The sequence below is a fragment of the Megascapheus bottae genome, chromosome 1 (assembly GCF_031878675.1).
Source record: "Megascapheus bottae isolate mThoBot1 chromosome 1, mThoBot2.hap1, whole genome shotgun sequence".
NCBI lineage: Eukaryota > Metazoa > Chordata > Mammalia > Rodentia > Geomyidae > Megascapheus > Megascapheus bottae.
The window spans coordinates 27,515,213-27,652,243 of NC_143509.1; the positions used below are offsets into that span (position 1 = coordinate 27,515,213).

Genomic DNA, 137,031 nt, shown 5'->3' on the forward strand with positions numbered 1-137,031 from the left:
CAGAGGAGTTAACATTTCATAAGTCAGGAAATGAGTATTTTTCTTTTTTGGATAGTCTCATCCCTTCCTTCATTTTCCCCCAGTTTCCCTTTCTCATCCCTGCTCACAAGCTGCATAATTCATTTTCCATATCGTGTCCTCAGAACATCATGATTGCATTTGTTCACCCTCCTTTTCTCCCCCAACAAGCAGAATTTTTTTTATTTTTTATTGTAATTAATAGAAGGGTTACATTATATTCACCAGATAGAGGGTGCATTACTTCACAAACATTGATACCCCTTCTCATGTTTTTGACCCCATTTATCTCCCCCAGAAAAAAAAATTTAAAAGCACACACAAACAACCCTCCACCCCCCACACACAACATAAATAACCCATTTCCATGTCCCGAAATTGGTTTCGATAAATAAATAGTATTTTACATCGTCAGAGTAGTTACTCCTTTGTGTTCCTCCTCTACCGGTATCCTCCCGTGGTCTGACTGTTTATGTGTGAATACATCGAGTCCTGTATAGTTAATCGTGTCCAGTTGTGTTTTTAGATCTCGCTTCCACATATGAGAGAAGACGTGCCCCGTCTGTGTCTCTGAACTCGGCTCACCTCATTTAACAGGATGTGTTCTAGTTCCATCCACGTCCCTGCAAATGACACCGTTTTGTTCTTCCTAATGGATTAATAAAATTCCATGGTATATAGGAACCACCTTTTGTGGATCCACTCGTCTATTGTGGGGCATCTGGGCTGTTTTCATAATTTGGTTGTTGTGAATAGTGCAGCAATGAACACAGATGTGCAGACGTCTTAACAGTATACTGACCTGGGGCCAGGAGTTTGGCCTCGTGGTAGAGTGCATGAAGACCGGGGTTCCATTCCTTGGTATCATATTCATAGAAAAAGCCAGAAATGGTGTAGTGGCTCAAGTGGTAGAGCTCTCGCCTTGAGAAAGCCCAAGGACTGTGCTCAAGCCCTGAGTTCAAGCCCAGGACTGGCAAAAAAAAAAAAAAAAAAAGACAGTATATTTACCTGTACTGTTCTGAGTCAATGCCCAGGAGTGGTATGGCTGGATCTAGGGAAGTTCTATGTTAATATGTTTTTTTCCAGAATCTTCAAACTGTTCTCCAGTGCAGGTTCCTTTTTCTCCACATGCACACATGTTATTACTTGAATTCTTGATGGCTTATATGCATTCATTTTTAAATCATGTATCTCATATAGGACCAAAAACCTCATAGATTTTTATATATAAGATTGCACAGAATAAATGTTTATTTATACTTACTATAAACATGTACTTACATGTTATATTGTCCCATGTCTATATATTGTTAAATAATAAACATGTAGTATGTAGTATAATATATAGTATCATTCAAGATCTAGTGTAAGACACAACTATAATAAACATACAGAGATAAAATATGTATATGACTTTAGCCTGGTGCCTGTGGCTCATGCCTATAATCCTAGCTGTTCTAGGAGACTTAGATTTGAGGATCATGGTTCAAAACCTGCCCTGACAGGAAGGTCTGTGAGCTTTTTATCTCCAATGAACTAGCAAAAAGCCAGAAGTGGAGCTGTGGCTCAAGAGGTAGAGCACCAGCCTTAAAAAAGCTCAGGTAAAATGGAGCACTTGTGGCACTCACCTGTAATCCTAGCTACTTAGGAGGCTGAGATTTGAAGCCAGCATGGTCAGGGAAATCCTTGAGACTCAGAAAAAGCTGGAAGTGGTGCTGTGGCTCAAGTGGTAGAGCACCACTAGCCTTGAGCAAAAGAACCTCAGGGGAAGTGCGCTGGCCCTGAGTTTAAGCCCTAGTACATATATATATATATGTATATATTTAATAATATGAAATGTTTTATAAACCAACATATATTATTTACAAATAGAATAAAATTTGATTTTCTTTATTAAAATATAATAAGCTTATTTTTATAAACATTGATTTATAAACATATTACTTTGGAGGTAAGGACATATATTCTGGGGTTGAAGGGAACTCAGCAGAGCAGTTCACGCTTAGCATGCATGAGGCCTTCAGATGGATCCCCAGCATGGGAAAATATGTGTAGTATATAGTTAATATTTAAATACAGCATTACACGTATTATTCATAATATACAGAAGCTGTCCTTACATGGTTGTAAGAGCTGGGAATGAGTAGCTTGCTCCATTTAGAATGGATATTACGCATTACCCTATATAGCATGGTTTGGTTCCTGGTACTGGGCCTTGAACTCAAGGCTCAGCTGTTACTCTACCACCCGAGCCAAGCCTCAATATGGCTTTTTGGTGCTTAACTGGGGATGGAGTCACAGATCTCAGCCTCCTGATTAGCGGAGATGACAGGCGGGGACACTGCAGATGGAGGAGAAGGCACTATCCCAGCCACTTGACACACAGTTTCACTGTTCCCATTTGCAGTTGTGAAAGACTGAGGCCTGCTGGAGGTGCAGCACTCAGCCCTGGCCCCCCACCCCCCGGAGCTCCATGCAAGTGCCCCAGGATGGAGAAGACCTTGCCTGCCAGCCCTGGTACCATGGCCCCCTCTCCCGCCAGGTATGCCCTCTGCAGGGCTTGAATACCACCTAGTGGGGTGCTGCCAGCCCCGGCCTGTGGATGCCTGGGTACTGAGGGCCGAGGTCTGCTGGGACCAGTTGTACCTAGAGGACCACTGCTGAAGGTGTCAGTGGAAAGGAGATGACCTTCAAGGGGCCTCCTTGACCCTGCCTGTCCCCCCAATCCCGGGGCTCTATCTCCCCTGGTCTCTCTCAATCTAATGCCTCTTCCCTGAGTCCAGCTCAGGCACACATTCTGAGGAGACATGCTCCTAGCTCTTTTGTGCTTTATTTTTCAATTAGGGTCTTTTCCTTTTTTCTTTGGTGCTGGGCCAGTTTCACTACAAGCCTATGCCTCTTGCATATCCTGGAATACAGACCTGATCCACTATGTCTGGTTTATTTGTTGGGATAAGGGTTCCATAACTTTTTTTTTTTTTTTTTTTTTGCCCAAGACTGGCCTCACCTATGACCTTCCCAATGCACGAAACTCTCAAGTAGCTGGGACTATAGGGGGTAGCATAAACTACCCCCACTCAGCCCAGTTGAGGGCTTTTCCTTGAAGCCACATTTGCACAACAAGCCCTATGGATTACTCAAGAGTGCAATTTGCATTGGTCGGCACCAATAGCAGCTGCAATCGACAGTCCCAAGACACCGCCAGCCTATCACTTGTTCATTAATGATCCAAAGTGGTTAGAGTGGGGGGAAGCGGGGACCTCAAAGTCCCCACTTCCCCGGGTGTTGGGGGTACCTCAGTGACATAGAATGAAACCTTCCAAGATTATGCAACAAGGTTTTATAGGTCAGAGGTGGACATTTCCCGCACAACTTCTGCTTACAGTCCATTTGGCCAGATCATATCACATGATGAGACTCTATAGCACGGGATTCTGGGAAATGTAGTCCAAGTGCCTGCCCTCAAGCACAAGAGGGTGTAGTGTGGTGTGAAACTGCCCAGTCTTTGCCTCTAGGAGAAATGTTTCACTGGGGTGAGGGAGAGGTAAGTCATCACTGATCGCTTTCTTCTATTCTCAGAAGGCTGAAGCTCTTCTTCTGGAGGATGGAGATTTCCTAGTTCGAGCCTCAAGGAGCCGTGGAGGCCATCCTGTGATCTCATGCCGTTGGCAGGGCTCTGCTCTCCATTTTGAGGTGCTCCGAGTGGTTCTGCGTCCCCGGCCAGGCCGGCCCGCTGTCCTCTTCCAGCTGGAAGATGAGAGATTTCCCTGCATGTCTGCCCTGGTGCACAGCTACGTGGCCAGTGGACGTCCACTCTCCCAAGCCACGGGAGCTGTGGCCTCCAGGCCTGTGGCCCGGCTGGGCTCTCTGTGGCGCAGCTTTAGTGAGGATGCCCTGACGGACAGCCCAGCTGAGATCAAGCATCTCAGGTGTTCAGTCTCTTTACTCCTTTGATACCACCAACCCCACCAGCCCAAGTCGCTTTTGGGGTGCAATGAAACATGCTGACCTCTCCCTCTGAGACGGCAACGGGAACCCCGCCTCCTGCCTTTACCATCTGTGGTCACTAAAATCCTCTTCACATGTTGCTCAGGGTTCCCATAAGAGTCGATCCCTGGTTGGTTGGTTGGTTGGTTGGTTGGTTGGTTGGTTGGTTTGAGCCACAGGTACAGAGTGACTGGATATGGGGTTTGCCAGGCATTGTGGGAGCTGTACCAGCTCAGCCTGGGATGCCAGCACTTACTCACCTTGTTTCCCCAGGGCCAGGAAACGGAGCACCAGCCAGCCCGTGGACTTAGAGCATTCAGGACAGTCAAAAGACCCTTCAGAGGGACCAGGTGAGAGACTGCCATAGCTCTCAGATCCATTCGGTCACTCACTACCTTGGTGATCTCAGGGGTAAGGAGATTTAACCTCTTGAAGCTTCGGCTTCTTGCTCTGGAAAATACAGACAATAATGCTCTCCATGTTGTCATGGTGACACACAGGTACTTTGTAGATTGTTTAACAATGTGTGTTTCTAATGATTCCCAGAAGCCTAACAATGTTCCATTCAGGATTGGAATCTCTAACAACTCCTACTATATATGCCCTTCTTTTTCTAGTCACTTAGTCCTAGCTGTTCCTGGAATTTTCCAGGCTTGTGCCTGCCCTTAGGCCTTTGCACTTGTAATTCTTACTCTTCCTCCAACCCTAGCTCTTCAAATCAGACAGTGAGCTATGGATAAATGAGTGAATCCATTGTTCCAGGTACCAGTAGCTCACACCTGACTTCCTAGCTACTCAGGGGGCTGAGATCTGAGGATCACAATTCAAAGCCAGCATGGGCAGAAAAGTGTCAGATTCTTTTCTCAAATTAACCGCCAAAAAAGCTGGAAGCTTTTGAGCTGTGACTCAAGTGGTAGAGTGCTACTCTTGAGCAAAAAGAGTTCAGGAACAGCATCCCGGACCCTAAATTCAAGCCCCAACATCTGCACCCCCCCCAAAAAAAGAAAAGAAAAATAAAGGATATACTGTGTATTGTCAATATATTATTGGGAATACACAAAACTACAGAAGAAAGTTATTTTGAAACCACTGTTCAGTCTGTTGCAACACGTAGCTTGTTGTTGATGAAAGTGTTAAGACCAAAAGGTTTGCTAAGATTTGCCTGAGTGTGTAGTGAAAGCAAGGCATTCACAAACTCCCCTTGGGCCTCAGTTATCTTGGGGATATGCTCCCATCCCCCTCCCCCTTGCCCCTGTTTCACCCCTAGGATCCACTACAGTGCCTGGATCTGCCCTGCTCAGGGTAGGCAGTGACTCACTGTTGCTGAAGACCCCAGCTCCCCTGGGAGAAATGGCAGACATTCTCAGGGCCTCAGATGGGCAGCTTCATGCCAAAGCACCAACCAAACCCCTTCGGACACCCTCCTTGGTGCTTGGTGAGGCCTCTGGACACTCTCCAACATACTGTGAGCTGGTACCCCGAGTGCCCGGTGCCCAGGGAGTATCCCCTGGTCACAGCTGCCTCGAGCCAAAGGCCCACTGGTGGGAGGCTGAGGAGGAGGAAGAGAAAGAGGAGGACGGATGTTTTGTAAGACCACAGGCTGAGGTCTCCTTCTGCCCCCCTGACCATCCCTCCTGCCTGCTGGGCTGCCAGAATCGGCCCCTGGACCCCCAGATCCTACACAAGCTCCGTGGTTTGTTCCTGGAGCACCATCCTGGAAGCACGGCCCTGCACCTGCTGCTGGTGGACTGTCAGGTGAGCCACCTGCCAGGTTCACCCAAACCTCCAGGTCAAGGCTCTGAAACCAGGGTAAGATCCAAGCAAAGCTCCATTTACCCGATGGTCTCCGCCAGGCTGCAGGCCTCCTGGGAGTGACCAAGAAACAGCGAAGTGCCATGGGGGTGGCCTCGGGCCTGGAGCTGCTCTCACTTCCCCACGGACATCGCCTGAGGTTGGAATTGCTAGAGAGGTGAGCAGGTGTCCTGCAACGGGGAGCGGGGGGTCCCTGAATCCCCGGGGAGAAGGGGGTGGAGCATGGCCCTTCCAGTCCCCCCTCACCCTCGCATTACAAACGCCCCTACCGTCCCCAGACCCTTGCCCTCCCCTCTTCAGGCTGGAGGCGCTGGCGCTGGCTGGGGCGCTGGCGGTGCTGGGCTGCTCGGGGTCCCTGGAGGAGCGCGTGGCGGCCCTGCGGGGCCTGGTGGAGCTGGCGCTGGCGCTGCGGCCCGGTGCGACGGGGGACCTGCTGGGGCTGGCGGGGGTCATGGGCGCCCTGCTCATGCCCCAGGTGTGTGGGGAACGAGGGGGAGGAGGCAGCCGGAGTGCAGGTGCCTGGTGGAGGGGAGGAGGCAAGCGCCTGTTCCTTTACCCAGGTGTCTCGGCTGGAGCACACGTGGCGCCAGCTGCGCCGGAGCCACACCGACGCTGCTCTGGCCTTCGAGCAGGAACTGAAGCCGCTGATGCGGGCTCTGGATGAGGGTTCAGGTGAGGGACAGTCCCAGGGTTTCACATACTTTGAAGCCCCAAGCCTAGTTTTTGCCAAAATCTATCCAGATCTAGGCCCCGCCCCTATACCAAGCCCCATCCTGCCTCAAGCCAGGCCTAGACCCCAGGGCTCTGCCCAGACAAAGACCACGTCCAGATCCGAGGACTGCTCCCAAAGGCCACACCCAGACCCCAGGGCCTCCCAAAGACCACGCCCAGATCCCAGGACTCCTCCCAAAGGCCTCGCCCAGATCCCAGGGCTCCTCCCAGGCAGAGACCACGCCCAGACCCCAGGACTCCTCCCAGGCAGAGACCACGCCCAGACCCCAGGGCTCCTCCCAGGCAGAGACCACACCCAGACCCCAGGACGCCTCCCAGACAAAGGCCACGCCCAGATCCCAGGACTCCTCCCAAAGGCCTCGCCCAGATCCCAGGGCTCCTCCCAGGCAGAGACCACGCCCAGACCCCAGGACTCCTCCCAGGCAGAGACCACGCCCAGACCCCAGGGCTCCTCCCAGGCAGAGACCACACCCAGACCCCAGGACGCCTCCCAGACAAAGGCCACGCCCAGATCCCAGGGCTCCTCCCAGACAGAGATCACGCCCAGACCCCAGGAGTCCGCCCAGGCAAAGACCACGCCCAGATCCCAGGGCTCCTCCCAGACAGAGACCACACCCAGACCCCAGGGCTCCTCCCAGACAAAGACCACGCCCAGATCCCAGGGCTCCTCCCAAAGAAAGACCACGCCCAGATCCCAGGGCTCCTCCCAGACAAAGGCCACGCCCAGATCCCAGGACTCCTCCCAGACAGAGATCACGCCCAGACCCCAGGAGTCCGCCCAGGCAAAGACCACGCCCAGATCCCAGGGCTCCTCCCAGACAGAGACCACGCCCAGACCCCAGGACTTCTCCCAAAGGCCACGCCCAGACCCCAGGGCTCCTCTCAAAGGCCACGCCCAGTATCTAGTTACCCCCCTCGCTTTGGGCCCGCCCAGATTCTAGCTCCTCCCTTACCCTAAGCCTTTCGGTCCTATGCCTCTCTCCCACCCTCTCCCCTCCTCCTTCCCTCGGCCGCGCCGGTATTGTAGCGCCTTCCCTGTCATTAGACCCACCCATCCTTGGCCACTCCCTTTTTACAAGATCTGCTCCAATCCTAAGGTCTATCGGGGCCTCACCCTCACAGACCTCTTCTGCCCTGGGCCCTGCCTGAGTCTAAGTCCCCTCTCCATACTGGGGATCTTCCTCTTCCCTGGGCCCCACCCCTTACCCCGGGTCCTAACTTATTAGGCCCCGGCCTCGCACACACCCGGAAGGCTAAATTCAACCTTCATTGTCCCTTCTGCTTCTCCGGGACTCAGCGCTAACGGGCCTCGTAAAGGGGAGGAGACAGCCCCAGGCCCTCGCCGAGACCCCACGCTGAGCCGCTAGCCCCGCCCGCCGTGCCTGGCCACGCCCCTCGCGGGCCGCCCCGCCCACATCCCCTCCCCACCCCGCAGGACCCTGCGACCCGGGCGCGGTGGCGCTGCCCCACGTGGCGCCCGCGCTGCGCCTGCTGGAGGGCGAGGACCTGGCGGCGCCGCCGGCCGAGAGCTGCGGGCTGCTGCTGCGCGCGCTGCACCGGGCCCGGTTGGCGGCCCGCGACGCCTCCCAGTACCGCCGGGCCGCGGCCCAGCGCCTGCGAGGTGAGCGCCCGAGGCCGGGGCCCCGGAGGCCCCCAAGCTAGCGGAGCCACCAAGTTCCGCCCTCTACTCCAAAACCCGGGGGCCCTGTCCTGCAGAGCCCTCCCACCCGCTTCCCAGGGGACCCTGACCCCCAAATCCAGAAGTCCCTGGGCCTCCTGCCCCCCCCTCCCCGGGATCCTTCACCTGGTCCGCCCACTACCACAGGACGCCCCTCCACCCACCTCCCCAACTCTGCCCCGAGGGCGGCCCTGACCTCGAACCCCGCCTCCAGGCGCCCTCCAACCCCCACCCCATCTCCACAACGTCTGCGGATCCGTCTCGCTGTCACCCCGCCCTTGTTCTCCCCGCGCCCTCTCAGCGTCCCCAGCCATACAGAGCAGTCCCTGGGCCCAGGCTGGGGTCAAAGTCCCACAGGGAAAGGGGCAGGTGAGGGAGGGTGGGGCGCGGCCTCCGGGCCCGCCTCCAGCCCACCTGACCTGTCTCCAGGATTCCAGCCACACCCGGAGCTAAGGGAGGCCCTGACCACAGGCTTCTTGCGCCGGTTGCTCTGGGGTAGTCGAGGTGTCCAGGCACCCAGAGCCCAACGCATGGAGAAGTTCCAACGTGTTCTCAGTATCCTGTCTCAACGTCTGGAGCCCGGAGGCCCCCCTTTACCCTAGGGACACTCCCGGGACACTCTCCCCACACACAAAAAGAGGGTAAGAAATTGTCCCTTAAAATACGCAGTCGCCCTGGAGCCATCCAGGTACCTAGAACACCATCTTCTCCATGCCATACCCCTCTGCACCAACACCTGGTAAACATGAAGTCTTCAGATCTGGTACCAGAGTTCAAATGCCCTTTCTGTCTCTGAAAAGCTGTGTGGCTTCCCAGCAGATCTCTTGACTTCTCTGTGCCAGCCTTCCACCTTAAAAGTGCTTTCTAGGGATTGCGGTTGCAATGAAAGCTCCCTGCTTCTTAAAATGCATGCTGGGCATTCAGTAGGTGCTCAATAAACACAACCTGTTCTCAGCAGGCTGATTTCTTTCCTGGAGCTGACAAATCACTCCCAGAAAGGCACAAATGGGCCAAGCTCACCTCCCCTTCTTCATTTCCTCTGGCCTGGAAAAGGATTGGCTAACTGAGTCCCAGTATCTAAACATCCAAGGATAAGGCACACACTCCCAGGTATTTTATATAACCTTTTTATATAAAACAAAAAATGGCCCAGGCCAAGTGGTAGGAAGAAAGGTCTGGAAACCTAAGTATGTTACATCCAGGCTGGAAGGCACAGCAAGGCCACGGAGGGGGTGACGGGTGATCGGGGCAGGGCCAGCAGGTTACACAGGTCATAGCGGAAGCCACGAGGGGCAGAAATAAAGTGCATAGGTTCTGGGGGCCCCCCGTGGCCCAGAAGCAGCAGCCGACAGCCCCCCTTCTTCCCCAGGTCAGGCAGGGTTCAGTTGAGCGTGATTCGGAGGTAGGAGGTGGGCACATAGCCCTCTCCTCCCTCTTTCTGCCTGACCCTCGTCCAGCCATCTCCTTTATCTTCTTCCATCACCAAGAGTCCTTCACCCTCCATCATGGAGATGGTACCCTCGCTGGACCCTGTTGTGGGGTAAATTTGGGCACATTTAACCAAAGCATAGCCACACACACGTACTCACACACTACAGCAACCCAAATAAACCCCCACCCCAGGTCTGGCCAGGGTAACTGTACCCTCAAATTGGTAGATGGCCACGCACTGGCCAATGGGGGATGTAGGCTCCTCAAAATCTTCATCAAACTCTGTGTAAATAGGGGTGTCCTGGCCCTCTTCCAAGGGCGTTTCCTCGGAGCTGGTTGGGGAGAAAAAAAAGGCTTAAGAGCCAGGCACTGAGAGCGAATCCTAGCTACTCAGGAGGCTGAGATGTGAAGCCTGCCCCGGCAGGAAAGTCTGTGAGACTCTGATGAACTACTCAAAAAAAGCTGGAAGCGGTGCTGTTGTTCCAAGTGGTAGAGCGCTAGTCTTGAACGCAAAATGCTCAGGGACAGCACCCAGACCTTGAGTTCAAGCCCCAGTAAAAGAAGGGGGGTGGGGGAAGAGGAAGGAAGGAAAAGAACACAAGACAGGCCCCCTGGAGCCCTCTGGGCTCCCCATCTACCTTTCTTTGTTCTCCTGGGAACTGCTGCTGCTGCTGCTGTCTGGTGGAGCACTGGCTGGGGGGTCAGGGGCCCTGGCGTGTCTCCCCAGGCTGTCCCCACGGTTGCTTAGGACCCGGTTTTCGGCTTCTGCCAACCAAGCCTGGGATGTCAGGTGTGGGGGGTTAGCCTGCTCTGGATCCAGGGATTTCCTGAGTCTCTCCCTTGCAGGCCCAAGGCAGACAGCTGGGTCCCTCCCTCAAAGCCTCCCTGTCCCCCCATCCCGCAGTGACTCACTTGGCCAGGCCCTGAGGCCCCCGCCCCTCCCCAGGGCCTTCTGGTCTTACCTCATACTTTTGAACTTCCAACTTGAGCCTTTCAATATTATTCAGAGTTTCTGTGATTCGGGGCTCCAAGCTGGCCGGGTCCCCCATCTGGGGTGTCTTCTCATAGACATCTTTCATCTTTTTCAGCGCATCCCTAATACCAGACAGACAGACAGACAGAAGAGAAGTGCAGTGTGGGTTCACCGATGAAAAGCACATTCTTGATATGGTTATAAAGACAAATGTGGTAGTGCATGCCTGTAATCCCAGCCCTGGGGAAGAAATGACTGCAGGACCATGAAACAGAAAACGACAGCTCAGATGCGGAAGCTGTGTGCAGTAGTTCACACCGATAGTCCCAGCTACTCAGGCGGCTGAGGAGAGAGTGTTGTTGGAGCCTAGGATGTCAAGGTCAGCCCGGGGAACACAGTGAGACCCCCATCTCAGAACTAAACCAACCAACCAACGTACAAATGCAAGCACTACTACACTGCTTGGGGTTTGAGCTTTTCTCAGTGGCATGTGTTTAGGACTTGTTAAACTTCATGGGAACCGTGGCACATGTCTGTAATCTTAGCTACATAAGAAGCAGAAGTAGGAGGATCACAGTTCAAGATGTCAAAAAGTGGGGCCAGGAGGTTGGCCTAGTGGTTAAAGTGCTTGCCTAGCATGCACGAAGACCCGGGTTCGATTCCTCGGTATCACATACATAGAAAAAAGCCGGAAGTGGTGCTGAGGCTCAAGTGGTAGAGCTCTAGCCTTGAGAAAATCCAAGAACAGTGCTCAGGCCCTGAGCTCAAGCCCAGGATTGGCAAAAAAAAAAAAAAAAAAAAAAAAAAGATGTCAAAAAGTGTAAGGCCCTACCTGAGAAGTAAAAGAAAGGCTGGAGATTGGGTATGCATGGCCAAAGGGGTCAAGCATCTGCCTAAAAAGTTTCAGTACTGCCTCGAGTGAAAGTTATTGAAACTTTGCCTCTGTCTGCTTGTCTTGAAACTGGGGAAAACGTACCAGTATCTGAGACCAGAACAGTATTTGGTGCAGAGTGAGTCATAAATAGTATTCAATTTCTTTTTTTCTTTTTTCTTTTTGCAAGTCGTGGGGCTTGAACTCAGGGCCTGGGCACTGTCCTTGGACACTTATTGCTCAAGGCTAGCATTCTGCCACTTGAGCCACAGCAGCCACTTACAGCTTTTTTTCTATTTACCAAGGAATCGAACCCAGGATTTTGTGCACGTGAGTCGAGCAGTGTACCATTAGGCCCTAGTATTCAGTTTTTTTCTTCTTGTCCAGGGGTGGAACTCAGAGCCTTACACTTGCTTGGCTGGCTTGCTCAACTGGCGCTCTACCACTTAAGTCACATCTCTAGCATGGCCTTTTGCTAGTTATGAGACTGGAGTCTCACAGTCTTTTCTACCTGGTCTGGCCTAGAATTTCAATCCTAGATCTCAACCAGTATTACAGGCATGAGCCACCAGCAACCACTTTCTTTTTTTTATAAGTAGATGGAGAAACAGGAAGACACACAATAAAAGCTTCAGCAAAACCAGGTTCTGTGGCTCACGCCTAGAATCCCAATTAATCAAGAGGCTGAGACCTAAGGACCATGAGAGACAAAGTTGTGACTCTTAGACTCTAATGAGCTGGCAAAAAGCCGGAAGTGGAGATGTGGAACAAGTTAGTAGAGTGCCAGCCTTGAATGTAAAAGTGAAATGGGAGTGCAAGGACCTGAGTTCAAGTCCCAGTACCAGCACACACACACACACACACACACACACACACACACACACACACACACACACACACACACACACAGAGAAAAGGACTCAGGGTGCAGCCGTCCTGATTTCAGCTGTGAGTCCTCTATCTCTAGTACAAAATCCCAGGAACCATGAAGCATTGTACCTAGAAGAGCTATCTGTCTATGGCAACGTAAGCATTTGGCTGCCTGCTGAGGAGTGGTGGATGTCATCTCTTATGTAACCAGGCTGGGAGGAGAATTTTGTTGTTTGGAAAGAATGAGTACAGATTTTCTGCTTTTTTGGAATCTGGCACATCTTCAGTAGCTACTGTTACGGGGTTCCCCACCCCGGCCATTCATGGAGTTTGAACTCAGGGCCTGAGCACTGTCCCTGAGCTCTTTTGCTCAAGGCTCAAGGCTAGTGCTCTACCTCGAGGGCCACAGCCCCACTTCCAATTTTTGGTGGTTCCTTGAAAAGTGTCTCCTGGGCTTTCCTGTCCAGTCTGGCTTTGAACTGAGATCCTCAGATCTCAACCTCCTGAGTAGCTAGGATGACAGATGGGGTTGTAGGTTTTATACGTGCTTTGATTATTCACTGGATAAACCATCACCCATTTCTCTCCCTTGATCCAAAGAAGGCACTGACTGAGATTGACGGATTCCTTTGATATTGAACCATCTTTGCATGGCCGAGACAAAACCACACTTACATTGTTTGGGGTGAAGGGTGTCTCCCAGTGCTGGGAATTGAACTCAGAGTCTCATGCAAGCTAGGCACACAGAAGCATTCTACCACTCACCTATACCTATCAGCTGTATGTATGCATGTGTGTGTGTGTGTGTGTGTGTGTGTGTGTGTGTGTGTGTGTGTGTGCACGCCAGTCCTGGGGCTTGAACCCAGGGCCTGGGCATGGTCCCTGAGATTTTTCTGCTCAAGGCTAGCATTCTACCACTTGAGCTACAGCTCCACTTCTGGCTTCCTGGTGGTTCATTGGAGATAAGCATCTCATGGACGCTCCTGCCTCAGGCAGGCTTCAAACCACAATCCTGAGATTTCAGTCTCATGAGTAAGTTAGGGTTATAGATTACAGGTGTGAGCCACCGGCATCCAGTCCCTCAGGCATTGTTTTTTGTCTATCATGGGACTTGAACTCTGGACCTGGGCATTGTCCCTGAGCTCTTCAGCTCAAGGCTACCACCCTACCCCTGGAGCCACAGCCTCACTTCTGGTTTTCTAGTGGTTAACTGGAGACAAGAGTCTCACAGCCCTTAGTGCCCAGACTGGCTTTGAACCATGATCCTCAGATCTCAGCTGTCCGAGTAGCTAGGATTACAGGTATGAGCCTGGCTTCTTTCGGGCATTTTAAAATTCATTTTTTAACTCTTCTGTTGTTGCAGTTAAATATACATAACATAAAATTTACCATTGTGGATTTTTGTTTCTTTTCATTTCAAGGTTTAAACTCGGGGCCTCAAGTTTCTTTGGCTTGCCTGTTTAGCTGGCGCTCTATCACTTGAGCCATAGCTCCAGCCTGACTTTTTGATGGCTATTTTGAAAAGAGTCATGGACTTTTCTATCCAGGCTGCTTTGAATCTCCATTTTCTAGATCTCAGCCTCCTGAGCAGGATTGTAGATCTGAGTCACTGTTATCCAGCCTGTCCCTGCAGGGGCATTTAAGTCTGCTGTTCCTGGTTTTGAGCAGTCCTGGGGATGGGAGCCAGGACACAGCTCATGTCAGGTAAGCAGTGTCCCACAAAACCACGCCTGGAACTGAGGCACCCACCGGTGTCCTCCCGGTCCTGCTCCCCTCACCTCTGATCCACCTCCTTCTGCAGTTCTCGATTCCGTTCTTCCAACTGTTGCTGCAGCCGTTTTCTCTGCTGCTCTGGGGGTAAATGGCTAAAGTCTTCTGTCACCACCGTCTGCAAGGCAGAAAGAGCATTGAGTCTGGGGCTCGGAGGGTCAGCGTGAAGTCCCTGCCTCGCTCAGTCCTGAGATATAGCAAGTCCACAGGCCTCCCCTGGCAGGCTGGGGCGGGGGGTTGGAGGGTGGGGGCATGCACACTTGCCAAGCAGGAAAAAGGGACCCATGGTGGGCTGCAGGAAGCGACCCCCAGGGCCCCGCACCAAGCCGGCTGGAGTCACTGCCCCCTCCCCCAGGCCTCACTTACCCGCCAGCTGCCTCGCAGGCTACGGAAGGACGCTAGCCGGGGTTTGACCGACTTACTGAGCTCGCTCAGTATGGCCAAGGGGTCACGGCCGGAGCGGGGGGATGGGGGTCCATTAGGCAAAGCCGAGGTGTGGGGTCCCCCCAAGGGGGAAAGGGGTGGGGGGCGTGGCTACGGGCAGGGGCCAGGGAGTGGGGGCAGGGGGAAGAGGGCAGGCATGGCAGATGGATGGATGGACATAAGGATAGACAGACATAAAAAAAAAAGACAATAAAGATGGGAGGGGAGAAAATAGAGAAAGAAAGAGAAAAATAACGGTAAGAAAATCACAACTCAAGATTTCTAAGAGCAACATATAAAACTGGGGTGGGTATGAGACGGTGAGCCCGAGGCCAGCCCTGCTCTGCACCCCACAAGGCCTGTGACCCTTAAGTCTTAGGTCCTAGGACTAAAGAAGACCCTGGGCGAGGGCAGAGCCAGGAGGCCCCCGGGCTCAGAGTCTAAGAGTCAGAAAAAGACGCATGCAGGAAATCCAAGTATCAGACACACAGACCAAAAGTGGGGTGGGGGGAGCAGCTGACAAGTGGTAGATGGTGGGGGGACACATCAGTGGGATCACTGCCCAGAGGACAAATAAAGCTGGGGGCTGCAGGTAGAAGTCAGGGTGAGGATGGGACAAAAAAAAAAAAAAAAAAAAAAAGACCCAACGGGAAGCTGGAAAATCCAGGTTCTCAAGTGGTAGTGGTAGAATGTGTGCCTAACCAGACCCTGGGTTCAAATTCCATACCACCATCCCCTTCTTTCCCATCAAAATGACACAAATCAACCAGGAGCTCCAGCACCTGCTACGGAAACAGGAGTTGCATGGGGATACACCCCCGAACCCTAAGAATAAATGACATGTGAATCCAGGGAATGGAGAGATGCTGTCACCAGCCCTCACTCAGCCAAACCCAATCTCCTCCCCCCACCGGAAACAAAAAAAACCAACAATCTTCTCCAAGATCCCAAGCAGACAAGATGCCAAAGCCCCCCCTCCAAGAATCCCCCTCGATCTCAGGGGATTCTTGGGCCAATAAGCCTCCCGCCCGCCTTCCCTTCTCTCCAGCCCGGGCCCACGGCCAAAAGGAAAATTCCTGCTCAGGACTGGGCGTTCCGGTGGCTGGAGCTGACTGACTCCACCGGCAGTCATCGCCCCCCCCCCAACACTGCACCCCAAGAGCCCTAGCCCCCACCTTGTTCTTTTTGCCAAAGGGCCAGCGCATCGCACGGCTCCGGCAAGAGCCTCGGAGCTCAGGCCGGCCATCAGATGGGGTGCCCAGGCTGCTGTCTGAGGGGGCCCGGTTCATGGGCTGGCTGAAGTCTTCGAATTCCACATCGCCGGGGCGGGCGAAGCCGGACTTGTGCTGTTCCACCAGGACCTGAGAGTCCTGGGGAAGCAGGGGGTGAGAGGGCCGGGCTGTCAGGGGCCAGGCCCAGTGCCCGCTTGCAGGGGGATTTTCCCCCCCCACGCCCACCCCAGCCTGGGCACCTACATTCTTTGCATCCACAGCATCTGCTGCCACCTTCATGCCCTCCAGGCACTTGGCAATAATGGGGACTACCTGCAGCTCCGCCTCCGAGAGCAGCCCGTACCCCGCCCCGAGGCGGGCCGCCCTGCGCTCATCCATGTCTTGTAGTTTCTGTAGGGGATGGGGTTCAGGGTGAATCAGTGCCGATTTCTAGTCCCCCGCCTCCCCTAACTCCAAACACACACACACACACACACACACACACACACACACACACACACACACACACACAGAGTTCAGTCTTGGGGTGGGAGGGGAGAGGGACCAAGAAGAGTCTCACCAGGCCGGGAGTTTGGCCTAGTGGTAGAGTGCTTGCCTAGCATGCACGAAGACCCGAGTTCAATTCCTCAGTACCACATACATAGAAAAAAAAAAAGCTGGAAGTGGTGCTGTGGCTCAAGTGGTAGAACTCTAGCTTTGAGGGAAAACCCAAGGGCAGTGCTCAGACCCTGAGTTCAGTCACCAGGACTGATTAAAAAAAGAAAAAAAAAGAGGGAAGTATCAGAAAGGAGGTCACCTCAAAAAAAAAGAAGATGGTCAGGCACCTGTAATACTAGCTACTCAGGAGACTGAGATCTGAGGATCGGGGTTCAAAACTAGCCTGGGTAGGAGATTTTTATCTCTAATTAACCATCAAAATAAAGCTGGAAGTGAATAAATGCAGCGGTGGCACTCACTAGACACTACGCTGAAAACAAACTATACAACTCTTGAGTGGGGATGGGAGGGAAAAACCAGGAGAGAGTGAGGGAGGAAGAGGGCATTGTCCAAAGAGAAATGTACCCTTTTTTTTGGTTGTCCTTGTTTGTGTTGGTCGTGGGGCTTGAACTCAGGGCCCGAGCACTGTCCTTGAGCAGTTTTTGCTCAAGGCTCATGCTCTACCACTTGAGCCACAGCTCCACTTCTGGTTTTCTGGTGGTTAATTAGATATAAGAGGCTCAGGGACTTTTGCACCTGGGCTGGCTTTGAACCACATCCTCAGATCTCAGCCTCCTGAGTAGCTAGGATGACAGGCAAGAGCCACCAGGGCACAACCTAAGAAATGTTCTCTTTACCAGACTTATGTAACTGAAACCCCTCTATATATCACCTTCACAATAACAATAATAAGAAAAAAAATTCAATAGTTGGAAGTAGAGGTGTGGCTTAAGTGGTAGAACACCAACCTTAAGAAGAAAAAGCCAGGCAAAAACTAGAGGCCCTGTGGTAGAGCGCTAGCCTTGAGAAAGCACAAGAGCGCTGTCCTTGGGTTTTCTCAAGGCTAGAGCTCCACCACTTGAGCCATAGCACCATTTCCAGCTTTTTTCTATGTATGTGGGACCGAGGAATGGAACATGCTAGGCAAGCACTCTACCACTAGGCCAAACTCCTGGTCCGAAAACCTGTTTTGTTTTGTTTTTAAACCTGGGGCTTGGATGAATGAACAGGAGTTTGAAGAGAACAGCAGAGCCTCCTTGACAGAAAGGTAGAGGAGAAGCAGACTCTCCTGTTACTCTAGGTATCTAATTCTCTTTCAATCTAGGAATCTGGGCAGCTGGGCTTTTGACCTATGTGTAGGAGTTTAGGGCAGGGGTGGGGGAGAGGCTTGAAACACTCACGTCAAATATCTGGGGCATCTGGGAAAAGTAGAAGTGGGCCTGGTCCCGGTTGAAGCGCTGTAGCTGGGCTGCGTACTCGTTCTTGCTCTCTTCAGCCATATGGCTGCGGAGGTGAGCCTGCTGCTTGGCCTAGGAAAGAAACACCATGGTGGGTGACCACAGGTGGGTCCCATGCTACCCCTTGAAGCCCATGCCAGCCCTCACAGGACACGCACCTTTTCCACGTCCGCCTTGGTGGCGTTGATGTCCTGATCCAGCCGTTCGGCGGTCTGGGCGGCCTTCTCCGCCTCCCGGCAATCACGCTCGAATTTACGCTTACTCTGTGCAGACAGAATTCTTAAGAGCATGGAGGACTGGCTGCCCCCCATCCCCATTCCCACCCCACCCCACGCAGGGGGAGGAGGGGGCTCAGGGTGCATGCTGGGAGACCGAGGGGAAGGGAGAAGAGGAGGGGAGTCAGTGGAGCAGGAAGGGTATATGAAACTCACATTCTCCAGCTGTTTGAAGCCATTTTCCAGCTGCTGCTGGGCCCGCCGTCCTTCCTGGAAATGCTGGGAGGAAGGAAGAGAGGAGCTGATGGGGGGGTTCAGGCGGGAGTCCCAGGCTAGAGGGCTGCTGGGGGGGTGGGGAGAGGATCTCACCATCTTGCGCTCTTGCTTCATCTCCTGGGAATACTTGGCCAGCTCCAGGCACACCCGCACGGTGAGGTTCTCGGCCACCAGCTCACGCTGGCCTGCGAAGTCATTCACCTCCTGGAGAAGCTGCACGAATGATTGCTGCTGGCTGAACCTAGAGGCCCGGCAGGGAGGGGTGATCAACACCCCTCGACTGAGACCCCAGCCGGCCACCCCCAAAGCAAGCTGAAGCTCTGATTCTTCCCCACACCCCAACCTACCATGCACATGGGTTAGATTTTACATCTCCCTCACACATCACCTCAACGGGGTGACCAATATTTGGGGGGAGATAGAGGGAGGAGGCCAGGTTGGCCCGGACTAGCCTCCATGCCTCAATCCTCCCTGCCTCAGCCTCCCCAAGGCTGGGATTACAGGCAGGCACCAAGGCACCCAGCACCTATAATTGAATTTTGTATAAACATGAATGCAGTCACTCCTCAGTATCCACAGGGAATCATTCTGAGGACACCCGCTGGTACCAAAATCCAAGGATGCTGCCATCTCATATAATGGAAGCATGTGCCTGTTATTTGCATAGACCCATAGCTCATACTCTTACACACAGTCATTTCTGTGATTTACACTACTGGACAGAATGTAAACCCATGACCCAAACCTTTGCACTGCTTTGTTTATTTAAGTAATAATGACAAAGAGCAAAGATAGCTTTGATAGAGGAACTGTTATTCTTTTTCTTTTCCTTTTCTTGGTAGGGGGAAGGTACTAGGGCCTAAACAGAGTTAATGATCTCACTGGGCATTCTTGCTGGTAGTTGGTGCTCAACCACTTGAGTCATGCCTCCAGCCCTGCTTTCTTCTGGCTAACTGGAGATGGAGTCTCTCATATTTTTCTGATGGGGCAAAATTTGATCCTTCTGGATCTCGGCCTTGAGTGGCTAGAGCCCACCAGCACCTAGCTTAGATGAGATGCTTTTAATTAGGGATGTTTCAATCCTCAGAAACAAAGAGGGGAAAATGGCAGTCACAGGACATGGGCTGAAAGTGTAAGAAGTTATCCATAGACCTTCTTAAAACACCTAACGCTTTGGGGGCTTTGGGGATTCCGGAAGGAAAATGAAGGCTGAGAATAAAGCTCAGTGCTTCCACAATGGCTCTGGGCTGGGTGCTATGTAACACAACCACTCAGTACTCCTTCTGGGAAACGCTGCAGGCAACCATTGAGCCCATCTCACAGACAAGGAAAAGAAAGACTCCAAAAAAGTCCCCTGTCCCAAGCCACTGGGGTTATTTACCTGAGAAAAATTCCCTTCACCGATGAGCAAAGTAAAGAAGGCCAAAACCGCTAGTCTCGAAACCAGCGGAAGCAAGGCACCGGTGATTTGTGCCTGCAGGCTTAGCTACTTAGGAGGCTGAGGTCTGAGGATCACAGTTTGAGGCCAACCCAGGCCACAAAAAAATGCCCGTGACACTTAAAAAAAAAAAATCATTTTTTGTCAGTCACAGGACGAGAACTGGGGACCTGGGTGTTGCCCCTGGCCTCTTTTGCTCAAGGCTAGTGTTGTACCACTTGAGCTCCAGTTCTGGTTTTCTGGTGGTTCGTTGGATGTTATGAGTCTCACAAACTTGCCAGCTCAGGCTGACTTTGAACCGTGATCTTGAATAGCTAGGATGACAGGCATGAGCCACCAGAGCCCAGCTTTTAATTCTCCCTATACAAACTATACATCATAACACTGTATTGGAGGATAGGCATATAGTGTAATATATGGTAGAGCAGCTAGCCTTGAGCACATAGAGGCTCAGGGTTCAAGAGAAAGAAAGAAAGAAGGAAAGAAGGAAACAAAGAAAGAAAGAAAGAAAGAAAGAAAGAAAGAAAGAAAGAAAGAAAGAAAGAAAGAAAGAGAAGTTAGGGAGGGAGGGAGGGAGGGAGGGAGGATGGAAGGAAGGATGGGAGAGGAAGGGAGGTCAGGGACTGAAATCCCCAGCCAGGTCATCTGGGATCCTTGCCTTTGGGCTCCAGGCGGGAACTGGGGTGAGGGGGGAAGTTGGGGGGACCAAGGCGCCCCCTCCCTTCAGCCTGGCCCTCCCAACCCCCCTGCACCCTTACTTGGATTCGGGCTCGTCTTTGGCGGGTCTCTTGGGCAGATACTTTTTCACCAGGCTCCTGGGAGGAGACAGAGAGGCTGAGCCCCTGGGTGGGGGGGGGTCCCCCGCGATGCGGGTCCCGGGGCTCACCCGGGGCTCACCGCAGCTGCTTGGCGTAGGCCTGCTCCACCTCCGTGCGCTCCTTCACGAACTTCACGTAGCGGTCCAACAGGTCCAGGCCCCACTGCGTGTGGCGCTCCAGCACCTCGAACTGATCCTGCCGCGGGACGGGGCGGGGCGGGGCGGGTCAGGACCCCGGGGGCCGCGCCCCGGACCCCGAGCGCCGGCCCCGACCGGCGGGCGGAGGAGCGGCTCCCGGCGCCGCCCCGGCGCGGCGCGGGCAGGACGCTGGCGGGAGCCCCCTCCCCTTCCCGGGAAGGGCCGCGGAGCGGGGCCGGGCCTGGGCCGGGACGACGCGATCCGGGGGCTCCGGAGGGCCGCGGAGTGGGGTAAAGGCCACTCCCCATGCGCCCCCCCCATGGACTCCCCTAATCCCCCCCAGATTCCGGAAAATCCGGCCGGCCTGGCGTGAGTCAGGGCCAGAGAGGGGCAGGGTTTGCTGCAGCCTGAGGAGGGGTGGGGTGTGTGTGTGTGTGTGTGTGTGTGTGTGTGTGTGTGTGTGTGTGTAAGGGGGGACCTAAGAACAGCCAGAGGGCAGGCACAGCAGTCTCAGATGTGTGACTCAGTTTCCCTCGGACTCCACCACACCTCCAGAGTTGGAGAGAGGGTGGCGATCTAGCAGTTACTCACGCTCGCTGCACCCAAGAGTGGGGGGGGAAAAATCCTATCTCTCCAGAAAGTGGAGGGGTCAGAGGTCCAGCTAGGATCCGGGATGGGGGGGGTGTGAGGGGAGGGCCGCCTGGGGTCGGGCTCAGGGTCCGGGGGGCGCCCCTGCCCCCTCCACGGGCGTCCCGAGGTCCCCAAGTGTCCGGCCGGGGCTCGCCGGTCCCACGTGGGGCGGGCGGAGGGAGGTGGCTGGAGGGTTTCCCCCCCACTCCTTTCCCCTCTCCTCCCCTCCCGGCCGGACACGGCGGCGGGCAGGGACCCAGGGGCGTAAGATAAGTAAGCCGTCTGCCCCGCCAGGGCGCTCAAAATAGGTGACCTCGCCCGGCTGTCCGGGGCCTGGTCTTAGGACTTTTTCTTCTTTTAAATGTTTTTGTAGTCACTTTGAGTCACCTCGTGCCTCAGTTTCCCCGCTACAGCCCGTAAAGATCTACCCCGGACGCCTCGGAAAGTCCAGAAAACTCATAAGAGAAAACTCCTGAAAGAGCATGGAGGGCAGAGGGCGGGGACACAGGGGTCAGGGGAAGGAAAAGCCCCAAGGAGCCCCAGGCTAACCGTACCGCGCGGACAAAGCGGGAGGAGGGGGGAACATCTGGTTCCCCCCGCCCCCGTTCCCACTCTCAGTATCTTGAGAAGTTAAAGCCGGGCCGATCGCACTCACCCACAACTCAGTGCCCCAATCCATGCTGCTCCCGCCGCCGATCCCGCCGCCGTCGCCCCACCGCCGCCGCCGCCGCCGCCGCCGCCGCCCCGGTCCCCGCCGCCCGCCACCCTCCGCGGGGAGAACTCCGAACAGGGCGGCGCGCCCGGCCCCGCCCAGTCCACTGAAGCCACGCCCATCGCGCCCTACGACCACGCCCCTCCCGCGCTTGGCCACGCCCCCGCGCCGAGCCCCAGCTCGGTTCCCTAAGGGTGGGGCCTCGTGTGGGCGTGGTCTACCAGATGCCTCGCCCCCCTCTTAAAGGAACGTGGCCACCGCACGCCACGGGACAGAGCCCCCCCTTAAAGGACTCGTCACCCATTTGTAAAATCTCTGGGGCTCCTTCTCATCCTCCTACGCCTCAGACGTTGCTCACGTCCCTTCAACCATTCCTTAAAGAGCCAAAGAGAACTAAAACCCCAAACTCTAGAAGTCCTTCTCCACGCCCATTTGCAGGGAGAACCTGAGGTCAACTCGTCAATTGCGGGCCAACCTGGCTCCAGGCGTCTACGTTTGTCCCACTAATGGTTTGGTCTCTGCGGCCACAGGGCGGATGGGAGGACTTCGATCCTGCCCAGGACGCACCTCCGCCAAGGCCGGGTCCATTAGCGTTCGCACCGCATCCTGCCTTCCCTCCCCCTTGGCCCCAGTCCCCGCTGGGAAACTGAGGACGAGGCGTCCTTGGGGCACCAGTCCCCAAGCCTTTTGCTCGAGTTCTGTTATCGGCCCATTTTTCCGGTCTCATTCATTACGGCCCTGGGATTCCAATGTTGTTGCTGTCCTAGACTGTGGGGCCCTGGGGCTTGGAAGTCTGTCTCTCTCCCCCCCCCCACCCCTCGCCTCTTCTTCTCCTCCCCCATAAAAGTCTGTTCACACCTTGTAAATCCCCTTGAAGCTCTAGCATCAAAGGGGAGAGGCACCAGCGGCCCCCATCACGCTTTCTCCCCTGCCCTCGACACTTTCTTCATAGCCACCACAGTGAGGGACGCTCAGCAGGGGCTGCCGGAGGCCTGTGGGCCCCTGGGGAGGCATCGGTTCCCCTAGGGGCCAGAAGCCTGGGAATCTGTGCATATGATCCCTCGGCTGGGCCCTGGGCCCCACCTGCTGGAGGCTTTCTGTGTTAGAAAGGATCTTGACTGAAGTTCAGTCCAGCAAAAACCTGTGTTCTACCGTGGTTTGGAGTTTGCAATAGATTTAGGAGTTAATCTGGGTCAACACAGTTGGGATGGGGGACTCAAGATGTACTGGGGTCGTCTAGTGAAGTCAGGGACTCAGAGACAGATCCAGGCAGGAGTCCTTGCAGTCTGGCGTCAAGCTTAGGAGAAGTAAGGAGGGAGGCGTTCGAAAGTGGGGAGAGGGTCAGAGTTTCCTGCGGAATTGGGACTCAGCTATAGCAAAGCGTTAATAAACCCGAGGTCTGCAAGTGGACCTCAATTGCTTCCCTCTGGTGCAGCAGCCCCAGCCTAAGACTGGGTTCATAGGTCATTCTAGGGTCAAAATTTAACCTGGGGCTCATTATAGGCCTCTCGGTGGACCAGGAAGATTGTGAGAACAGGACAGGCCTCAACAGATGCGAGTGTTTACCAAAGGCCTGCGCTCTGGACAGGAGCCACTCTTCCCGTGGGGAGTTGAGGGGCGGGGGGGGGGGGAAGGGAGAGAAGAGGAAGTCTGTACTTCGGAACACTGGGAAATGTAGTTTACTTAGGCCTTGTTAAGCCTGTCTCCGCCCACTGAATTTTGGGTAATGTAGTCCTGAACCGTTAACAGTTGGGTGGAGAAATTCCGCTTTAAGATCCGGGTATGAGGTTCATGATAATTAGTTAGGCGGCCTGTTTATCAAAGTAGGTTTGGGACAATCTTTCTAGTGATTGGTGAAAAAATAAGGGCGGGGCTAACCCGAATCCACACTTCCATTTGAAGTCGGCGCTGTCTTTCTAGTGTCGTTTAGGGGCGGGCTTGCGAAGACTCGGCCTCTGATTGGTTGAACCGGCCCCTGACGTGCAGCGATTGGCTCATGAGTAGGCGGGCCTGCGGGCGTCAGAGGCGGTGTCAGGGGAGGCGGCTGCTCCAGAGATGGCAGTGAGCGAGAGGAGGGGGCTCGGCCGCGGGAGCCCCGCGGAGTGGGGGCAGCTGCTCCTTCTGTGGCTGCTGTCGGGCTGCTGCTCGGGGCGCATCCACCGGCTGGCGCTGACGGTGAGGTCCTCCACGCGGCGGCCTGGGGCGGGAGGGGCGTGGTCTTGCCGGGGAGCAGGCCGGGGCTTGGAGTGGTCTCGTCCGCCCACCCCCGCGCCGTACGCGGGGTGGAGCGGCCTGGGCCCCCCCTTCCCCTCGCGGGAATGATCTCGTCCCCCTCCCCCTCCCCGCTCCCGCCCCCTTCGCTGTCCTCCCGGGGGATTCTCCGGGCCCGGCGTGCTGGCTCGGTGCCGGACCCCCTCGGGAAGACCCGTCACCCTTTAAAACCCTTGCGGAGTCGCTAGGGGGCCCTTGGCACCGCTCAGAGGGGGGGGGTCTGCGAGGGTCCTCGAGCGGGGTCCTGGGGGCCCCGTTGAGGTTTCAACACCCCAGGAGCCCGGTGAGGAACCTGAAAGCTTTCCCAGAGGCGGGCCACAAATTCTAGGGGTGCCCCTCAACTCTTCGAAGTGGGGAGCCCCCACTCGACCCCAGCGTCTCTCTGGGAAAGATCCGAGGTCACCTGCCTGGGACTGATGGATGTCTCAGGCTCCTAGGAGATCTCACCCTTCCATCACTAAAGGCAACCCCGAAGCTTTGGGGGGACGGGGCAGGGGGGGAGTCTGAGCTGCCTCTGTTCCCTTTGCCTCCGGCAGGGGGAGAAGCGAGCCGACATTCAACTCAACAGCTTCGGCTTCTACACCAATGGCTCCCTGGAAGTGGAGTTGAGCCTCCTGCGACTGGGCCTCCAGGAGACAGAAAATACGTCCCCCCTGGTGAGGGGCTTGCACAGAGGTGGGGGGGGCAGGCTTCATCCCTCACCCCTAGACGTCCCCCCCTCCCAGGTCTGCATTCCCAAGCTAGCTCAGCCCTTGGACTCTCTAGAGACCCTTGGGGGTAGGTGCGGGACACTGGTCTTAAGTCCCAGTGCACAAACCAGTCCCAGATCCTGAAGCGAGGGACTCATCAGCGTGCTCTGACTGAGCTCACACCAGGTAACCAGTGTCTCTGTGAGCCTCTGCCAGGCTGCTGTGGAAATGGACAGAACCCACTTTGACGGAGGTACCCACAGGTGGAGAAAAATTACTTTCTTAAAGTCTGGAAATGGCAGACCCCCCCCCCATATCAATTCTTTCTTTTAATTTTTCTTTTTCTATTTTCTTCTTTTTTGTGTGTTTTTTTAATGTGTGTGTGTGTGTGTGTGTGTGTGTGTGTGTATGTATGTATGTATGTGCGTGCCCATTCAGGACCTGGGAACTGTCTCTGGGCTTTTTTTTTTTCTTGCCAGTCCTGGGGCTTAAACTCAGGGCCTGAGCACTGTTCTTGGGCTTTCTCAAGTCTAGAGCTCTACCACTTGAGCCACAGAATCATTTCTGGCTTTTTTCTATGTGTATGGTATTGAGGAATCAAACCTGAGTCTGTGCATGCTAGTCAAAACTCTGCCACTAGGCCAAACTCCTGACCCCGGCTTTTTTTTTTTTTTTTGATCAAGGCTGACATGCTACCACTTGAACCACAGCTCCACTTCCTACTTCTTGGAGATAGTAGTGGAAAGGTGGTGCTGGGTTGGAAAAGTTCAAAGAGAACATGAGATGTGGCTCATAGGAGCTAGTCAGTGAGTGTGAGGTTACATTTCTCTTGGTATAAGAGATTATTTGAGCCGGGCATGGTGGCTCATGCTTGTAATCCTAGCTACTCAGGAGACTGAGATCTGAGGATTTCAGTTTAAAGCTTGGCACTAAAGTCCGTGAGACTCCTATCTCTAATTAACCACTAGAAAACTGTAAGTGGCGCTGTGGCTCAAGGAGTAGCATGGTAGCCTTGAGCTGAAGAGCTCAAGGACAGCACCCAGGCCTAGAGTTCAAGCCCCATGATTGACCAAAAATTAAAAAAAAATTAAAAAAGATTATTTGTGGGGACCGGAGGGGTTTGGTTCCTACTGGAATTCCTCCTGTCCTTTTTCTTTCCACCCACCAGGTGGGGTTCAGCCTGAGTCGAGTTCAATCTGGCAGTGTCAGGTACTACCCAGTAAGTACATGGGGGCAGGAAGGAGGTAGGGAGGAGGTGGCAGCCAGTTTGGGACAAGCTGCTGTACCCAGAGGCAGGGACAGGAAGAGACCCTGGATGGATAGGGAGGGGACATGGAGGGGGCTGGGGAGAGTAACCCAGATTCTGTCTGCCCACCCCCCCAGACAAGGGATCCCCATGAATGCCCTCTGCAGAGAAACAGCAGCAACTTCCTGGTTCTGTTCCTCATTGATACCAAGGACCTGCAGTGAGTTGAACCCCTCCCCTGCCCCCGCCCCCAGACTGGCTAAAAGACCCTCTGTCTTGTTTCCCCTGGTGATGTGCTCACCTGTGCCTACACTGGTCAGGTAGAATGAGAAGCAAGCTAGAAAGAACCTTGGCATTCCTAGGGAGAAAACCACTCACTTTGTACAGTCAACCTTCTAGATTTCTGATTTGGGGGAGGAGGGAGAGAAGAGAGGATACTCAGAGAATGGAAAGACCCAGATGCTGGGAGATGTGGCAAGAACTAACAGCATTTATTCCTCATTTCCACTTGGTGATGCTGTATGACTGCTACACAGTCCTGAGACTCTGATTCCTTAAGCCATTCCTTTTTGGGGGGTTTGGAGTGTTGTTGTTGTTTCTGTTCTGGGGCTTGAACTCAGGGCCTGGGTGCTGAGACACACACACACACACACACACACACACACACACACACACACACACCACCCCAGCCCTCTTCTTTTTAGTTTATTTTTCACATAAGATCTTACAATTTTGCCCAGGGCTAACCTTGGACTAAGGCGCTTCTGTTACCACCTTCTGTGTAGCTGGGACTACAGGTATGCCCCACCCAGATCCAGCTTGTTTATTGAGATAAGAGTCTCACTAACTTTTTGCAAAGGATGGCAAAAAAATATATATACATACATATATATATATATCCTCTAACTGAATCCTTCCAATCTCTGTGTTTCTCATAGCTGGAACTTCAGGCATATACCATCACACCCAGCCCCAATTTTTTGTTTGTTTTTTAATGGAACATAAATGGAATAAGGGAGGGGCCTGGGTCATTGCAAGGTAGGTGACCATGGCTAGTTAAGGCAGCCTAGGAGTTGTTCTCTGGGTCAGCACTCAGACACTGGAGTGTGGTGATACTGGGGCGTGGTGGTCCCCAGTCCAGCCCAGTGCCCCTCCTTCCTTGGGAGGAGATGCCCAGAGCCAAGAGCCCAGGTATCCTTTCATACAGAATCACCAAGGCTCCAGATCCCTTCCTTTACTCCAGGGTCCAGGTGCGAAAATATGGGGAGCAGAAGCAGCTGTTTATCTCACCTGGGCTCCTCCCTGACGTGCCCTCCAAATCAGGCCTCCCGAAGCCAGAGCCTACAGACCCCAGCAAGGTGGACAGCGGTGAGTCAAGCTCACCCGACCCGACCCCTCCATGCATCCCTGCCCGACCCCTGATTATCCATCTCTTGAAATCACTCACCTGTCTCCCACAGGCACCTCCACAGTCAGTGAGGCCAAGACCAAGCCCACCATGCCTCAGGTTTGGGGAAACCCCCCAACATGTTCGGGGCCTCGAGTACAGGGCCAGCTCGAAAGAGCAGTCATAGAAGGTCTGTGTCCCCGCCCCCTAGGTCCCCATTGGGAAAAACAAGGAGCTGGTGTTAGGCCTCGGCCACCTCAATGACTCGTACAACTTCAGCGTGAGTGTCTGTCGTGCCGATGGCCCCATTTCCCACCACCAAGAGCCCCCCCAGACTGAACCCCATTCTTCCCTGTCCAGTTCCACATGGTGGTCGGCTCCAGGGCCGAGGAAGGACAGTATAACCTCAACTTCCACAATTGCTACAACTCCATCCCTGGCCAGGAGAGGCCCTTTGACCTCACGGTGAGTGACACCCCCCCCCCAGCCTCAGTGGGCAGGCAAGAGGGTCCCACCCGGCCTGGCCTCTCAGCAGGGAGGGGGGACATGGAAGAGTGTCAGTCCCCCAGCCTCATTTGAATGATTTCCAGGTGTGGGGATGGACCACATCTGTTCTGAATGAACGGGCTGGGCGCGGTGGCCCGAGTCTGTAATCCAAGCTACTCGGAAGGCTGAGCCCGAGGATGGCTTGAGTCCAGGAGTCTGGGCTACAGTGTGCTATGCAGATCCGGTGTCTGCACTAAGCTCCACATCAATATGGTGACCTCCCAGAAGTGGGGGTTGCCTAAGGAGGGGTGAACGGGCCCAGGTCTGCATGAATGCATACCGGTTCCTGTCCTGCCTCTTGGCATTTACAGTGGCATAGCGACTGCATCTATGGCGTTTGAAGGTGATTAAGCTCCAGCGTACTACACCTATTATCCTACCTACTCAGGAGGCTGAGATCTGAGGATCAGGGTTTGAGGCCAACATGGGCGGAACAATCCGTGAGACCCTTTATCTCCCATTAATCACCACAAAGCCAAAAATGGAGCTATGGCTCAAGTGGTAGGAGCCCCAGCCTTGATAGAAAAAGCCAAGAGAGCTGGAGACCGGGAGTTCAAGCCCTAGTACCGGTCTATAGGGAGGAGGTCTGCAGGAAGGAATTCACAGATTCTGGGCAAGGGCCCAAGGAAATCAAGGCATAGGCATGGCTGTTTGCCCATTGGAGAGATGGGGCAAACCTTGGCTCTGAGAGGGTGAGTCCTCCAGCTAGGAAGCAGGAGAGTCAGCCCTCCGAGGTTCAGAGCTGGGAGCGTGTGACATATCCCCCTCCCCAGGTGATGATCCGAGAGAAGAACCCGGAAGGCTTCCTGTCCGCAGCAGAAATCCCCCTCTTCAAGCTCTACCTCATCATGTCTGCGTGCTTCCTGGCTGCCGGCATCTTCTGGGTGTCAGTGCTCTGCAGGAACACGTAATGCCCCCAGGCCACCCTCACCCTCCTCTGTCCCTCCCAGCCTCCCACCTCCCTTGACCACCCCCTTCTGCTTCTCCGTTCGCTGCCAGGTACAACGTCTTCAAGATCCACTGGCTGATGGCCGCCCTGGCATTCACCAAGAGCATTTCCCTCCTCTTCCACAGTGTGAGCCCCTTGGGGGGGGAGGGGGAGACAGGCCACCCCCACATCTCCACAGATCTGGTCTATGCTGCTGTCATGCCATCTGTCTGCCAGTCCTTCCCAGCTCTCCCAGTCCATCCTCCAATCTGACCCACTGGTCCAGCCCGGATGCCACATCATTCTCTAACCCTTCACCCCATAAATTCCATTGTAACCGTCCACTTTCCAGGCCCCACAACCCCAGTTGTACTCAGGTCATTCTGGGTACCCCGCCCCCACCCCCCCTCCCATTCCCTCCTACTGTCTGACTGTCCATCCGTCCGTCCACCTCCAGATCAACTACTACTTCATCAACAGCCAGGGCCACCCCATCGAAGGCCTCGCTGTCATGCACTATATCACGCACCTGTGAGTGGCCCCTGCGGCCAGGGCCGGTGGCGGGGCGGTGGGCAGGGAAGGGCCGGGCCCTCCCGGTCATCGGAGCCCCCCCCCCAGGCTGAAGGGCGCGCTCCTCTTCATCACCATCGCGCTGATCGGCTCGGGCTGGGCCTTCGTCAAGTACGTGCTGTCCGACAAGGAGAAGAAGATTTTCGGGATCGTGATCCCGCTGCAGGTGCGGAGCTGGGGAGGCGGCCGAGGGAGGGACGAGCCCCGAGGGCAGGGGTCCGGGTGTGGTCGGGTGGCGTCCACCCACCCGCCAGCGCCCTGGACAGGTCCTGGCCAACGTGGCCTACATCGTCATCGAGTCCCGGGAGGAGGGCGCCAGCGACTACGGCTTCTGGAAGGAGATCCTGTTCCTGGTCGACCTCATCTGCTGCGGCGCCATCCTCTTCCCCGTCGTCTGGTGAGGACCCCGCCCTCCCCCTCCTCTGGGGGCGCTCCCCGTGGGCGGGGCTGTCAGTCACCGCGCCACGCCCTCCTCCCAGGTCCATCCGGCATTTGCAGGACGCATCCGGAACCGACGGGAAGGGTGAGCCCCCCTGGGGTCCCCGTCCCAGCCCCCCCTTCCCCGGTTCCTGGTCCCGGTCCCCCCCTTCCCCAGGTCCCTGTCCCCCACTTCGCCAGGTCCCTGTCCCCCCCTTCCCTGGGTCCTGGTCCTCCCCTTCCCCAGGTCCCTGTCCCCCCCTTCCCTGAGTCCTGGTCTCCCACTTCGCCAGGTCCCTGTTCCCCTCTTCCCTGGGTCCCGGTCCCCCCCTTCCCCGAATCCAGTCCCCTCCCTGCCGGTCTGTGTCCCTCCAGCTCCCCAGCCTCTCTGCCCGGGACACTCCCCCACTGTGTTCCTGGCATGGACCCTGGCGTTCCTCTGATCCCTTTGTCCCCCTCAGTGGCAGTGAACCTGGCCAAGCTGAAGCTGTTCCGCCACTACTATGTCATGGTAGGAGATGGAACCCCACCTCGTGGGGCCTTTCCCAGCCCTCTGCCTCCCCCTCCCCCTCCCCCCTGTGCTCCCTGCCCTCCCTTCCCACCCTGAACCCCCCCCCCCGCCCCTGCCCTCCACTCCTACCCTGAACCCCTCCTGCCCCTGCCCTCCACTCCTACCCTGAACCCCCCCTGCCCCTGCCCTCCACTCCTACCCTGAACCCCTCCTGCCCCTGCCCTCCACTCCCACCCTGAACCCCTCCTCCCCCTGCCCTCCACTCCCACCCTGAACCCCCCCTGCCCCTGCCCTCCCTTCCCACCCTGAACCCCCCCCCGCCCCTGCCCTCCACTCTTACCCTGAACCCCCCTGCCCCTGCCCTCCCTTCCCACCCTGAACCCCCCCGCCCCTGCCCTCCACTCCCACCCTGAACCCCTCCTCCCCCTGCCCTCCACTCCCACCCTGAACCCCCCCTGCCCCTGCCCTCCCTTCCCACCCTGAACCCCCCCGCCCCTGCCCTCCACTCCTACCCTGAACCCCCCTGCCCCTGCCCTCCACTCTTACCCTGAACCCCCCCTGCCCCTGCCCTCCACTCCTACCCTGAACCCCCCCTGCCCTCCCTTCCCACCCTGAACCCCCCCGCCCCTGCCCTCCACTCCCACCCTGAACCCCTCCTCCCCCTGCCCTCCACTCCCACCCTGAACCCCCCCTGCCCCTGCCCTCCACTCTTACCCTGAACCCCCCCTGCCCCTGCCCTCCACTCTTACCCTGAACCCCCCCTGCCCCTGCCCTCCCTTCCCACCCTGAACCCCCCCGCCCCTGCCCTCCACTCCTACCCTGAACCCCCCTGCCCCTGCCCTCCACTCTTACCCTGAACCCCCCCTGCCCCTGCCCTCCACTCTTACCCTGAACCCCCCCTGCCCCTGCCCTCCACTCCTACCCTGAACCCCTCCTGCCCCTGCCCTCCCTTCCCATCCTGAACCCCCCTGCCCCTGCCCTCCACTCTTACCCTGAACCCCCCCTGCCCCTGCCCTCCACTCTTACCCTGAACCCCCCCTGCCCCTGCCCTCCACTCCTACCCTGAACCCCCCCTGCCCCTGCCCTCCACTCCTACCCTGAACCCCTCCTGCCCCTGCCCTCCCTTCCCATCCTGAACCCCCCTGCCCCTGCCCTCCACTCTTACCCTGAACCCCCCCTGCCCCTGCCCTCCACTCCTACCCTGAACCCCTCCTGCCCCTGCCCTCCACTCCCACCCTGAACCCCCCCCCTGCCCCTGCCCTCCACTCTTACCCTGAACCCCCCCTGCCCCTGCCCTCCACTCCTACCCTGAACCCCTCCTGCCCCTGCCCTCCCTTCCCATCCTGAACCCCCCTGCCCCTGCCCTCCACTCTTACCCTGAACCCCCCCTGCCCCTGCCCTCCACTCCTACCCTGAACCCCCCCCTGCCCCTGCCCTCCACTCCTACCCTGAACCCCTCCTGCCCCTGCCCTCCACTCCCACCCTGAACCCCCCCCCTGCCCCTGCCCTCCACTCTTACCCTGAACCCCCCCTGCCCCTGCCCTCCACTCCTACCCTGAACCCCTCCTGCCCCTGCCCTCCCTTCCCATCGTGAACCCCCCTGCCCCTGCCCTCCACTCTTACCCTGAACCCCCCCTGCCCCTGCCCTCCACTCTTACCCTGAACCCCCCCTGCCCCTGCCCTCCACTCCTACCCTGAACCCCCCCTGCCCCTGCCCTCCACTCCTACCCTGAACCCCTCCTGCCCCTGCCCTCCCTTCCCATCCTGAACCCCCCTGCCCCTGCCCTCCACTCTTACCCTGAATCCCCCCTGCCCCTGCCCTCCACTCTTACCCTGAACCCCCCCTGCCCCTGCCCTCCACTCCTACCCTGAACCCCCCCCCTGCCCCTGCCCTCCACTCCTACCCTGAACCCCTCCTGCCCCTGCCCTCCACTCCCACCCTGAAGCCCCAGCCCCCCCATGCCCACGGCCCTCTGCCCCACGCCCACCCTTGCTCGCTCAGGTCATCTGTTACGTTTACTTCACGCGCATCATCGCCATCCTGCTGCGGGTGGCTGTCCCCTTCCAGTGGCAGTGGCTCTACCAGGTGAGCTGGCAGGCCTGGGCCTCAGGTGGGCACAGTGCCCGGAGGGCGCCTGACCGCCGCCTCCGCCCTCTGCCCGCAGCTCCTGGTGGAGGGCTCCACGCTCACCTTCTTCGTGCTCACGGGCTACAAGTTCCAGCCGGCAGGAGACAACCCCTATCTGCAGCTGCCGCAGGAGGACGAGGAGGATATGCAGATGGAGCAAGTGTGAGGCCCGGAGCCTTGGGGCCCCCAAGTCTGCCAGGGGGGTGTGGGTGGGCCCGGGGGTGGAGCTGAGCTGGAGGGGTGGAGCTGAGCCGAGGGGGTGGGGCGGAGACAGCTGTGGGAGTGGGGCTAAGCAGAATGAGGGATGGGCCTCCACTATTGTGAAGGTGAAATGGGGAGGGGTTGGCTGCCTGCCTGCAAAGTGGGCAGGAACTGAGCAGCCGGGATGGGGGTGGCCCTTCAATACCTTTGGGGGCAAGGTTGGGACAACGGAGTGGCTAGACATGGAGCAATGAGACGGGCCAGGCCGTTCCAGAGGCCAGGTGGGTGAAGACTGGGCAGCTGCGGAGTGATGGGGCCGGCTGCTCAGAGGCAGGGCTGAGGGCGATTCTGGCCAGGGCCTGTTGCCCTTAGGCCTCTGAAAGTCCTGGTGCTGTCTGTCCTCCCCAGAATGACGGACTCTGGGTTCCGGGAAGGCCTGTCCAAAGTCAACAAAACAGCCAGCGGCCGGGAGCTGCTGTGATTTTCTGGAGCAACTTGGCCATCCTCAGCCTTCCTCCATGCTTCACATGCCACATTCCTGGGGCTCCCCAAAGGCCTGGGGGGGGGGCATAGGGACAAGTCACTGGCTCCCAGGCCTGAGCAAGAAGTCCATTTCCCCGTGCTGGGCAGCTGTCCTCTCCAGCCTCTCCCACCCCCCAGCTGTACAATACGACCAGTCTTGTTCTTGTCACCCAGTATCTTTTCTTTCTGGCCTGAGGTCTGATGAGAAGTGGTCCTGATGGAGACGCAGTGGCCATGGTTTTCTGCAGTACACATTCAGCTCCCATGTGCTGGGCACTGTGCCAGCTGCCGGGGGCAGCAGTGACCAAGAGCCCTGTGGTCTCAGCCCTCCCAGGATTCCCATGCTCCCTCACTGCCTGCCCAGTCTGCGGTGAGAACCAGCTAGAGAGGTGGCAGTCCAGGGGGAGAAGAGACCTGGCGAAGAGCAGTGGCACAAAACAGGGAAGAGAGAGCCGTGAGTGGTTCCCACTGAGGAGAAGCTTCTGGCGCCACGGGCACAGAGAGGCTGAGCAATGTCCTTGGAGGCGCACAGCAAGAGACGCAGGGCCCAAGGCTCTGTGCACTTGGGAGATTGTCCCTCCACAGGGCTTCCCTTACCCATACATGCCACATTCCCTGGGACCTAACATGGCAGTGTGCCTCTGGGTAGCTGGCATAGCCGCGCTGTCTCCTGCATGTGGATTGTTCCTCCAGCATTGGACGGAGTCCTCTATGACAAAGGTGTCAAGCCCAGCACCACAGCCTCGGGCCCCCAGCATCCCCCCCGCCCCCGCCCACCCACACAGAGACTTTTTTTGTTGTTGTTAGATCATGGGGCTTGAACTCTGGGCCTGGGCGTTGTCCCTGAGCTCTTCAGCTCAAGGCTAGTGCTCTACCCTTGAGCCACAGCCCCACTACCCATATTCTAGTCATTAATTGGAAGTAAGAGTTGCAGCTTTGTAGTGCCCGAGCTGGCTTTGACCCTTGATCCTCAGATCTCAGCCTCCCCGGTAGCTAGGATTACAGGCATGAGCCACTGCGCCTGGCTCACAGACTGTTTTTAAATGCGGAGAAACACTTCTTTAAAGGGGCCACTAGGTATAGGGGAGTAGGAGGGAACTGGGCTGAGCTAAAAACTTCTAAAACAGGGGAAACAAGACCAGCTGGGGCCCAGATGAATAAATAGCCTTGCCAGACAAAGAAGGAAGTGGGGAGGCATTGCGGGCTGAGGAAGTGTTATGTAAGGTGGAAGAACCCTGGAATGGTCGCCAGCGGGCCAGCTGGAGACAGCAGAAGGAGCTGGCAGAAAGCTAGAGACAGGCAGGGGCTCCATGCTGGGGCCCCTGAGAGCCATGGATGGGTCTAGAGTGAGGGGGGTCAGGCCTCCACTCTCAGATATGCAAAATCTCCTCCCAGGGGCCCGCCTGGGGGCTGTCATGAGATCCAGTGGAAGATCTGATGACAGGGCACTTATCCAGATGGATCTGATGTCACCCTAGGAGCCCTTCGCAGTGGGAGGCGGGGAGAGCACGTCAGGGTGGGGAGACCATTCACAGAAAGAGCCACAAGCCAAGGGATGCAAGTTAGCTTCTGGAAACTGGAAACGATAATGAGCCAGGTATAGTGGCGAATACCTGTAATCCCAGCACTCTGGAGGCACAGACAAGAGGACTCGCAAGTTCAAAACCAGCCTGGGCTACACTGACTCGAAAAACTAAACAAGCCAGGTGCAGTGTCTCAGGCCTGTAATGTAATCCTAGCTACTCAGGAGGCTGAGATCTGAGAGTCAAGGTTCAAAGCCAGCCCAACCACAAAAGGACCTGAGACTCTTATCTCCAATTAACCTCTAGAAAATGGGAAGTTGGGCTTGTCTCCAGGGTAGGGCGGTAGCTTTGAGCTGAAGAGCTCAGGGACAGCGCCCAGGCTGAGTTCAAGCCCCATGACCCATACACACACACAACCACCACAAAGTAACATGGCAGCTAAGTAACATTCCCCAGTGACTCTCATAGGCAGATCAAACTCTACCACCTTTCACTTGTCAAACTTTAGAACAACCCAAGAAAAATCAGGATGGGTGGCATTGCAGATCTGCAACTAGCCACATATGTGCACGTTAAGAATCATCGCTGGCATGGATAAAGTGGATGGGACCACCAGCCATCCTTGGTGGTTGCCTAGGAGACGCAGAAGCTGCCACAGGTCATGTGGGGGGAGAGAAACCAGGGTCTTGAGTGAGAGCCTGTCACTTGAGTGCCAGCAAGGGAACTTACGAACAAAACTTGAGGGTTACTTTTCCATATTGGGGGCTTATGTTCAAGGACTCAGCACCCTTCTCTGCCACAGAGCCAGGACTCCAATCCCAGCAGCCCTAGTGGCTTCACTGTTTCAGACATTAAAACAGAACCAAGCACACTCCCGACAAGGAAGAATATATTGGCTTTTTCTCTCTGTGTTTTGGGGTTCATTTCTGGTATTTCCGTCCTCTTGTTCTTGTTTTATTTATTGTGTACTGGTCCCGGCACTTGGGACACATAGTCTTGGCACTGTCCCTGAGCTTATTTGCTCAAGGCTGGCGCTCAACCGCTGGAGCCACTTCTGCCTTTTTGGTTTTTAATTGGAGATAAGAGTCTCACATAATTTCTTGCCTCAGCTGGCTTCAAACTATGATCCTCAGGTCTCAGATTCCTGAGTAGCAGAGATTCCAGATGTGGGTCACTGGTGCCTCGCTCAGCGATGGCTTTTCTGCTCCTTCCAAGTCCTTCTGCCACTTCTACTTCCTTCCTGTCCACAATTAAGGCTCTTTTCAGGCCAGCACTGGTGGCTCACGCCTGTAATCCTAACTACTAAGGATGCTGAGATCTGAGGATTGCAGTTGGAAGCCCGCCTAGACAGGCAAGTCCAATTAATCACCAAAGAGCAGAAAAGTGGAGATGTGGCTCAAGTGATAGAGAACCAGCTTTGAAGAAAAAAGCTCAGGAACAGTTCTCAGAACCAACACACACTATAAATCACGGACATAGAAGTACCAGGTGAAAGCATAGAAACTATATAACAGAAGGAGTTCCCAGTCTTTTTTTTTTAAATTAATTAATTAATTTATTTATTTATTTTTTCCAGTCCTGGGCTTGAGCTCAGGGCCTGAGCACTGTCCTTGGACTTTCTCAAGGCTAGAGCTCTACCACTTGAGCCTCAGCACCACTTCTGCTTTTTTTTTTCTATGTATTTGGTACCAAGGAATCGAACCCGGGTCTTCGTGCATGCTAGGCAAGCACTTTAACCACTAGGCCAAACTCCCAGCCAGAGTTCCCAGTCTTAAGAGAGGAACATCCAAGTATTTAGAACACCAAATAGGCATGAGTAAAAAAGAAATAACTCTAGATTTATTAGAGTGAAAGCACACACACACACACACCAAAGGAGCACTGTCCCTGAGCTCTTTAACTCAAGGCTAGCACTCTACCACTTTGAGCCACAGCGCCATTCCAGGTTTTCTAGTGGTTCATTGGAGATAAGAGTCTCGTGGACTTCAGTGCCCGGTCTGACTTTAACCCACCGTCCTCAGTTCTCAGCCTCCTGAGTAGGTAGGATTACAAGCACGAGCCATGGGCGCTGGCTCTAGATGCTTTGGACATACCTAAATTGACCCCAAAGGATTTAAACCAGTTAAACAGTTCTGTAATGAGGCATTAAATTGAAACAAGAATAAACAGTCTTCTAACAAGGAAACCCTCCAATGTCATATGAATTCACTGCCAAATCCTTAAACCTTAAAGAAATAACATCAGTGCTTCTCCAACTATCCCATGAAATAGAAAAGGAAGGCCTACCGCCAAGCCCACCCTATGAAGACAGCATTACACTAATCCCAAACCAGACGAGGACCCAGCAAAAAACGAAATTAAATTGTGGACCAATTTCCCTGACACACCAAGATGTAAAAAATTCTTACTGGAGGGGCCAGGAGTTCAACCTAGTGGTAGAGTGCTTGCCTAGCATGCACGAAGCCCCAGGTTCAATTCCTCAGTACCACATATATAGAAAAAGCCAGAAGTGGTGCTGTGGCTCCAGTGGTAGAGCTCTAGCCTTGAGAAAGCTCAAGGACAGTGCTCAGACCCTGAGTTCAAGCCCCAGGACTGGCAAAAAAAAAAAATTCTCACTGGAAACTGGGTGCCCATGGCTCCTTTCTGTAATCCTAGCTACTCTGGAGGCTGAGAGCTGAGGATCACAATGCAAAACCAACCCTGGCAGATAGTTTGTGAGACTTTTATTTCCAATTAATTATCAAAAGCCAGAGTGGAGCTATGGCTCAAGTGGTAGAGAGCCAGAAAAAAAGAAAAGAAAAAAGCCTCGTGCCAGCACACACACACACACACACACACACACACACACACACACACACACTTCTCACTGGAATATTTGCTATCCAAATTCAACAGTACTTTAAATAGTGATGGTCTTGGTTTCATGACAGACATGCAAGGATGGTTCAAAATAGATAAATGAATAAATGTAATACATGACATAAACTTAACCCAGGACAAAATCCACACAATCCTCTTAAGATACAGAAAATGTCTTTGACAAACTATACGAATGATACAACATTCAAAGAAATGAGAAATAGAAGCAACATACCTTAACATAATGGCTACATATGACAATATCTGGCCAACATCACATTAAAAAACAATGGGAGGAGGAATTAGAAATTGAAATCACTTCCTCTAAAGTCAGGCACAAAATAGAAAGTGTTCACTCTCCATTTTTTTTTTTTTTTTTTGCCAGTTCTGGGCTTGAGCTCAGGGCCTGAGCACTGTCCTTGGGCTTTCTCAAGACTAGAGCTCTACCAGTTGAGCCACAGTACTATTTCTGGCTTTTTTCTATGTATGTGGTACCGAGGAATCGAACCCCAGTCTTCGTGCATGCTAGGCAAGCACTCAACCACTAGGCTAAACTCCCGGCCCCACTCTCTCCATTATTTTTGGGGGTGGTGGTGCTGGCTTGAACTCAGGGCCTGAGCTTTTTCTGTTAAGGCTGGTACTCTACAACTTGAGCTATGCAGCTCTACTCCCAAATCTTGGTGGTTCATTGGAGATAAGAGTCTCAGGGACTTTCCTGCTGGACTGACTTTGAAATGTGATCTTCATATATCAGCCTACTGAGTAGCTAGGATTACAGGCAAGACCCACCAATACTTGGTTATCTCCACTTTTATTCATTATGGTAACAGAATCCCAAGTTAGAGTGATTAAGATAGAAGGAAATAAAAGAGATTCAATTAGAAAATGAGGGTGGGAAATCAAATTCTCCTATTTGTAGAGGAAACCATCTTTCTCCCCCTCCCCCTCTCCCTTCTCTTCCCCCTCCCCCTCCTTTTTCCTCTTCTTTTTCCTCTTTTTCTTCCTCCCCTCCTTCTTCTTCCTCTTCCTCCTCCTCCTCTTCTTCTTCTCCTTCTCCTTCTCCTTCTCCTTCTTCTTTTGCCAGTCCTGGGACCTGAGCTCAGGGCCTGAGCACTGTCCTTGAACTTTCGCAAGGCTAGCACTCTACTACTTGAACCACAGCAGCACTTCCAGCTTTTTTTTTTTTTTAATGTTGTACTGAGGAATCAAATCCAGAGCTTTGTGCATGCTAGGCAAGCACTCTACCACTAAACTACACTCTCAGCCAGAAACAATCTTCCATAGACTTACAGATGCTGAAGATTCCATCCATGAGGCTCTTGCCTGGCAGACGCTTGGGGCCACACAGAAGGACACATAATCTACACGAAACTGATCAGTGTTTCTGAATCCCAACAATGAGCAGGCTGAGAAGGAAATGAGGGAAATGTCCCATTCACAACAGGATGCTAACTCAAATTCCTTCTCAAAACTTCTATTTATTCATTCGTTCATTTATTGCCAGTCCTGGGGCTTGAACTCAGGGCCTGAACACTGTCCTTGGAATTTCTCAAGTCTAGAACTCAAGTCTACCACTTGAGCCACTGCACCACTTCCAGCTTTTTCTATGTATGTGCTACCAAGAAATCAAACCTGGGTCTTCATGCATGCTAGGCAAGCACTCCACCACTAGGCCAAACTCCCAGCCCCATCAAATTTTCTTTAAACAAACAAAAAACAAGGGCCGGGTACCAGTGGCTCATGCCTGTGATCCTAGTCATGCAGTAAAGCTGAGATCTGGGGGGAAAAAATATCACATGGTTTGAACCCAGCTGGGGCAGGCTTCAAATTAACTACCAATTAATTACCAAAAAGCCAGAAGTAGAGTTGAAGCTCAAGTGCTAGAATACCTGTTTTGAGCAAAGAAGCTCAGAGACAGCACCTACACTCTGAGTTCAAACTCTAGGACTGGCACACACACACACACACACACACACACACACACACACACACACACACATACACACACACACACCCCACTGTGTTGTTCAGGTGAGTCTCAATTCCCAGACTCAATCAATCCGTCCTCCTGAGTCACTGGGATTACAGACGCCGGCTATCGATTTCTAGAACTTTCCACGTCAACCTTTCAGACCTGATGTGGATTGTTCTTAGTGGAAACTCTAGAAAGTGTAAGGGGAGGGGAGTGAGGAGGTGCCCTGGACAGACAGCTCTGTGGGTGTTAGCAACAATCCTTGGCTGCTGGGAGGGAGGAGGCTGGAGCCCTGGGGAGGAGGGAGGAAGAGGGGGCAGGAGGGAGAAAGGAGGACTTAGGTTTGGGAGCCTTTTGGTGGCTATAACTAAAAAAGGAGGAGGGAGGAAAAGACAATTAAAATACCAGGCCTGGTGGTACAGATCTGTGATACCAGCCCTCAGGAGGCTCGAGGCAGGAGGATCATGAGTTTGAGGCCAACCTGGGCGGCCTCAACAAAGCACAAGATCACAATAGCAACAAAATCCCTGATGCCCCCCCCCCCCAGCAATGCTGCCACCGCTCTTCTCAAGCCAGAGGCGAGGTAGATCTCCACAGCACTCAGGCGCTGGGGCCAAAAGGAAATTCCCAAATTACTGGAAAGAAAATGTCAGAAATTCCCATTCTCTGGGTGGGATTCTTGGTGTCTGCTGAGCTCTGGCAGGCAGAGGAAACAAACCAGGACCACAGGCCAAGCCTAGGGATATAGCAGCCGGGGTCAAGGTTACCAGTCTGTTAATGAGTAATTTCAGGTGGGAGAAGGGAGGCCTGGATGTGGGTCCTAGAGGGAGACTTCCAGAAAACAGTGCAGCCAGCACTTTTTTGTTTGTTTGTTTTATGGGACCTGTGGCTATGCTCAGATGTCTCTACACTTTCAAGTCCTACCTCACCCTTTGTGGTAAAAGGGTGGTGGTGGGGTACACCAAGGGGAGAAACTGAGGCCAGGCAGGTGAGAAATGGAGTGCCTGGGACTCAACTCAGAAATCATTCCTCTCATTCTCTCCCTTCACCCCAACTGGGGTTAGAGAAGGAGTTGTTACTGGACACAAAATACGCAACAAAGAAAATGGGGTCTGTGGCTGGGAGTGTGGCCTAGTGGCAGAGTGCTTGCCTAGTGTGCGCAAAGCCTTGGGTTCCATTCCTCAATATCACATACACAGAAAAAGCCAGAAGTGGTGCTGTGGCTCAAGTGGTAGAGTGTTAGCCTTGAGAAAACTCAAAGACAGTGCCCAAGCCCTGAGTTCAAGCCCAGGACTAGCAAATAAAGAAAGAAAGAAAAGAAAAGAAAATGGGGTCTGAGTATTACACAGTCATGAAGGACAAAATGTCATTTGCAGGAAGATGGATGGAACCGGAAATCATAATGTTCAGTAAAAATAAGCCAGATTCAGAAAGATAGATGCCATCAACTTTCTCCCAGGGGTGGACTCCGGTTTTCAAATATTCTAAATGACATGAGAACAGAAGGACTTTTAAGGGGAAAGCAGGAAGTGGAGTGGGTGACATGGGGGATGGGTGGGTCACTAAAATCTAAACACACAGTACACAAATATGAAAAGGCCACAGTCAAGTTCATTACTTGGTGCTAAGTTTTTTTGTTGTTTTGTTCTGTGCTGGTTCTTTGGGTTTTTTTTGTTTGTTTGTTTTGGGTTTTTTTGTTTTGGGGTTTTTTTTTTTTTTTTGCCAGTCGTGGGGCTCTTCAGCTCAAAGCTACCACCTACCCTTGAGCCTAGCCCCACTTCCCATTTTCTAGAGGTTAATTGGAGATAAGAGTCTCAGATCCTTTTGTGCCCAGGCTGGCTTTGAACCTTGATCCTCAGATCTCAGCCTTCTGAGTAGCTGGAATTACAGGCGTGAGCCAATGCGCGGCCGTTCTACCACTTTAGCCACAGCTCCACTTCAAGTTTTCTGGTGGTTCATTGGAGATAAGAGAATTTGATTTCCCACCCCCTTTTCTAATTGAATCCCTTTTATTTCCTTCTACCTTAATCATTCCAGCTAGGGTTTCTGCTATCATACTGAATAAAAACGGAGAGAACCAAGCATGGTGGACCTTGCTTGTAATCCTAGCTACTCAGTAAGCTGAGATCTGAAGATCGTGGTTCAAATTCAGTCCAGCAGGAAAGTCCCTGAGGCTCTTATCTCCAATGAGAACTCATCACTGGAACTGGCAGCAGGGTCAGCCTGGCCTTCTCCCAGCCGTGGAGCTGGAACCACGGGCTGAGTGGACCCACAGACTGGAAATCCCCCCAAACCCATAGACTTCTGGACTGGCTGTGCCAGCCACCATTCCTTCCAGATGTTCCAGACAAACAACACAGCCTCTAGGGACTAGCCATAATCAGAGGGATTCCCCTTCTCCCTCCTTCCTCCCCCCCCCCCCGTCCCCTCCCCCCTGCCAGGTTACCCAGTCCCTTCTCTCTCACTTCCTGGGCATCAGGACAGACCCTGAACTCTCCAAGTGAGGCTCTTCTGCATCTCAGTACCCAAACCCCATCTCATCCCATGGCTCCGGCCCTGGAGGCCACAAATCTTACAGCCAACACAGGCCAAAATGAAATTCCTTTTCAACATTATGCTCTAATGAAACCGGGAAGTGGGGTGCCTTGTCTGGGAGGGGGTGGGAGAAATAGAGGAAGTTGGTGGGGGTGCCCCAAAGACATCCAGTTTCAAAAGTTGGCCCCTGGTTTTAGAAATCAACGAGCTTTTTTTTTTTTTTGCATCCTCCCTTCTCCTCCCCTTCTTCTACCCCTTCTTCTTCCTCTCCCCAGGTCCTCTGCCAGAAAAAAGCTGTTATGATCTGAGCAGAGAGAAGGTGGGGGGGGGGGGGAGTGTTCCTGGGCTCCCTGGCTCAGCCAGGAAAAGGGTGTGATTTACAGGAAATCTCTTCAGAGTCCCTTTAACCCCTCTTAGGGTGTAGTGGGGGAAGGATGTTGGGAAAGAACCTGTCCAGGCATTGGCAGCCATTCCCTGCCATGCCCAGTTAACCATTGTCTTTCTGCGGTAGCTGAGGACCACAGAAATGCAAATATACATAGTGTCTAAGTCTCAGCTGTCACCTCTGAGCCTGGCAAAAACCCAAAGTCAACCAGGCCAGCATGGGTCGGCTAGCCAGGCAATCATTTCCTGCAAGGTAACCTGTGTGTTGGTCACCCGCTGGCCCAGAGGCAGGAATCTGGCACTGTCTAGTTTAGGTTGCAGCTGCCTCTCGGGTGCACCCAGGGGCCAGTCTCTTTGCTGAAATAAGAATCGATTTTGCAGGAGGAAACTGAGGCGCAGAGAGATTATCCAGGGCCTTCTCTGAAGATCTGTCTGCAGAAGAGCTAGTCCATTTTTTGCATGGAGAAACAAGCATCTCCAAGGCAGAGTGTTCATGATAAAGCAAAATACAAGTCAGGAGGAATAGACTATCTTAGTTAATGCTTGTATACTGATCTGGATGGTGAATTCCTATGCATACTTTAAAGCCCACACAAAATGCCCCCTCTTCCAAGAAGCTGTCCCTGGTTATCCAAGCAGCACAGTAATCCTGTACTGAGGAAAGTACTTCACAGGGCTAGAAATGTCTGTCTCTTCCTCCTATTCCTTCCTCAATGTGGAAGCTTCTGGAAATGACACTAACTCTCAGTATTAAGATGGACTCAAACTAGATTTATGAGCAGAGTTGAATGATCTGGAAGTACCAGTGGCCCCAAGGAACTGGCGAGACTGAGGCAGGAGCATGAAGAGTTTAAGAGTTCGAAATGAGCCTGGATAACAAGCAAGAACCTTCTTTTTATAAAATAAAAATGAAATAAATAAATAAATAAATAAATGCCACCACCCCAATTTACACGCAGGGTTTGGTTCTGCTATCTGGAGAAGGGGGAGAGCACTGGATGGCAGTGCATGCTACCACACTTGGGGAATTGTGTGCCAGCTCACCAACTGGCCTTGACTTTGACCCCCGAGAAAGAACAGCCCAGGGTCACTCACCCCCACTCACAGGTTGGCTTATGGCTTCAAAAGGTTAGGAAACTGTTGAGAAACCTCGGGCAGCCCCAAGAGGGGCAGGGCCTCCAGATGGGAGGAGGGAAGGCCGGGTGGGGGAGAGGCCCGGACCAGATAAGAGGCCAGCCTCCCCAGCCTTTCGCTCATTCCTGCCCACCCTCTCCTTCCCATCCTGACCCTCCGTCCCTGCACCGCCCCTGCACCCTGCGCCATGGGGCCGGCCTCAGGCCCCCACCTGCTGCTCTTGCTGTTAACCAGCTTCCCCCTGGCCCTGGGGGACCCCCTGTGAGTTGTCAGCCTTGGGGGGTGACACCTCAGACTTGGTCCTGGCTCATGAAGGTTGCGGGTGGGCCTCGGGACTGATTTGGGTGGTGCAGGATTTCTTCCAGGGTTTGGGGTGTCGACATTTGGGCGCTTGGGGGTCTTGCGTGGATACTTTGGGGGCGTCTATCTGAGGGTTTGGGGGCTCCGGGGATTCTGATGGGGTGGGGTGGGGTCTGGTTAGGGGGAAGGGGCGCCCGGCGGGCACTCAGGCCGGGATCGGGCATCGCGGGGGGGGGCTCCCTCCCCTCCCCGGCCGGGGTCACGGCGGGGCGGGGGGGCGCCTGGGGCTTAGGGCCGGTGCCAGCTCCGCGGCCCTCGCCCTCCGCAGGTTCTCCCTGATCTGCCCCAACATCCTGCGGCTGGAGAATGAGGAGACCATGGTGCTGGAGGCTCACGACGCGCAGGGCGACATCCCCGTCACCGTCACCGTCCACGATTTCCCCGCCAAGAAGCAAGTGCTGTCCAGTGAGAAGACCGTGCTCACGGCCGCCGCCGGACACCTGGGCACCGTCGCCGTCAAGGTGGGCGGAGCCCGGGCGGCGCTCCCCCCGCCCCGTCCCCGCCCCACCCTTCGCTCGCCCCTTCCGGGACACTGAGCCCCGCCCCCTCTAAGCCACACCCCCGCGACCTCCTCGAAGCCCCTCCCACATGCGTCTCCGCCTCTTCTGGGCCCCGCCTTTCTCTAAGCTCCTCCCCCTTTACAAGCCCCACCCACCTCCAGCTCCTCCCTTTGTGCCCTCCTGGGTTCCGCCCCCTTCGTAAGCTCCACCCACCTCGTTCTCTAAGCACCTCCCATCTATCGCCTCTCATTCTGGGCCCCGCCTTCCTCCACGCCCTGCCTCTTCTAAGCCACGCCCACCTCGTCTAAGCCCCTCCCTCTGCTCCCCTCTCTAAGCCCCGCCTCTTTTAAGCCCCTCCCCCCCAGCACCCCATTCTCCCCCTCCAAGCCCCTCCCTGGAGCGGAGCCCTCACATTCGCTGGTCCCCGGTTAGATCCCTGCCAGCAAGGAGCTCAGGAACGACAAGGGACACAAGTTCGTGACAGTGCAGGCCAACTTCGGGGCCACGCTGGTGGAGAAGGTGGTGCTGGTCAGTCTTCAGAGCGGGTACCTCTTCATCCAGACGGACAAGACCATCTACACTCCAGGATCCCCAGGTGAGGACTGCGGGTGGGGGGAGGCCGGCCCGGGGCCAGGCTGGGGCTCACCAGCCTCTTCTGTCCCCACTGCTTCCAGTCCTCTACCGCATCTTCACCGTGGACCACAAGCTGCTGCCGGTGGGCCAGACCGTCGTCATCACCATTGAGGTACCGCCAGCTGGGACCTCTAGACGGAAAAGGAGACCCCGGAAAGAGGGGCCCCAGAGGCACTCACAGAAGGAAAAGTCTGTACCCAGTAGAGCCCAGGGGCAGCTCATGCACCTCGGGATCCTGATTTTGTATATATCTCTGGACATTTCACCTCCTTGAGCCTGTTTCTTCTTCTTCTTCTTCTAGAGATAAGGATGACAGATTGAAATCTAAGTAGTGCAGCCAGAGAGCTTGTATGATCACCAGAATCCAGTCCCTCTCTCTGTCCACAGCCTTCTGTGGCTCCCTCCTTCCTCAGAGGAAGGAGCTAAGTTCTCCTCTAAAACTGCATACCCTTCCTCATCCTCTCCCCACATCTTTCCATCACTCTCCCTCCTCATTGGTCCTCCAACACACCAGACTCTCTCCTGCCCCAGGGCCTTTGCATAGGCTGTGCAACCCTTTTCCAAAATATCCACATGGCCCATCACCTCCTTCAATTCTACACACACACACACACACACACACACACACACACACACACACACACATGCAGAGAAGGAAAGGGGGAGAAGGGAGAAGAAAGGAGTGGCTTGGTCCCTGTAGAACTGTCTGATGGGTTTATCAAAGCCATTCAAAACAGGCAGGTGGCATGTCTGAAGGCCCCCTGGCCTGGGGGATCTGGAACTGGTGACATCTGGGAGGGAAAAGAGATCACAAATTAGGGCTGGGAGTTTGGTAGAGTGCCTGCCTAGCATTCACTAAGACTGGGGTTCGATTCCTCAGTACCAGATATACAGAAAAAGCCAGAAGTGGTGCTGTGGCTCAAGTGGTAGAGCTCTAGCCTTGAGAAAACCCAAGGACAGCGCTCAGGCCCTGAGTTCAAGTCCCAGAACTGGCAAAAAAAAAAAAGTCCACTGTTAGCCCGGGCAGAAAAGTCCTCATGAGACTTTGATCTCCTATAAACCACTTGAGACGCATTAGCATTAAGCACAGAGAAGCTCTGGGATGCTGTCCAGTCCCTGAGTTCAAATTCCACAACTGACAAAAAAATAAAAAAAAAGTTTGACTCTGTCAGATGCACACAGAGTGTGTATTCCCAAATTCCTTCCGAGGCTAGAGAAGCAGATTTGTAGGTGATTAAAAACGTCTCTATCTAATGAAATGTTCAACACAGACTCTAATAAATAAATGGTCGTGATGAACACAGTCCAGACAGACAGTGATACAGATGAACTTCTGCTCGTGTGCACAATCCTCCAGCCTGTGAGGCAGCGCATGATCAGCTCCTGGTTCTCCACAGACGACGGCTTGCACAAAACGAGGAAGTAACTTGCCCAAAGGTCACATAGCTTCTCAGTGGCACCACAGAGATTTGAACCCAGGAATCTGACTGACTGATCCCTGGGCCTCAGTTGCTGCCTCTGCAGACGGGGTGGAGAGAGATAGATGAGGGAGACAAGTTGAGGGGGGGCGGGCTCGAGCTTCAAAAGATCTACATGACCCCACATCTCTTCTTCCAGACTCCTGAAGGAGTTCCCATCATGAGAGACGCACGGTCTTCTCTAAACCAGCATGGCATCTTGTCCCTGTCCTGGAAAATCCCAGAGCTGGTCAAGTATGTCAGGCTCTCCCTGCAGGAGGTGGGGGGCTCTGCCCACCCCCAGGAGAGGAAGAAAGGGGTTCTTGATGCTCCAAACACTCACCCTCCTGCCTTGCCTCCCCCCTACCCCTCAGCATGGGGCAATGGCGTATCAAGGCTTACTATGAGCACACCCCACAGCAAATCTTCTCGGCCGAGTTCGAGGTGAAGGAGTATGGTGAGAGGGGGCCCCTGGTGTGGGAGCCCTTCCTTCCCACCCTGAACCCCCCCACCCCTGCCTTCCATTCCCACCCTGCTGCCATTCCTAGCCAACATGGTCCCCCCCCTCTTATACCCAGTGCTGCCCAGTTTTGAAGTCCTGGTGGAGCCTGCAGAGAAATTCTACTACATTGATGACCCGAACGGCCTGGAAGTCACCATCACAGCCAGGTCCGGGGGTGGGGGGGTTGGACCACTGGCTGGGATCAGGGACTCTGGGTTATCGGCCATGGCTGGCAGAGGATCTGAGATCTCCCTGCTTTCTAGGTTCTTATATGGAAAGAATGTGGAAGGAGCGGCCTTTGTTATCTTTGGGATCCAGGATGGAGACCAGAAGATATCCCTGGCCCACTCCCTCACTCGTGTTCAGGTACCTGCAGGGGCCCCTCACCTCCAGCTGCTCCATCAGCCCTCAGAGGCCCCAACCACTGTGCTTTTCCCTTCTAAGCCTGGCTCCCCAGATCCGTGTCCATCCACAAGCCAGCTCCCTTGAAGCCTCGCCCCCCACTGGAGCCATTGTAAGCCCCTCCCCTCATAAGTAGAGCCTTAGAGGCCACACCCACTTACAAGCACCTCCCCTTAAAAGTCCCCCCTCTCTGGAGCCACGCCTACATACAAGCCTCTCCCTTTCAGAGTCCTCCTCCTCCTCCTCCTCCTCCTCCTCCTCCTCCTCCTTCTCCTCCTCCTCCTCCTCTTCTTCCTCCTCCTCCTCCTCCTCCTCCTTCTCCTCCTCCTCCTCCTCCTCCTCCTCCTTCTTCTTCTTCCTCTCCCTCCTCCTCCTCCTCCTTCTCCTCCCCCCGCACCTGGGGCTTAAACTCAGTGCTTGGGTGCTGGCCTTTAGCTATGCTGGCACTCTGCTACTTGAGCCACCGCTCCATTTCCAGTGGTTTTGGTGATTAATTGGAGCTAGGAGTCTCACAAACTTTCCTGTCTGGGGTGACCTCAAGCTGTGCTCCTCAGAGCTCATCTTCCTGAGAAGCTAGGATGACAGGCCCAAGCCACCCGTTCCCGCCTTATTTCTTCTTCTTATCTTGAAGTAGTCACACAGAGCGGTTGTCATTCAGTGTGTCAGTTACTAAGCACCATGCACCTTGATCGATGTCACTGACCCGTCATCATTCTCCCCCTCCTCCTCCCCTCCCCTCCATTTTCCTAGACTCATAGAACATGCACTGAACAGTATGACTGCATTCTCCCTCTCCTTCCTCTACCCCCATCTCCTACCCCTCTCTTTCAACCCCCCCCCCCGAATTCTTTCTCTCTTGAGCCAAACTCCTTCTCTCCCGGTCTCCCCCAGATCGAAGATGGTGTTGGGGAGGCTATGTTGAGCCGACAGGTGCTGCTGGATGGGGTGAAACCCTCGAGCCCAGATGCCCTGGTGGGGAAGTCTCTGTATGTGTCAGTCACCGTCGTCCTGCACTCAGGTGAGGCCAGGCCCCAGGGGAGAGGCACCGCAGTGGGAGGGAGGAGGCAGGAGGCCTAACTGAGGGAGGAGGCCCTCTGAAGATGGGGGGTGGCAATCTGAGCGGAGCGAGGTGACCTGGTTCTCATGGTTTGTCCTCCTCAGGCAGCGACATGGTAGAGGCAGAGTACAAGGGAATCCCCATTGTGACCTCCCCGTACCAAATCCACTTCACCAAGACGCCTAAGTACTTCAAGCCAGCCATGCCTTTCGACCTCATGGTGAGACCTCCCCCCTAAAATGACCCCACTCCTCGAGCCCCTCCCCAGTGCTGGCCCACACCTCCAAGCCCACCTGACCGTCATCTACCTGTCCTGGTGTCCATAGGTGTTTGTGACCAACCCCGATGGCTCTCCAGCCCGCCGGGTACCTGTGGTGACCCAGGGCAATGAAGTGCAGTCCCTCACCCAAGACGACGGCGTGGCCAAGCTGAGCATCAACACACCCAACAACCGGCAGCCTCTCACCATCACGGTGAGTGCAGTCGGGGTCAGCCTGTGCAGCCCACAGCTGGGAGGCCCGACAGCACTGGCACAGAAGGAGCCATTAGCTAATTACAGTGTCGGAGAGCTAAAGTCCTAAATTCCAGGGCTGGCAACAGCTGGTCCACGGGGGCTGCAGAAAGAATCCTCTTCCTGCCATTTCCAGCTCTGGATACCCAGTATCCCTTGGCTTGTGGCCCCTTCCTTCCTCTTCAAAGCCCTCCTCCTCCTCCTCCTCCTCCTCTTCAAGATCAAGTCATCTGAGGTCCCATCTTAAGCAGGGTCATCAGCCTCTTTCTCCTCTTTCCCCACCCAGGTTCGCACAAAGAAGGAGGGGATCCCAGAGGCCCGACAGGCCTCCCTGACCATGAAGGCCCAGCCCTACAGCACTATGCACAATTCCAACAACTACTTGCACCTGTCTGTGCCCCGGACTGAGCTCAAGCCTGGTGAGACCCTCAATGTCAACTTCCACCTGCGGACAGACCCAGGCCAGGATGCCAAGATCAAATACTATACCTACGTGGTGAGTGGCCCCGCCCCTGGCCCCGCCCACCGCCTCTCTCGACCACGCCCCCTCCCCACTCACCCTCCCTGTGCCTCTCCTGATTCTCCTGTCCACCCAGATTATGAACAAAGGCAAGCTGCTGAAGGCTGGTCGTCAGGCCAGAGAAGCCGGCCAGGACCTGGTGGTGCTGCCTTTGAGTGTCACCCCAGATTTTATCCCTTCCTTCCGCCTGGTGGCCTACTACACACTGGTGGGCGCTGGTGGCCAGAGGGAGGTGGTGGCCGATTCCGTGTGGGTGGACGTCAAAGACTCGTGTGTCGGCACGGTGAGCACTTGAGCACTCCTGAGCGTGGCTGAGCGCGCTCTCTCTCCTCTCCCCCCCCCCCCCCCTCTCTCTCTCGACTTCCTTCCTCCCCAGCCTGGACATCCTGGCCTCACTCTTCCTCCCTCTCCTCCCGCAGCTGGTGGTGAAAGGTGGTGGGAAGGATGACCGACAGCCTCTACCTGGGCAACAGATGACCCTGAAGATCGAGGGCAACAAAGGGGCCCACGTGGGGCTGGTGGCCGTGGACAAGGGCGTGTTCGTGTTGAATAAGAAGAACAAACTGACCCAGAGAAAGGTGCGTGCATCCTTTACTGACTGGTGGAAGACAAGATGGCCGAGGAGAAGGCTGGGAGCCAGGGGGATTGGGATGGGGTGGGGCTCTAGGAGGGGCACTAGTGAGGTCCTGGGGTCCCCACTTAGCACCTCCAAAGAAAGCTAGATGTAAGTGTACGAGTGGAAGCCAGGCACCAGTGGCTCACACCTGTGATCCTAGTGACTCAGGAGGCTGAGATCTGAGGATCATGGTTCAAAGCCAGCCTGGGCACTACAGGCCATGAGACTCTTTATATCCAATGAACCACTAGAAAACCAGTAGTGGCTCTGTGGCACAAAGTGGTAGAGAGCTGGAGCAAAAGAGCTCAGGGACAGACAGCACTCAGGCCCTGAGTTCAAGACCCATGACTGACCAAAACCAAAAACAGTGGGGATGGGTGGACAAGGTAGATGAGGCACGCTGGCCTCGCCTCTCTCGGGCCCTGATAACCTCATCTCTGGGTGCAGATCTGGGACGTGGTGGAGAGGACAGATATTGGCTGCACTCCAGGCAGTGGGGCAGACTATGGCGGGGTCTTCAAGGATGCAGGGCTGGTGTTCAAGACCAGCCAAGGCCTGCAGACTGCTCAGAGGACAGGTGAGGAGGCCGCAGGCTGCTGCCGGGAGGTGCCTCTGTCGCAGACCCTAGGGGCACAGGTTCTGTTCAGGAGCCCTGGGTTCAAGTCCTGCCTCCACTAATATAACTAACCAAATGCGGTCAGTCACATCTGACCTCAGAGACGTGGTGAGAACTGTCCCACAGGTGTTATGTCCATTTTGTCCCCCAGAACCAGAGTGTCCCAAGCCAGTCACTCGCCGCCGGCGCTCCGTGCAGCTCACGGAGAAACGGATGGACAAAGGTGAGGACCCTTCCCCAAACCTGCCGCACCCTCCCACAGTGTAGACGTGAAGAATCCAGATGGAAGCGGGGAGGGCTGATCGGGGAAGTCCTGCCTGGAGTCTGCCCTAATGCTTTCTTGTTTGGTTGTTTTGGGGGGGAGGGGACGCCCTGGCTGAGACTCACTAAGGGTCTATACTCCACAGCGGGTCAGTACAAGAGCAAGGAACTCCGGAAATGCTGCGAGGACGGCATGCGAGACAACCCCATGCAGTTCTCGTGTCAGCACCGAGCAACCTACATCTCCCAGGGCGAGGCCTGTGTGAAGGCCTTCCTGGACTGCTGCACCTATCTTGCCCAGGTTCGAGAGCAGCACCACCGAGACAGCGAGCTGGGCCTGGCCAGGAGTAAGTCCCCCCGCTGGGACCTGGGGGGGAGGGGGCTGATGTGAGTGAGGGGGGACAAGGCTTCTACCTGGGGCTAGAGGGTACACCTGTCAACGGAAGATGAATCTTTGGGGGAGGGGGTACAGACCCTCCCCAGGGGGCACAGAAGGACTCCAATCTAGTGCTGGGATCTGGCGTGGGGTGTGTACCTGAAAAAAGGGAGGAAGGGAGGAGGGAAGAAAGGCAGGAAGAGACCACAGACAAAAGTGATTCTCAAGCCATTTTTTTTTTCCTGTCAAAGCTGGACTTAAACCTAGATCCTCTCACCCTCAATCTCCCAAGAAAGTAGATTAGATAGGCCTGAGCCCCAGGCTTGGGCCCCCCCCCTCAAGGGACAGATTTGGAAAGATGTTTTTCATAAAGAGGAAAATGAAACGAAACCTCTGATTTCTTGGGATACAGTTTGTAGCCACGTGGGTGTTTGTATTCCCCCAAAATATTGCATAACTTTCCTTAGTGTCAACGGAAGGTCAAAGAACAATTTCAGCATTACTACTCAAAGGTACTTGACAAATTTTATTCTACAAGATGAGTAGATACAGGCACCCATGGAATTCTACTTTCTTGTTATGGAGACCAGAGTCAAAATCTGGTCAGTATGCTTCAGAAGACACAGCTGGGCTGAACTTTAGTCCCTGTCACACTGTGTTTGCTGATGATCAAGCTGCTTTCTATTTTATTTTGATTGATTCCTTTGTTTTGTTTTGTTTTGAATGCTGGGGTTTGAACTCCCAGTCTCATGCTTGCTCCACTACGGAAGCCACACCCCCACAACTTATGGCATGCCCTGATACTTAAGCCACACCCATCACCCAGCCACCATCGACTGATCAAGCCACGCCCCTATCCCTACAGCCAGGGCCCTGGCTTTTTTTTTTTTTTCCTAGTCTTAGGCTTGAGTTCAGGGCCTGAGCACTGTCCACAGCACCACCACTGGCTTTTTCTATGTATGTGGTATCGAGAAATTGAACCCAGGTCTTCCTGCATGCTAGGCAAGCACTTTACCACTAGGCCAAACTCCTGGCCCTTTTTTTTTTGTGGGTCATAGGGCTTGAACTCTGAACTTGGGCACTGTCCCCAAGCTCTTCAGCTCAAGGCTACCACCCTACCCCTTGAGCCACAGCCCCACTTCCCTTTTTCTAGAGGCTAATTGGAGACAAGAGTCTCAGGGTCTTTAGTGCCTCGGCTGGCTTTGAACCTTGATCCTCAGATCTCAGCCTCCTGAGTAGCTAGGATTACAGGTGTGAGCCACAGGGCCTGGCCCCTGGCTGTTTTTGTTGTTGCTGTTTGTTTTTGCCAGTCCTGGGCCTTGAACACAGGGCCTGAGCACTGTCCTTGGGCTTTCTCGAGCCTAGAGCTCTACCACTTGAGCCACAGCATCACTTCTGGCTTTTTTCTAAGTATATGGTATCGAGGAATCAAACCTCGGTTTCCCTGCATGCTAGGCAAGCACTGTACCACTAGGCCAAATTCCCCCACCCCTAGCTGTTGTTTTTTTTTTTTAAAGACTACCAACGCCTCTTCAGTGTTTTCCAATGGTCTGGATACCTGGAACTCACCTGGTGGCATTGAGGTGGATAGAAGCTTGAAATCCAAGCAACTGACATTGTCCATTCTTTGAAAAATATCACTGAAGAGGGGCTGGGAGTTTGGCCTAGTGGTAGAGTCCTCATCTAGCATGCATGAAGATCCAAGTTTGATTCCTCAGTACCACATACACAGAAAAAGCCAAAAGTGGTGCTCTGGCTCAAGTGGTAGAGTTCGAGCCTTGAGAAAACCCAAGGACAATGCTCAGGCCTCGAGTTCAAGCCCCATGCCTGACCAAAAAGAATCACTGAAGAATCATCTTCTACTAACCCTGGATACATGCCCATTACCCAGGGGAAATAGTTCTTTTCCAAACCAGATCTCCCCCCTTCAGGTAATGTGGACGAAGACATAATCCCAGAAGAGGACATCATTTCCAGAAGCCATTTTCCAGAAAGCTGGCTATGGATCTTAGAGGAATTAAAAGAACCAGAGAAAAATGGGTATGCCTGGGGCACCCCAGTTCCACAATCCCACGTAATTTGCAAATTCCTATGTCTCCTACTGTTACCAATAAACCCTACATCCTAGCCTAGAAACCTGGGGGCGGGGCTACCTACACACACAGACCCCAGCCCCTCCAGCCAGTCTCAGGCTCCCCCTCCACCCTGTTAGACATTCCCTGGAACTGCCTGGTCTTTCTCCCCACCTTAGAATCTCCACCAATATCATGAACATTTACCTGAAAGACACCATTACCACTTGGGAGATACTGGCTGTGAGCTTGTCTGACAAGAAAGGTAAGAGAACAATCCAGGCATTGCCAGTATTTTCTGGTCTCATCCAAAGGAATCAGGTGAGCGATTTTGCAACAACTTACATTATATCCCTGATAGTATCCCAGAAGAAGGCTAAATCATGAGGAGAAAAATGTCTAAAAATGGTGCTTAAAAAAAAGTTTAAGTTGGGCATGGTAGCTCATACCTATATCAGTAGCTACTCAGGAGGCTGAGATCTGAGGATCGTGGTTCAAAGCCAGCAGGGGCACTAAAGTCTGAGAGACTTATCTCCAGTTAATCACTAGAAATTGGGAAGTGGGGCTGTGGCTCAAGGGTAGGGTGGTAGCCTTGAGCTGAAGAGCTCAGGGACAGCTCCCAAGCCCAGAGTTTGAGCTCCATGACCCACAAAAAAAAAAGTTTACAGCTGGGCACCTGTGGCTCATACCCATAATACTAATCAGGAGGCTGGGATCTGAGGATCAGGGTTCAAAGCCAGCCCCAGCAGAAAAATCTGTGAGCCTCTTACTTCCAGTTAACCACCAGAAGTGCCAGAAGTGGCACTGTGGCTCAAATGGTAGAATGCTATCCTTGAGCAAAAAATAAAGCACAGGGACAGTGCCCAAGCACATAGTTCAAGCCCCATGACCCACAAAAAAAACAGAAACAAACCCCAAAACCAAAACAAAAACCAGATTTTAAAGCATGTTGATTCATTAATTGATCAAAAGTTTTGTGCAATATTTCAAAAGGTAAAAAAAACAAAATCCATGATGAGGAAAATACTCAATGTAAACGGAAGCCAGGTACCTGTTGCCTACCCCTGTAATGCTAGCTAGCAACCCAGGAGGCTGAGGTCTGAGGATTGTGGTTGGAAGCCAGGCCAGGCAGGAACGTCTGTGAGACTCTTATCTCCAGTGAACCACCAAAAAGCCAGACTTGGAGCTGTGGCTCAAATGGTAGAGCAGTGGTTTTGAGCACAAAAAGCTCAGGGACAGCACCCAGGCCCTGAGTTCACACTCGATTAGATTAGATAAGACATTAATAAAGAAAAAGGCTCATTAGCACTCCAGGGAGACAATTTGCAGCAGCTGGTGAGAGGGTGGGTGGGGGAGGCCCCTGTGTGTTTTGGAGGTCCCCCACTTCCACCCGGGGAGAGAAATGCTCTCTCCTCACCATGTCGAATGGATGCTGGTCGGGCTGTGTTTAGTCTGGGCCTGGGATAAGTCACAGTGGTTGTGAAATGGACAAGGATCGTGACATCCACCCCCCTCACCTGACTTCTGGTGTCCAGGGATCTGCGTGGCGGATCCCTACGAGGTGACCGTGATGCAGGACTTCTTTATCGATCTCCGGCTGCCCTACTCGGTGGTGAGGAATGAACAGGTGGAGATTCGAGCAGTCCTCTTCAACTACCGGGAGAAGGACCACCTCAAGGTGGGTCCTGGTTGCGTGTGGAGACAGGACAGGGACTGAGGGGGTGGTCCTGGGTGTGTGTAGCTGTCCTCACTCCTCTCCTCCTGACAGGTGAGAGTGGAACTACTCCACAACCCAGCTTTCTGCAGCCTGGCCACCGCCAAGAAGAGCTACCAACAGACTGTAGTGATTCCGCCCAAGTCCTCTATGCCCATCCCCTATGTGCTGGTGCCCTTGAAGATTGGTCTGCAGGAGGTGGAGGTCAAGGCGGCTGTCTTCAACCATTTCATCAGTGACGGTGTCAAGAAGACCCTGAAGGTCGTGGTAAGTTCAGCTCTGGTCTTCATCATGGAGGCCTCAAGTTCTGAGACATCAGAATAGAATCACAATATCCAGCCCAGAACAGATCACAAGTTCCAGAGACTTAGAAGCAGAGCCAGGGTTATTAGGATAAGGTAAGTGAGGTCCCAGCAATACAGGGAGAAAAAATGTATGTGTTGGGGGAGATATTTAAAAAGTTCAGCTATGGAGATCCCAGGTGTAGGTATGGTGGTACATGCCTGTAATCTCAGTATTGGGAAAGCTCTGTCCCTAAGCTTTTTTTTTTCCCCCCTCAAGGTTGGTGCTCTACCACTTGAGCTACAGCTTGTTGGTGGATTATCAGAAATAAGTCTCATTGATTTTCCTGCTTGGGCTAGCTTTGAGCTGTGATCTTTGAATCTCAGCCTCCTGAGTAGCTAGGATTACAGTGTGAGCCACCAGAATCCAGCTGTCCTCTGCTTATAAGACAAGAAACTCATGGTTCTGCTAGAGTCTGCCTCAGAATAGGCTCTCAGCTGACGGTTTCTTTGTGTGTCTGTTTGTCCTTTGGTTTACCCAACTCCCCTCCTCCTGAAAAGCCGGAAGGAATCAGAGTAAACAAAACAGTGGCTATCAAAACACTAGACCCAGAACACCTAGGCCAAGGTGAGACAAATGGCTGGAGGGTTGTGGGCAGGGAGGGTGGGGTGCGGAGAGGATGCAGGGTGCGGGCAGAGAGGCTGATGTCACTGCTCCACTCTCTCCTGCTGAAGGGGGAATCCAGAGAGAGGAGGTGCCGCCCGCAGACCTCAGTGACCAAGTTCCAGGGACCGATTCTGAGACCAACATACTCCTGCAAGGTAATGCACCCCAACACCCACCTGCCCTGCTGGGAGTGGCTGAACCACAGCTCCACCCTCCTCCAATTCAGCCCCAGCAATAAGAGCTTCATGAGTGTCTTTTAGAAGTGTCTCCCTGGTTCAGTTCAGTTCAGTGTAATGAGGCTGAGCCCTGGTGCTTATTATACCTTAGTTACTCAAGAGGCTATAGTCTGAGGATCGTGGTTCAAAGCCAGCCAGGGCAGGAAAGTCTGTTGAGTCTCCAATTTATCAGGCAAAAAAAAAAAAAGCCAGAAGTGAAGCTGTTGCTCAAGTGGTAGAGTGCTAACCTTGAGCAAAAAAGCCAAGCGCACAAGGTCCGGAGTTCAAACTCCAGTCCAAGAATCCAGGAACACACACACACATACACACACATACATGTGCACTCGTTCATAAAGAAAAGCCAGAGAACCAGCAAGTCATTGAATCATTACCAGGGATGGATGAGGTCGGTGGGGAGAGAGGACAAGACAAGGTTCTTCTACCTGAGCTCTATGAGGCTCCAGGACAAGAGCCTGGGTGAGCCGGGCCGTTAAATGAGATGCTATATTATAATTTCCCTAGCACCAAGCGTTAAAGCATAATATAAATATGCATGACTAGCAGTCACTTTAGTTCTGGCGCGATTGGGCATCAGAGGGGAGGGTGACCCTGTGACATACCAGCCTCCCTGGCCGTGCAGCCCCCGACATCACCTTTCCCACCGCCCCTCCCGGCTCACCTGGCTTGAACAGCGTCCTCCATCCTGGGCTGCAGGGACCCCGGTGGCCCAGATGACAGAGGATGCCGTGGATGGGGAGCGGTTGAAGCACCTAATTGTCACCCCCTCGGGCTGCGGAGAACAGAACATGATCGGCATGACGCCCACCGTCATCGCCGTGCACTACCTGGACCAAACCAATCAGTGGGAGAAGTTCGGCCTGGAGAAGCGGCAGGCGGCGCTGGAGCTCATTAGAAAGGGTGGGTGAGGCAGAGGGGGGGCCTCAGGCTCCGCCTGCGCCGGCTTACAGCCACGCCCCTGGTCTCCTCCTCCACACTGTGTTCATCTTCCCGACTCTGCCCCAGGGTCCTAGACCACGCCCCTCTACCTACGGCCACACCCCCTTCCCAGAGGCCCCACCCTCCTGTGCAGGGTTCCTGCCCGCGGTTCCTTTCCTGCACCCAAGACCACGCCCTCTTTCCATGGCCACGCCCCGTCCGAGGCCACGCCCTTCGACCCACACACCCCTAAGGCTCTAGCTGCCAAGACTCCGCCCCTGCACCTAAGGCCACGCCTTTACATCCGAAGCCCCGCCCCTCTGCCAGAAGCCCCACCCTTCCCATCCACGTGCTCTGCCTCCAGCCCTTGCAGTCGAGGCTCCACCCCTACTGTGCAGGTTCTCTGCCATACTCCCTTCCCTCCTCCACCTCCGCACTTCTGGAAACTTCTGACCTCCTCTGATTCTGCCACCGATTTCCCCCAGAATTCTCCCACCTGAGCCGGCCCGGCTCCCAGCCTCAGACAGGATGTCCTCGCCCACACCCACGGTGGGGCCTCTCCCCTACAATGTCACCCCACACCTTTCCGGGCTCTCCCCTCTGATTCCTATTCGGTTTCTCTCCCTCAAGGAAGCCTTTTTCCTCTGAGATCTCCGTCCCCAGGCAGGTCCCACCCCGCTCCTCCTCCCTGCCGCCGGCCCCCTGTCCACCCTGCCCTGGGTTGACCTTCTTCCCTTCCGGCAGGGTACACCCAACAGCTGGCCTTCAAACAACCCACCATGGCCTATGCCGCCTTCCTAAACCGGCCACCCAGCACCTGGTGAGTGGACAGTCAGTTCGCAGGGCCTCCCCGCCTTCGCCCTCGCCACGACAATATCTGGATCCTGGCCAACCTGACCCAAAGAGCCCCGCGCAACCCAGGCCTGGCCCCCTCTGCCCACCTGGGCTGACTACATCAGCCAACTCAGACAGACAAACTGGGCTGGCCGGGTCAGGCCCCGCCCCTCTCCGCTCATTGGCTGACGGAGATGGCAGTCTCTGGGCCCCGGCGCTGATTGGCTCACGTTCTGTGCCCATCCGCAGGCTGACCGCCTACGTGGTCAAGGTCTTCTCCTTGGCCGCCAACCTCATCGCCATCGACTCCCAGGTCCTCTGCGGGGCGGTGAAATGGCTGATCCTGGAGAAGCAGAAGCCCGATGGCGTCTTCCAAGAAGATGGGCCCGTGATCCACCAAGAAATGATTGTGAGAGGCCTGCCTTTGGGTGCGGTCGGGGAGGGCCGGCTGAGAACCACAGGCTAGACATGACGGGAGGACTGGCTGCCTTAGTCACCAGTGCAGGTAGAGAGGGACTGGGGGAAGCAAAGGTCACTCCAAAAACCAGATGGCCGCACAGCTCACTGTGAGACGGAAAGCACGTGAGAACTTGTTCAGAAAGAACAGTTGATCATAAAATAGACTTTGTGTAAAAGTGTAAGCTGGGCATGTTTAAATTAGATGTCCTGGGATGGGAGTTTGGCCTAGTGGTAGAGTGCTTGCCTAGCATGCACAAAGACCCAGGTTCAATTCCTCAGTTTCACATACATAGAAAAAGGAGGAAGTGGTGCTGTAGCTCAAGTGGTAGAGCTCTAGCCTTGAGAAAGCCCAAGGACAGTGCTCAGCCCTGAGTTCAAGCCCAGGACTGGGGAAAAAAAAGGTGACTTTGCTGAGGGAGGAAAGCATGAGGGGGAGAGAAGGCCCTGCCAAGTCTAGGTTCCCTGACTCGGCAGGCAGTTGGATAGCCAACTGTCCTCACACATTGACCCTTCCCTGCTCTCTGTCCCCACCCAGGGTGGCTACCGGAATACCCGGGAGGCCGAGGTATCCCTCACAGCCTTCGTTCTCATCGCACTGCAGGAGGCAAAAGATATTTGTGAAGGGCAGGTCAACGTAAGTGTCCTCCCCTTCCTCATGGGGGGGGAAGGGGGTAGATCCTTCTTGGAGGGGAGGGTGTTGCCCCCCCTTCCCCCCCCATTACTGCCTAGATGAGCTTGGGAGACTCCTGCATTCCTATGCTCTGGGTCTCTTGAGTTTTCTTCCTAGGATGGGCTGTGGGGTTCAGTGAGTAGATGTATGACAGGTGCAAAGTATGTGCATGTGGGGTGGGGGGGAGGAGGAAGAAGAGGAGGAGAGAAAGGGAAAAGAAGAAAAAAGGGGGGAAAGAAATGAGAAGGAAGAAGGGAGAAGAAAGGAAGAAGGGAGAAAGAAAGAGGAGAGGAGGAAAAGGAGGATGAGGAAAAGGAAGCCCAAAGCTGTGAGGTTTCCAGGTTGAAGAGTATTATTTTTTTGGTTGTGGGGCTTGAACTCAGGTTCCAAGTACTGTCCCCGAGCTTTTCCCACCCAAGACAAGCACCTGACCCCTTTGAGCCACAGTGCCACTTCCAGCTTTTTGCTGGTTAACGAGTGATTAGTCTCAGGGACTTTTCCTGCTGGGGCTGGCTTCGAGCCACGATCCTCATATCTCAGCCTTCTGAGTAGCTGGGATGACAGGGTGAGCCACCAGCGCCCGGCTTCTCCCACTCTCTTGTGGCACACTTAGGGGGCACACTGCTGGGATGTGCAGGCTGTGCTAGGTTCAGGGTAGGGGCAAGCGGTGTCATTTCTCTCACAGAGCCTAGGGGGCAGCATCACGAAAGCAGGGGACTTCCTTCAAAACAAGTATAAGGACCTCCAGAGGCCCTACACCGTGGCCATTGCTGGCTACGCCCTGGCACTGTTGGGCAAGCTGGAGGGTAACAACCTCAACAAGTTTCTGGGCACAGCCAAAGGTGAGAGGAGGGGCTGCCTCCATAGTCAAAAGTGGGTTGGTGGGGGTATAGCTGGCTTTTCAGACCCATCCTGGAACTTCCTAGCTGAATGGGGGGACAGATGGCCCAGCCTGAGCTGCGATGATGGCTCTGTTTGTTGATTCCATACCCCCTTGCCGGTGGCGGGGGGGGGGGGGTTGCTGGAGGAGGGAAGGTTGCCTAGAACTTGCAAGTCAGTAGCAATCAATTGATCAACGGATTGATCAATCCATTGATTGGGGACATCAGGAAGCCCTGCTGAGCCATCCCCCAGTTCCTGGGCACTTAGCCAGAGCGGGTCTGGAGTGTCGCCCCCCCCCCCTCTAGAACGCAACCGCTGGGAGGAACCTGGACATCAGCTGTATAACGTGGAGGCCACATCCTATGCCCTGCTGGCCCTGCTGGTCCTGCAAGATTTTGACTACGTGCCTCCTGTTGCCCGCTGGCTCAATGAGCAGAGATATTATGGCGGTGGCTATGGTTCCACACAGGCACGTGAAATGAGGGGACCCACCCAGACAGGAGGCTCTTCTGCCCATCTAGGGGGAGGTGGAGAGGGGCTGAGTAAGACATGGAAGAGGGGGAGCTCTGCACTGTCCTAGGTACCACTTGCCCCTTCCTGGTGCCCCCATACCATCTTTTCAGGACTCAGGTCCACAATCCTGAGAAGGTTCTGGAGGGAAAGTCTCCCCTCTCCCCTGTGGAGGCTGCTGAGTTATGGTCTTCATCCTACCGGGCTCTTCGTCTTACCTTGCCTCACTGGAAGGTTCTAGGCCAGTTTCTCAGTCCTTCCAGCTCCCCTCTCTCCCTGTGCCTTCAAGAGTGTGGTGTCAGGAGCTTTTTCGCAGTGGGCATTTAATCATGTCTCCACTATTGTTAGGGGTGCGTGGGGCCTCATGTTCTCACTTGAATTTTACTTTATTTTGGTGCCAGTTTGGGGGGAGGAGGCTTGAACTCAGGGCCCCGGGCGCTGTCCCTGAGCTCTTTTTTTTTTTTTGCCAGTCCTGGGCTTGAGCTCAGGGCCTGAGCACTGTCCTTGGACTTTCTCAAGGCTAGAGCTCTACCACTTGAGCCTCAGCACCACTTCCAGCTTTTTGCTATGTATGTGGGGTACCGAGGAATCGAACCCGGGTCTTCGTGCATGCTAGGCAAGCACTCTACCACTAGGCCAAACTCCCAGCCCCTCCCTGAGCTCTTTTGTTCAAGGTGAGCCCAAGTGGTAACTTGAGCCAGTGCTCCTTTCGGTTTTCTGGTGGTTCCTTGGAGATAAGTGTCTCCCAGGACTTTCCTAGTTGGCCTGGAACTGACATCCTCAGAACTCAGCTACCTGAGTAGCTAGCCCTATATGCATGAGCCACTACCCTTGGCTATGACTTCCAATCTTACTTCCCCATTCTGATCGCTCCTTTCTTCTGGGTGCTTGGTCCAAGTTAGAGCCTTATCTCTTTTCTTGATACCTCCCAAGTTCCCAGATCCTCATGTTCCAACTTCCCCTCCGCCTTCTCCATGGACTTTTTAGGCCACTTTTATGGTGTTCCAAGCCTTGGCCCAATACCAAACGGATGTCCCCGACCACAAGGACTTGAATATGGAGGTGGCGATCAAGCTGCCCAGCCGGAGTGCCCCCTCCAGTTTTCGCCTTCTGTGGGAATACGGCAGCCTCCTGCGGTCAGATCAGGTACACAGCCGCCCAGCCACGCCCTCCTCCTCCACTCCCACCCCCCAGCAGCCAGGAAGGGGCTGCAGATGCCCAGGAAAAGTCATCAGAATCAAGGGAGGACCTGGCTGCCCCTTAACCTGACTTCTCTTTCCACACCCTCTACAGACCAAACACAATGAAGGTTTCTCCTTAACTGCCAAAGGGAAAGGCAAAGGCACCCTGTCGGTAAGCCCGGAGGACACCTGTCCCATCCCATCATCTTCTCTTAGCCTCTTTACCCTGCCTTCAGTCACCCCCAAGTCCAACAACATTTTGTCTCCCCTTTGGTCTTGCCAGGTGGTAGCCATGTACCATGCCAAAGGCAAAGGCAAAGTCATTTGCAAGAAATTTGACCTAAGGGTAACCATCAGGCCAGCCCCCGACACAGGTAATAGGAATCAAAGCCCTTTCAGCCAGTCTCTTGCTGGAGTCTGTGCTCATGGGTGCCGCAATCTGAATCATGGCCCAAGAAAACCTTCTCTCCGTCTGCCTCTGTTTTTCTAGTCAAGAAGCCCCAGGATGCCAAGAGAACCATGGTCCTTGACATCTGTGCCAGGTAAGATGCAGGGCCAATGGATTGCAGCAAGACTTTCTGTCTTTACTTTCTTCCTCCCCCCTCCTTTATTTTTTTGGGTGTCGGGGGAGGAAGGGGCAGGGCTGGGACTTGAACCCTAGCCTGTATTGGCAAGTATTCTACCACTTAGCCATCTTAATAGCCCATAGAGAAACTGCATTTCATTATTTAAAACATTCAGTCACATTAGACCGGTTGTAAAGATTCAGGAAAGAGGGAGGGGGAAGAGCAATGGGGACAAAAACATGAGGAGGGGTATCAATGTGTGTGAAGTAATGCACCCTCTATCTGGTGAATATAACTGTAACCCTTCTATTAATTACAATTTAAAAATTTTAAAAAAGATTCAGGAAGGACCAAGAGGTATGGCTAAGCATGTGCACAAAGAAGGTCCAGGGAATGCAGCTTATGACTTGATTGTGTGATCATTAAAAATAAAAGTAAGCTTGCTTTGGGTTCTTTTTTCCAGTGTCCAACACAGTGGTGACGGTTCTATAGCAATAACTGACAATAGGAAGGAGATATTTCCTATGCATAGTGATTGGCAAGCTCCATTACAGCTTGAATCGGGGACAGGCATGGTGGCTCTCACCTGTAATCCTGGCTACTCAGGAGGCTGAGATCTGAGGATTTCAGTTCAAAGCCAGTCTGGGCAGGATAGTCCATGAGATTCTTCTCCCCTGTTAACCACCAGAAAGCCAGAAGTGAAGCCAGGGCTCAAGTGGTAGAGCTCTAGCCTTGAACAACAACAAAAAAAGTTCAAGAAGCGTGCCCACACCCCATTACCACCACCACCACCACCCAGGTCATGAAATTTCTCCAAGAGATCCTCGCTTTGGAAGCGATTTCCCCTGGCATGTCCCCCTGCAAGATGCCCTGCTCTTCATCTGTAGCCCATGTGTCTTTAGGAAACTCCCGTGGTGCCATCTCTGACTTTCTGTAACCCCGCGTGTCTACTTGAAGTTCACTGCTTCACTGCTTTGCAGCCTGTTTGTCTCTGTTGGTCAGATCTCTTTCGGTGACCCACCTCTATGTGGGCTGATCTCTGGGAGAGAAGGCAACACAGCTACACACTTTGCTGTCTGTGTGTGGCTTCCATAATGCCTGTGCAGTGGTCAGTCAAGGAGGAGCCATGTGATTGGCCACTGACTGTGACGCTCACATGCTATTTGCATAGCGATGTGATTGGCCACTGACTGTGATCTCATCTGTCGTTTACATCATGAACTGTGTTGATAGGCTAAGCAGTACAACTGGTTTGGTGTAGGATTCCAATGACAATCTTAGGGTACCAAAATTCAAACAATATCTTTGGGGGGTCCCATAGCATTTCACTGAACCATGTCCTCCACTCCTACAAAGTAAGAACTCCCTGTATTTCTGTCCTCGTTTCAAAAAGAACAGATGCACAGAGGGTCAACTCTTGCATCTAGTATTTCACAGAGCAGGGGCAGCATGCCAGGGATGGAACCCAGGCTCTTGTCCTTGCCAGGTAAACATTGTCCCCCTGGGCCTGCTCCTAGCCCTGTGGCGGGGATTTGAACCTCTGTGGCTGGGTGCAGAGTGTGCAGTCTCCCTAATGCTGACCGTTACACTGCATATCCTGCCCCGCTCCCACCACCCCGCACTTGGGTAATGGAGGACCCGTCTCTGATCATCGTATGAGACTCAGCCCCTCACCAAACACCCCCATGCAGGTGCACAGCCTGCAACCCCAATCGTTTCTCCTTGACTTGTCCAGGTACTTAGGTCAGGAGGACGCCACTATGTCCATTCTGGATGTATCCATGATGACTGGCTTTATTCCTGACACACATGACCTAGACCTGGTAACCAGGGCCTGGAGGGCTGGGGAAGGGTCCTGGGATTCTAAAGGGGATGGAGGGAGAGAAAGGGTCTAGGACAGATTGTTGACAGGCCTCTCACCCTTTCCCTAGCTGAGCACCGGTGTGGACAGATACATCTCCAAGTATGAAATGGACAAAGCCTTCTCCAACAAGAACACACTTATTATCTACCTGGAGAAGGTAAAGCCAAACTCTTCCCCTTCCAGGGGACTCCCATGAGCACCTTGACCCTGACTTGGCTGTACTTTTCTTCTCCTTTAGTGCCTGTCCCTAAGTCAGGCTAGCCTAAATCAAGAGGACAGGACTTGTGCTATTGGGGCAGGGAAAAGTAGCTTGTACATGATGATCAACCAAGATTGCTTTTTTGATAGTACTAGACTTTAAACTTAGTGCCTTGCTAGGCAGGTACTCGAATACTTAAGCCATATCTAGAACTCTCTTTTTTTCTTTCAGTATTTTTCAGATAGGTCCTTAATTTTTTTTATTTTACCTTGGCCCAGGCCTGGATCTCGATCCTCCTGTCTACAGCCTCCTATATATTTGGTATTACATATGTGTAATGCCAGGCTTTATTGGTTGAGATGGAGGTTGAGCTAATGTTCTCCTTTTTTTGCCCAGGTTGTCCTCCAAATACACTCTTTCCCATCTCTGTGTCCCAAGTATCTGGGATTACAGGAGTGAGCCATGGCTGGTCCTTGGGATTGCTTTGTATAAGCATGTCGTCCTCACATGATTGATGGATGTCTCCACTTTCACCTCTCCTGCGCCTGGGGGTTTTGTGCAACCTTTGAGGAAGAGCCATTTCATTTATCAAAAGTGTTTAGTTGAGCCAGATGTGGGGGCTCACGCAATCCCAGCTACCCCAGAGTCGGAGGTCTGAGGACTGAGGTCAGAAACCAGCCAGAGAAGGAGCATCTTTGCTCCAATTAACCACCAAAAAAAAAAAAAAATTGGAAGTGGGGCTGCAGCTCACATGGTTCAGTGTCAACCTTGAGCAAAAAAAGCTCTGAGATGGCACTCTGAGTTCACCAGAAAAAAAAATTGTGTCAAGTAGAGGGTTTCATGATGACATTTCCAATCCTGTGTATAATAACATGCTTGGAGCTATTTCTCTTTCTTACCCTACCTCTTCTACATCTCTAATAATTCCCCCTCCTATCTCTTCCTATCTCCCCAAAGATTCCTCCCTTCCTTCCTCTCTTACTTCTTTTGCCATTCCTGCAGCTTGAACTCAGGGCCTGGGCCTGAGCTTCTTTTACTCAAAGCTAGCACTCTACCACTTAAGCTACAGCACCACGTAAGGCTTTTTCTGTGTATGTGGTATTGAAGAACTGAACCCAAGGCTTCATGCATGCTAGATAAGCCCTCTGCCACTAAACCACATTCTCAGCCCCTCCTTTCTTCCTTTCTGGCACTATTGGGGTTAACACTCAAAACTTCTCCTTTGCTGGGCAGTTTTCTAGGGCTTGAACCAGGCCTCCAGCCACCCCTCCCTCAGCTGTTTTTTCCTCTGGTTCTTGAGAGATAAGGTCTCACTTGCACTTTTATTTTTATTTTTTTGGCCCAGGCCCGCTGGACTATAGTCGTATTTTTCTTAACCCTCTAGCTGGGAAGACAGGGGGACACAACCTGTGACCTCCCCATCCCTCAATTCTCCCCACCATGGTTCTCCGGGTCAGTACCCAGGATGGAGACCCCATCCCCTCACGACCACCCCCTCCTCCCCTCAGATCTCGCACACCCAAGAACAATGTCTGTCCTTCAAAGTCCACCAGCTCTTCACCGTGGGGCTCATCCAGCCTGGCTCTGTCAAGGTCTACTCATACTACAACCTGGGTGAGTGGCCATGCCAGTCTGAGAGTTCGGGATGAGAGGGGGGTGGTGTCTGAGGGATCCGGAGGCTGAAGACCCTCTGACTCCTCTCCGTGCTCCCAGAGGAGTCCTGCACACGCTTCTACCACCCGGAGAAGGAGGACGGGATGCTGAGCAAGCTCTGCCACCGGGATATATGCCGCTGCGCTGAGGGTGGGTACACTGGGGACCCCCCCACGTGGGGAGGGGGGCTTGTGAGGAGGAAGAACCCCTGGAGCCAGTCACGCCTGGCTGAGCTCCTCCTTGTCCTGCCTGCAGAGAACTGCTTCATGCACCAAGGGGAGGAGAAGGTCACCCTCAATGAGCGTGTGGACAAGGCCTGCGAGCCCGGGGTGGACTACGGTGAGTGGGGCCGGCAGCTGTGCGTGGTGGGGTAGCAGAGGGCAGGAGTCATGTTAGCGTGATCGGAAAGGATTGTTGCTGGGGGGGGGGGGGGAGCGGGGATGATTGTCGCTGGCTGCCTGTGTGTGCCGTGTGGATGGCTTCATGAGACATTGTGTGTCCTGGGGCCTGGCGCCAGGAGTAGCTGGTGCTATGAGCCTGGCTGTAGTGTGTGGCTCTGTTGGGGTGCTGTGGTTGTGTATGTGGCTCTCAGGGCTGCAGGTGAGTGGGGACTCTTAGGTGTGGTGTTTGGGTGTGTGGTTGTGGGTGGCTGTAGCCACATACCATGTTGGCTGTCCAGGAGAGTGACTGTCTATGAGCTGCTGTCCCCGTGTCTCTGACTGTACTTGTGGGTGGCAGAAACTGGGTGTCACCGTATGTGGGCGCTGCCCGGGTGACCGCCTGGGAAGAGGGTGGACTGCAGGGTGACTGGCAACAACCTCTCATGGCCCTGTGTGGGGAAGGTGTCCCCTTGGTGACGCCCCTGTCCCTCCCTCCCCTTCCCCCCCCCCGCAGTGTACAAGACCAAGGTGGTCACCATTGATCTGTCAGATGACTTCGACGAATATGTAATGGCCATCGAGCAGGTCATCAAGTCAGGTCAGCCCCTGTGCCCTGTCTCCTGCCCCCCTCCCTCCTCTCCCTTCCCCCTCCCCCCCTCCCCCGTGGCTCACCACCCTCTCCCTCGCTCCAGGTTCGGATGAAGTGCAGGCTGGGCAGGAGCGCAGGTTCATCAGCCACATCAAGTGCAGGGAGGCCTTGAAGCTGCAGAAGGGGAAGCACTACCTCATATGGGGTGTCTCCTCCGACCTCTGGGGGGAAAAGCCCAAGTGAGTGTCTCCCCTGTGCATGCGATGGGCGTGCATGTGGTGGCTCTTACACAGCGCCAGTACCCCAGGCCTCTCTTTTCCAGAAGCCCTGCCCTCCAGAAGCCCCGCCCCATCTCTCACCCCATGCCCCACTCCAAGTCCTCCCATTCACAAATCCCACCTGAAAGCCACGCCCCCTCTGTCCCTCCCCACGAAGCCCCCCCATTCATAAGCTATGCCTACAGAGGCCACGCCCCTCTGATGGGTCCTCTCGCCCCCCACCCCCCAGCATCAGCTATATCATTGGGAAGGACACCTGGGTGGAGCTGTGGCCCGAAGCTGAGGACTGCCAGGATGAAGAGAACATGAAACAGTGCCAGGACCTGGGCGCCTTCACAGAGAGCATGATGGTTTTCGGTTGCCCCAACTGATTACCCCTGCAGATTCTCCAATAAAGCTTTGTTTATCCTATGTCAGAAAGTCTGGAGTTGTGTGTGTGTGAGAGACTTTTGCCCCTCTAGTTCTCACCTGGAAAAATCCCCACTGGTTTTTATATCCAATCAAATCATTGATTTTTACATCCTTCTTTTTTTTTTTTTTTTTTTGCCAGTCCTGGGCTTGAGCTCAGGGCCTGAGCACTGTCCTTGGACTTTCTCAAGGCTAGAGCTCTACCACTTGAGCCTCAGCACCACTTCTGGCTTTTTTTCTATATGTGGTACCGAGGAATTGAACCCGGGTCTTCATGCATGCTAGGCAAGCACTTTAACCACTAGGCCAAACTCCCGGCCCCTGCATCCTTCTTTTGGGGTCAAACCGTAAACGCTCCTTCTCCTCCCCAGGGAGAGGGATCAGGTCCAGCAGATAACAATAGGCCATCCTTGAACTTTTCCCAAAGGGAATCTCCATGTTGGAAAAGATGGGCTGGATGTAGGCCAGGCTGTGGTAATGTCTCCCAGTGGCTTCAGTGGATTGTCCCACCTCCTGCTGGGCTGTCCTCAGATGTCTCCAAAGGCTGGTTAAGAATACATTATATAAGCTTGGCAGACTGAGGCCCCACTGTTTTCTTTCTTTCTTTCTTTCTTTCTTTCTTTCTTTCTTTCTTTCTTCCTTCCTTCCTTCCTTCCTTCCTTCCTTCTTTTCTTCCTTCCTTTCTTCCTTCCTTTCTTTTTTCCTTCCTTTTTTTTGGTTGTGGGGCTTGAACTCTAGGCCTGGGTGCTGTCCTTGAGCACTTCAGCTCAAGGCTACCACCCTACCCTTGAGCCAAGCCCCACTTCCCATTTTCTAGAGGTGCATTGGAGATAAGAGTCTCAGGTCCTTTTGTGCCCCAGCTGGCTTTGAACCTTGATCCTCAGATCTCAACTTCTTGAGTAGCTCCACTTAGGCAAAACTTATTTTTTTGCCAGTCCTGGGCCTTGAACTCAGGGCCTGAGCACTGTTCTTGGGCTTTCTCAAAGCTAGAGCTCTACCACTTGAGGCACAGCACTATTTCCTGCTTTTTTCTATATATGTGTTACTGAGGAATCAAACATCCGTCTCCATGCATGCTAGGCCAGCTTTCTCTCTCCCTCTCTCTCTCTCTCTCTCTCTCTCTCTCTCTCCTTCCCTCCCTCCCTCTCTCCCTCCTTCCCTCCTTCCCCCCCCTCTCTTTTTTTTTTTTGCCAGTCCTGGGCTTGAGCTCAGGGCCTGAGCACTGTCCTTGGACTTTCTCAAGGCTAGAGCTCTACCATTTGAGCCTCAGCACCACTTCCAGCTTTTTTCTATGTATGTGGTACCGAGGAATCGAACCCAGGTCTTCATGCATGCTAGGCAAGCCCTCTACCACTAGGCCAAACTCCCGGCCATGGCAAAACTTTTTTTAACAATGAACTTTAGTTGGACTGTGCTTCGTTTCTCCAAGACCTGTTTAGCAAGGCATGCCAATTAACCATTGAATACCTTCAGCTGGAGGAAGGCTGAGGGCTGGTTAGAAGGCTCAGGTGGAGGGCATCTGAAACTAAACTGACCTAACTGTCTTTTATCCAATTTTAGACAAGTGCACTTTACATGGAGTAAGGAGTGTAGCCTAGTGGTAGAGTGCTTGTCTAGCTTGCACAAAGCCCTGGATTTGATTCCTTGGTACCACATACACAGAAAAAGCCAGAAGTGGTGTTATAGCTCAAGCAGTAAAGCACTAGCCTTGTGAAATCTCAAGGGCAGTGCCCAGGCTCTAAGTTGAAATCCCAGGACTGGCAAAAAAGAAAAAAAAAAAGCTGGGGCACAAGTGGCTCATGCCTGTAATCTTAGCTATTCAGGAGGCTAAAATCGGAGGATTGTGGTTCAAGGCCAGGCCAAGTACTAAACTGTGAGACGCTTCTCCCCAATGAACCCCTTGCTGTGGCTCAAGGGGTAGGGCAGTAGGCTTCAGACCCTGAAGAGCTCAGGGACAGGGCGCAGGCCCAGAGTCCAAGCTCCATGAAGAAGAAGAACAACAAAAAGCACTTTACAACTTTTTACACTGCCAGGACCAGCCAAATGCCCACACCAGTCCCTGAGCCATCTCTTTGGCCAGATCGCTGGAACTTTGATTCCTCCCTGCACCCCCCAAATGAACAACAAAAACATGGGAAAACAAACAAGGCAAGACAAAAAGCTAAGGCTGAGTTGGGGCCTGGTGGGCTCCCAGCTCATTCCTACCCAGTCTCTGAGTGTATCGAGCCAGCTGCCATTTCTAGTCAGCAAGCTGAACTCCCTACTACAGCATCTGAGAGCACTACCAGATTTGGAGTGGACTGTTCGGAGATTCCCCCCAGCGTGGCTGGACAGATACCAGGTAGAATCATACCAAGCCAGGCTAAATGCCATGGTGAGCGGTCCCTCCCCTCCAACTGCAGCCTGGGATGTCGGGTAAGGGGTCTCCCTCCACCACAGCCTAAGGCAGGTAGTCTCTCACTCTACCACCACCCTACAGGGCCTCCCGGTGTTGTTGCCAACCTCGGGGGGTTGTGGATGGGTTACCCCACCATCTCCACTGTTCCAGATGGAGCCATCCCCAGAATACAGAAAACATGCAGACCGAAGACAAGGCAGAGACTTACTTCTGAATGACTCTAAAAGATTTTTAAACATTTTTAGATAGCATGTCCGGTGTCCATAAGCTGACTGTCAGTGAGGCAGAAAGACAAAGGGGCCCAGAAATGTCTCAGGGGTGGCTCCCCCTGTGGGGATTTCTTTTCTTTTTTCTTTTTCTTTATTTGTTGTTGGTGGTGGTGGTGGTCGTGGGGCTTGAACTCTGGGCCTGGGCGCTGTCCCTGAGCTGAAGAGCTAAGGCTACTGCCCTACCCTTGAGCCACAGTGCCACTTCCACTTTTCTAGTGGGTAATTGGAGATAAGAGTCTCACAGACTTTAGTGCCCAGGCTGGCTTTGAACCTTGATCCTCAGATCTCAGCCTTCTGAGTAGCTAGGATTATAGGTGTGAGCCACCACTCACCTGACTCCCTGAGGGGATTTCTGTTCCTTGGCAGTCAACCCAGAGAGGGCATCAAGGAACCAGCTATCCAGAAAGGAATAAAAACCAGACAAAACAAGAAGCAGATAACACCAAAAGACAGGTAAGACAGACAAGCGGTCACAGGTAGTTAAGACACTTAAGCCCACATGACTTCTCCAGGAAGCCCCAGATGACTTCTCCCCCCAGCCTCTCTTTCTCTCTTGCCAGTCCCGGGGCTTGAAGTCAGGGCCTACACACTGTGCTTGGGCTTTCCTCAAGGCTAAAGCTCTACCACTTGAGCCACAGTATCATTTCCAGCTTTTCTACGCATATGGTACCAAGGAATCAAACCCAGGTCTTGGTGCATGCTAGGCAAGCACTCTACCACTAGGCCAAACTTCAGCTCCCCCAAGGTGACTTCTCAAAGAAGCACCAGGAGGCACAAATAACTTCTCATCCCAGCCTCGGACCCAGGAAGTTGTGCTGTGTCCAACCTTCTAGTGAGTTTCCCCAGATGTAGGGCCCTTCAAAACTCTCCCCTGGAGGGTCTCCGAATGACTCCTGTTCACGTAAACTGCTGCTACGAGGAGGCTTTCTCCCCTGAGGGCCCAGGCATTCACCCAGGTGAGGACTTCCAGGGCCAAAAGGATAAAAGGAGGTTATACAAATGGAATGCTCTTACTGGGGCCTCCAAATGTAATGACCTGGAAGAGGAAAATCCACAGAGGCTCAGATAAAGGTGACAAAGGAGCATTACTCTCTCTTTCTCTCTCACTCTTCTCAGAACACACACACTCTCTCTCTCTATAGATAGATAGATCGATACATCGATAGATCGATCGATCGATAGATAGATAGATATTGCGCCCTGTCCCCAAGCTACCTTAACATTCATGGTAATGATGTCAGTGCAAGGGTGCAACTTCCTGCCCCTAGGTTCTCACAGTGTGTATGCCTGTGTGCGTGCGTGCGCGCGTGTGTGTGTGTGCGTGTGCGTGTGTGTGTACCAGTCCTGAGTCTTGAACTCAAGGCCTAGGTGCTGCCCCTGAGCTTTTGTGCTCAAGAATAGCCACAGTGCCACTTGTTTTTGGTTTCGGGTGGTCACCTGGAGATTTTGGTGGTTTAATTGGAGATTCATAGCCTGCTGGCTTTGACCCCGTGTCCTCTGATCTCAGCCTCATGAGTAGCTGGGATTGCAAGTGTGAACCAATAGTGTCTGGTTCTTCCCCTTGCATTTTTTTTTTTTTGGTTTTTGTTGATTGTGGGGCCTAAACTCACGGCCTAGTGCTGTCCCTGAGCTCTTTTTTCACTCAAGACTAGTGCTCTAACCACTTGAAGCCACAGCTCCACTTCTAGTTTTCTGGTGCTTAACTGGAGATAAGCATCTCAAAGACTCTCCTACCCAGGCTGGCTCAGAACCATGGTCCTTAGATCTCGGCTTCCTGAGTAGCTGGGATCACAGGCCTGAGCCACGGATGCCCTGCGCTTTCCTTGCATTTTTATCTCAGCTTTCCCCTGCGCTCCTCTGCACTCGCTCACCTACAACCTCAGCTCCAGACTTGTTGATGTCTGGCCTGTCTGGCCATCACATCCCAACACCTGCAGAGTCTTCTTACCTTTGACCTCACCTGGGAGTTCCCAGGCCATATGTCACTCCTCGTTCACTCTGCCAACTTTGAGCTCCATTCCCGTCTCACCTGCCGCCGGTGGGCACAGCTCATCCCATCTTCCCAGGCTCTCTTTGTCCCTGAAAACCCAGGATGGCTGTGGCTCCAGACTGGGCCTGGTGGCGGGCAGTGCTTCTGGCTGGAGCGCCAGTGTAGGAAAATGGGGGTTGTGGAATACGGTCTGATGTCAGGGAGGGAACATTGTGAGGTCACGCTTGTGGGGTTTTGTGGGGGTAACATCTCCAGCTCAGCCTGGGAAGCATGATGCCCAGGGGACCCCCCCCCCCCATGGGTCTTCTGCCTGAGCCAGCCGGCATCAGACCGAGATTCCTGACTTTGGGGAGGAGAACACTGGGAAAAGAAATAGACAAGAAAAAGATGGGTTGGGAGAACTACAGCCTAAGTCAGCAGCCCGAGGCTCCAGCCTAAGACGAGCGTAGCCATTTATTTCAAGTTCCAACCTTTAATACTTTTCTTAAAACCAGGAAACTGCCAGAGGTTGCAGTCCTACAAAACAGCAATCAAGTCTCAATTAGGTTAAATGAGAAAGCCATTGACACAGCCTAAAATCATCGTGATAACAGCTTACTTCTTGTGTACTCATTTGTGCAGGTCCAACGTCACTGACCCCATACTCGGTCCCCAACAGTTCTTCCAATTGTCTCTGGCAGGGTGAGAGTGAGAGTGGGATCCTGGGTGAGATCCTGTTGCTGCCTTCACAGCGCCTGCCTGCCTCTTAGACCTCTAAGACTCAGAATGTGGGGACATCAAGTCACAGCTCTCCCCCAAATACCAAAGGTTGTGGCCAAGCAGTGTTCAGGAGCCTGGTGATGCTGTGTTCTGAGGGTACCCCACCTACCCAGGCTGCACCGCAATCCTGTCTGTAGTTCCAGGCTGGGGACGACACACAAACTATCTTACTTAAGCACCTGATATCTAAGAGGACAGCCTTCCCCCCCCCCTCTCCAATCTGTATCTCAATATTTCTGTGTCTTTCTCTAGCTCTCCCTCTCTCTCAGTATCTCTAACTGTCTCTCTTGGTCTCTTGGTTCTCTGGCCACTCTCCCTATCTCTTTGTCTCTGTCTCTCTGTCTCTATTTATTTATTTTTTTAGGGGTGGGGAAGGTATGCAGGTTGTAGGACTTGAACTCAGAGCTTGGGTGCTGTCCCTGAGCTCTTCTGCTCAAAGCCAGTGCTCTATCACTTTGAGCCACAATGCCACTTCCAGTTTTCTGGTGGTTAATGGAAAATAAGAGTCTCACGAACATTTCTGCCCAGGCTGGCTTTTGAACTGCGATCCTCAGATCATGCCTTCTGAATAGCTAGAATGACAGGCGTGATCACCAGTCCCCGGCTGGCTCTTTTCATCAGGGTCTCTTTCTATCTCTTTCTCTCTGTCCCTGTCCAATTCTGTCTCTGTCCCTGTCTCTTTTATTCTGTCACTTCACCTTCTTTATCCTCCTGCCTTTCTCTATTCACCAGTCTGTCCCTCCATCTCTGCGTCTCTCTGTGCTTCACCTTACAGATGTTTTTCTCTAGTTTTCTTATTTGATGCTTTTTTTTTTTTTTTTTTGCCAGTCCTGGAGCTTGAACTTGGGGCCTGAGCACAGTCCTTGGGCTTTCTCAAGGCTAGCACTTTACCACCTGAGCCACAACACCACTTCTGGCTTTTTCTGAGGTACCAGGGAATCGAACCCAGTCTTCGTGCATGCTAGGCAAGCACTCTGCCATTAGGCCAAACTCCTGGCCCTTGTTTGGTGGTTGGTGGCTTTGAGACAAGATGTTACTCTGTAGCTGAGGCTAGCCTTGAACACTGATCCTCCTGCACCCCTCTCAAGTAGGTGAGATTATAGGCGAATGCTTATTTGTCTGTCTCCTGCTGGACCTATGTCTCTTGTGACCCCTGACCAGTACAGGTGGCCCGGATATGCACTAGGGTCAAGGAGAAGGGTTTGTGTCATGGCACAGAATCCTGAGGCTATGTTTCCAGATTCCCAAGAGACATCTGAGCCAGAGAGGTCCAGAGAGCAGCGGCTTTGAGACCCTCGAAGCCTTGGGGTGGGGGGGGGGGGGGAAGGAGGCGGAAGACTGGGTGGTGATGCTAAGCTTGGACACAAGATTGTTCTGTCAAACAGTTAACAATGTGCAAGAAGAAATGTCACTGTGCCACCTGTGGAAGCCTTGAGAAAGCCAAGGACAGTGCTCAGGCCCTGAGTTCAAGCCCTGAGACTGGCCAAAGAAACAAAGAAACAAACAGAGAGAGAGAGAGAGAGAGAGAGAGAGAGTGAGAGGAGAGAGAGAGAGAGAGAGGAGAGAGAGAGAGAGAGAGAGGGAGGGGGAGGGAGGGAGGGGAGGGAGGGAGGGAGGGAGGGAGGGAAGAGAGAGAGAGGAGAGAGAGAGGTGAAGAAATGTACTCACTACCTTATGTATGTAATTGTAACCCCTCTATTACATCACCCAGTCAATAAATAAAACAAAGATTGTCCAGCTGGGGTGGTGGCTCACACGTGTAATCCTAGCTGCTCAGGAAGCTGAAAACTGAGGATCCAGGTTCAAAGCCAGCCCGGGAACTAAAAATCTGCAAGACCCTTATTTCCAATTAACCACCAGAAAACTGAAAGGGGTGCTGTGGCTCATGGGGGTAGGGTGGGTAGCCTCCAGCTGAAGAGCTCAGGGACAGCTCCCAGGCCCTGGGTTCAAGTCCCACAACTGACAAAAAAAAAGAAAAAAAGATTGTTCTGTCAGGAGAAGAGTTGTGCTCTGAGGGAGAGGGGAAACATCAGGGGGGTGGAGGTGCTGCTAGAGCCAGGGCTGAGGGGCGTCCAAGGTGTTATGAACACCTGGCCAACCGGACACCAGCAGTTTAAGGTGGGGGTTGACACCATCCCAGAGAGATCCAGCCCTCAGTTCCAGTGCCCAGTAGTGGCAGCAGGGGACATGCCACATGGGGGCTCCAGCTCCGGGCACTGTCCCTCAAGACAGAGCAGGGGACAAGGACACAAGAGGATGTCCCCACCAGGGCTTTCCCACAGGCCTGTATAGAAAGGAGTGAGAGCCAGGAGCCAGGGTCTTGTCTGTAACCAGCCACTCAGGAGGCTGAGATCTGAGGGGCAGAGTTCAAAGCCACACTGGCCAGGACAGCTCATCAGGCTCTTAGATTCCATGAGCCACCAAAAAGCCACACTGGAGATGTGGCTCAAGAGGTAGAGCATAAACCTTGAGTGAAAATTTAAGGTGACCCCTGTCCAGGCCCTGAGTTCAAGGCCCAGTACCAGCAGGTGTGTGCAGGTGTACACACACAGACACACACACACACACACATCCGGTGAGCTCAGCGGGAAGCCTCTGGGACATTTTCTGTCCCTGGTGATAAGGCTGACTTAGATGCTTACTCACACCACACACCAGGCCATGTGTGTGCACACAAGTGACGTGACCCTCAGGGTAGACATTTGCTCAAGCAGCCTTGCACAAGGCTGATTGCACTCACGGGCACACACTCTCAGAACCCCGGAACCCTCCCCATGTGACCTCACCACCCCTCTGGCCCCAGCAAAGCTCAGGCCTGCAGCAGAGACCTGGTGTCATGTTCTCTGCTGGGTCCCCAGGCCACAACAGTGCATGGCCCACACCAGCCACACCCAAAATCACTGGATGCTCCAGTAATTCAAGGTATTAAGGAGGCTGAGATATGAGGATCACAGTTCAAAACCAGCCTGGGTAAGAAAGTCCATGAGACAGGGCCTGGAGTTTGGCCTAGTAGTGGAGTGCTTGCCTAGCATGCACAAAGACCCGGGTTCAATTCCTCAGGACTACATATATAGAAAAAAGCCAGAAGTGGTGCTGAGGCTCAAGTGGTAGAGCTGTAGGCTTGAGTAAGTCCAAGGACAGTGCTCAGGCCCTGAGTTCAAGCCCAGGACTGGCAAAAAAATAAAACAGCTGAAGTGGAGCTATAGGTCAAGTGGTTGAGAACAAAGGCAAAGAACATTGTCCAGGCTCTGTGTTTAAGATCCAGGCTGGGTCAAAAAAAATAAGTAATCTTGACAGGTGCTGGCAGTGTGGCTTAGTGGTAGAGTGCTTTCTTAGCATGCACAAAGCCCTGGGTTCAATTCCTCAGTACCACATACATGGAAAGAGCCAGAAATGGTGCTGTGACTCAAGTGCTAGAGCACTAGTCTGGAGGAAAAGAAGGTCAGTGACATTTCCCAGGCCCTGAGTTCAAGCCCCAGGCCTGGGGCGGGGGTGGGGGGAGTGAGAATCCTAGCATCCAAGGGTACTAATTGTCTGAGAAGGAGAGAAAGCTTGGGGGCGGGGGTGGATTCTCCGTGGGATCCCCACTTGAGTCACATTGACACACTGGAAAGTGTGAGAGAAAGTAGTGGTGAGTTAGCTGGGGGCCAAGTGAGGAGGACAGGAAGAAGGGGAGGGGTGCGTGGGGATAGGGGAGGGGCTGAGCCCCTGCTCTAAAGCAGGCTGCAGGCGGCCTCGTGCAGGCAGCCAGCGAAGCTTCAGGACCACGTTCATTGGGCAATTGTGGTTTCCTCGGTGAGCCCAGGCGAGTCTGCCCTGCCCTGGCCCAGCCTGGGACCTTCTCTGCTGGGAATGGAGGAGAGGATTGTGCAGCCCTCTGTGTTTGTGATAGATGGACAGACAGACATTGGGTTCAGGAAGCTTGGACCCAGTGCAGGGAGACGGCGCCGTGGCCCTGTCTGGGGGTTCCTGGCTTTCCTGCTTCTTGGCGCCGGGTTGGCCATCCAAGGCTGGTTTCTACTGCAGCTGCATTGGCATCTGGCAGAAGTGGACACCCGCCTGCCGGTGAGTGGGGCGGAGGTGGGGGGGGTGCAGGAGGGGCCCTAGGGGTGTGTGTGTGTGTGTGTGTGTGTGTGTGTGTGTGTGTGTGTGTGCGTGCGTGTGTGTGTGTGTGTGTGTGTGTGTGTGTGTGCCAGCCCTGGGGCTTGAACTCAGGGCCTGGGCGCTGTCTCTGAGCTTTTTATTCTCAAGGCTAGCACTCTACCACCTGAGCCCCAGTTCCAAGTCTGGCTTTCAGATGCTTAATTTAGGGATAAGAGTCTTATAGACTCTCCTGTCCAGGCTGACTTTGAACCTCAATCCTCAGATCTCAGCCTCCTGAGTAGCTAGGACCACAGATATGAGACACCAGCGCCCATCCACTGTCTCTTGTGGCTTTCTGTGTAACTGTTGGTGGCGGTCACTCTAGGCTGTTTCCAAGGGCGGTGGATAGGTCTGTGTGCCCAACTCTGTTGTGTGCCCTTGCTCTGCACTCTGTCTCCTTGTGTCCGGCAGCCACATGTCCACGTAGATGTGAGCTGCTGTCCCAAGCCCAGGGGCCTCTATGTCTGTGGATGGGAACACGTGTGCTGCTGTTGCATGCATGATCTCCAGGCCTCTCACTATGGACTATAGTGACTCCACGTGTCCATACGTGCCTGGCTTTAGGGCTTGTGGACATCAATGTACTGTGTGGTTGCGTGCTGCTACTGGGACTTGAACTCTGGGCATTGTCTCTGAACTTTTATTTTTTATTTTTTGCTCAAGTCTGGCACTCTATCAGTTGAGCCACAGCTCCGCTCCCAAATCTGGGACATTTCTGATCCAAAACAGTTCAGATAAGAGACAATCAATTTAATCAATTTATTCCCTCTTGTTTGTGTGTTATTGTCTGAAGAGGGATTTTTTTTGGGGGGGGGAGAAGTATCAAAAGTGTGTACTCAACTCCTTTGAATATGCTCAACTTGTGGTGCTCTGCCATTTGAGCCCTGTCTCCAGGCCATCTTTTTGCTGATCACTTCAAAGATAGGGTCTTTCAGACTTTCCTGCACAGGCTGGCAGATCTGCTGCAGTTCTCTGGATTTTGGCCTTCTAAGGAGTGCTTTCATTTGTTTTGTCTGCTTGGAGCCAGGAGCTATTATAACAGAGACAGCAAAAGCAAATGCCTGCAGGGTCCAGTGGCTGGTGTGGTCCTGCATCTTGGTCCAAGGTCTGAGTCTGGCTGCGCCATTGCCCTGTTGTCTGCCTACGACCGGGGTTTGGCGGGTGCTGAACTCAGATTGCTTCTTCTTGCCTTGCAGGATGGAGAGCCGGGCTCCTGGGAGAAGTTGGTGCAAGGTGAGTGAGGCGGGCACCCCAGGAAAGAGAGGGATGGTTCCCACGCCAGCCCCTGTTGCTCAACGTGCTTTGCACAACCTTGAGGTGCTCCTCCCCCAGGCCTGAGAAGCAGAAGTTGGGGTCAGTCCGGAAGGGGTGGGCTTGACCCTCACTCCACCGCAAGGGCCTGATGACCCCTTAGGAGACCAACCTTTCCCCTTTCGGGCTCCCTCTCACTTTTGACCTTCTCCCTGCAGACCAAAGATCCCCTGAGGCCAAACCAGCTGCACACCTTACAGGTGAGTAGGGGAGGCCCTGGTCCAGCTGCGGATGGGCGGGGCTCAGGGTGATTCCAGAGAGCATATCCAGGCAGGTATTGGTTTTTGCATTCATTCATTCCAGTATTTATTCCCAGAGTTCCTAGAGTGCAGACTCTGAGGGCTCTGAAGGGTGGGGGGGAGGATGCTTCTAAAGCCACAGGCCAGCCAAGCTCTGCATTCATTCCTATAATTCCCCTGAAATAACAAATGAGTATGTAGCAAGGCACCAGTGGCTCATTCCTGAGGTTCGTGGTTCAGAACCAGCCTGGGCAAGAAAAGGACCATGAGACTCTTCTCACCAATGAACCAGCAAAAAGCCAGAAGTATGGCTCAAGTGGTAGAGCACTAGCCTTGAACTCAGTGACAGGCTGTGAGATCAAGCCCTATGACTGGCACACAGATGCACACACAGACGCACACACACACACACGAATGGCACACATACCTATTCACGCCTCCTCTCTCTCTCTCTCTCTCTCTCTCTCTCTCTCTCTCTCTCTCTCTCTCTCTCTCTCTCTCTCTCTCTCTCTCTCTCTCAGGAGCCAACACCAGCTTGACAGGCAGTGGAAGCTCTCTGTTGTGGGAAGCCCAGATGGGCCTGGCCTTTCTGAGGGGCTTCAGCTACGACAATGGGGCCCTGGTGTCCCCCAAGACTGGCTACTATTATGTCTACTCCAAAGTGCAGCTGCGTGGCGTGACCTGCCCCCCGGGGCTGGCCAGTGGCCTCCCGATTGTCCATGGCCTCTACAAACGTACACCCCGGTACCCCCAAAGAGCTGGAGCTGCTGGTCAGCCGCCGGTCCCCCTGCACCCGCACTGGCTTCCGGGTGTGGTGGGACAGCAGTTTCGTGAGTGGCGTGGTACACCTGGAGGCTGGGGAGGAGGTGGTCGTGCGGGTCCCTGGACAGCACCTGGCCTATCTCCAGGATAGCGTCCACTCCTACTTCGGAGCGTTTATGGTGTGAGAGAAATAGAAGCGTTGGAATGGACAAGAAGTGTGGCTGGCCTCAGCGGAGGATGCTCCAGAGCTAGCGAGATCCTGGAAGAACTCCCTTCCATGTCACCCCCAAAACTCTCCCAAGACTTCAGCCACCTAGAGGAGTTGAAAACCCAGCAGAACCTCCCAGAAAACCCAGACAAACCACAGACCTCACACCAGATGATACTAAAGACAATGCCTGGAGACTTGGGGGAATCTGGCAAGGCCACCCCAAGAATGCCTGGAGGAGCTGATTTTCTTGACATGCAGGTGGAAGTGATGGGTGTGTCTGCTTTGACTGGAGAAGACAGAAGGACGTGGGATTCCAGGATTTGCAAAGTAGAGAAGGGAAACTGAGTCAGCTTCATTGTGGTCATGAGAGTATCGGGCAGTGGAGACTGGTCACCCAGACCTCACACAAAGCCCAGCCACACACTGTCACCATCACATCCTCTGACCCACCCACGGACTCCTGTTAGCCAATTGCCAGGCTGTAAATACTTCTACCACAGTGACTTCCGGGTACCCAGGCAGTGTCAGGGGCTGCATGACAGAGCTGTGTGGCCGTGGCCCTGGACCCAGCCTGGGGGGCTGCACAGGGCTCACATTTGTCAGCCCAGCTACTCAGGAGGCTGAGATCTGAGGATCACGGGTTCCTAGCTAGCCTGGACAGAACAGCCCTGGAGACTCTTATCTCCAATGAACCACCAGAAAACCAGAAGTGGTGCTGTGGCTCAAGTAGTAGAGTACCAGCCTTTAGTGAAAAAGTTAAGGGTCATCACTCAGGCCCTGAGTTCAAGCCCCAAGACTGGCACAAAAAGAAAAAAAAATTTAACTAGATAGTTCTGTCCAGAGCATCTCAGGGACTCTGTTTTGTGACCTCAGTCAAAGTCTTTGTCACTACTGTGAAGATAGACACACACACACACACACACACACACACACACACACACACACAGTCCCTTCCCAGACCACACTAGCTCTTGTCTATAGCATAGGCCTCTTGGCCTCTGCTGGTGGAAATAAAGAATAATTAATTATCTAAGCCTGTCTTGTGGTTGTTTGGAGATGACATGGGTGCCCCCCCAAAGGAGAGGACAGGTGGAGTGACCACAAGGTTATAGTATGGGAGAAGACCTCCATCTCCTAAAAAATAGAGGCTTCTAGCAAGAACCTGGAGTGAACAGTCAGGACATGGTGACAGCCATCTGGAAGCCAGCATTGACACAGGGGAAGTGGGAGGAGGGCAAGGTAAAAATAGGCATTCAAGCCAGTGCCAGTGGCTCCCACCTGTCCTCAGGAGGCTGAGATCTGAGGAACACAGTTCAAAGCCAGCCCAGGCAGGAAAATCCATGAGGATTTTTTTCCTTTTTTTCTTTTTTTAACCAGTCTTGGGCTTGAACTCTCGGGCATTGTTCTTGAGCTTTCTCAAGGCTAGTTTAGTGCTCTACCACTTGAGCCATAGCACTACTTCTGGCTTTTTCTATATACCTGGTACCAAGGAACTGAACATAGGGTTTAGTGTATGCTAGGCAAGCACTCTACCACGAGGCCACACTCCAGGGTCTCCCTGAGACTCTTATCTCCAGTCAACCACCAGAAAACTAGAAGTGGTAGAGCTAGACTAGGCTTGAGCAAAAGAGCTCAAGGACAGTGCCCAGCCCCAGAGTTTAAGCCCCATGACTAACCCGAAAAGATGCTCATTCAAATTCAATTATCTATGCAAATGAGCATATGCAAATGAGCATGCAAATCCTGCCATTGTGTATATGCACCTAATGAGCAGACAGCACTACTTTCTAGGATCTGAATTGGGGAGGCAATTCTATGGTGCCAGGCACACAGTCAGACCTCAATAAATATGCTTAAGAGATGCAGATATATATTGAGGAAAAGCAACATTTTATTTTTTTGTTTCTGATTTTATGTGCCTGTCCTAGGTTTGAACTGTGTGATTTTCAGGTCTCAGTCTCCTGAGTAGCTAGGATTACAGGCATAAGCCACTGGTGCCCAGCTAACATTTTGGGTTTGGGTTTTTATTGGGGTTTTTTGATCAGTTGTGGAGACTTGAACTCTGGGCCTGGGCACTGTCCCTGAGCTCTTCAGCTCAAGACTATTGTTCTACCACTTGAGCCACAGCACCACTTCCTAGGTTTTATTGTTTTTGTTTTAGATGGTCTCACTACAGGTCTTGAACCTATAGGCTCTAGTGACTCTCCTGCTTCTGCCTTCCAAGTTAACTGAGACTACAGCATGTGCTACTGCACTAGCTTCCATCTGTATATGTGTACCTAAGCCCTGGACAGAAGATATTATGCCCCCGTCTGCAGAATCTGTGATTAGAGAAAAGGCCTCCTACCCCAGGGCAGAGAATTCTCCCCAGGGGGAGAATTTTTCCTACCTCCGTCGTGTGCTTGCTGGGGCTGGTGGGAGGTGAGAGGCCCCCAAATATCCAGCACCAACCCCCACTGGAGTTTCCTCTCTGCTCATCATGGTATTTCTGTTTCCGTGGCTTTGATGAGGAGACTAAGGTGTCTGGGACACCACCATCAACCACCAACTTCCGCCTGGGGACGGAACCAGAACTTTCTCTTAGAGGGGTTTTGTAGCCCTGGGGAGGAGAGAAGAGGAGGTGGGGGAGGGACGGAGGGAGGAGGGGCGAAGAAGGGGAGGCTGGGCAAAGGAAATGGAGAAAGGGAAGAGAGAAGGAGAGGATGAGGGGAGGGGTCAAGGGAACCCCAACAGGAACAGCAGCCAGAGGGCCAGGAAACCCCAGTCCTGCATCTCCATGTCAGAGAAGTCCCTGTGCCTTGTTTCCTTTGTCACCTGTTGGGTCCCCCTTTGATGGACCCATGGATGCCTAGGCAGGAAGCATTCTTGATTCTCTCCATCGCCGGTGAAGACCCAAAAGACTCAAAAGTAGAAAACACGTGCTGGGTGTTTTCTGGGTGTTTCCCTAGCTACTCAGGAAGCTGAGATCCGAGGATCAAGGTTCAAAGCCAGCCCAGACACAAAAGGACCAGAGACTCATATCTCTGATTAACCTCTAGAAAACGAAAGTGGGTAGCTCAAGGGCAGGGCAGTAGCCTTGAGCTGAAGAGCTCAGGGACAGCACCCAGGCCAAGTTCAAGCCCCATGACCCACAGAAGAAGGAGAAGGAGGAGGAGGAGGAGGAGGAGGAGGAGGAGGAGGAGGAGGAGGAGGAGGAGGAGGAGGAGGAGGAGGAGGAGGAGGAAGAGGAGGAGGAGGAGGAGGAGGAAGTCTGTGACCTTCCCTGAGGGGGAAGATTGCAGAGAAACTGGGCAGCTCTCAGGCTGCAGTGTGGGGGCCTGAGTTGAAATCCCTGCTTTGCCACTTCCCAGCTGAGTGCCCTTGGGTTCCATGCTAGGCTTCCTTGGGCCGCAATTATCCTTCTGTTTTATAAGGGGAAGAGTGATCTCTACCTCTTCCTGCTTCCTGTAAGATTAAACGACCTTAGAGAGAACTCTTTAATCTTTAGTTGATATTCTGTTTGTGAACACAGTCCTTCCTTCCTTCCTTCCTTTCTTTCTCTCTTTCTTTCTTTTTTTCTTTTTTTTTTTTTGGAGTGGGTTAGACATGGGGCTTGAACTCTGGGCCTGGATGCACTCTCTGAACTCTATTGCTCAAGGCTAGCACTCTACTCTTTGAGTCACAGCACCACCTCCAGTTTTCTGGGGGTTCATTGGAAATAAGTCTCCCAGACTTTCCTTCCCTGGCTGGCTTTGAACCCTGATCCTCAGACCCCAGACTCCTGAGTAGCAGGACTCTGAGCATGAGCCACCAGTGGCCAGCAAATACTGTTATTTCTATGGCTTGGGGAAATAGCTCCCCAAAATTGTGTGACAAAGACGTTGTCCCCAGGCTCTGACCTATCCAGGAGGGGGTGGAACCTCTAAAGAGGTGATGGGCTTCTTGGTAACTGGATATTGCCTTCAAAGGAAATAATGGGAAGCCCCCTGCCCCCAGGTCTTTCCTTCCTTTCTACCGTCACTTTCCAGCCATGAGGTGAGAAGCTTTGTCCCACCCTCTGCTTACCCCATGACATGGAACCCCCAAACCTCAAGCCACTGGCCACGGACTGCAGCCTCTAAAACTATCTGCCAAAATCAACCTGTTGCCAGGTGTGGTGGATCACGCCTGTAATTCTAACTACTCAGCAAGCTGGGATCTGAGGATAGCAGTTCAAAGGCAGCCCGGGCACTAAAGAATGTGAAACTTATATCTCCAATTAACCACTAATGAACCAGAAGTGGTGCTGTGGCTCAAAGGGTAGAGTGGTAGCCTTGAGCTGAAGAGCCCAGAGACCAAGAGTGCTTAGGCCAAGAGTTCAAGCCCCATGACAGACAATAAATAAATAAAAATGTAAAAAATCAGCCTGTTCCCTTTGTAAGTCGATTATTTGTTACTGTAACAGAACCCTGACTGACACAGTACAATTGCCCAAATATCTGATTTTTCAATTCTCAGTTATAATATCAATGGGCCACAGGTCACATCTACTCACTGAGTTTTGTTTGTTTTTGTTTTTGTTTTGCTGGTCCTGGGGCTTGAACTCAGGCCCTGGGCACTGCCCTTGAGTTTTCTCAAGGCTAGTGCTCTACCACCTGAGACACAGCACCACTTCTAGCTTTTTCTGTGTGTGTGTGGTACAGAGGAATTGAACCCGGGCTTTATGTATGCTAGGGAAGCACTTTACCACTAGACTAGGCCTCACTGAGGGTTTTCTTTTTTGGGGGAGGGGGGATGGAATCATGGGGCTTGAACTCTGGGCCTGGGTGCTGTTCCTGAGCTCTTCAGCTTAAGGCTACCGCCCTACCCCAGGTATCTGAGGGGTTTTGATTTGTTTTTGTTGTTGGGTCAGTCCGGAGGCTTGAACTCCAGGCCTGAGAACTATTGCTGTGCTTTATCTGCTCAACCACTTGAGCCACAGAACCACTTCCAGCTTTTTTTTTGGGGGGGGGGGAGGGGTGTTAATTGGAAATAAGAGTGTCAAGGACTTTTCTGTCCAGACTGGTTTTGAACTATGATCCTCAGACCCCAGCCTCCTGAGTAGCTAGGATTACAGGTGTGAGCCACCAGCGGTCAACATTTTTGACATGGGAATTAGTTAGTTGTCAATATTTGAATCTGAGAACATTTTCCCCCTGTCGGTCGTAGGACTTGAACTCTGGATCTGGGTGCTGTGCCTGAGCTCTTCAGCTCAAGGCTAGCACTCTACCACTTGAGCCACAGTGCCCCTTCGGGTTTTCTGGTGGTTCATTGGAGATGAGAGTCTCAGGGACTTTTGTTCCCTGGGGTGGTTTTGAACTGTGATCCTCAGACCCCAGCCTCCTGAGTAGTTAGGATTACAGGTATGAGCCACCAGTGCCCGGCCACATGAGAACATTTTGATGTGGACAGAAGCAGATTTCTGGATTTGTTGTTGTTGTTGGAAGCACTGTGATTTGAACTCGGGACTTCTCACTCTCTAGGAAGATATTCTTCCACATGAACCATGCCTCCCGTCTGTTAGCTTTCAGTTTGTTTTCCAGACATGACCTCACATTTTTGCTCTGACTGGCTTCAGACCGCAATCCACTTTCTCTCTCCCCCGCCCCCTCCACGTAGCAGGGACACAGGCCTGCCTCCCTGGACTTGCTTTCCCAGATATAGCTTTGCTAGGTTTTTTTTTTGCCAAGGGTGGCTTTGAACCATGATTTTCTCATCTCAACCTCCTAAGAAGCTGGAATGACAGTTGAAAGCCATCGTCCAGTTCTGAATGTCTGGGAGAAGCCATGGCCAGATCCAACCAGCTGGGGGCTGTTCTCTGTGGATGGGGCTATCTGACCCAGCTTCCCCAAGCCTCACCACTCCCAGCTGTCTTCCAACAGAGGCTGTGTGTGAAATACCTTTCTTCCTCATGTATATACTGTGAATTTTGCTCAAATAATGAAAGTAATGAATCATCTCACATGGTTAGAGAACTTTCCAGAAAGTTCCAGAGCCTGGACTGAGTGCTCAGACCCTGCACAGGGGATGGGGTGAGGAGGGAGGAGAGAAAAGAAGGAGGGAGGAGCCAATGTTGTTTTAATTTTTATTTCATGGATGGGCAAATGTCTCTTGGCTTTCAGCAAACTCAGACTCCAATAAACCCACCATGAGCTGAAAAGAAGTAAAAAATGCATTAATGAGCTGAGTGTGGCGGCTCATAAACATTGTCAGGGTTTTTAGCGCTTCTTGCCTCCTGACCCACAGGAAGGGCAAGGAGAACACGCCCCGACTAAGACGAGGCTGAGAAAGGTTAGGGCCAACTGGCCGCCTTCACCCAGCCCTCCCTCTCCAGAGGGAAGACACAGACGCACCAGGGAGACTGTCACAGGAAGACTCGTTTATTGGGAAAGTACAAGGGGCTAAAGTAAGATGCAGGAGTCTATCAACATACAGGTGGGCAGGGCAAGGGGAGGTAGGTGCGGTCAGAGAGGGCGGCAGGGCCAATCCATGGGTTCGAGGAAGCCTTATTTTACATCACAAACCACAGCCAAACCTCCCAAAGAGGTGACAGGCAGGTTGGATTTCCAAAACCAGGAAGTGAGCCCTGGACCACGAGGTAGGCCTTTACCCTTGATGTGACGTGCCCCACATCTCCTCCCTTTTTTTTTTTTTTTAATTTTTTTTTATTGTAATTAGTAAAAGGGTTACATGATATTTGCCAGATAGAAGGTGCATTAATTCACATACATTGATACCCTTTCACATGTCTTGGTACCCATTTCCCTCCCCCCCACACACCCCCCACCCTCCTCCCTTTTGTTTTATTAAGCAGGTATTTGCCTTACTCGAGAAGTGTGCCTGTCTTAGGTTGTCCCCCTCTGGGGAATCTTACCTGTCATTGACTACCACTCTAGCACTTCAGGCAATTTACCTGTAGGGTTGGCAGACCCAAAGGGAGGTTTGAAATAAGGGGGATGGCCAACGTCAGCAAAGGAAACCCTTCTGTACACCTGCACATCCTGGTAAGGGCCGGGGTCAACCTCACAGAGTTCCCAGTCCGCCATCTCATAGCACAGCATATTGTTGCCAGACCACCATAGCTGAACAGCTTTCCCCGATCCTGCTTTCTAAGACACTGAAGGAGCCTATGGATTACACAAGGTCTGAATGTGAATACAAAACCCACTGTAACCAAGGAGCCCACAAAGGGGAGAAGGTAAGGGAGCCAACCATAGTCCAGTCCATAGAGAGTTTGCATCGAGTTCATTTTGGTGGCAGTTGAGAACCTCCTGTAGCCTTTTTAAGCAGATCAAGGCCTCGATGATTTTGGAGGACTCCTGCAGCCAGGAAATCAAGCTGATATTGTAGGTAGCATCTTTGTGGATGGCATGGATAATGATGCTCAGGATGAGGAGAAAGAAGGTGACTGAGGATTCCAACCACAGCTAAGCAGGGCGTCCGGTATGGCCTCCTCATTCCTGTGAACGAGAGGGAGAAAGCATACCTCAAGAGGGGGTGCTCTTGGGTAATTATTTTTGTTTGCTGACAATATTTTAAATCTTTAGCCGGTAGACACATCCAAATCCTCTCCCCACAATAATGAGGGGATCGGGGCCTCTCCAGTAAGAGGATCTCTTCAATGGACTTCAACCTTTAAATAAGGCGTCTGATTAGACCAATGTCTCTGAAAGGCAGTCAGAGGCTGATCCTTGGAGAAATTTAAAATATAAGCATAGCTGTCCTCAATTGATCATGGGGGTTGCCTCCCCCTTTTTGTTATTAATATTAAGTGTTTATAGGGACCAGGGGGAATCTTGGATGCATCCCTCTCTGATTTAAGTGAGTCAGTTCATGTGGCAAGGATCTGACTTGAATCATTAGGGGACAAGTTTAAGAAATACTAATCATATCACCCACTTTACCGTCAGATTTCCAGTGTCAGTCTGCAAGGAAGAAGGATGAGGACAGTCCACTCAGTCCATCTGACCAGCCTTTGTGCCAGCTTATCTTACCCAGAGCTGCACCTTTGCCAGTTCACCTCTCACCCCCAAAGATGGTCACATAAGCCTATCTTAAGTTCTCTTGGTCCTTTCTCTTGGCATTTGATTACCTAAACAGTTTTAAGAGACAGGCAGGCAAAGCTTCTGACACTGATAAACAAATTTACATTTAAATTTTTATACTTATCTCCAAACTTTAACTCAAGGAAATAAATTCCAAATTCCCTAATTCCTCTGGACTAAACAGGATACAATGTTCACAAGGTGAACAAGCTTTATGCATTACAATACCAGATTATCTTTTTAAATGCAGATTTTAGAATCTTTAGAAAACTCCTATTAACCAGTTTCTCTTTAAAATGATGCAATAATCCTTTGAGACATTGGAAAACATTTAAACCTAATAATTTTCTTGAAGTTTAGACTTAGAATTACCCAACTGCCTTTGTGTTTCAATTATGAATTTATCCATTGTTTTAGATGCTGACAATTTAACCTTGAACATGTTTACTCACACCCATTCACACACACATTCATAAAGATCTTAAAGAGTGCAAAATTAATATCGGCTGTACATTTTAAAAAGGATTCGCGTACACACACCCACACAAACCACAAGGATCCATATTTAGGATGGGTATCAATTCTACCATAATACCTTTTGCAGATGAAAGTTGGGTGGGAGTCTTAAACCTAGGAGAACTAACACTGAAGTCTACGTCCTACCACCAAGGTCTCTAGACTGTCACTTCAGCAGGTTGTTAGGAAAAAGGAAACTAGACTAAGCCTGCACCTGCTTTGTCTGGCCTTGGCTCACCTCAATGGCAGCTGAGTGGGAGGGGCCATACCAGGCCCTAGACCTACCCCAGGTGGGGCCGAAACTTTTGTTTTCCAGAAATAATTAAATAGAAACCCAAGGAAAAACAAGAACAAGATAGAGAAGCAGAGACTTTTAAGAAACTCCTAAACTTCTGATGGCATGCCTGGCCTTAAACTACCAGAGTGACCGAAAGACGGTGGGGCCCTGAACTCAGGGGAACTCAGGGGCGCCTCCCCTATGGAAATTTCCATTCCCTGGTAGCTGGCTGGCGGAGGCCATCCTAACCTACCCTCAAACAGAGCCAGCCATTGACTTACAACAGAAAATGGGTCTCAATCGGATACATTGAACACAAAATGAACTCAGATGAACATTCTCACCAAACAACTTATTTAGACAGGTCTTGCAGGTGAGACTCTCAGGCATGCCCTGTTACTGACAAGAAATCCAGAAGGGGGTCACGGTGTCCCTTGACCACCTAGGCCTTACAGAGCTTGCTGCGTCCAACTTTTTTGGCCCACCGTGCACTTTTTAGACAGACATACAGGGTGGTTGGCCGACTTTTACTTACCTCCGGAGGCCTTTGCTTTAAACCTGGGTGTCTTTTCCAAAAAAGGTTGTTATAGGAAAACCACTGTTTCTAGAAAAAAGCAATCTCCGTAATCCGCTTGGCTCGGCTCGCCAACAATTCCGCCTCTGATAAGCGTTCCTTTTGTGCTCCATGTTTGGGTGCCAGAATGTCGGGGTTTTTAGCGCTTCTTGCCTCCTGACCCACAGGAAGGGCAAGGAGAACACGCCCCGACTAAGACAAGACCAAGAAAGGTTAGGGCCACCTGGCCGCCTTCACCCAGCCCTCCCTCTCCAGAGGGAAGACACAGACGCACCAGGGAGACTGTCACAGAAAGACTCGTTTATTGGGAAAGTACAAGGGGCTAAAGTAAGATGCAGGAGTCTATCAGCATACAGGTGGGCAGGGCAAGGGGAGGTAGGTGCGGTCAGAGAGGGCGGCAGGGCCAATCTGTGAGTTCGAGGAAGCCTTATTTTACATCACAAACCACAGCCAAACTTCCCAACAAGGCGATAGGCAGATTGGATTTCCAAAACCAGGAAATGAGCCCTGGACTACCAGGTAGACCTTTTACCTTTGATGTGACGTGCCCCACAGACACAGTGAGAAAGCTCACTGTTCAAGGCCAAGCCCTAGCTTCTCCACCCCCCAAAAAATATAAGCAAGAACTTCATCTCAACAAAAACAAGTAGGTATGAGGGCGCACGCCTTTAACCTTAGCTACTCAGCAGGCTGAGGATCACAGTTCAAAGCCAGCTCAAGCAGGAAAATCCATGGGACTCTTATCTTCAACTAGTCACCAAAAAGCCAGAAGTAGAGCTGTGGCTAAAGGGGTAAGGCACTAATCTTGAGTTCAAAGCTCAGGGACAGTGTCCAGGCTCACTTCAAGCCCGAGTGCGTGCACACACACGCACGCACACGCACACATGCACACGCACACGCACATATACTGTCTAGACAAGTCACTGATGCTTTGTCCCTGCTGTCTCTACTAGCAGCGGAACTCTCTGCTGCCCCGGCTTTGTTCACAACACCAATGTTGGGCCGAGGGGAGGCACAGGAAACTCTTTGAGGCTGTCTGTGGCTTTGAGTGCCCAGTGACATGACTGAGTCACTTCCTTTTGAAGAACCTGCTACCTCTCTGACCTCTGTCCCAGCCACTCAGAGCTATGAGTTCCTCTCCAGCTTGGAGAGGGGAGCGGGCGCCCACAGGGGTTCAGTGGGATTTTCATATCTTTAGAGATGTGCTCAGAAACCAAGACATGGGAGCTTTCTCTTCTGTGATGGGCTGAATTGCGTCCTTCTCTCTAAAAATCCCTATACTCAAATCTCAATCCCCTCCCCAAACCTTAGGAACACAGTGGGTTTGAAAATAATTTTTCTTTTTTCCATTTTTTTTCCAGTCCTGGGAGCTGAACTCAAGAACTGAGCACTGTCCTTGGGTTTTTCCAAGGCTAGCGCTCTACCACTTGAGCCACAGTACCACTTTCAGCTTTTCTTTTTTTTTTTTTTTTTTTTTTTTGCCAGCCCTGGGCTTGAGCTCAGGGCCTGAGCACTGTCCTTGGACTTTTCTCAAGGCTAGAGCTCTACCACTTGAGCCTCAGCACCATTTCCGGCTTTTTTCTATGTATGTGGTACCGAAGAATCGAACCCTGGTCTTCGTGCATGCTAGGCAAGCACTTTAACCAGTAGGCCAAACTCTGGGCCCCACTTTCAGCTTTTCTATGTATGTGGTACCAAGGACTCGAGCCTGTGTCTTCGTGCATACTAGGCAAGCACTCTACCACTAGGCTAAACTCTTGGCCCTTTTCTTTTCTTTTTCTAGGTCCAAGCCTGGTACCTGTAGCCACTTCTGCTCACTGGCTTTGTGCTCTACAAGCGTTTTGCTGGGGTCATTTTGACCCCTCTAACCTCTTGAAGATAGTTTTTAAATAGGATGTTAACTTTAAATGAGTCACTAGGGCAAACCCTAAATCAATGTGACTAAAGTTCTTGGAAGGCCATATTAGCCAGGCATTGTGGGGCACACCCGTAATCAAAAGTACTCTGGCAGGGTGCAGTGGCTCATACCTGTCATCCTAGCTACTCAGGAGGCTGAGATCTGAGGATCAAGGTTCAAAGCCAGCCAGGGCACAAAAAGATCTGAGACTCTCATCTCCACTTAAATTCTAGAAAATGAGAAGTGGGGCTTGGCTCAAGGGTAGGGCAGTGGCCTCAGAGCTGAAGAGCTCAGGGACAACACCCAGCCTGAGTTCAGGCCTCATGACCCACAACAACAGCAAAGTACTCTGGAGGCAGGAGGATTGAGATTGGAGGCCAGGCCAGGCAAAATGTAACAAAACTCTATATAGACAAATAAGCTGGGCTTGGTGGCATACTCTACTCACGAGGCCAAGGGAGGAGGACCTCTGTCTGATGTCGGTCCTGAGCGGGTGGGGTTGGAGAAAACCATGAAACCCTACAGTAAAAATAACTAAAGCAAGGGCCAGGAGCGTGGCCAGGTGGCAGAAGACCGGAGTTCCATTCCTTGGTACCACATACACAGAAAAAGCCAGAAGTGGTGCTGTGGCTCAAGTGGTAGAGCTCTGTCCTTGAGAAAGCTCAAGGACAGTGCTCAGTCCCTGAGTTCAAGCCCCAGGACTGGAAAAAAGAGGAAAAAAAAATCTAAAGCAAAGAATGATTGAAAGCGAGCATTACTAGCTCACCTGAAATCCCAGCTATTCATAAGGCTGATATCTGGAAGAGCACAGTTCAAAGCCAGCCCTGGAAGGAAAACTCACAAAACCCCCTCTCAATCCCAACCCCCCCCCCGCCCCGCTTCCCATGCCCCTGTCATCCTAAATCACCTGGAAGGCTGAAATTAAGAGGATCATGTGTTCAGGCCATCCTGGGTCACCCTGAGGGCTGCTGGACCTGGGGATAGGGGTCCCTGTGATCCCAGCAATAATGTGCCCCAAAATAGGCAGCTCGCAGCTTGGACGCAGCCTGGGTGAGAGTGGATCCACTCGCGCCCTCTCGTGGCCCTCCTGCACAACACAGCCAAAGACTCCCAGCATTCACAAAAGCAATACAAAATCAGTCCCAAGCCATCTGGGGCAGAAAAGTTCCCAGGACTCCACTTCGACTCATTACTTTCGCCTGTCTTGAAGCCTCAAGTGGGCAGATCACGGCTCAGATAAGGATCAAGACCCTATCCTGAAAAATTATCCTGTGGAAAAACCAGAGCTGGAGGGTTGGCCCTGGCTTAGGGGCGTGGCTTGAGGGCGGGGCGGGGCTCTGGTTGGGGGCGTGGCTTGGGAGAGCTGAGGCGTGGCTCTAACTAGAGCAGGGTCAGATATGTGGGGAGGGTGGGGGAGGCCTCAGGAGCCAGGGCGTGCCCCAATGCTGGAGGGGTGTGGCCATATGCGTGGGGGCGTGGCTCCAGGGCTAGGGCGTGGCCACAGACTGTGGCTGTGGGGCATGACTGAAGTCCTGAGCTGGATCCAGAGGTAGAAATGTAGGTCTTCTAAGCAGGCCTCCCATGGTTCAGGCCTGTAATATTAACTGTGCAGGAGGCTGCGATCTGAGGACGACCATTCAAAGCCAGCCCAGGCAGGAAAGTCTGTGAGACTCTCATCTTTTTTTTTGCCAGTCCTGGGGCTTGACCTCAGGGCCTGAGCATTGTCCTTGGACTTTCTCAAGGCTACAACTCTACTAATTGAGTCACTGCATCACTTCTGACTTTTTCTATGTAATGTGGTACCGAGGAATCGAACACAGGTCTTCATGCATGTTATGCAGGCATTCTACCACTAGGCCACGCTCCCAGCCCAGCCTTTAACTTTTGTGTTCAGCTTATTGCCCTTAGAGTAAACTCCTCCGGGTTCAACCATGTGGCCAAAGAGGCAGGATATCATTCTTTCAGCCTGAACGCATGTAACCCATTCATCAACTAGGAAGAGAAGGGGTTTATTGCATGAGGGAGAGGGCAGACCTCCAGCAGCCCGAGATGGAGTAGGAAAGAGCACGAGGCCCTATATTATATAGGGAGAGGGCTGTGGCCACAGCGGAAGTGGAGGTGACCTCAGAGGATAGGGAAATACCTCAGTCTGGGGGACCACCCACTGCCACACAGAGAGAGCGGGAAATCCAACCCACAATTGAGGCTTGATGAATGAACGCATGCATGCATGCATGCATAAATGAGTGAGTGCCAAGAAAGAAAGGGTGGAAAACCTAATGGGAAGGCTGGGGTGGGGTGGAATGCAAGGACACAGGAAAGGGCACCTGTCATCTGCAGACACCTGAGGATCTCAGCCGTTGGTTCCTTCCTCAATGACTCACGGGATGCCCGGGGGAAGAGAACCTCGAGGAGGGCAAATAAGCCATGAAGGAGGTGTCTGCTACTTACCAAAAGCCCTGATGTGAGGCTTGGGAGAAAGACCTGAGGGAGCTGTGTGTTTGGTTGGGGGGGGGGGGAATCTTCCTGCCTATGGGAAGTCCTCCCCACAGTCTGGCCTCTGACCCTCTCTCCTCCCAGACCAGGACTTGGGGTTCAGTTTCCTCCAGTGGGGAATGGTTGCTCCTCTTCCTTGTCTGACCTTTTGAATCTGTGACCCTTCTGAGTACTAGAATGTGTCTATTCGTCTCTGTCTCTCTTTGTCTCTGTCTCTCCCTTCTCCTCTTCTCCGTCTTCTGCTCTCCCACACCCTCAGCTTTCCCCCCACTTTACTCCTCAGGCTGTGCTGGAAGTGGGGTCTGCTTCTGGCACAGAGAGGAAGCTCTCAGCATCACCGTTCCTGGCTCACAAAAGTCTGCGCTGGGTGCTGGTGTATCATATCATGCCTGTGTTCCTAGCTACTCAGGAAGCTGAGATTTTAGGATTACAGTTTGAAGCCAGTCCAGGCAAGAAAAGTCCATGAGACTTTTATCTCCAATAAACCATGGATGTCTGAGCCAGAAGTGGTGCTGTGGCTCAAGTGGTAGAGTGCTAGTCTTGAACACAAGAAGCTCAGGGACAGTACCCAGGCCCTGAGTGCAAGCCCCAGGAGTCACACACACACACACACACACACACACACACACACACACACACAACAACAACAACAACAACAACAACAACAACAACAATTGAATAAAACAGACCACCAAACAGAAAACTCGGACAATTACTCCACAAAAGAATTTTTAGATCCTGGGCCTTGAACTCAGGACCTGGGCACTGTTCCTGAGCTCCTTTTGCTCAAGGCTGGTATTTCTACCACATGAGCTACAGCTGCACTTCTGGCTTTTTTTGAGGTGGTGAATTGGAAGGAAGACTCTCATGGACTTTCCTGCCTCGGCTGGCTTTGACCAGCAGTCCTCAGATCTCAGTCTCCTGAGTAGCTAGGATTACACGTGTGAGCCGCAGTGCCCAGCCCTTCTTGCTGCTTTGAGACAGGATCTTACCATGTAGCCCAGGCTAGCCTTGAGCTATGGATGGATGCTGCCTCACCCTCCCAAATGCTGAGATTATACGCATGTTCTCTGACTTTTTAATGATATCTATCCTTCTCCTTTAGTATATTTGACCTGCAAATCTTTGAAAGAGTGGGTCCAGTAATGTGCACATCTCCAGGAGGCTGAGATCTAAAGATCATGGTTCAAAGCCAGCCTAGGCACTAAAGAACAGGAGACTCTTATCTCCAATGAATCACCAGAAAATGGGAAGTGGGCTGTGGCTCCAGGGGTAGGGCAGTAGCCTTGAACTGAAGAGCTCAGGGATAACACCCAGGTCCAGAGTTCAAGCCCCATGATCTACCAAAAAAAGAAAGAAAGACACTCAGTAGCACTTTACAGGCCCTTAAAGTCCTGTGGAGCCTAATAGAGAGACAAAACCAGTGGCTGCCTCTGAGAAAAAGGCAATAATTTTACTTTTGAATAAAAAACACTTGGCTGGGAGTTTGGCCTAGGGGTAGAGTGTTTGACTAGCATGCACAAGGACCAAGTTCGATTCCTTGGTAACACATACATAGGGGGAAAAAAAGCCAGAAGTGGTGTTGTGGCTCACGTGGTAAAGCTCTAGCTTTGAGAAAGCCCAAGGACAGTGCTCAGGCCCAGAGTTCAAGCCCCAGGACTGGCAAATAAATAAGTAAACAAACATGTATAAACAAAAAAATAATATCCATCCTAACAGATAGGAAGTGACAGCTCATTCTGATTGTGATTTCATTTTCGTAAGGATTAGTGACGTTGAACTTTTTTTGTTTTGGTCAGCGTGGAGCTTGAACTGTGGGCCTGGGCGCTGTCCCTGAGCTCTTTAGCTCAAGGCTAGTTCTGTACTCCTTGAGCCATAGCACCACGTCTGGTTTTCTGGAGGAGATAAAAGTTGCATGGATTTTCCTGCACAGGCTGGCTTTGAACCTCAATCCTCAGATCTCAGCCTCAGGAGTAACACTCTTTCTCCTTCCTTCCTTCCTTCCTTCCTTCCTTCCTTCCTTCCTTCCTTCCTTCCTTCCTTCCTTCCTTTTTGAGACAAGGTGTCACTGTGTCCACTAGCCTTGACCTCTCTATCCTTGTGCCTGAGGCTCCTGATGGCCGGGGTGGCAGGCAGGCCTCAGGACACCTGTAGAATCCCTTGCTCACATTTTGACCACACTAGCTGTGTTTGCTGTCATTGTTTGCTCTCGTTTCTCATCATCATTGTTGTTGTTGTTAAGTTGTAAATGTTCCATGCTTTGGATTCTAGCCATTTGTTGGACATTTGACTTGCAAATATTTTCTCCTCCCTATCGGTTGCTTTCTGTCTCTCCTGATGTGCAGAAGCTTTTTAGTATTTTAGTTTGATATGATCTCACTGGGCAATTTTTGCCTTTACTGTTTGGGAAGAAAGAAAGATCAAGAGAGAGAAAGGAGAGGGGGAAGGGAGAAGGGGCAGAGAGGAAGGAAGGAAGGAAGGAAGGAAGGAAGGAAGGAAGGAAGGAAGGAAGGAAGGAAGGAAAGAAAAGAAATGGAATGTTATCCAGCAGCCCCTGGCATGCAGTGCCATCTCCAGCCTCATGAAACTGGGAGGCTGGCACCACGCTGGCATCCACTGCCAGGTTCAATGGTTTTCTTGTTGTGTAAGGCAGTACAGGGGAATTCCAGACAGTCTGTAGTCCAAAACCTGTTGTGACATCAAAGAGAGGAAAATCCGAAAGTGTTCTTTCTCTGGTCCCCAAGGTTCTCCTAGCAGCTGCTTCTGCATGGCTGGTCTCTTCCTGTTCTTCAGTACAATCCGTTCTTTTTAAGCCAGTTCTAGGGCTTGAACTCAGGTCCTGGGCACTGTCCTTGGGCTTTCTCAGGGCTAGAGCTCTACCACTTGAGCCACAGCACCACTTCCAGATTTTTACTAAAGTGTATTACGGTACTGGAACTCAGGGCCTCAGACTTGCTAGGCAAATGCTTTGCCACTAGGCCATGCTCCCTGCCCCAGCCCCTCTTTTCTGTGTGTGTGCTGGATATATTTGAGATAAAATCTTTCCTGCTTTTCACTCTCCTCTTGCCTGTAATCTATTTTAAGGTTTTTTTGTAGCTGGAGTGACAGGAATGTGCCATCACACTCAGCTATTGGTTGAGATGGAATCTCCCACTTCCTTTTCTTTTCATTTTTGGAGGAGGGGCTCGGGTAGCCTCCAACTTCAGTCCTCCCCTTCTAAGCCTCCTAAGCAGCCGTGATGTCAGGCCTGAACCACAGTGCCTGAGAGCAAAGCCACTCTGAAAAGAGACCTCATAACCAATTTAGATTTTTTTTTTGCCAGTTCTAGGCTTGAGCTCAGGGCCTGAGCACTGTCCTTGGGCTTTTAAAGGCGAGAGCTCTACCACTTGAGCCACAGCACCAATTCCGGCTTTTTCTATGTGTGTGTACTGAGGAATCGATCCCTGGTCTTTGTGCATGCTAGGCAAGCATGTTGGGAGCCAGAGTGGAATCAAACTGTACCTTGACTTGCATCAGACGATGGCTTTATTGTCTTATTGTTTTCTGGCCCTATTCTATGTAAATGACCTGAGAATTACCATATGAATGTAACACCTGGAGGTTCCCTGGGAGAGGAGGAGGGAAGAAGGGGGAGTGGAAAATAAACTCGGCAGTCTCGGCAGTCTTTGCCTGGACTGCGGACATCCCGGACCCGGTGTGTCTGTCTCTCTTCTTTTTCTTCCTAGTCCTTGTCCCCTATTTCAGGAACCCCAATCTGCGAACCCTGGTTTGCTGCCGGTTGGCCCCGGCATCTGGCGCCTGAACAGGGACCCTGAAAATCTGGGACGAAGGTGAAGGACCCCTCCCTGTGGTGAGTAACACATCTTAGGACTATTAAGAGAGGATTTTAAGAGAGTGTATAGTCAGGAGTAAAAATTATGGGTCAAGTTAATAGCCATAGGTTATTTCTACCGATCTTAACAGGCCTATTTGAAGCCCACGGAACGTGGGTGGAAGAGGGGGTGCTTCAGAGCTTCCTACAGTTTGTCGAGGAGGCATGCCCGAGGTCTATAGAGGAGGAATTCCAAAAAGCCTGGCAGCGGATAGGAAAAAAAATTCAAGATTATTATAATGTATATGGCCCCGAAAAGACCCCAGTAGAGGCTACTACTGTATGGAATTTAGTAAGTGAATACATAGATCCTCTACATGAAAATGCTGAACTTAATCTTGAATTAAGGGAACTTTATGAGTTAAAGGACCCTTCTGAAGAACCTGAGGCTGAGCCATATGCCGCAGCCCAAGAGAGTCTAAGTGAGATCTTGAAAAGGGAACAACAACCAGTAGATATTGAGTATCAGAATTCAGGTTTGAATATCAAGGAGGAAAGTTATGATGAGTCAATGGAGGGCCGGGTGGCTACGATAGAGAAGAAGTTAGAAGAAATGCTACATCTTCTATCGAAAATGGGGATAGAGCAGAGAGCCCCCCCAGAAGTAGGAAAGAAATATGACCCTCAGGCCACTATGGTGTCTGATTCTAATCCTTACCCCTCACACCCACCGCCTCCGGCTGCAGCCTTACAGCCCCAATCCCTTTTTCAACCTTTAGGCAAGCCTAAAGGCCCTAGCAACAAGTCCCTTTTAACAGGCACTACAACCAGGCACAGTGCATCGCAATTAAACCTGACTCAGGCTGCTAGAGAGAGGGAAGATATTTCAGGGCCTCGATGCTTCCCTAGTTTAGTTGATCATGATGAACAAGTATACCATCAACCTGTTCCTGTTAAACTATTACAGGATTTAAAAAGTGCCTGCTCCCAATATGGGCCAACTGCCCCTTTTACTCAACTAATATTGGAGGCCGCGTGTGCTGGTATTGCATGCCCAAATGACTGGAAGCGGCTTGCCAGAGCATGCCTTAGTGCAGGAGAGTACTTATTATGGGAGACAGAGTTCACTGCACAGTGTCGGGCTAAAATTGAAACAAATAGGTCTAAGAACCTGCCTTACACTGTTGATCAGTTGTTAGGAGAGGGAACCTATAAAAACACCGAAGATCAATTGGGTTATGCAAAGGAAGCCTATTTACAAATAAATGCTGCGGCCAGAGAGGCTTGGAAAAGGTTACGCAATTCCAATCGTACAAAAAATCTAGTAGAAGTTAAACAGGGACGTCAAATAGTTAAAACTTGCTCCAACTGTGTGCCCTTCTCACCAGCTCCTCATTTAGGCATAAATCACGAGGACTGCTTTCTAATCACGTTTGGCAGATGGATGTCACACATGTTCCATCATTTGGCCGATTAAAATATGTTCATGTTACTGTAGATACTTATTCTAATTTTATCCTGGCCACCCCCCTTGCTGGGGAAGCTACTAAACATTGTATTTCTCACTGCATTCGATGCTTTGCTGTGATGGGGATTCCCTTGCAAATAAAAACAGATAATGGCCCTGGCTATGCAGGCCGAGCATTTCAATCCTTCTGCCATTCCTATAATATCACTCATATTACAGGCATTCCTTACAATCCTCAAGGTCAAGGCATCGTGGAGAGAGCTAATGGATTATTAAAACATCAAATTGCTAAAATACAGAAAGGAGAGTCATATCCCGCTACCCCTGTGAATATACTTAATCATGCTTTATTTGTTTTAAATTTTTTGAATTTGGATTCAAATAATTTATCTGCTGCTCAGCGATTCTGGGAAAAAAGAGCGCAGCGTCCTTTTGCCTTAGTAAAATGGAAGGATCCCCTAACTGGTGCTTGGCATGGACCCGATCCTGTTCTAACCTGGGGTCGAGGGCATGTATGTGTTTTTTCACAAGGAGAAAATGACACCCGCTGGCTGCCTGAACGCTGCGTTCGGATCGTGGAGAGTGACAGTGGCCATCCAAGCAGCGACTCACTGGGCCTACACCCCCAACCCTCCAGTGGTGCATCCTGCGACGTGGGAAGGACCTGAGTTATTTGTGCATGTCAATTGGGACTGCTACTGATCCACTTGTTCCACACATTCATATGAGCTGTGTTTCTCCTCCTTTTACTATTATGTAGGGACCTTTTAACATATTCATTGACTACACAATTTAATATGTGACAATTGTTCTTTTACAAATTGTATACTATTGAGATAAAGGATTGTTCTTTTTATTTTGTCTTTACCATCCCTCTTCTTAATAACCTCTTTTTGTAAAAGATGCCCAGGTGAAAAGCAAAGGCCTCCAGAGGTAAGTAGAAGTCTGCCGACCCCCTGTATGTCTGTGTTTTGTTTTATTTTTTTATTTTATTTCTTTTTTTTTTTTTTAAAGGTGCACTGTGGGCCTAAAATAGAGGCCTGGGTGGTCAAGGGACGCCTTGACCCCCCTTCCCCTTCTGAGTTTCTTGTCGATAACAAGGCATACCTGAGAGTCCCACCAGCAAGACATGTCTAAATCTAAAAATAACTGTTTGGTGAAAACATTCATTTGAGCTCATGTTTTTTGTGTTAAGTGTATCTGATTGAGTCCAATTTTCTTGTTATATGTCAATGTCTGATTATTTAAAAGTCTCTGTTTCTCTGTCTTGTTCGTATTACATATTTTTCCTTGTCCAGTTTTGTCTTTAAAATTGGTACCATTTCTAAGTATGGATCCTTATGGTTTTTCTGTGCGTACTCAAGCACACATCCTTGTTATTTATTTGAACATTTCTGGGCCTAGCATGGCCGCTCCCCCATGTCTGCAGTTGTAACAAGCCCTGGAAAAAGAAATTCCAGCTAAGTTGCCTTGCAAAAAGTTTTGTTTTGAACCTGGTTCTCACCTGCAAGAGTAAAATTGGCAAAGCTCTCTTGACACAAACTTCCGGAAAATGAATGGCCGATATTAATTTTGTGCGCTTTTAAGATCTTTGAGTATGAATGTGTGTGCGAATGGGTGTGAGTGAACATGTTCAAGGTTAAATTACCAGCATGCTGTATAAAACAATGGATAAATTAATACTTAAACACAAAGGCAATTGGGTAAATCTAAGCTTAAAACTTCAAGAAAAATATTAGGTTTGAATGTTTTACAATGTCTCAAAGGATTATTATGTTGTCTTAAAGAAAAACTGGTAAATATTTTTCTAGATCCTGAAATCTGCATTTTATTGCAAGGCATACAGCTGTTTACATTGTAAACATTGTATCCTGTTTAGCACAGAGGTGTTAGGGAATTTGGGATTTATTACTTTAAGTTAAAGTTTGGAAACATGTATTAGAGATTTAAATGTAAAATTGTTCATTAATGTCAGAAACTTTGCCTGTCTTTTCTTGCAAACTGACACTAGAAATCTGATGGTAAAAATGTGGATAATGTGATTAGTATTTTAAAGGAATGTTTAAAGGTTTATCTATGCAATTGGGTGTATTTTAAAAAAAAGGAAGGAAACTAAGTCCAGACTTAGACTTTTGGTGCACTGATGTCTATAGTTCTTGCATTAGGGAAAAACTGTTATTTGAGTTTAAACTGTTGTTGGAGTTTTAGACAGTAATCTAAACTGCAAAAAAAAAAGGGGGGGGCCTTTTCTAAAAGGCAAGAGGAGTGCCTTGAGCCCTAGGGGGCCAGAAGGCAGAAGGATTTCTTTGTGCCCTTAAAGGTTTTTCAATTGCAAATAAAGGCTAAGATGTTAATTGTTTAAGCCAGTATCAGCAAGAGTTTTTAAGAACATTGGAAATGGGTTTCTGAACAAAATTTAAAAGTAAAGTTGTCCTAAAGTTTTATTTCTAAAAAAGAAACAAGGAAAATTAGGACTACCAAAGTAATTGCTTAATTGCTATTTCAGCTTGCTCTTGTAAGTTACCTTATAGCAACTTCCAGCTAGCCCATGGAGAAGAACAGCAATCCTTATTCAGATGTAACTTTGGCTTTTACCAGGTTCTAGGTAAGCTCATGCTTAGAGACTATTTCTGTGTTGACCACCTTGTTGCTTTAATTGGAGTAACGTGGCCTTTTGTAGGACTCACTGATCTGAAAACTCAGTTTTGAGCCAACCCCGGGCAAAGCAAAGTCCCTGTGAGATTGTGGTGTCTAATCTGCCAGCAGGATGCTGGGACAGAGTTGCTTTGGAGCTCGAAGTGGCAGAGTGCTAGCTCTGAGCTGAAAAGCTGGGGGGAAGCACTCAGGCACCAAGCTCGGGACTCACAGTGGCAGGGTGCTAGCCTTGAGCTGGAGAGCTGAGAGACAGTACCCAGGCCCCGAGTTCAAGTACAGCAACCAACAAAGTGAAATGCCAATGGCATGTTTATCCCTGTGTGGAGAGACACTACTGGGACACGAAAGCCTCTGCTTGGATGGCAGAGATGGTGTCAGATCTTAGTCACTTGTGCTTGGCCAATCAAATTAATCAGAGCCAGGAGGTCATAGAATAGTTTGTAAGCATGCCTTACTAATGCCCGTGCCTTTCATAACTGGGCAGGAACTTGTCAATCTTCTGTGATAGCGGGTAGTTTAAAGTCCTAATTGAGTAAAATTTTTATTTTTTATTTTTGACACAAGCCACAAATTCAGGAAAAGTTTGTGGATCTGAGGCTTGTGTCTCTATTAATCTGTTTAGATCTGACAACTGAAGCATTGTTAAGGTTGCAGAAATTTAGTTCCCCAGACAATCAAGAAAAAGCCTTTGCAAATGGGTGCTAGGTAGGCTGCGCTGTTGTGGCCAAGGATGGTTTGTGCAGTTGTTGAATGTCAAGTATGATCTCTAGTTTGGAGTAGATTGTTGTTCCTGGTGTCTAATCCTTGCAACCCCTTGATAAAACAGGCTGGGCTTCTTAAGGTCCCTGGTCAAGCGCGGAGACGGCGCCCCTGAGTCAGCTTGAAGAAGTCACGGAAGTTGAATCTCCGCCCATCAAATCCCCGTTGGACCAAGGGACCAAAGTCATTTTTGGAAAATGTGACAGGATAAATTAGGGGTATAGAAAAGAGTAAAAATTGCACTTGTGTTTCTTTTAAAATAAAAAACGGGGGACATGTTGGGAGCCAGAGTGGAATCAAACTGTACCTTGACTTGCATCAGACGGGCGGCTTTATTGTCTTATTGCTTTCTGGCCCTATTCTATGTAAATGACCTGAGAATTACCATATGAATGTAACACCTGGAGGGTCCCTGGGTCTGGAGGAGGGAAGAAGGGGGAGTGGAAAATAAACGCGGCAGTCTCGGCAGTCTTTGCCTGGACTGCGGACATCCCGGACCCGGTGTGTCTGTCTCTCTTCTTTTTCTTCCTAGTCCTTGTCCCCTATTTCAGGAACCCCAATCTGCGAACCCTGGTTTGCTGCCGGTTGGCCCCGGCACAAGCACTCTACCACTAGGCCAAACTCCTGGCCCAATTTAGAATCTTTACAATAAAAATACTAAGCCAGGGGCCAAAACAAGGCATAAGCAGAGCTATGGCTCAAGTGGCAGAATGCTAGCCTTAAGCAAGAAAGCTCAGGAACAGTGCACTGTCCCTGAGTTCAAGCCTCATGATTGACCAAAACAAAAAAAAAAATAAGTGATTGTCTTTAAATAGATGGGTTAAGGTAAAATGATGTCCTTCGAATGACCTGGAATCCAGAGTGACACGTGTCCTTACAAGAGCTGGCACGGTGGCACCACCTGAATCCCTGCACGAGTGAAGCAGAGGCAGGAGGATGGTGAGTTCTGGGCTAACCTGGACTGCATGGCAAAGGCCTGTCCCAAAGAGAAGAGGAAGAAGGGGAGGAGCAGGGAAGAAGAGAAGGAGAAGGGAAAGAAGGAGAGGAGGAAGGAAGAGGTAGAGACCAGGGTGTGATCTAGAACCCGGGGAGACCAGGGCGATAAGGAGAAGTCTGCCCTGCCCTTGACCTTGGCTTTTATACGTACGGAAGCTGAACCTGCATTACTGTTCCTGCTGTTCTCCTATCCTGATGAACACAAAATCCATAACTAGCCAGATTCTCCCCAACGAAGCTCCCCTGCCCCCCGCCTCATTTCTTACCTTCCCACCTGGCAAACATTCCTTTCATCTCCGCAGCTTCCAGACTGGCTTCCAGCTCTCCATTCTCCTGCATTACCTGCTGGGTGCTGGGATTACAGGCATGGGCTACTACAACTGGCAGATAGAAGGCTCTGTATTGTATTATTTCTGGCCTCGGGCTCTGGTGCCATCTTTTTTTCTCTGTTGGATTTCCTAGCTGAGGGGCCTACTAACTTCTCCCGTGCTGCTGGAGTTTATCAACTTCATCTTCATGGCCAGTGGATTTTCCTTTCTGTGTCCGACCAGCAGTTGGTTGATATGATTGGCTTCGTGATTCTCACACATCTGTGGCCACCATTAAGCAAATCCCCTCCCCTTTATCACACTCATACTAGGGTAGTTATTCTTCCATTAGATCATCTTCCCCATAAACACCTAGTGTCCCAGAAGGGGAGAGGAGGGGAGGGGAGGGAAGGGGGGAAGGGAAGAGGAGGGGAGGGGAGAGGAAGAGGAGGGGAGGGGAGAGGAAGGGGAGGGGAGGGGAGGGAAGGGGAGGGAAGGGGAGGGAAGAGGAGGAGGCATTGCATGGAAAAAGCTCATGGAACTCTTCTGCAGCAGCCAGCCTTCCAATCTGGGCAAACACCCCCAAATACCCACCCTCCCATTAGGGTTAAAAAGTCCAACACCAGCCAGGCACTCGCGGTGGCTCACACCTACAATCCTAGCTACTCAAGAGGCTGAGATCTGAGGATCAAGGTTCAAAGCCAGCCAGAGCACAAAAAGACCTGAGACTCTTATCTCCAGTTAACCTCTAGAAAATGAGAAGTGAGAATTGGCTCAAGGGTAGGGTGGAAGCCTGGAGCTGAAGAGCTCAGGGACAGCACCCAGGCCAAGTTCAAGCCCCATGACCCACAAAAAAAAAAAAAAAAAAGTCCAGCACCAACAGACATGGTTCATCTGAGGGGGTGGACAGAAAGGCTGTGCCTTATTTTTAGATTTTCTGTCTTGGCCACAATCATCCTGTCCCATAGCAGGCCTTCTGAAACAAAATTCTGTAGATCAAAAGGTTGATAAGAGGGTGTAGAAAATGGGCAGTTTGGTGGAAGAGCACATGCCAGGCCCTGGGTTATACCCTTATACTTCTAAGACAAGAAGAAAGGAAGGGAGGAAGGGAAGGAGGGAGGGAGGGGAATAAAAGAAGCCAGGGTCAGGAGCATGGCCTAGTGTTAGTGTGCTCCCCTCACAAGCACAAAGCCCTGGGTTTAATTCTCGGGAACCACAAACACAGAAGAAAAAAAAAAAGCCGGAAGTGGCACTATGGCTCAAGTGGCACAGTGCTAGCCTTGAGCAAAAAGTGTCCAAGGACAGTGCCCAGGCCCTGAGTTCAAGTGCCATGACTAGCAAAAAAAAAAAAAAAAAGATGAGATCTGCAGGTTCAAGTTCAAAGCCAGACTGGGCAGAAAAATCTGTAAAATGCTTATTTCTAATTAAGCAGGACCAGTATCCAGAATAGATAGATAGCTAGACAAGCAAGACTTTGAGGCCCTGAGTTTAAGCTCTGCCGCTGAATCCCCACCTCCAAAAAAAAAAATCCCTGAATAAACTAATTTCCCAGGGTTCCTTCAGCAAAGTAGACTTGGGATAGCAGGCAACAATTGTGCAGGCTGGAAGCCCTGGCTTCTGTTCTGATGCTTGGGGGCAAGGGCGGGGTGGGGGAGGATAAGAGCCAGGTTGAAAATAGAACATTGAACACAGTCAAGTTCTAGAATGAGTTTCTCCCTCGCCCTCTCTCTGTATGTACGTATGTGCAAATGACAAAAATGAAAGTCTATCCTGCCAATGGCTCAAGTTTCAGTTGAACGAGATGACACAGTCACCAGGGTGCCCGGCGAGAAGCTGGCACTGTTCTGTGCGGCTTGAGGCGCTGAGCAGTTGGCCTAGAACTCCACAGTGCTGGTTACAGTGAAGGTTCAAACCCAGATGTGTCAGAAAAACCACTCCACCCAGCCTCTCCGTGGACACAGGGGCTCATCCTTCCTGTATATGTAGCCGGCTCCCCATTTCAGTGCGGAACCCCTTGAATTTCATTAAAATCTGGAGGAAAAACCCATGATGGTATTTGAGTCCTCAAATCCCCTTCTTGCAGGTTCATGGGAAAGAAGTAGCCTACTTCCTTGGTGTTTATTTTGTGTTTGGTTGTTGGGGCCTAGCCTCCATCTCTGAGGCCTGATTCTGGCTCAGCTGCAATTAAAGGGCTTTGTCCAGGCATTTGGTCTTTTGCATACCTCTCTTAAGGCTGTGTACGTGACTCGATTGAACCCCCCGCAGTTTCGCGGGTCTCGCAGCAGCTCAAGTCTCGCGCGCTTTCCTACACCTGTCCTGCCCAGTACCTGAAAGCCCCACCCAGACCCTTAGTGGTAGCACAGAGGCCCTCTTCCTATTGGCTAGCTTCCCAGTGCCCACCTTCTCCTACCCTAACAGTATGTAACTAATTGTCTGACGCAATAAAGGAGGAGAGCATCAGAGAGAACGAGAGATCAGCAGAGATCAGCAGAGAGATCTGATGCGCTTTCATGGTTAACACTGCTTCTGACTCAGCGTGGTTTTTTCTTCCCCGGTGATTGGGGGAGGGCTGGGTCTTCGACACTTACCATCTCGCTCGGCTCCCGGGGGACTACAGGCTGGCCCTGTGTGTCCCTCCCCGTTCCTGTGTTGCTGCCCCAGAGAGGAGCAACAGCTGGTGCCCCGTGTGAGGAAACTGCCGCCCGTGTGAGGGCTCCACGTGCTCGAGAAACTCACCGCCGACGAGCTAATCGGACTGCGGGTAAGTGTACTCCCATCAAATATGGGAAAGAATGACCCTTCCCTCGACTCTCTTAAGCTCTTCCTTAAAAGTCGAGGGTTAGAGATTTTAGTTACACAGACATGTAAAGTTTGGGATACTTTAGTTAAAATCGCCCTGTGGCTGCCAACTAGCAACTTGGTAGACTGGAATACTTGGGACAAAATTGAGCATCTAATCAGAAAAGCCCAGATTAATCAAGGGGAGATTCCTCCACGAGGTGTTTCTAGTTTTTCTCCTCAACTTTTCAACCTGAGAGCTGAGTCCCCTGGGGACACAGTTAACAAAGAGAGGCCAGATGCCTCCCTTACTCCCTGCGGAGATGCTAATCTCTCATTGTCTACTGAAAGGCCAAGTTCCCCTCAGGGAGATGAGAAGGAGCCACCCTTTACCCCTCCCCCATCAAACCCAGGCCATGAGGCCTCTGTCTGTGGTCTCACAGGAGGGCCTGGGCTGCTCAGGTAGTTTTCCAACCCCCACAGCGCCAGGGCTCCATCCACCCTCAGTAGTCTCACAGGAGGGTCTGGGCCTGCCAGGGCTCCATTCACCAGACAGGCATGGTGCTTCTGAGGCCCACAAGATATTGCAGCCTTTGAGTGGAAGTGTGTCAGAAAGGCCGGAAAGCGTGACCCCAACAGACAGTGTCACTAGTGAGGCACCATTTGAACCTGGCCCGGAGTCCTGCCAGCTATTCCTGGTTAATATTGACCCGGGTGGTAACCGCCCTGCAACCGGGTATCCCTGGGAGCCTGGCGACCTTAAGGAACTCAAAAAAGCTGTCTTAGAAGTTGGCCCTAATGCTCCTTTGATGGAAGCCATCCTCCAAGGCCTTGCTAATCAACCATGTACTGCAGCCGATTGGATGGCTCTAGCCAAAGCAGGTCTTCCAGGCCCGCTTTTCATTAAGTGGTGTGCCCTGTATAAAGAAGAATGCCACCAACAGGCGGAGAGGAACCAACACGTGCAACCTGTAATCCCCATTACTTTGGGGATGCTTGCAGGGACCTCTGATCAGTACTCAACGGGGATCCAGCAGGCCGCCATCCCCCCTCCCTATCAGGATCAGATTACAGCTTTGGGCCTAGTGGCCTGGAGAAAACTGGAGGAGGGTCCCTCTGAGTCTCCGATAGCAGAAATTAACCAAAGACCAGTAGAGGACCTGTCTACTTTTGTTGATAGAGTTGAGAAAAGCATAAAAAGGAAGTCTTTAAGCCCTTGGAACTCCCCAGTATTTGTGATTAAAAAGCCTAATGGCAAGTGAAGACTACTCCAAGATTTGAGAAAAATAAATGAGAGGATGGAACTTTTTGGGATCCCCCAAAGGGGGATGCCCTGGATACCTGCCATTCCTAATGACCAATATCTCATAGTCATAGACATCAAAGACTGTTTTTTCTCTATTCCTCTCCACCCGGAAGATACTGAGAAGTTTGCCTTCTCCCTTCCTTCATTAAATTATAAGGGCCCTGATTTACGTTTTGAATGGACAGTTCTACCTCAAGGTATGGCCAATAGTCCTCCTATATGTCAGGACTATATGTCTAGAGTCTTATCCCCTCTTAACGAGGAGACAGGCTCACTTTTCTATGTATATATGGATGATATCATTATAGGAAGCCCGGACACTCAGCATTTAGATTGTCTTTTTAATAAATGTCTCCAACTGTTAAAAGTTAATGGCTTCCAGATTGCCCCAGAAAAAATCCAAAAGATACCCCCCTTTAAAATCCTGGGATCTGTCCTAACACTGGATGTTGTGTCTCCTTTAAAACCCCAATTAGCTATCCAAGATACTTATACCCTGCCCCAACTTCAAAAACTTCTTGGTGAAATTAATTGGATGAGACCATGGATCTCCATAACCACTGCAACTCTCACACCTCTTTTTGATCTCTTAAAGGCTCTTGATCTGACCTCCATAGTAACGTTGTCAGCTGATCATAAAGAGGTTCTAAATAAAATTCAATTAGCTATCAATAAAGCAGCCTTAAAGAGGTATGATCCTGCTATGCCCCTAACACTCTATGTCCTATCAGGACAGACCCTCTTTACTGCCCTTTTAGGCCAGGAAGGGGAACCTCTTCACTGGATTCACCTGTCAGTCGGAGGAACACCTAGAGTTTACTCCATGACTGACCAGATGGCAGATTGCATTGTCAAAGGACGAGACTTATCCACTCGTCTTTTTGGGAGTGAACCCCATTTTCTTATTGTCCCTTTTAGGATTAATGATTTCTCTTGGCTACAAAGAAATAATGCTAGACTTGCAATAGCCATGGAAGGCTTTCCAGGTAAAGTGGATTGTCATTATGGTCCCCATAAATGGATGCGCTCCTTTAGTCAGCTGGAGTGGCGACCTCCAAAACTTTTTCTAGGTGAAGCTGATCCCTCCTTCCCCACCGTATTCACGGATGGAGGCAAGAAGGGGGCTTCTGTTGTTATTTTCTCCCCAGGTAAAGGCAATTCTCCTGCAGTGACCCTGTTTCATGAAATACAGGGCTCAGCGCAGTTTAAGGAACTTTATGCGGTGGTCTTAGCTCTATATGAGGTTACTGGTCCTCTTAACCTATTCTCAGATAGCCTGTATGTGGTCAATTTGTTACCTAACCTCATAGAAGCTCATATTAAACTTGATAGTAACCCCATCACTCCTTTGATGATTCAAGCTAGAAATTTGCTCAAACAAAGGATTGCTCCTATGTTTATTCAACATCTGAGGGGACATCAAAGCCTTCCAAGTATTTTGACCAAAGGCAATGCCCTCGCTGACCAGTTAGCCTCTAATCCTGAATGTTACACTTTACAGGAGGCTATCTCTTTCCATCGGCTCACGCATGCCAACTGGAGGGGACTACACCACCGATTTCCCCAAGTCGCTATTAAAGACCTAAAAAAGATTATTAGGACCTGCAAGTCGTGTCACCCTTTCTTACAGGTTCCACCGCTCCAAATGGGTGGTGTCAACCCTCAAGGCCTTAGGCCTAATAATCTGTGGCAAACGGATGTTACACATTTTCCCTTTTTTGGAAAACTTAAATACATTTTTTTAACAATAGACACCTTTTCCCATGCCTGTTGGGCTACAGCCCATTCTGGGGAGAGAGCTAAACATGCTATCAGTCATTTTCTTCAATGTTTTGCTACTCTCGGATTGCCAGACCAAATAAAAACCGATAACGGTCCGTGTTTTGTAAGCAAGTCTCTTGATGACTTCTTTAAACAATGGCAAATTACCCATACTACTGGCATCCCTCATAATCCCAGAGGACAAGCAATAGTAGAAAGATATAACCATGTCCTTAAATCTCAATTAATAAAACAAAAAAGGGGGAATACACTCCCCCCCCATGATCAGCAAAAGATGGCTTTGTTTACTCTCAATATTTTAAATTTTGCCAAAGGGGAACATCTCTCACCCTTCCAGAAACATTGGACAACTTCTATTCCCTATCGAACTGTCTATGTCCGGTGGAAGGACCCCCTTAATGGGGAGTGGAGGGGCCCTGACCCCCTCATTACAGCTGGAAGAGGATTTGGTTGTGTTTTCCCCACTGATGAAACAAAGCCAATTTGGGTCCCTACAAGGGATCTTAAATATTGTCCCCAAATATGGAGGGACCCCAATAATATTGATGAAGACCCAGAAGGCTCTCTGCCTCCTGAGGATATCTCTCTCTCTCTTCTTTTTCAGAATAAATGATGGACCTTACAGTGCTGATCCTGTTTCTTCTTGGAGTCAAGATACCCATCATCAACATCCTCTGGACCGGACTGCGCAGATGGCTACCCTATGTCCTTCCATTCCTTGGTCCTATACCCCTCTTGTTCTTACTCTTAACTTTTGGGCCCTGTGTTATCAATAAGGTTACAATTCATTCAAAGCAGGATAGAATCCATTCAGTTGATGAACGAATCCATTCTGTTGATGAACGTACAGGTGCATTACCAGAGGCTTGCTACCAATGCCAACGACTGCTATTACCAAGGAGAGCCCAATGACGAGGAGGGATCCCTCGACTCCCCTTAGATGTCTCCCCGAGAGCCAATGACGGGTAAGATCTCTGGAGCGGGGACAACCTAAGACAGGCCCGGGGGTGATCTGTACTGTGGGACAGAAGGCCGCAGAGCGCTCAATGACGGGTAAGATCCCCTGAAGGGGACGACCTAAGACAGGGGCTTTGCGCGCTTGTCCCCCCTGTTCTAATAAACAAAAAAGGGGGAATTGTTGGGGCCTAGCCTCCATCTCTGAGGCCTGATTCTGGCTCAGCTGCAATTAAAGGGCTTTGTCCAGGCATTTGGTCTTTTGCATACCTCTCTTAAGGCTGTGTACGTGACTCGATTGAACCCCCCGCAGTTTCGCGGGTCTCGCAGCAGCTCAAGTCTCGCGCGCTTTCCTGCACCTGTCCTGCCCACTACCTGAAAGCCCCACCCAGACCCTTAGTGGTAGCACAGGGGCCCTCTTCCTATTGGCTAGCTTCCCAGTGCCCACCTTCTCCTACCCTAACAGTATGTAACTAATTGTCTGACGCAATAAAGGAGGAGAGCATCAGAGAGAACGAGAGCTCAGCAGAGATCAGCAGAGAGATCTGATGCGCTTTCATGGTTAACACTGCTTCTGACTCAGCGTGGTTTTTTCTTCCCCGGTGATTGGAGGAGGGCTGGGTCTTCGACACTTACCATCTCGCTCGGCTCCCGGGGGACTACAGGCTGGCCCTGTGTGTCCCTCCCCGTTCCTGTGTTGCTGCCCCAGAGAGGAGCAACATTTGGTTGCTTTTCTTCTCTCATGAATAAAGGATGTTAAATAGTAAGACGTGCAGTGAAATCCAGACTCCAAGACTTCAGTTACCCAAAGCTGACATGTTCAAGCATTGGGTGTGTGCACAAATATTTACTTACTCGTGGTCATTCTGAACTTTTTATTTTTATTTTATTTTATTTGTTGGTTATAGGACTTGAACTCAGGGTCTGGGCGCTGTCCCTGAGCTCTTTTGCTCAAGGCTTCCACTTGGGGCCACAGCTGTGCTTTCAACTGTCTGGTGGTCAATGGGAGATCAGAGTCTCATGGACTTTTGTGCCCAATCTGGCTTTGAACTGGGATCCTCAGAGCTCAGCCTCCTGAATAGCTAGGATTACGGACATGAGCCACTGGTGCCCGCTGGCAACCTTTCTGTGTTTTGACTAGATTGGGGATTAAATTCCAGACCTCTTAGTTGCTAGGTAAACACTCTAACGCTTGAGCCACGCCTCTACAGTTAAGCCACACCCACAAGATAAGTCACGCCCCCACCACCAACATAAATTTGGCTTCTGAGTCACACCCCAGGCCAAAGCCAAAAGCTACTTCTGTGCCATGCTCCCATAGCTAAGCCACCCCTGCCAATATGACAAGCCCCCGGAGCTAAGCCACACCCCCAAAGCTAAGCTGCACTCCTACTGCTTGAGCCAGAATACAGATTGTCCTTTCCCAATATGTCTTGTGTTCTAATCCTCAAAGCTTATTTGTTACCTTTCCAGGCAAAAGGACTTTGCAGCTGTGGTTAACTTATGAGTCTTCAGACAGGTGATACACACCTATAATCCCAGCACACAGGGTCTGAAGTATAAGCATCACGAGTTCCAGGACAGCCTGAGCTCCATAACAAGATTCTGTCTCAAAATATGTGCACGTATTCTTTTGTTGCCACTTTCTCTTTTCCTTCCCTTCTGTCTCCGTGTGCCTCCATCACAAGATGGAGGCCTGAAGTTTGCTCTCCCCCCAGTAAACCCTTTTCTGCCTAAAAAAAAAAAAAATGCATGCACACATGTGTACATACACAAACACACTCACAATCAGGCAGGGTGGCTCATGGTTGTAATCCCAGCTACTCAGGAAGCTGAGATCTGAGGACTGCAGTTTGAAGCTTACCTGGGCAGGAGAGTCTTATCTCCAACTAACCACCCAAAATCAGAAATGGAGCTGTAGCTCAAGTGACAGAGTGCCAGCCTTGAGTGAAAAAGTTCAGGGACAATGCACAAGCTCTGAAAAGAAAACACTTGCCTGGGTGCAGAAGACCCCAGCACCCAAAGAAAGTCTACAAATTCAGTGAAGCTGAAGGAAAAACTCTTGTTAACAATGCATGAGCTCTTCTCCACAGCACAGCAGCTGATACACAGCTGGTCTGAACTTCCAGCACCTTTACCAGCCTTCAGCTGCAACTGAAACTACTCAAAGAGAGAGTTCAAATTCCCCATGTGGGGGCAAGCCCACTCCTTAACATGACACAAACCCCCACCCTCTGTCGGTCTTTCTCAGAACGGAGGAATGTCCAGCACTGTTGAAGAAGCTGTGACTTCTCATCCAGTTGAAGAATTCTACCCAGGCCAGGCATGGTCACTTCTGCATTTCATCTTAATTACTTGGAAGACTGAGGTCAAAAGTGGTAGAGTGCTTGTCTAGCATGCACGAAAACCTGGGTTTGATTCCTCAGTACCACATACATAAGAAAAAGCTGGAAATAGTGCTGTGGCTCAAGTGGTAGAGTGCTAGCCTTGAGCAAAAGAAGCTTAAGGACAGTGTCCAGGCCCTGAGTTCAAGCTCCAGGACTGGCAAAAAAAATAAAAAAAAAAATTTAAAAAAATACATTAAAAAAAAAAGTCTAAAAGTTCCAAGCCAGCCATGGCAGAAAAGTTCAACCCATTATAACCAAAAACTCTGGGCACAGTGGTACCCACCTGCTATTCCAGCGATGACAGGAACCATAAAATAGGAAAATGGAGGTCTAGATGTGAGCCAGGGGGAAAGCAAGACCCTACCTCCAAAATGAGCAGTATAGAAAAAAAAAAACAAAAACAAAACAGAGCTGAAGGCAAGGCTCGGTGTCAGAGCACCAGGAGGACCGAAGTTCAAGGCCAGTCTAGACAAAAGGTTAACAAGAAGCTGGGCATGTTGGCCGGGAGTTTGGCCTAGTGGTAGAGTGCTTACCTAGAATACACAATGACCCAGGTTTGGTTCCTTGGTACCACAGACATAGAAAAAAGCCAGAAGTGGTGCTGTGGCTCAAGTGGTAGAGCCCTCGCCTTGAGAAAGTCCAAGAACAGTGCTCAGGCCCTGAGTTCAAGCCCAGGACTGGCAAAAAAAAAAAAAAAGAAGAAGAAGAAGAAGCTAGGTGTGGTGTCTCACGCTTGGAATACTAAATACTCAGGAGGCTGAGATCTGAGGATGGAGGTTCAAAGCCAGCCCGGGCACTAAAGTCCATGAGACATTTTTTTGCCAGTCTTGGGGCTTGAACTCAGGACTTGAGCACTATCCTTGGTCTTTTTCCTCAAAGCTAGCACTCTACCACTTGAGCCACAGCATTATTCCTGGCTTTTCTATGTATGTGGTGTCAAGGAGTGGAACCCGGGTCTTCATGCATGCTAGCCAAGCACTCTGCCACTAGGCCAAACTCCGGGCCTCAGGAGACTTTTATCTCCAGTTAACCACTAGAAAACTGGAAGTGGTGCTGTGGCTCAAGGGGTAGCCTTGAGCTGAAGAGCTCAGGGACAATGCCCAAGCCCAGAGTTCAAGTCCCATGACAAAACAAAACAAAAAGGTTATCAAGACACCATCTCCACAAGAAGGCTAGACAGGATGGTACATGCCTGGCACCCCGGCTATGTGGGAGGGATAAGAAAGAGGATGGTAAAAGTCCCTCCAATTAGCATATCCATCTAAATAACATAGTCATCTAAGTAACATATCTAACAAGGGCATGTAAGTTACATGTGCACCTAATTGGCATATTCATCTAATTAACACGCCTATTTAAATAACAGGTTTGTCTAACATACCTATCTAATGACCAGAGCCTTGTAAAAAAACACATGACCGATTGGCATGCCATCTAATTTGCATATCACCTGATTGGTAGATATCTAAGTAGCATGTCTAATGTGGTCATGTAAATCACACATTTATCTAATTAGCATGTCCATCTAAATAACGATCTTCTAAGTAACATCCTTTGGACATATTTGTTTAATTAACATATCCATCTAACTGGCATACTCGTCTTCAGAGTTTTGGGGTTTTTAAGGGGGGGGAGAGGATTTAACCCTTCACTGATGTTCTACAGTCTGTACACCAGCATTAAGTAGAGCTATTATCTGGCTCCAGACACTTCCCTCTGTGCCCGGTTCACCGCCATGCCAGGCGGCTGGCTTAGCCCCACACACTGGGCACTCTCTCCTCCAGTTTCACCCCTGACTTCCTTCCTTTGAACGGTTGAATAATAGTCCACCGCTCCGCGCATATAAATCACACCTACTTTCTCCATTCAGCCCGAATGCATAGGCTGGTTCCTTGCCATGGTCATTGTGAACAGTGCCATTTTTTACCCCCAGTCCTGGGGCTTGAACTCAGGGCCTGAGCACTGTCCTTGGGCTTTTCTCAAGGCTAGAGCTCAACTACTTGAGCCACAGCACCACTTCTGGCTTTTCCTATGTAAGTGGTAGCAAGGAATCAAACTCAGGGCTTTGTGCATGCTAGGCAAGCATTCTACCACTAGGCCAAACTTCTGGCCCTGAATGGTGCCATTCTGAACTTGGGGGTACAGGGCTCATCCCGTAGCACTTGGATGAGGAGGGTACACCCCAGAGGCCTACAAGTAAGGTGGGGAGTAGTCTCCGCTCCCACCTGAGTCTAGGAGAAGCACCAGAGTCCTTCCTTCCTAGTAAATGCTTGTGCCAGGGCAGAAAGAAAGTGAAGCTCCTCCTAGCAGGCTGGGAACCCCCCCCCCTCCCGCCGCCCAGGACTGCACGCAGGTGTATTCAAGACTTCTTTCTCAAAATGAGCCCTGAACCACTCTCGTTACGCAAATGAGCCCTGCAAGGCGCTAGGCTGTGAACCCAGGAAACATGCCCAAGCATGCTGCCCTGTCCTGCACACCAAAACACACAAGTTGAAAACACACCCTGTGGGCAGAGCCTGCTCCTCACCCGGGGGCCTCAGACTCCCCCAGGACATGTCACTCAGCTAGCCAGCAAGTCAGGGAACTTATACTTGTAGCATGTATTCCACTTAGTTGGTGATCCTGGGGTTTGAACTCAGGACCTTGCACTTGCCAAGTAGGTACTCTACCTCTTGAACTACATCTTTTTTGCTTTAGTTATTTTTTTTTTAAATTGATCCTCACCTACCCTCTGTTTTGTTTGGTTGCCCAGATTGGCCTCAGGCTGAAATCCTTCCTCTTAGAGGAGGGGATTGGGAATACATCACCATTCCCCCCACACTACCCAGAATAAAAGATTCTTCAGATCCTAGATTCTCCACCATCCCAGTAGCTGGGATTATAGGTATGAGCCACGGAGCCTGACCAAAGCTGGGTTTTTAGGTACGAGGTCCAAACTCGCCTGGACACCCACCCCTATAGGTCAAATAAAGAGATCGGGTGAGCCAAGAGCCAGTGGCTCATGCCTGTCATCCTAGCTAACTTGCAGGAGGCTAACTTTCTCACCCTGGCTGGCTTTGAACCATGATCCTCAGATCTCAGCCTCTTGAGTAGCTAGGATGACAGACGTGGTCTAGCCACATGCTCATATCTGTCATGCTAGGTGCTCAGAGGACTGCGATATGAAGGATCCAGGCTCAAAACCAGCACAGGTAGAAAAACCTGTGTGTCTCCATCTCCAATTAGCCATCAAAACGGGGATGATGTGGGCTCAAGTGGTAAAGCACAAGCCTAACTATCCAGAAGGCCATGAGTTCAAACCCCAGTGCAAGAAGGAGGAGGAGGAGACTCCATCTCTACAGGCCAGCTCACAACCTCCACTCGCTGCGAGTTTCCAAGCCTTAGGTCTGTGACGTAGCACAACCCGTTCCCATTTACACCGCTGAAAAGAAGACTGGCAAAACCACTCAAGCCTCGTGATACAAAAAGCTGCCAATATTCTCAGTTCTTCCTGGAACTCATTCTCAGCATTACCGGGCATCACTGACTGCTACTTCCTTTTTTATTTTTGTCTTTTAAATTTTATTATTATTTTATTTATTTTTGGCTGGTGCTGGGCTTTCAAGTCAGGGGCTTGACATGGCTGTGGCAGGTGCTCTTATCACTTAGCCACGCCCCCTAGGTTTTCCCCATGCCCTACTTCCTGAGCCTCCCTCTCAGAGCCACGCCCACCGCCTCCTGAGCCACGCCCCCTTTTTACATTTATTTCTGGATAGTGTGTCTCTCCTGGTGTGGCCTGGGACTGGGCTGGAACTCCACATCCTCTCAGCCTCTTTTTTTTTTTTTTTTGGTGGGTCATGGGGTAGGGCGCTGTCCCTGAGCTCTTCAGCTCAAGGCTCCTGCCCTATCCTTGAGCCAAGCCTCACTTCCCATTTTCTAGAAGTGAATTAGAGATAAGAGTCTCAGGTCCTTATGTGTCCGGGCTGGCTTTGAACCTTAATCGTCAGATCTCAGTTTCTTGAGTAGCTAGGATTACAGGCATGAGCCTCTGTGCCCAGCTGATTTTTTTTTTTTTTTTTTTTTGCCAGTCCTGGGCTTGAGCTCAGGGCCTGAGCACTGTCCTTGGACTTTCTCAAGGCTAGAGCTCTACCACTTGAGCCTCAGCACCACTTCCAGCTTTTTTCTATGTATGTGGTACCAAGGAATCAACCCTGGGTCTTTGTGCATGTTAGGCAAGCACTAGGCCAAACTCCCGGCCCTACCCCAGCCTCTTGAGTGCTGGGATTACAGCCCATCACTACCCCTGTGGGTTTCACCACTTCCTTTTCAAAACTCATTCCTTGTGCTGTTCATTTTTCTGTTTCCTGCCTGGTTGTCCCCATCTCCCCGCTTTTCCCGCCTTCTCTCATGGAACCTGTTGTTTCGGTGGTGTTCTTTTCTCCTCCATCTACATGTGTGTTCCTAAGTGATTCCTCCTTATCCAAAACCTGCCTTATAGGAATATACCACTACACTCAAAATGACATCCCACCCATTTTAAAACATCATGTCAGTTTGGGACCCGGACCCCACCCCACCCCCCAAGCTCTGGGGCCTATAGGACAGCATGTGACAGCCACAGTTACCAACACCCCTGCTTGCCTGGACACGGTGACCCTAACAAACACAGGGGAAGTTGAAAATCTCCTAAAGAGCCAATGCACAGAATATGCCTGACCACCAGACATCAGAGCTCAGCTCAGCCAATCTTAAACAGGCTCAGAACACCTCTAACCAGGCTGGAGAGGGAGAGTGATCTCACTCTGCCTGGTATAGTGCCTCACGCCTGTAATTCCACGTACTATTGGGAAGGCAAAGATGGGTAAAACTGCAGTTCAAAGTCACTGGTGTGCTGGAATGCATACCAACCCTGGAGGGACATGTATCTGAGGCAAGAGCTCGGTCCAAGACAGACCCTGGCCAAAATTCAAGATCCTATCCTAAAAATTGCTAAAGCAAAAAAAAAAAAAAAAGGCTAGAACAAAGCGAGGTGCTGGTGGCTCGTGCCTATAATCTAGCTACTCCAAAAGCTGAGATCTGAGGATAGCTGTTCAAAGCCAGTCTGGGCAGGAAAGTCTGGGAGATTCTCCTTAACTACCAAAAAGCCAGAAGTGGAGCTATGGCTCAAGTGGTAGAGCACCAGCCTTTAGGAAAAAATAAAATTAAAAAACTCAGGGACAGTGACAGTGACCAGGCCTTGAGTTCAAGACTTAGACTGAGTCAAGCTGTAGATCACCTGTTTAGCAAGAACAAGGTCCTAAGTTCCAACCCCTAAGTACGTCAATAATAATAGTAATAATAATTATTATTATAAGTATGATCTCACATAAAAACTTTACATAAGCCAGGAGCTGGTGGCTCACACCTGTAATCCTAGCTACACAGAAGGCTGAGGTATAAGGATCAAAGATCAAAGCCAACCCAAGCAGAAAAGTCCCTGTGAGACTTTTATCTCCAAAGAATCAATCAACTAGAAGTGGTATTGTGGCTCAAAAGTAGCAGAGCAACTAGCCTTGAGCCAACAGGGCCCAGGAACAAGCCCCAGGACCCACAAACACTACATGAAATTATAAGTTGAACCATCATACATCGTGGGCTCTCTATCTGTAATAACACTTTTCCTTGCGAAATAAGTAATTTTCACTGTAAATGGATTTTCACACCGTATTTTCCTTCATGAGAGAGGATGGGGTGTCAACACTTCCTGGATCCAACCAGAACCACTGCTTTGCTGAATCAGATAATGGCTTTAAGATAGAAATCAGATCTCTGGTTTCCTACTTAATTTACATTGTAACCACTGCAGAAAGCTTTCTTCTACATTTAAATCTACCAGAAGTCTAAGGCTCAACAAAGGAAGCCCAGCTCTGGGTGGCTCGTGCCGAGCTACAGAAGGCTGAGATCTAAGAATCACAATTTGAAGCCAACCAGAATAGGAAAGTCTATGAGACACTTATCTCTAATTAATCTCCAAAAAAAGCCAGAAATGGAGCTGTGGCTTAAGTGGTAGAATGCTAACCTTGAGCAGAAAAGCTATGGAACAGCATTCAGACCCTGAGTTCAATCAAACCCCAGTACCAGAAAAAACAAACAAAAAATAACTCATGAAAGGAGCATGGATTTGTAGCACTTATCATTCCTCAGTTGAAACCCTCACCTCTGAATTACAGGTCCCCCTAAAACAGAAATCTCTGAACAGAACTGTACAGCAGCTAAGACACTGCATGCCAGCACACTCAGGTGCAGAAAGTCTAGAGAAGGAAAATGGAAATTAAAAAAAAAATCTCGCTAGAGGCTTGGAGTGTTGCCTAGTGGTAGAGTACTTGACCAACATACACGAAGCTCTGGGTTTGATTCCTCCATACCACATACACAGGAAAAAGCTGGAAGTGGTGCTGTGGCTCAAGGGATAGAGCCCTAGCCTTGAGCAAAAATTGTCCAAGGACCAAGCTCAGGCCCTGAATCCAAGCCCCAGGACTGACACGAAAAGAAAAGCACTAAGGAATACAGTAATTGTGGTTCTTAAGGAAGGTGACTGAAGTCCAGCAGAGAAAACGTTCAATACATGGTAAATATGAACTTTCCAGTCCTCTCTCTCTCTCTCTCTCCTCCCTGCACCCGGCTGGCAGCCAGCTACCTTCTCAACCTCTAATTTCCTTTGGCAAGTCCCTCATGTATCTATCCCCATCTCTATCTCAGTCTCCTGTGGGCTTTGTCTCTGGGGACCACGCTCTCTGTGAAGGGTGGGGGTAGGACGTTTGTCCTATTTTGTTACCCCCCCAAGTCAAACTAGGAGCTGGAGCTGGAGGACTGGTCTGTGGCACAGTGCTCACTGCTGAGTTCTACTGCCCAACACTGCAAAAAGGAAGAGAGGTGGGCACAGTGGCTCACACCTGTAATCCCAGCCACTCAGGAGGCTGAGATCTGAGGATTGGAGTTTGGAAGTCAGTCTGGGCAGGAAAGTCCCTGAGAAACTTATCTCCAATGAACCATCAGAAGACTGGAAGTGGAGCGATGGCTCGTAGTGCTAGCCTTGAGCAAAAGAGCTTGGAAATAATGCCCAGAACCTGAGTCCAAGTCCTGTGACCCATAAATAAATAAATTATGGCTTTAAAAAAATATATATATATCTTTTGGCCCCCTTCCCAGCACATGGCAGGCACCCAGTAAATATAGGTGCAGTGCATTCATTTATTTAAGTAATATAAAATAAGGTGGCTGCGTTGCAGCTCGGAATAAATATGTTTGAGGCAGAAGGGATGAAGTCCTGAGAAAAAAGGGGTTCCCCCACAGAGCCCCACGAGGTAGATCAGTCGGAAGGAAAGAAGGGAGGGTGGCAGCAGTCACGTGAAGAGCTCTTCCGGGACTTCTCCGGTTATCCGGAAAAGGCCAAAGACGGCGTGGGGAGCCAGCTGCCACGCGTGGGGCGCCCCAGCCCCTCCACGCAGGTGGGCACTCAGGCGGACACTGAGGCGCTGGCCGCTCTGGAGGGGCACCAAGTGACCCCAGAACCCCCTGGTTGAATTTGAATCCAAACCCTTGGAGGAGCTAATCTGAGGCAATGTGACAGTCAGGACCAGGTCTGTGGCCTCCGCTGGTGGTGGCTGCAGCTGAAGAGTCAGTGACACTTGCCCCTGTGGTGGCGGGCCAGCCATCATCACCCGAGCCAGCTGCATTCGCAAGAACACAAAGTAGACTCCGGCCTCTGCCATCACCAGCTGGTGACTGTCCTCATCGTAGCTGAGGTCAGGGGACAGGAAGACACCTGCCAGCCCCCGCTTGCTATGCCAGCTCAGGGTTCCATTGACCAGTGACACTGGGGGCAAAAGGAGAAGAGAGGTTGCTGAGGACACAGGGTGGCTGGGCTCGAAGGGAGCAGGCCTCAGTTTAAAGTGGGGAGAAGATGGAAGGGACAGATGAGAGGAAAAGATGCCAAGAGGAGGAGCACAAAGTATGTGTTGAGAGAAGAGTTACTCAGGAAGCTGCAATCTGAGGATCTGGGTTCAAAGCCAGCCTAGGCAGGAAAGTCCATGAGACTGTAGAATGAATCTCCAGAAAACTGGAAGTGGAGCCATGGCTTTAAAATGGTAGAATGCTCAGCCTTGAGCCAAAAAAAAACTCAGGGAAAGTGGCCAGACTCTGAGTTTAAGCCCCACTACCAACAAAACAAAGAGAGAAGGGCAAAGAGACCAGACAAAGGGCAAAAGCTGGCTCACACCTGCCATCCTAGCTACAGAGGAGGCAGAGACCTGAGGATCGAGATCGGAGGCCACCTAGGGCAGGAAAACCCATGAGACCCTTATCTCCAATGAACCACCAACAAGCCGGAAGTGGGGCTGTGGCTCTAGGGGTAGAGCACGAGCCTTGAGTGAAAAAAAGTTAAGTGAGAGCACAAGGCGGTGAGTTCAAGCCCCAAGACCAATACAAGAGAGAGGAGGTATGGATGAGGGAGGAAAAAAGGCGGGGCAAGGCATCCCTGTGTGTGGAGGGGGAAGAGTTCAGACCCTTCAGAGTCACAACATGTTGGGGGGGGGAAACCCCAGCTCAGCTGCATTGGAGGGATGGGCTCTGATGAGAAAAGGAGGGAACCATGACCTTGGGGGAGAGCTGGGAGGTTGGGAAGGGAGGGAAGGTAGCTGGGAGGGCGGGGTTGGGGTCAGCCAGGCCTTCTCTACCCTTCTCTCGGATGCCCTTCTGTTGAGACAGAGGACAGATCCGCAACACTCACCATTTTTGGCCAGCAGCTTGGCAAATGTTGCCTGTCCCTGGAAAGAGAGGAAGGGAAGGATGAAGAGGGTGGGGGGGGTATGCCCATCTCCACGGCCCCGGGGACAATTGGGGGTCACACCCTTGCCTGACCTCCAAGCTCCTTCTCCTCTCCCCCTTCCCCTGCCAAAGAACACAGAAAACCAGAAGTGTCCTAGATGACAATCGAGGGTCCCCAAACGGTAGGGGTCTCCTTCCCCAGTCCTGGGGCACATCTGGGAACAAGGAACTTGCAAAGGCTAAGAAGGCGCATGCCCCATCCAAGAGCTGAATGGAGACAGCTCCCCAAAGAGAACAGCCGGGGTCCCAGTCTCTGCATTGGGGTGCAGAAAGACAGTTCCAAGAGGGAGCGCGATCAGAAGGGGGTCTCACCTGCTGGGGTGCGTGTGGGGGCCCGGCTTGGGCGCCACGGGGCAGGAGGCCGTCGGGGGGCGCCATCGGGAGGGCCACGGAGCCCCGGGTCGCCCCCCATAGCAGCAGCAGCAACACCAGCACCAGCAGCAGCAGCGCGGTGGCACCGAAGGTGACACACAGAGTCCAGGGCGCACAGCAGGGGCGGCGCGCGCTGGGCGCCTCGGGGTCCGCGGAGGCCTCGGGGCGCAGCTCCATGGCCGCGGGCAGCGGGAGGCCGTGGGTGGCGGTGGCCCGCGGTGGCCCGCCTTTATACCGTCCGGAAGCACTGCTTTCCGGGGCGGCCCCGCGGGGATCCCGCGTTCCCAGTCACTCACTGGGGGAACTTGCCTGCCCGCCCTCCTCTCCGCCCGCACTTCGGGGCGGGGAGCCTCCCACGTGGTCGTCCCCCCCTCGACGGGCGTCCCTTCTGGGGATTCCTGGTAACGGTCTCTCCTCTGGTCTCCCCCGGCCCCCCCTCCCCCCGTCTTTTTCCTCTGCGTCCCTGCCCGGTGTTTCTAGATCTCTTTTTTTTGCCATGTGCGCCCATCCCGTAGTTTGGATTCGGGATCCCGGGCGCCGCCCCTGCGAGGCCGGCACCGCTGCCACCCGAGCCGCAGCGCCACGCCCGTCCCCTCCCCGCGGGGCTCCCCTGCCCTGGCTGGCTTTGAACCTCCAGCCTCCATCCTCAGCTCTCAACCTCCTGCATAGCTGGGCTAGCTCCCTCTCTCGCTTTCAGGTTCTTGGCTCTCTGCATTGCTTGCTCCTCCTCGCAAGCTCCTAGCACCCCGCCTCGGAGACTCCCTCCCCACCAGGGTCCCCTCAAACTCAGCGCTCTCGCAGAGGAGTCAGAGAAATCTAGGTTTCACCCCAACACAGAAACAGGCTTAGCATCCCATTCCCTGCCTTCCCCTACGGGGGGACCCCTGGGCCTTCCCTGGCCTGCCCCCACCCACCTACTGGAGGCTTCCTGTCAAAAGCTCTTTGGGACCCCTAAAGCAGAAGGCTGGAGAGTCCAGAGGGAAAATTTCCCCCCTGTGGCCAAGGACTCGTCTGAACACGTTTAGAGGAAACACAAATTTCCCTGAGCGCTGGGCTGGCAGAGACAGGAGAATCTGCTCAAACCTGGCCCCAAAAGAGGAATTGAGAGAGGCATCCCCACAGCCAGCACCTTGAAGGAGGGGTCTGCTGCCAGCCTCCATTCCCCCTGGCAGGGGAAATGCCCTCCACACCCTCCCAGAAACAACGGCCCCTCGACTGGGGGGGCGGGGTGGAGCCACCATCCCTGGGAATGGAACCCCAAAGTCTGAATGCTAATGAAATGTCACTGAGATACAAGCCCTGTGTCTGAGCTACCATGGAGAATTGAAGACAAAGCCATCACTGATGTTAGCTAGCCTTAGGGAATGTTTGTCTAAAATTTTAATTTTACTATTTGCTTTATTCAGGCAGTGGGGGGAAGCCATTAAGAAAGAATTCTCAGATTCATCACTGGTCAGATTCCAAGGAGATACATTTGAAAACAGGGTGCTATGGAGACACCCCTCTAAAGCAGCTTAAAGAAGCAGGGTTTGTTTTTGTTTCGATTTGGGTGTTTTTGCTCTGCTGTTATTATTAAGGTGGCAGACAGGGGCTGGGAGTGTGGCTCAGTGGTAGAGTGTTGGCCAAGCATGTGTGAAGCCCTGGGTTCGATTTCTCAGCACTATATAAACAGAAAAAGCCAGAAGTGGTGCTGTGACTCAAGTGATAAGGTGCTATAGTGATATACAGAAGGGTTACAGTCACGTAAGTCAGGTAAAGTACATTTCTTTCTGGACAATATCAGTCCTTCCCTCACTCTCTCCCAGTTTTTCCCTCCCATCCCCACCCACAAGTTGTATAGTTCATTTCCTTTTTTTAAAAAATGTATTTTATTATTATTATAGAGGTAAGGTGATACATGGAGGGGTTACATTTACATGGGGTAGGTATTGAGTGCATTTCCTTTCATACAGTGTCATCTGGTCCCTCATTGTTATGAGAAGTTCTTTCTTTCTTTCTTTCCTTCGTTCTCTCATTCTTTCTTTCTTTCTCTCCCCAGAGCTAAGGACCAAATTCAGGATCTTGCACTTACCAGTTAAGTGCTCTTCCACTGAGCTAAATCCCCGACCCCCTTACGGGAAGTTTATAAGCATTGGATTGTTATGCAAATTTTGGAACCCCCCACAATGGAGGCTTAAGGACGAAATCAATATTCAAAAAAAAATGTCACTTCCGGGTGATGAAACCCTGAGGAAGGCCTAGCCAGCCTAGGGGAGTCTGAAAGCCCACCTTCTGTGCCTGTTCCCTCCCTCGCTCATTGCTGAACCCCAGCCCTCTGGAGCCCACCAAATACCCCCACTTTTGCTGCTTCCATCCAAACTCCCCTTGTAGATGAAGTAGTGAAATGTCACCCCTGAAACTTCATAACCACGACACTTAGACAAGTTAAACCTAACTAGAAGACCCAGTTTATCATCCCCTCTTCCACTCACCAGACAATCCCCTAGCCCACCTCAGAGGGTGTCAGACATTGCAAAAGGAGAATTTTCTAGTCACCTTCTTCTATGTCAACAGCGAAATGGTTTTAAAAGCCAGGCAGTGGGTGCCTCACCCCTGGAATCCTAGCTCCCAGGAGACTGAGAACAGAGGGTCTGGGTTCAAAGCCAGCTCAGGCAGGAAAGTTCATGAGACTTATCTCCGTTTCACCAAAATGCTGAAAACAGAGCTGTGGCTCAAATGAGAGGGTATCAGCCTTGGGGGAGACGGGGGACAAACAAGAGCAGCAGGTTCTTGGGGCTTGTGCCTAGGCCCTGAGTTCAAGCCCCAATCATAATACAAGAAATGAAAAGGGCTTAAGCTCAGGGACTGTCCTTGGATTTTTCTCAAGGCTAGAACTCTACCACTGGAGCCTCAGCACCACTTCTGGCTTTTTCCAAGTATGTGGTACCAAGGAATTGAACCCAGGTCTTTGTGCATGCTAGGCAAGCACTCTACCACTAGGCCAAGCTCCCAGCCCTGAAAAGGTTTTTTTATTGTTGGTTTGTCTGTTGGGGTGGGGGGACCCGTCCCTTGTGGAACTACCTTGTGCAATTTCTGCATGGAAGAACTCAGTCAAGTTAGTGAAACTGAAAATAGAAGTGTTAATGAACTTGACTGAAAAACTCCTTGAAATTGAGAAACCCTTACCCCTAGCTCACGACAGCGCCAATGTCCAGAATCCAGACACCAATCAGAAAGACAAACAGGCAGACCGACAGACCTAAAAGGACGTCTTAATAGCAACACAGCCAGGAAGCTCACACACCCTGGGTGATCTTATAGCATTACCGGGCTGGCCAGAACCTATCATTGCCCAAACTGAAAGAAAAGCACAGAAAAAGACAAAGGAAGTTGTGCTTGTGGATTGCTTGAGACCGGGGACCCAGTCCTGGGCCCTCGGCCCACTAAGGACGCCTCTTTCAGTGAGTGAGTTCACCATAGCCCTTGGTTCTGCTGGGCAGTTTGTTTTTGTGTGGTGTGTTCTGAGGGTTTTGCATTTGTTGGTTTGGTGCCTATATTGGGGCTTGAACTCAGGAGCTAGGCACTATTTTCCTCCGCTTTTCTGCTCAAAGCTGGCAATCTACCACTTGAACCACAGCTCCACTTCCAACTTTTTTGCTGGTTCTTTGGAGATAAGCATTTCCTGGACTTTCCTGGTCCAGCTGGCTTCAAACCATCATGCTCAGATCTCAGCCTCCTGAATAGCTAGGATTACAGGCGTGAGACACTAGTACTGTAAGTAATCCAGGCGCTGGTGGCTCAAGCCTGTAATCCTAGCTACTCAGGAGGCGGAGATCAGAGGATCATGGTTCAAAGCCAGCCCAGGCATGAAAGTCCTTGAGACTCTTTTCTCCAATGAACCACCAGAAAACCGGAAGTGACACTGTGGCTCAAGTGGTACAGCGCTAGCCTTCAGCTGAAGAGCTCAGGTACAGCACCCAGGCCCAGAGTTCAAGTCCCACAACCAAAAAAAAAAAACAAAAAACTAAGTAGCCAGGTGTCCATGAGCAGGCGAAGTAATTCACCAATAGGCAGGTAATATGATGCAACATAGTTCATTCATGTAACATAGCTTAGCAGAGTTGACACTATATTCTAGTTACTATCTTTTAGTCCTAACTTGCCTAATCCTAATGTGCCTATCCACACGCCCGCTGGACTCACCCCTCCGACATCTCTTAGTCCCGAAGCTGAACAGGGCCTGCCCATCAGATGCTAGACGCAGCTCCCAGTCCAGCCGTGGTGTGAGCTCCCAGGGCCACGACAAGCCCTCCTCTGTCCTCTCTGGCAAGGAGCTGCTTCTGCAGGCCAAAGATCCTCGGACCACAGTCTCGGTTAAGGCCAACAGAAATGCTGTCCCTCATTCTGGGTCCTTTGCTTATATGGGTCCTTGGCTGCCCCTCTCTGGCCCCTCCTCCTTCATGCTTGATTCAGATTAGTTACACATTGGTCTTGCTTGGTGTGGATTGGTTACACCTTTGGTCAGTGGTTCCGAGACATGTGCTGGTACTTTACTCTAGCTATTGTTCTATCTCCCATGCCCAGTGTCTGAGCTCTTAGGTATTTTATATTACTCTATCTTGTAAGCCATGCTCCTGACGGTTCCTGTGGTTACGGTCATATGTGTTCTTGCATTGGTTTTATCTCCACATGCCTTTAGATACAAGTTGGTATTGACAATATATTTCTTTAAGTATTTTAGCTGTATTTCAAACCCATTGTTTTTCATTCTAATTATATTCATTATATTAGTATTTTCCAATTATATTCATGTAGTTTTTTGGGTTTTTTTTTTGCCAGTCCTGGGCTTGAGCTCAGGGCCTGAGCACTGTCCTTGGACTTTCTCAAGGCTAGAGCTCTACCACTTGAGCCTCAGCACCACTTCCAGCTTTTTTCTATGTATATGGTACTGAGGAATCGAACCTAGGTCTTCTTGCATGCTAGGTAAGCACTCTACCACCAGGCCAAACTCCTGGCCCCTCATTTAGTATTTTCATATCATATTCATTATTCTAGTATTTTCACATCATATTCATTGTTCTTATTTTCACATTATTATCCCCTGTTCTTTTTTTTTTCTTTTTTTTTATTGTAATTAGTAAAAGGGTTACATGATATTTGCCAGATAGAAGGTGCATTAATTCACATACATTGATACCCTTTCACATGTCTTGGTACCCGTTTCCCTCCCCCCCCACACCCCCCATATTATCCCCTGTTCTACCTTCACATCTTTATGTTCATAACACCCGGTGAAGTGGCTCACACTTGTAATCCTAGCTACTCAGGAGGCTGAAATCTGAGAATCATAATTCAAAGCCATTCAGGGCACTAAAGTCTGTGAGACTCTTATCTCCAATTAATCACTAGAAAATGGGAAGTGGGGCTGTGGCTCAGGGGTTGGGCGGTAGCCTTGAGCTGGAGAGCTCAGGGACAGGGCCCAGGCTCTATCCCTGTGTGGATAGGTGGATAGATGGATGGTGGATGAATGGATGAATGAGTGGATCAATGGTGAGTGGATGGGTTGATGGATGAGTAGATGGGTGCTAGATGGGTAGATAGGTGGATGAATGGATGGTGGATGGAATGGTGGTGGATGGATGGATGGATGGATGGATAGATGGGTGAATGGATGGATGGTAGATGGATGAATGGATGGGTGGGTAGATGGATGAGTGGATGGATGGATGGGTGGATAGGTGGATGGGTTAATGAATTGATGGGTGGATGGAATGGATGGTAAATAGATGAGTGGATTGATGAATGGCTGGCTGGCTGGATGGATGGATGGATAAAACTGGATAGATGAAGGGGGCAGGAGTGTGGCCTAGTGGTAGAATGCTTGCCTAATGCACTAAGACCTGGGTTCCATTTCTCAGTACCATATGCACAGAAAAGCCACAAGTGATTCTGTGGCTCAAATGCTAGAACGCTAGCCTTGAGAAAGCTCAAGAACAGTGCCCAGGCCCTTAGTTCAAGCCCCAGGACTAGCAAAAATAATAATAATAAAGTGGATAGATGGATGAATGGGCAAGTGGATAAATGGTGAATGTATAAGTGGATGGAGGATGGGTAGAGATAGATGGCTGAGTAGGTGAGTGTGTGGGTGGATGGATGGAGGGATGGATGGATTGGTGAATTCATGGATGAGTGAATGGATAAAAGGTGGAAAAGGAGAGAGAGAAGGGATGGTGTCTAAGTAGTTGGATGGGTGGATGGAATGGATGGATGAATGAAAAGACAATGCAGGAGGGAGAGGAATGCCAGCCAGAGGCTCAGGCCTCTGTCCTGACGAGCTGTGGTTGGGTGATGTGAGTCAGACAGCTGCCCCACGGTGAGGAGCGGCTCCACTTCTGGCGTTTTGGGTGATTAATTGAAGATAAGAATCTTTCAGACTTTCCTTCCTGGGCTCGCTTTGAATCTCCATCCTTAGGTCTCAGCCTCTTGAGTAGCTAGGATGACAAGCAAGAGGCACCACTACCTGGCTTTTTGTTGTTGCTGTTGTTTCAAGTTCCTTTTTTTCTCCTCTTTTTTTTTTTTTTTTACTAATTTTGTCTTTTCATGAGACTGGGATTTGAATTCAAGGCCTCATACTTGGTAGGCAGGCATTCTGCCATTGAGCCGTGCCTTTGGCCAAGTGCCTTATTTTTATTTTTATTTTTTTTTGACAGTCATGGAGCTTGGATTCTGGGCCTGGGCACTCGGATTCTGGGCTGGGTTTGAACCTTTATCCTCAGATCTCAGCCTCCTGAGTACTTAGGATTACAGGCATGAGCCACCATGCCTGGCTCAAGTGCCATCTTTTAACCAATCTGGGTCCTCTGTCTTCTCTAGAACAAAGACGAAGTCTAGCAAAGAGTCTAGCAGAGGAAAGGGACAAGACAGTGTGCATGGCTGGGAAGGTGGGCTAGTGGGAGAGTGCTTGCCTACCATGGATGGAGCCCTGGGTTCAATTCCTCAGTACCACATACTCAGAAAAAGCAGGAAGTAGTGCTGTGGCTCAAGTGGTAGAGTGCTAGCCTTGAGTAAAAGAAGCTCAGGGAAGCCAGGCATGAAGGCATACACCTGTAATCCTAGATACTCAGAAGGCTGAGATATGAGGATTGCGGTCAGTCAGGGTATTAAGAGATTCTTATCTGCAATTAACCACCAGAAAACCACAAGTGGCTCTGTGGCTCCAGGGGTAGTGCAGAAGCCTTGAGCTGAAGAGCTCACGGACAATGCTAAGGTCGAGGTCAAGACCCACGACTGACAAAAAAAAAAGTGTGCAAGGAGAACTAGAAGGAATTGTGTGTGTGTGTGTGTGTGTGTGTGTGTGTGTGTGTGTGTGTGTGTGTGAGTCAGGAGAGAGAGAGATGGTAGCATTCTTTTTTTGTTTATCATGGGACTTGAACTCAGGACCTGGGCACGATCCCTGAACTTTTGTGCTCAAAGCTAGTACTCTACCACTTTGAGCCACAGCACCACTTCCAGTTTTCTGGCAGCTCATTGGAAGTAAATGTCTCAGGACTTTCCTGCCAAGGTTGGTTTCAAGCTGTGATGCTCAGATCTCAGCCTCCTGAATAGCTTGGATCACAGGCGGGCGCCATCAACTCCCAGCTGATAGGGGATTTTGCAGGAAGGAAAGGACACGGAGAAGAGAAATGTGTCGTCCAAGTTTATCCAGGCTGGACTCCGGTCTCCTTGGGAAGCTCAGTAAGCCAGAATAACACAGGCCTGGTGCATGGAAATATTCACCAAGGCAGTGTATGATGTAGTGGTAATGGGCAGTGCGCAGATGAGTGGAGGGATGCGGAGGTGACTGTGGGTGGATGGACAGATGAATGGATAGTTCGGTGGATAGAGGACTAGATAGATGGGATAACCGGTGGATGGATGGAGAGCAAGATGGACTGATGGATGGGTGGAGGGACAAGAAGACAGACAGAAGTGTCTGTTCCATGGCCGGGAGTTTGGCCTAGTGGTAGAGTGTTTGCCTAGCATGCAGTAAGACCCGGGCGAACCCAGGTCTTTAGTACCAGGTCTTTCTTTAGTACCACAAACATAGAAAGGCCGGAAGTGGTGCTGTGGGTCAAGTGGTAGGCCTCTAGCCTTGAGAAAGCCCAAGGACAGCATTCAGGCCTGAGTTCAAGCCCAAGGACTGGCAAAAAAAAGCAAGTGTCTGGGACCAGGAGCATGGCCTAGTGGTAGAGTGCTTGCCTAGCATGTACAGAAGACCTGGGTTTGATGCCTCAGTACCACACACATAGAAAAAGCCGAAAGTGGTGCTGTGGCTCAAGTGGCAGAGATCTTGCCTTGAGGCAAAAGCCCCAGGATGGTGCTCAGGCTCTGAGTTCAAGCCCCAGGACTGGCAGAAAGAAGTGTCTGTTACAAGACTGTGTTGAATGGAAATTATCTGAGCAGCTGTGAGAAACAAACAGCCAGATGTTGGTTGGTAATTTGCTAATGAAGTGGCAAAGATAGCTCATTCCACTTTTGGAAGCTCAGAGATCTCAAATAAAGTGGAGTGCAGGAACACAATGGTGTGATCAGAACACAGGCTGCTTCCAGAGCCAAGATCTACTTGTGGAAAACATTTCAGGAAGGTATGCAAAGATGTGGTGACTGGGGGAAGCCTTCTGCTGTATGTGGCTTTCCATCTACTGTATTTTCCATGGGTGGAGGTTTTAGATTATTTGGGTTCTTAAAAATAAACACTAAGCACTGACTGTGGTAAGGTATGCGTACAAAGAAACCATAGCATAGCTGTTTTGAACAAGGGAAGATTTAGCCAGCATGAAAGGCAGGATATGGTGTTTCTCCACTAAAGAGAGTGGAAAGATGAGAGTGGTTGAGGGAACCCCGCTAAGGTGCCCAAGCCAGCTGCCATGTGGAAAAAGGACCCCAGCAGGCCCTCTGCTCAAAAGGGATTCTCCAACCTTCTCTCTAGGGTAGACACACATTGAACAGACAGAGAAACACACAAGAAGACCCCACTCCAAATATATAAAATCACACTAACTGGCCAGGAGCCGGTGGCTCATACTTGTGATTCCAGCTACTCAGCTACTAGCTGAGATCTGAGGATTACACATCAGAGCCAGCCTGAGCAGGAAAGTCGGTGAGACTCTTATCTCTAGTTAACCAAGAAAGATGTGGCGCTCTGGCTCAAGTGGAAAAGCACTAGCCTTAAGCAAAAGGAAGCTCAGCCCTGGACTAGCACCAAAATAAAAGGGGGGAGGGGAGTGTGGCCTAGTGGTAGAGTGCTTGCCTAGCATGCACGAAGACTTGGGTTTGATTCCTCGGTACCACATACACAGAAAAAAACCAGAAGTGGTGCCGTGGCTCAAGTGAAAGCCCTAGCCCTCAGTGCTCAGGCCCTGAGTTCAAGCCTCTGGACTGACAGAAAAAAGAAAAATCAACCAAGACAAATAATAGGTCATGCTGACATACACACAATCAAGACAAATATATTATGCAGACATACACACTCACACACAAATACCTGAACAAGCCAGCCACAGACACCCAAAGAACACAGGAGCCATATGGTCCCAGCTTCCTGGGAGTCACACAACACAGACACACACACACACACACACATGTGCACATATACAAATAATACACACACACAGACAGACACACAATGATCCACTGAGACACACATACAGAGTCAATTACAGATGAATGAGCCATAGACGTAAAAAAGGATGGAGCGCACACACACACACACACACACAGTCACACTCAGGTAGACACTGATACACAGACCTCTAGATGCCATGATAGGCACAGATACGGGAACCTCATAGAGCTTCTCTGCTGGCTGGGGCACATAACCACCAGACATACAATGCCAGCAGTGTGTCTCCCTCCCCCCGGCACCCCTCCCCACTTCCCCCTGTCCTCCTCCCCTCCCCTGCCCTCCTCTTCTCCTCCCCTACCCTACTCTTCCCCCCTCCTTCTCTCCTCCTCTTCCCTCTTCTCAGCCCTCTCCTCCTGCCCTCCTCCTCTCCTCCCCTCCCCTCCCCCTCTCCTTCTCTGTCCTCCCTTCCTTTCTCACAGCAGCTCAGGTCGTTTCCAATCAGCATAGTCCTGTAGCAGACACTTTTTCTTCTTTAATCTGCCAATCCCGGAGCTTGAACCCAGGACCTGAGCACTGTCCTTTGGACTTTCTCAAGACAAGAGCTCTACCACTTGAGCCACAGCACCACTTCTGGCTTTTTCTGTGTATGTGGTACCGAGGAATCAAACCAGGTCTTACTGCAAACACTCTACCACTAGGCCAAACTCCCGGCCATGGAACAGACACTTCTGTCTGTCTTCTTGTCCCTCCACCCATCCATCAGTCCATCTTCCTCTCCATCCATCCACCGGTTATCCCATCTATCTAGTCCTCCACCCCCCGAACTATCCATTCCTCTGTCCATCCACCCACAGTCACCTCCGCATCCCTCCACTCATCTGCGCACTGCCCATTACCACTACATCATACACTGCCTTGGTGAATATTTCCATGCACCAGGCCTGTGTTATTCTGGCTTACTGAGCTTCCCAAGGAGACCGGAGTCCAGCCTGGATGAACTTGGACGACACATTTCTCTTCTCCGTGTCCTTCCCTTCCTGCAAAATCTACATCAGCTGGGAGTTGATGGCGCCCGCCTGTGATCCAAGCTACTCAGGAGGCTGAGATCTGAGCATCACAGCTTGAAACCAACCCTGGCAGGAAAGTCCTGGCACTCCCCCTCTCCCCCACCTCCCCTCTCTCCTGCTCCCCCCTTTCGGGCCCTCCCTCACCTCCCGCCGCCTCCTCCTCCTCCGCGGAGCCCCGGGCGGGGCGCCCCGAGTGCGCAGCGGGCGCCCCCCGGCGGACGGCCGGGGAGAGATGGGGTGCAGAAGGCGGGGACCGAGCGTGGACGAGGCCGGGGTCGGACCGGACAGCGGCGTGGGGCTGGAGAACCGGACGACAGAGGAAGCCCACCCCCCCCGACCTCCCCACGAGCGTGGGGTCCCCGCCGGGCCCCTCGGGCCCGGCTGCTTCCGGCACCGTGGAGAACCCTGGGACCCCAGAGCGCGATTCCCATTGGGCGGCGCCGGCGCGGGAGGGAGGGGGCGGCGGCCGTTGCTGCTCGCAGATCTAAGGGGTTCCTGCCCGCCTAAGTCATGGAGCTGGGCCAGAAAGTGACCGCCGAGGGGTCACCCAACACCTGGGCCAGCCAGAGATCAGCCAGGCTTACCAGCTCCGAAGTGTCTTTGGCTTGTGAGTCTAACAGAAAGGTGGGGGTCTCCCCCCGCTCCCCTCTAGCGTCTTCCCAGGTTTCCGTCCGGAGCCCGATTCCTGTCATTCTCCCCTCCCACTCCCCCCAGCCTCCCAGGCCCTGCCCAGTTCCCCCACGCCTGTCATTCTCCACGGGCCCCGCCCACTCCTCCCCAGCCTCCCAGGCCCTGCCCAGTTCCCCCACGCCTGTCATTCTCCACAGGCCCCGCCCACTCCCCCCCCAGCCTCCCAGGCCCTGCCCAGTTCCCCCACGCCTGTCATTCTCCACGGACCCCGCCCACTCCCCCCCCAGCCTCCCAGCCCCTGCCCAGTTCCCCCACGCCTGTCACTCTCCACAGGCCCCGTCCACAGTCCCAGTCATCACCCTCCAGTTGACTCTGCATTCCTGTCCCTCCCACTTCCTTGTCATTCTCCCTAGACCCTTCCCACTTTCCAGATCGAGTTCAGGAAAGGATCTTCCCTCCCACTTTCCTGTCAGTCTCCCTAAGCTCTGCCCCTTTTGTTCCACCCTCCCATGACCCAGGTCCCATCCACAAAGATCAGACCCACTTCACGCCCTTGGCATGAGACAGAACTCCCTAACATGATGAGAAAGGTCTCAGTGTCCCCGGTCCCCTTTCCTTCCTTGGGGGAGTGCCCTCCCCCCCCCCACACACCCGTCCTTCTAGGGAATGACCTTAACAGGGCCATCTTCCCAGCCCACTTCTCTCCCTCTGGCTCAAGAACTCTAATCCCAGCTGGGGTGGCACGGCCGCCCCCTGGCCTCCATTCTCACCCCCTTAGCATCTTCACCACCACCATCACCACGCACTGTCAAGGCTGTGAGCAGAGGCAGAGCACCCCCACCCGATCCACTGCTGGGCTCCAGGACCTCCACGATCTTGGTGGCACTGGACCTGTTCTGTGTGATGCTGGGTGAGCCCCACTCCCCAGTCACACAATCTAAGGGTTTATGGGAAGGTGGGGGGGCTGTGCTCACAGCTGTGTATCTGATTTGTCGCCTGGCTCTTTGGGCGGTGTGTGTGTGTGTGTGTGTGTGTGTGTGTGTGTGCTGTGTTTGCACCAGGGTTTCTGTGTGACTGATGTGTGTATAGCTGGTGCTCACTGCGTGCTCACAGTGTAGACTAGGTCTGTGTGTCTCTGGATTTCCCTCAGTGGCTGTGTGGACACACATGTCTAACCACACACACACACATCACATCCTCACCTTATTCCCCACAGGCTGATGCCATGTCTCTCCCCCTCCCCCTGCAGTGAGCATTCCCTCCTTGCTGATTGAGAATGGCTTGGTGGCGCCTCACTTGCAGGGCTTCTTCTGCAATGACACTAGCATCAAGTACCCTCGGGTATCACACTATGTCATTGAGGATTCCGCTATCACCACCATAGGCTTCTTCATCTTCATCTTCATGGTAAGAGGTGGCCTGGGGCTACCACCAGACGTAAAGCAGCTGTAAGAATGGGGTGTTGGGATCTGCCTGATTCTCATCACCCAACACTTTCATGGTCCACTGGACCTCTCCCCTCCCCGACCTAGGGCCATTTCTGGAAGTCCCTGCCTGGAGCAATTTTTGAAAACAAAAACAAACAACCTTTTGGCCATTCCTGTGTAGACTTCCTTGATTGACTTGACTTAAACCTTGGACTCCTTACTTTCCTTGTTCCATTTGGTGCTCCTCGGCCCCCCTCTCCACAGATGAGTAAAAATCTGGTCAGGTCTGTGGAGGCCTCTGCCCCATCTTCCGTTTTGCCCCCTTCATCTTTCCTAACACTGGAAGCTCAGGCTGGTGTATGCCATAGATGGAGCCTGCCTCTGAGAAAGAGGTAAGGCTGGGTCCTGGGTGACTCAGAAAGTCACCCTGTCAACAGGGAAATATCCTGCCTCTTTCTCTGGGTGAAAAGGGAAAGTCTCATTATTCCTAGTTATCTGAAGGACATCTGTCCTTCCCTGTCTGCCGAGTAACCGGAAATCCCACCCTTTTCACATGAGGAACCGGAAATTCTGCCTATGCCTGGCATTCGATAAGGAGATGCCCCAACCCTTTTTCCTGGCTAAACAGGAAGTCACCACCCTTTTCAGACATAGAAAAGGAAATTCTCTGTGTGCTTTAAAATAGGGAGACCTCCCACCCTCTTCTCTTGGTGGAATGGGAAGCCAGGACTCTTTGCTATTGGTGCAGGCAGGAGGTGGGAAAAGTGGAAAGGGAACTTACCAGTCCACTCAGCCCCCACAAAATGTGGTCTTGGCCCCCCCATCCCTTGTCCCCACAGATCAGCCTGGGAGAGATGATTCTAGTGTGGGGCCTGCCCCTGGGCTCACAGGCCACGGTGACCACCTACTTGAGTCTGGTCTACAAACAGCTGGGCACCTTCATCTTTGGCGCCATGGCCAGCTCCTCCCTGACTGGAATCGCCCAGATCACCACAGGACACTTGCGACCCCACTTCCTCGCTGTGTGCCTGCCAGATCCTACCACCTTCAGCTGCGAGGGCAGCTACATAGCCAACTACACGTGCACCGGGAACCCCTCCGACGTCCTGGAGGCCAGGCGAGTGGGGCTCTGGACTCACAGGAAGCCGCCCCAGTCGTGCCCTGCCTCCCTCATCCTCACACTAATCGCAGCCCTCCTCCCTGTCCACCTCCCAGGAAATCCTTCTACTCTGAGCAAGCCTCCTTCGGGATGTACTGCACAGTGTATCTGGTGGTAAGTGAGAGAGAGGGAGATCAGAGAACACTCCATTGTGCCCTTGGCCTCCCCCTCTCCCTCCTCACCCCTGCTCCTCATCCCCCATCACGCCCATGGTGCCCACAGCACCAGGCACTGCTTGCTCGGAGCACACAGTGTGTGTGCTTCCTTCACAGTGACAAAGGATTCTGTCCTCTGAAGCTTCATTCAGCATCCCTGTCCCCTCCCCACAGCTGCAGAGGGGCCCTGCCAGGCCATTAGACCCAGTGGGGACAGGAGGGAGCTTTGAGAAAGGGCTGGTGGTGTCAGAAAGTCCAAGTCACAAAGCAGCTTGTGCTTCCAATGGTGATCAAAACCCTAGGTGACACGGGCCAGGACTGCACAGGGTTTTCAGGCCTGAATTCCCAGACGCATCGATGTGTGCCATGGGGTCTGATAGCACTCTTTGGGCCTCTGTTTTCACATCTGTCAAATGAACACTTTCCACGCTTCTGGCTGTGATTGCAAAGAGACAGCATAAATAGGCCAGAAGACACAGCCTAAGTGTGTTCTTTTGTTGTTTAGGTTTGTTGTGGTTGTTTGTTGTTTTGTTTGGTGGCACTGGAGATGCTAAACTACTAACTGCCCACCACTGAGATGCACCCCCAGTCCCAAATATCACTACCATTATTTATTTGTGTGTGTGTGTATGTGTGTGTGTGTGTGTGTGTGTGTGTGTGTGTGTGTGTGTTTGTGTGTTGCTCCTAGGGCTTGAATTCAGGGCCTGAGAGTTGTCCATTAGCTTTTTCACTCAAGGCTAGCACTCTACCACTCAAG

At 51.7% G+C, this 137,031-nt stretch overlaps 7 protein-coding genes and 1 long non-coding RNA gene across 13 annotated transcripts in view; 5 read left to right on the plus strand and 3 right to left on the minus strand.

Annotated features, from left to right (window-relative positions):
• Window positions 1-2,453: 2,453 nt before the first annotated feature.
• Sh2d3a (SH2 domain containing 3A) lies at window positions 2,454-8,831 on the plus strand. 2 transcript variants are annotated; one of them, XM_090328731.1, is made up of 9 exons: window positions 2,454-2,560; window positions 3,598-3,947; window positions 4,279-4,355; window positions 5,273-5,760; window positions 5,859-5,974; window positions 6,118-6,292; window positions 6,378-6,489; window positions 7,985-8,170; window positions 8,657-8,831. In XM_090328731.1, exons 1-9 carry the CDS (start codon window positions 2,492-2,494, stop codon window positions 8,827-8,829), a joined length of 1,746 nt encoding a protein of 581 aa, XP_090184857.1. In that variant the 5' UTR covers window positions 2,454-2,491; the 3' UTR covers window positions 8,830-8,831. The 2 variants fall into 2 exon arrangements, with proteins under 2 accessions (XP_090184857.1, XP_090184867.1); XM_090328741.1 differs by lacking the exon at window positions 3,598-3,947.
• A 516-nt stretch (window positions 8,832-9,347) lies between these two features.
• Trip10 (thyroid hormone receptor interactor 10) lies at window positions 9,348-21,977 on the minus strand. 2 transcript variants are annotated; one of them, XM_090339917.1, is made up of 15 exons: window positions 21,901-21,977; window positions 20,558-20,673; window positions 20,419-20,475; window positions 18,316-18,463; window positions 18,163-18,225; window positions 17,890-17,994; window positions 17,675-17,803; window positions 16,041-16,187; window positions 15,741-15,935; window positions 14,509-14,676; window positions 14,151-14,260; window positions 10,621-10,753; window positions 10,297-10,436; window positions 9,872-9,990; window positions 9,348-9,757 (listed from the first exon to the last, which is right to left on the minus strand). In XM_090339917.1, exons 1-15 carry the CDS (start codon window positions 21,922-21,924, stop codon window positions 9,609-9,611), a joined length of 1,803 nt encoding a protein of 600 aa, XP_090196043.1. In that variant the 5' UTR covers window positions 21,925-21,977; the 3' UTR covers window positions 9,348-9,608. The 2 variants fall into 2 exon arrangements, with proteins under 2 accessions (XP_090196043.1, XP_090196047.1); XM_090339921.1 differs by lacking the exon at window positions 14,509-14,676.
• A 1,997-nt stretch (window positions 21,978-23,974) lies between these two features.
• Window positions 23,975-33,427, plus strand: Gpr108 (G protein-coupled receptor 108). Of its 2 annotated transcripts, XM_090339938.1 has the most exons (18): window positions 23,975-24,132; window positions 24,765-24,884; window positions 26,086-26,136; window positions 26,301-26,383; window positions 27,407-27,531; window positions 27,624-27,670; window positions 27,762-27,830; window positions 27,911-28,015; window positions 28,870-29,003; window positions 29,096-29,171; window positions 29,482-29,555; window positions 29,643-29,760; window positions 29,861-29,991; window positions 30,074-30,117; window positions 30,473-30,522; window positions 32,525-32,608; window positions 32,688-32,812; window positions 33,260-33,427. In XM_090339938.1, the coding sequence occupies exons 1-18, from the start codon at window positions 24,013-24,015 to the stop codon at window positions 33,330-33,332; spliced, it is 1,629 nt and encodes a 542-aa protein (XP_090196064.1). In that variant the 5' UTR covers window positions 23,975-24,012; the 3' UTR covers window positions 33,333-33,427. The 2 variants fall into 2 exon arrangements, with proteins under 2 accessions (XP_090196064.1, XP_090196056.1); XM_090339930.1 differs by lacking the exons at window positions 23,975-24,132; window positions 24,765-24,884; window positions 26,086-26,136 and adding an exon at window positions 26,904-26,960 and having other exon boundaries at window positions 26,288-26,383.
• A 10,481-nt stretch (window positions 33,428-43,908) lies between these two features.
• On the plus strand, window positions 43,909-67,952 carry C3 (complement C3). The gene is made up of 41 exons (XM_090339951.1): window positions 43,909-44,041; window positions 44,409-44,601; window positions 45,073-45,235; window positions 45,315-45,385; window positions 46,891-46,985; window positions 47,105-47,187; window positions 47,309-47,399; window positions 47,496-47,598; window positions 48,526-48,652; window positions 48,796-48,911; window positions 49,018-49,164; window positions 49,489-49,698; window positions 49,799-50,005; window positions 50,142-50,300; window positions 50,786-50,915; window positions 51,106-51,177; window positions 51,362-51,562; window positions 53,523-53,631; window positions 53,843-53,928; window positions 55,199-55,341; window positions 55,432-55,644; window positions 56,220-56,286; window positions 56,394-56,480; window positions 57,255-57,458; window positions 58,221-58,296; window positions 58,560-58,719; window positions 59,305-59,403; window positions 60,125-60,281; window positions 60,627-60,790; window positions 61,819-61,977; window positions 62,125-62,184; window positions 62,296-62,386; window positions 62,503-62,554; window positions 64,314-64,401; window positions 64,510-64,599; window positions 66,150-66,255; window positions 66,355-66,444; window positions 66,550-66,633; window positions 67,189-67,272; window positions 67,367-67,502; window positions 67,771-67,952. Exons 1-41 carry the CDS (start codon window positions 43,968-43,970, stop codon window positions 67,910-67,912), a joined length of 4,989 nt encoding a protein of 1,662 aa, XP_090196077.1. The 5' UTR covers window positions 43,909-43,967; the 3' UTR covers window positions 67,913-67,952.
• Window positions 67,953-77,217: 9,265 nt separating this feature from the next.
• Tnfsf14 (TNF superfamily member 14) lies at window positions 77,218-80,005 on the plus strand. Its single transcript, XM_090328756.1, is given in 5 exon segments — window positions 77,218-77,430; window positions 78,705-78,741; window positions 78,978-79,019; window positions 79,580-79,806; window positions 79,808-80,005. Coding segments are annotated over 5 exon segments (717 nt in total).
• Window positions 80,006-89,406: 9,401 nt separating this feature from the next.
• LOC150068645 (uncharacterized) lies at window positions 89,407-133,567 on the minus strand. The gene is made up of 3 exons (XR_016534635.1): window positions 133,488-133,567; window positions 93,665-93,743; window positions 89,407-89,632 (listed from the first exon to the last, which is right to left on the minus strand). It is a non-coding gene; the product is annotated as an uncharacterized LOC150068645 (long non-coding RNA).
• On the minus strand, window positions 120,375-122,430 carry Tnfsf9 (TNF superfamily member 9). Its single transcript, XM_090351118.1, has 3 exons — window positions 122,194-122,430; window positions 121,784-121,820; window positions 120,375-120,871 (listed from the first exon to the last, which is right to left on the minus strand). The coding sequence occupies exons 1-3, from the start codon at window positions 122,428-122,430 to the stop codon at window positions 120,399-120,401; spliced, it is 747 nt and encodes a 248-aa protein (XP_090207244.1). The 3' UTR covers window positions 120,375-120,398.
• LOC150068647 (phospholipid phosphatase 3-like) overlaps window positions 133,356-137,031 on the plus strand; it is a 6,267-nt gene continuing 2,591 nt past the window's right edge. For 2 of the 3 annotated variants that reach the window (XM_090328783.1, XM_090328792.1), the window contains exons 1-5: window positions 133,356-133,510; window positions 134,312-134,443; window positions 134,783-134,940; window positions 135,800-136,077; window positions 136,176-136,233. In XM_090328783.1, the coding sequence (XP_090184909.1) occupies window positions 133,414-133,510; window positions 134,312-134,443; window positions 134,783-134,940; window positions 135,800-136,077; window positions 136,176-136,233 (723 nt within the window). In that variant the 5' untranslated portion in view covers window positions 133,356-133,413. Of the gene's footprint in view, window positions 133,528-134,311; window positions 134,444-134,782; window positions 134,941-135,799; window positions 136,078-136,175; window positions 136,234-137,031 lie in introns of all 3 variants that reach the window. The other variant, XM_090328799.1, reaches the window with a different exon arrangement.

What these genes read in the sequence shown, in the direction of transcription:
- Sh2d3a (XM_090328731.1), top strand. Translation starts at nt 2,492, where the DNA reads ATGCAAGTGCCCCAGGATGGAGAAGACCTTGCCTGCCAGCCCTGGTAC. An exon ending in GCTGAGATCAAGCATCTCAG is followed by an intron (nt 3,948 to 4,278) that starts GTGTTCAGTCTC and finishes TTGTTTCCCCAG; the next exon opens with GGCCAGGAAACGGAGCACCA. An exon ending in CGCGGCCCAGCGCCTGCGAG is followed by an intron (nt 8,171 to 8,656) that starts GTGAGCGCCCGA and finishes ACCTGTCTCCAG; the next exon opens with GATTCCAGCCACACCCGGAG.
- Trip10 (XM_090339917.1), bottom strand. Translation starts at nt 21,924, where the DNA reads ATGGATTGGGGCACTGAGTTGTGG. An exon ending in TGAAGCAAGAGCGCAAGATG is followed by an intron (nt 18,226 to 18,315) that starts GTGAGATCCTCT and finishes CCTTCCTCCCAG; the next exon opens with CATTTCCAGGAAGGACGGCG. An exon ending in CAGAAGGAGGTGGATCAGAG is followed by an intron (nt 10,754 to 14,150) that starts GTGAGGGGAGCA and finishes GTCTGGTATTAG; the next exon opens with GGATGCGCTGAAAAAGATGA.
- Gpr108 (XM_090339938.1), top strand. Translation starts at nt 24,013, where the DNA reads ATGGCAGTGAGCGAGAGGAGGGGGCTCGGCCGCGGGAGCCCCGCGGAG. An exon ending in TCCACCGGCTGGCGCTGACG is followed by an intron (nt 24,133 to 24,764) that starts GTGAGGTCCTCC and finishes TGCCTCCGGCAG; the next exon opens with GGGGAGAAGCGAGCCGACAT. An exon ending in ATCCTCTTCCCCGTCGTCTG is followed by an intron (nt 29,992 to 30,073) that starts GTGAGGACCCCG and finishes CCCTCCTCCCAG; the next exon opens with GTCCATCCGGCATTTGCAGG.
- C3 (XM_090339951.1), top strand. Translation starts at nt 43,968, where the DNA reads ATGGGGCCGGCCTCAGGCCCCCACCTGCTGCTCTTGCTGTTAACCAGC. An exon ending in AAAGAACCAGAGAAAAATGG is followed by an intron (nt 53,632 to 53,842) that starts GTATGCCTGGGG and finishes TCCCCACCTTAG; the next exon opens with AATCTCCACCAATATCATGA. An exon ending in GGGAGAAGGACCACCTCAAG is followed by an intron (nt 55,342 to 55,431) that starts GTGGGTCCTGGT and finishes TCCTCCTGACAG; the next exon opens with GTGAGAGTGGAACTACTCCA.
- Tnfsf9 (XM_090351118.1), bottom strand. Translation starts at nt 122,430, where the DNA reads ATGGAGCTGCGCCCCGAGGCCTCCGCGGACCCCGAGGCGCCCAGCGCG. An exon ending in CCCCACACGCACCCCAGCAG is followed by an intron (nt 121,821 to 122,193) that starts GTGAGACCCCCT and finishes CTCTCTTTCCAG; the next exon opens with GGACAGGCAACATTTGCCAA. An exon ending in CAAGCTGCTGGCCAAAAATG is followed by an intron (nt 120,872 to 121,783) that starts GTGAGTGTTGCG and finishes TTTTGCCCCCAG; the next exon opens with TGTCACTGGTCAATGGAACC.